Source organism: Myotis myotis, unplaced genomic scaffold (genome assembly GCF_014108235.1).
Source record: "Myotis myotis isolate mMyoMyo1 unplaced genomic scaffold, mMyoMyo1.p scaffold_m19_p_49, whole genome shotgun sequence".
NCBI classification, from domain to species: domain Eukaryota; kingdom Metazoa; phylum Chordata; class Mammalia; order Chiroptera; family Vespertilionidae; genus Myotis; species Myotis myotis.
This window is the reverse complement of record NW_023416356.1, coordinates 500,978-641,994: the sequence shown is the minus strand read 5'-3', so window position 1 is coordinate 641,994 and position 141,017 is coordinate 500,978. Positions and strand designations below refer to the sequence as shown.

The following is a 141,017-nucleotide window of genomic DNA, read 5'->3' as shown; positions in this document are numbered from 1 at the left end:
GCCGCACGCCCTCTGCCCTCTGCCCTCTGCCCTCTGCCCGCCTGCGGCAACTTCTCCCGGCCACGGGCGCATCCAGTCTCCCAGGCCCACGTCTGTCAGTGGCCCGGAGCGCGTGCCCTTCCAGCGTCACCGAGGAAACACCCCAGGCGGCAGCACGCAGCTCGGAGCAGACGGGCCTTGGATGCGTGTGTCTCCCCTCTCTCTCCGCCGCTGTCATCCGACGAGCTTCTCCCTTTTCCCGACCTCAGTTATTTTCTTGGGAGCGAAGAGCATGTCCTTTACTCCTTTTCGTGTCCAGCAGGAAGCCCAGGGCGCAGCAGGACATGACGTCTGAGGAAGGAATGAAAGAATGATGACGAGCTAATGAATTTATTTCGTGAATATTTACTGAGAACCTGCTCTGTACTAGGAATCGGGGCGACGCGCGAACGAGACGCGACGGCGTGAGCTCCCAGGGAAGCTGAAGTCAGAGGTTGGGGCGGGGGGGGGGGCGGGGCAGCAGGCAGGCCAGCGCACAGGCATGGCCCTGGGTGGCACTGCTTCCTACAGCGGTCAGAGGTGGGTGGGTGGGCGGAAGGACGGGTGAAGGAAAGGAGAGCAAATGAGAATTTCTGAAGGAAGTTCTAAAAGGACCCACAAGTCACCCCATTTGGGCCCAAGCCAATAAACCATAAACCTGGATGTCACAGGCTCGCGTCCGGCGATTGCTGACACTGTCACACCGATCGCTGCTTCTCAAGACTCGCAGTTCATACCAAAGCCTTTCAGAAGCCACGGACTGGGCCCGCTCTCTCTCTATATACATGTTCTTATTGATTTCAGAGAAGAAGGGGAGAGAGAAACATCACTGAGGAGAGAGAATCACGGATCAGCTGCCTCCTGCACGCCCCACACTGGGGATGGAGCCCGCAACCCGGGCCGGTGCCCTGACCGGGAGTCGAACCCTGACCTCCTGGTTCACAGGTTGATGCTCAGCCCCTGAGCCCCGCCGGCCGGGCAGGGCCTGGTCTTGTTGCTGCCTGCTTTGCTGCTCTTCCTGCTGCCACGCTGGTGCCAGCCGCCACCCGCCCGCTGCTGTGGCCTTCGGCCAGCCTTCCGAGTGCCCTCCTACGCCCCAGACCCTCTCTAAGGCCCCTAGGCCGTTCCCCCACACCGGCCAGTCTGAGCAACGTGGGTAACCCTCCCCCGCCCCCCAAAAAAATGCTTTGGAGATGACACTTCCTGGGTGTCAACCCGCTCCCCCACTTGGCGCTGAATCCTCAGATGACGGAGGGGAAGCCACTGCCAGGGGAGAGTTTACGTCTTGCAGCTCCCCACGGATCGCAGCCCCAATGACAGGAGAAGAGCTTTGTTTTATTTTTAAATAAAAGAAGTGCCTTTTAAGTCCAGGGTTTCCAAGTGCTCTCAGCACGTGGCCCATTTCAGCCTCCTTGTAAGGGCTTCGTCGGGGAGGACACGTGAGGACCTGGGAGAGGCTGGCCCAGGAGCGGCTGGTGTCCTTGGCAGACCCATGGCAGGACGACCGGCAGGCCCATCCCTCCGACCCGTCCGAGGCCAAGGAGCCCACCTGCTTCCTTTCTGCCCGTGACCCGGCGTGGTCCATGCTCAGGGCCTGGCTCGTACCCCACGCCCTCTCTCAGGAACCCCAGGGCAGCTAATGCGAGCAGCCGCACCCACACAGGCCACACGTCTCTGCCCCCTCACCCGAGGCCGCACACTTTGCTGTTTGCCCCCCAAAATGCCCTCATTCATCTTTGCCTCGTGAAAGGCCGCCTCCCTGTCTTTCTCCCTTTTTTTTCATATATTTTTTATCAATTTCATTGAGAAAAGGAGAGGGAGAGAGAGAAACATCCATGATGACAGAGTCATTGATCAGCTGCCTCCTGCATGTCCCACACGGGCGATCGAGCCCACAACCCAGGCCTGTGCCCCGACCGGGAATCGAACTGTGACCTCCTGGTTCCTAGGTCGGTGCTCGACCCCTGAGCCCCGCCGGCCGGGCCACCCCCTCTCAGTGGCTAGCTCCACGGCCATCCTCACTAAGCGTCTCGCCCCCCAGGCATGAGCGCGTTGCCCTTGTGCCGGGTTTGTTGCGGTGACGACGCGGCGGGTTCCTATCTGCTCTGCAGCGACATCCCTCATCCTGTGCCTGCAACTGTCAGTCAGAGCCTGTGCCCGGCAGCCTTGGCATCGAGGGAGCTGCGCTTACGCAGGAGGCAGCCAGCCGGCGCTCACTGATGAGTGAATGAATGAGTGAGTGAATGAATGAGTGAGTGAATGAGGGAATGAGTGAGTGAGTGAGGGAATGAGTGAGTGAATGAATGAATGAGGGAATGAGTGAGTGAGGGAATGAGTGAGTGAGGGAATGAGTGAGTGAATGAGTGAGTGAGTGAGTGAATGAGTGAGTGAGTGAGGGAATGAGTGAGTGAGTGAGGGAATGAGTGAGTGAGTGAATGAGTGAGTGAGTGAGTGAGTGGATGAATGAGTGAGTGAATGAATGAATGAGTGAGTGAATGAGGGAATAAGTGAGTGAGTGAGGGAATGAGTGAGTGAGTGAGGGAATGAGTGAGGGAATGAGGGAATGAGTGAGTGAATGAGTGAGTGAGGGAATGAGTGAGGGAGGGAATGAGTGAGTGAATGAATGAGTGAGTGAATGAATGAGTGAGTGAGTGGATGAATGAGTGAGTGAATGAATGAGTGAGTAAGTGAATGAGGGAATGAGTGAGTGAGTGAGGGAATGAGTGAGTGAGTGAGGGAATGAGTGAGTGAGTGAGGGAATGAGTGAGTGAATGAGTGAGTGAGTGAGTGAATGAATGAGTGAGTGAGTGAATGAGTGAGTGAGTGAGTGAGTGAATGAGTAAATGAATGAGTGAGTGAATGAATGAGTGAGTGAGGGAATGAGTGAGTGAGGGAATGAGTGAGTGAATGAATGAGTGAATGAATGAATGAGTGAATGAATGAATGAGTGAGTGAATGAGGGAATGAGTGAGTGAGGGAATGAGTGAGTGAGTGAGGGAATGAGTGAGTGAGGGAATGAGTGAGTGAATGAGTGAGTGAGTGAGTGAATGAATGAGTGAGTGAATGAATGAGTGAGTGAATGAGTGAGTGAGTGAATGAGTGAGTGAGTGAGTGAGTGAGTGAGTGAGTAAATGAATGAGTGAGTGAGTGAATGAATGAGTGAGTGAATGAGTGAGTGAGTCAGTTTGGGGAGGACTCATCTTTGACATGGGTTTCCTCTATGTGTAAATCTATGCAGATGAGGAAGTTAATTTTTTCCGTCTTTGGAGTTTAATTGTACGTCTCCGGAGCGAGGGTTCTATTAAAGCACCTTTCAGAAGTCCCCCAGGCTCAGTTAATAAGACTAATGGAGCTCTTGCCTCCACCATCGCTCTCCTGTAATGGAATGTTCTGAAAGTGCCTTTCTTCCTCCGTCACTTTTCTTCACACAAAATGGCTGTTTTTACTTTAAAAGTTCTTTATATATATATATTAATTGATTTTAGAGAAAGAGAGAGAGAGATAGAAACATCAATGATGACAGAGAATCATGGACCAGCTGCCTCCTGCAGGCCCCCCACTGGGCATCGAGCCTGCAACCCGGGCCTGTGCCAGGACCTGCTGGTTCCTCGGTCGATGCTCAGCCCCTGAGCCACGCCGGCCAGGGAACTGCTTTTATTTTCTATCAGTAACTTTAAACACCCGGAACCACTGGCTCCGAGACAAAACCAAACTGTCCTAGAGATCTCCCGTCTCAGAGGCAGGGACACGCTCTCACGCGGTCGCCTGTAATTAGGAGGTTTCCAGTGAGCTGGCTACTTGGCAGCTGGTAGCGAGAGATGCGAATATATTTTGCTTCTGAAAATTGAGGCCAGGTGAGCTAATTATTCATTTACATTCGGGATTCAAGTCCCAGAGGCTCTCCCGGGCCAACGTTAGAGGCAGTGACTCATTCCTCACAGAAGGAGTAATTAAGGACCAGGGAGCGGTTTCAGAAAGATGAACGCCCACACGCTAGTCCACAGGGCGGGCAGCGATGCATGACACCGCGCCTGCCGCCGTATTGAAACAGGGGCACTCCGGCTGCCCCTACATTGGTTCTGAGGACACAAAATCTTCTCCTACTAAAAAGTCTCTTTGAAAAAAGAAATTAGCCCGGCTGGTGTGGCTCAGTGGTTGAGCATTGAACCAGGAGGTCACAGTTCAATTCCCGATCAGGGCACATGCCCAGGTTGCAGGCTCCATCCCATGTGCGGCGTGCAGGAGGCAGCCGATCCATGATTCTCTCTCATCATGGATGTTTCTCCCTCTCTCCTCTCTGAAACCAATCTATATATAAAAGCCTAAGCAGCCGTCCAACCATTGGACCGTCCGACGGGTAGCTATGACGTGCACTGACCACCAGGGGGCAGACACTCAACGCAGGAGCTGCCGAGCCGCGGTGACTGGGCAGCTGGGGTTCTCGGGTGACACACCCGGAACCAGAGAGGAGGGAGCCCGGTTCCAGGGTGTCACCCGAGAACCGCCCTCTCTCAATCCGGGACCCCTGGGGGGATGTCAGAGAGCCGGTTTCGGCCCGATCCCCACAGGCCAGGCCGAGGGACCCCACTGGTGCATGAATCCATGCACTGGGCCTCTAGTAAGAATATATTTTAAGAGAATTTTAAGAAAAAGAAGACACACTTGGCCCACCGTCCCTGGGTGTCGGGAACTCCTGCGTGTTGACTGGGAAACGCTGAGACGTGCAGAAGGGCTCGGTGATAATTAACACGCTTTCTAAGTTTCCAAGAGAAACTGTGAGCACACAGCTAGGGTGTCACACACATGTGGACGTTGGCGCAGAAGTGCCCTCCCTGGTGCCTGTTTACTTCCTGGACTTTATGGCGCGCTGGAAGCTCAGTGTGGAGCTGGCCGCGCCCCTGGCACCCAGGAGGCAGCGCGTGAGGCCGCCCGTGGGGAGGGAGGCCGTCAATGCCCCGATTGTAACTACGGACCCAAGATGGAGGCGGAGCTGCTATTTTTTATTATTATTTCAGAGAAGGGAGAGGGACAGGAAAATAGAAACAACAAGGATGGGAGAGAATCATGGACCGGCTGCCTCCTGCACGCCCCACCCTGGGGATCGAGCCCGCCACCCGGGCCTGTGCCCGACGGGGAATCGAACTGTGACCTCCTGGTTCCTAGGTCAACACTCAGCCCCTGAGCCTCCCTGCTGGGCTGGGCCAGGCCAGGCTGAGCTGAGAAGGCCGGAGGCTGGTTTTAAAGGTTGTGTTTTTCACGGACGACTGTGTTTCTAGCCCACTGTGACCACTGGCTCCCTGGTCGATAATCCCGTCACCTCTGCTGCTGGCAGGTCAACATCCCCCCGATATTGCCCCGGTGCCAGCCGATCGAACCCGAGGCTTTGCTCTCCGTTCGGTGATTGTCGCCAGTCGCCACAATGGATGCCCACCAACACGTCGGACCCTCTGCGTGGGGAGAGCTTCCACTGTGCTCAGACTCGCAGGCCCTGCCTGAGTAATGCCAGGTTCCCGACAAAAACATCACCCCCCCGCCCCAGCGGCCTCCTCCTCTCTGAGGGGCACCTCGCCCCCCGAGAAAAAAGAGGACAGAAGAGATCGCTCCGCGCCAGAGACTTTCCAGAGCCGTTCAAAGGCCCGAGAGGGTGGCACCGAGAGGCAGGCCTCGGGTTTCGGGGACAGGCGTGCGCCTCACAGACACGGGTCTCTGCGTCTCGGGCTTCTCCCGGGGAAACCACAATTGCAGGGAAATGGCCCCGCGTTCGCCGAGTTCAATGTGGTAGCAATTACGTGGCTGGCGGCGGAGGAGGGTCTCGAGGCCGAGGCCCGTGGGTCGGGATTAAGTAAGCGTGTCTGTTGGAGTTACCCTGAGGGCTTGGACCGCTCCGTCGGGGCCGCCTGCCCGGTGCTGCCGCGGCTGCGGGACCAGCGTTTCCCGTTGACAAGCCCGTTCCACCCCGGCCACAGGCACACGGGACACCTTCAGAATAAAGGTCTGTTTACAGCCCGGCCGGCGTGGCTCAGGGATTGAGTGTCAACCTGTGAACCAGGAGGTCAGGGTTCGATTCCCGGTGAGGGCACACGCCCGGGTTGCGGGCTCGATCCCCAGTGTGGGGCGTGCAGGAGGCATCCGGTCCATGATCCTCTCTCATCATGGATGTTTCTTTCTCTCTCTCCCTCTCCCTTCCTCTCTGAGATCAATAAAAATGGATTTAATACTTTCAACAATAAAGAGTTAAAATCAGTTTACAGAGAGCATTTCCACATACCTGTGTGCGCACACGCGCACACACACACACACACACACACGCACACACACACACGCACACACACATTGCGAAAGCCACTCCGAAGTCATCTCGGACGGGATGATTATGAAATGCTCTCAGGTCTCAGGAAATAACTGGGAAATTGCTTTCCTGTATCACGTTTACGAAGACGGTGCCGTCGCACACAGGGGAGGGACAGGTACGGCGGTGACCTGAGCGAGGACGAACGGCCCCGACCGGCCGAGGCTGCCGCTCCCTTTGGGTCTCATCGGGGCCAGAGATGGGACAAGACGCCTGGAGCAGGACGAGGCCAGACGGCCGTTTTCTTTTCTTTTTTAAAAATTGATCTCAGAGAGGAAGGGAGAGGGAGCGAGAGACAAACATCCATGATGAGCGAGAATCATGGATCGGCTGCCTCCTGCACGCCCCACACTGGGGATGAGCCTGCCACCTGGGCCTGTGCCCTGACTGGGAATCGAACCCGGGACCCATTAGTCCCCGGGCCGGCGCTCTACCCACTGAGCCACGCCGGCGAGGGCCAGAGGGCCATTTTCAAGAACAATACGTCTATGTTTAAGGTCCCAATTCTCGTGGGAACAGCAGGGATTCTCTCTCTCTAGAGCCCCCACCTGCCCATAATCTAGACCAGGAGCCTCCCAGGCCCACAACATATGAGCAGAAGCATAGATCCCACCGTCTCCTGCCGCTCCCACGCGGCGGCTCCCGACCTGGGAGGGAGAGGCTGCGTGTGATGGACCCGGTGGGGGAGCCACGCTGGGAAGGGGCATTTCCCAGCCTGAGAAACGGCGGGGAAGTCAGCCGTTTTCTTCTCATTGGAACCAGCCGCGATACTGAGTTCGGAAATCCACCGATCCCATACGTTCACCCGTGTGTCCCAGGGCCTCAGCCCGCCGGTCTGATGTCACAGTAACCTGTGAGCAGAAGGCCCCCAGGGAAATAGATGCCGTGGCTACGAAGGGGAGCAGTGCGTACAGAGCAGAAAAACGCCTGAGAGGAAGATAATGTCCCCAAAGGGGAAGGTACTGTGTTAGGCAGAGAGAGAGGCAGGTGTGCAGGTGGGTAGATGGTGGCTGGGTGGCTGGGTGAACGATAGAAAGAAAATTACATAGATGACCTACTATCACCTGTTAGATAGAGAGAGAGAGAGAGAGAGAGAGAGAGAGAGATAGAGAGAGAGAGATAGCTGCCCGGCCGGCGGGGCTCAGGGGTTGAGCGTTGACCTAGGAACCAGGAGGTCAGGGTTCGATTCCCGGTCAGGGCACAGGCCCGGGTTGCAGGCTCAATGCCCAGTGGAGGGCGTGCAGGAGGCAGCCGATGCAGGATTCTCTCTCTTTATTCCTCTCTGAAATCAATAAAAATATATATTTTTTTAAAAAAAAAAACAGAGATTTCAGCCTAAAGACAACACATCAGCTTCCTCTTTTCCCCAAATTCCCTGCTATCCAGCCCTGCAACCCTCCCCCCTGAATCTCCCTGAAGCACAGCCTGGAGCGTCCTGGGGTCACCCCACCCCACCCCCACCCCGATGGCACCACGCTGTCCACATTAACACCTCGCTCTGTGTGCAGCTCGGTGCTGTAGCAACACCAAAACACTCGAATTCATGCATTAAGTCATTTGAAGACATTTCTTTCCACGGGAGCCTTTAAAAACAGTCGCTGAAAAGCTCTTTTCTCTCTTAAAAGGATCGTCTTCCCCCGCCCGCCCCGGCAGGCGGCTGACTGTCACAGTGTCAGCGGCCCCTCGTAGGAGCGTGGCTGAGGCAAGGACTGATTCTCTCCTGAGTCTCGATTTCACTGCGTGCGTAAAACCTGCTATGATTTTTAATAAAATCTCGGGCCACTGTGGCCGCAACTGAGTCGTGTCCTATTTCTAAAGGGAGCCCCGTGTGAGGGTCAGTTCCGGGGAATCATAACAGTGTGACCTCCCGGCCAGCGCGGCTCAGAGGTTGAGAACTGACCTGGGACCCAGGCGGTCAGGGTTCCATTCCCGGTCAGGGCCCAGGCCCGGGTTATGGGCTGGATCCCCAGTGGGGGCGTGCGGGAGGCAGCCGATCCATGATTCTCTCATCACCGATGCTTCTATCTCTCTCCCTCTCCCTTCCTCTCTGAAAGGCTGACTCCTTTTAAACTTTATCAGAAAAGCTTTTCAACGTCCTATCCGCCAGGAGTAGAACCTAATTCAGATCCCACTTGGTCGCCGCTCCATCACATAACTGAGTGAATGTCCACCAGCGAGAGCACGTCTTCCGATCCCAGAAAGCACTTCACGCTGTGCCGCCAGCCAGACCCAGGCCCGCCACAGGACAAAACAGGTGCACTTAGATCCCCGACCCAGGCCTCTTGCAAGTAAGTGGATCAGGAGAGTTGAACAGAGGCGTTTTACGTATCAGGGGACGCCGTTGCGCCAGGACTGATGCTAGAACGTTCCTCCATAGAAAGGAAATGGAGTTCGTTCCTGCCAGCAGATTCATGACAAAGAACTAGCAGCTCCCTGGGCCACGGTCCACTCAGCTCCAAGGGCAGGGCCTGTCCCCCTCACTCTGGCCCCTCCCTCGGTCACTGAGTGCTGAGAGGAGAGAGCCTAGCACACGAACAGAAGTGGATCCACAGACACAGAAGCGCCAAACAGACTGCCCAGCCTCAGAGGGAAGGCGGGGGTTTGTGGGGGGATCAACCAGTGAACTTGTATTCATACAGGCTTCACCCACGGACCAGACAACAGGGTGGTGAAGGCCGAGGGCGGGGGGTAGAGGGGGGTGGGGAGAGGTCAATGGGGGGAAGGGGACATATGTGATACTTCCAACAATAAAGATTTTAAAAGATAAAAGATAAACGTAAAATACGAGGCCGTCGCTCCCTAAGACCAGCGCTGCAGCCGCGGTCCCCATCGGTCCGCGTGACAACACGCACTGCACGTCCTCGGAGGCCCGGGAAACGGGATTGTACCTGGTGCTGAGAGAGAGAGAGAGAGAGAGAGAGAGAGAGAGAGAGAGAGAGAGAGGAGAGAGGCGGTGGGGGGGGGAGAACAGCTCAAGTAGCCATCGTGTGGAAGTGCAGGCTCCACTCGTGTGCACCGGGGAGGGTTGCATGTTGCATAACCCCCAGGACAAGAGCGCCGGCCGGGACTCCTGGCCTGAGATGTGAAAGGAACCCAAACAAGAAATGCTGAGGTTCAGAACGGGGCCCCCCCACTCTCCTCCTGTCACCCTTGAGCCGCTGCTTCCCGTTCTGGCCCAGCCCTGCAGAGCACACCGGGCGCCATTCCCACAGCCCTGCCCGCCCGCCCGCCCGCCCTCCGCCGGAAGCCGGAGAGCCCCTTGTGCAATCCCAGCTCCGTGTGCAAACCCAGAGATCTAGATAAAGGTCATGTGATGCCTCGGAGCCCGGTGTGACCTGCGGGAGACCTTTTGGGCACCCCCAGCCCTGCGCCTGGGCCTCTGCCCGCTCCCCGCGCAGCGAGGACCTGGACAGGTCTGAGCTGACACCACCCCTTGGACTCCCGTGGGCCCAGCTCACAGGAATTCTCCATTCGCAGGACGTCTGCTCCTACACGGCTCCCGTTCTAGGGGGTGGAGGGGTGTGGGGGTGACAAACAGCATCGGGCTGATAGAGACTCGCGTGTTAGAGCGCTGAGCTCAGGCCCTCACAGCGGGGTCGTCCCCACACGGGGTCGGATTTAACCGCCCACCGCCCGGGAGGCTGGGAGGGTCATTATCACCCTTTTACAAAGGAGCAAAGTGAGGCTTAAAGCTGTTAAAAATAATTCACCAACGCCCGGCCGGCGTGGCTCAGTGGTTGAGCCATGACCCATGAACCAGGAGGTCAGGGTTCGATTCCCGGTCGGGGCACAGGCCCAGGTTGTGGGCTCCATCCCCAGTCAGGGGCGTGCAGGAGGCAGCTGATCAATGACTCTCTCTCCTCTCCCTCTCCTTTCCTCTCTCAGAAATCAATAAAAAATATACATTTTTTTAAAAAAGAAAGCACAGGCGATAGTAGATGTAAGAAGATGTGAGATAAACTGTGGAGCAGGACACCTTTCCCGCCCCTGCTCTGTCCTTGCACCTGGAGCCGCCTCCCCCTCCCCCTCGTTCACACACTCACGTCGAGGACTTAGGTCAAAGGCGGGAGCAGTTTGGGGGCATCTGGCCTGGGTTCCAATCTTAGCTCTGCCTTTAGCCGTTACGTGATCCGCAGCAAGTCCCCTTCCTGAGACTCAGTGTGCTCACCTATACAATGGGCACAATCATTGTTTCTAAGAATTCAACTAGCAGATCCAAAACCCACTGAGCACACACTGTGTCCTCCTTCACGGGGCTCTTTTCCTGCTGAGTTAACAGCCGATGCCCACATCACGCCGCGTGCTGACGGCTGCCTTTATCTTCCTCAGCCGTGGGTTTGCAATTTTGGTCCGGACTCTGCCTTCAGACCGCTCCCCCTCGCCCCTCTCCCTCCCCCCCCCTCCCCCTCCCTCCCCCACCCGGGGCACGTGGCCCTCTCTGCATCAGCAGAGTAAGACTAACGGGCGGCGGCAGGAGGGACATGAAAGGAAAGAAGGCGTGAGCGAGGAAAGGAGTTAATGAAAGCTTCCGCGCTGACCCCAGTGCCCGCACACAGCAGGAACTTAATAAACACTTTCTGTGCCAACGGATTGGCACTGAGATCCCACGGGCGGTGCCCGGGGAGAGGGGCAGAGCCGTGGGTTCTGAAGGCTGGTGAGCCAACCCCAGCAGAATGGGCCGGGGGGAGGCAGGAAGGGCAGGGGGCAGAATGGGTTCTGGAAACTTCTTCACACAGGGTAAGGGTGGGTGACGAAAGTGCCTCCAGGGGCCCCACACACGCGTGGTCTGTGCCGTCACGCGGGGCCGCAGCGGCAGGCCCACACCTGGTTCAAGGCCGCGCTGTGGGCACCTGGGAATCCTCGACACTTCCCCACCCTCACCCGGGACCGCAGACCCCGCCGGCGGCGCTGACGCTGCAGCAGAGCCGCCCCACGTACCCCAGAGCGGCGTCCGCGAAGGCAAAGGGCCTTTACCCAGCCCTCGCCCCGGAGGGAGCACGTGCAGCGACGTCATCCTCCGAAATGAAACCACGGCTCTGGGGGCGGGGGAGGGGCCACCGACCAGGGAAGGAAAGCGATCTGGGTCTGATTTTCCCGGGGAGCCCCCTCATGCAGGAAGGCGGGGTGCACCGGGCGACAGCCGAGCTCGTCCTGCAAGCCGGGCACATCCTGCCGGGAACAAGCCGCAGGGCTCCTCAGCTGGTGATGTTCCAAGAGCATTAACAAGAAGCCACCCTCTGGCCAGTTGGCTCAGTGGGTAGGGAGTCGCCCTGAGAACGGAGGGGTCCCGGGCTTGGTTCCAGTCAAAGGCACAGGCCCGGGTTGCAGCTCCATCCCCAGTGGGGTGGGGGGCCTGCAGGAGGCAGCCGATGGATTCTTTCTCATCATTGATGTTTCTGTCTCCCTCTCCCTTCCTCTTGGGAAGCAATAAGAATAAAAAAAAATATTTTTAAAAATATTTGAAGGGTCCCGTTTCAATTCTGGTCAAGGGCACGTACCTCAGGTTTTGGCTCGATCCCTGGTCGGGGCGCATGTGGGAGGCCACCCATCGAAGTGTCTCTCTCACATCGACGTCTCTCTCTCGCTCTGTCTCTCCCCCTCCCTTCCACTCGCTCTAAAAATCGATGGGAAAACCCTCAGGGGAGACTGACAGCAACAACAAAAGCCACTGAGGGCCACGCAGAGACCGGGCCCGGAGGAGTTAACGTCGCCCCGCCATCCGAGAGGGTTCACGGGAACCAAACACACAGACGACAGCGAGGGGCCGCTCTGCTCGCTGTGTAAACACGGCTGACGTGGCGCCTGGAACTCCCGAAAACCTTACATTTTATGCTCAGAGGGCACCCCCCCCCCCCCCCCGCCACGACGGCACACGCTTCCCTTCTCTAAAGCAGCAGCGAGGGGGCGGCGCGATGAACAGATTCCACCCTCTGTTCAGCTTTTCCACCCGCGGCCTCGCGGGCCAGATGGCACCGAGCAATTGCGAGTAAGTCAATACATCTGGCGACATTCCTGACATGACACGTCGGCCGGCGACGGCCAGGCCCACACAAAGCCCCTTTTCAGAGCGTGTTCCCTGGGACTTGTCTGCCGTAAGCAGAACCTAATGTGTGAAAACAAAATAAAATAGAGCCTTTCGCCGCCCGGCGCTGGGTTCTCGTTTTCGCTGCCTATGCTCACTCGAGGCTCCCCCGTCCTGCTCGCTCCTGCGCGGACCGAGGCCCGAGGCCGTTCCCGCCCCGCGGGCTCCCCCCGGCACTGGAACCTGGAACCGGGAGGAGCTCAAAGCCCACGACCACGGCCCCATTGGTTTTGGGGCCACAAGCTCCAAGCTCATCCAGCAAATTATCTGGAGAAAAGGGCCAGTGGGAGGGGAGAGCCGCAGAAGGACTGGGAGCCGCCCGACGCCGATCTCTCACCAGCAGAGTCTATGAGGTCGGCCCCGTGAGTGACCTCTGACCTGCAATTGGACAAGGACCTGTTAGGGAGCTGCCGGCAAGACCACAGAGACCGAGGGGAGATGGTTAGGGAAACAGGGGTCTGCCTGGACCGAGGGGTTTGAAAAAATCACCGCCCACAACCGTTCAGGCAGGTCGGCCCGGCTCAGCCCATTCACAGCCCCATCCTCCGTGAGTCCCAGCCTGGCGTGAGCGCGGCCATCTGGTCGACTTCCTTAGCCAACTCTTCGTCATAATTCCACTGAACTGAAATGTGCAGAGTGCCAACCTGGAGACAGAAATAAGATAACGTCGCTTCTCGTCTCAGCAGCTCACAGTCCAGGAGGAGACAGATGAGAAACAGGAAAACAAAGGAAGAGCCGGCTGGTGTGGCTCAGGGGTTGAGCGTCGACCTATGAACCAGGAGGTCAGGGTTCGATTCCCAGTCAGGGCACAGGCCTGGGTTGCAGGCTCCATCCCCCGTGGGGGGCGTGCAGGAGGCAGCTGATCAGTGATTCCCTCTCATCATTGATATTTCTCTCTTTCCTCTCCCTCTCTCTAAAAATACACACACACACACATATAAATATAAATAAATAAATATGTATATATATATATATATATATAGAGAGAGAGAGAGAGAGAGAGAGAGAGAGAGAGAGAGAGAACTGGCACCTCGTAGGTAGAGTCCCGAAATGCCCTAAACATCCCCCCATGTACAGACAGGCCCCACATGCCAGCAGAGGCGACCCTCGGGAACCCTGCTGTGAGCGGGGAGACGGGGGCATGGAAGATTTCATCAGAGGAGAGAGAAACTGCAAAAATTCTCTATCGTAACCTAGGATGTGAGACTCCTCACGGGTCACCCCGAAAGCTAGCTCGCCGGGGAGAACATTTGTTCTCCGTCTGGAAGAGACTCGACAGATCTTGGTGCCACATTCCCACCCCGCCCGTCCCCAAGCACAGCTCCCCCCGCCCCCCACCAAGGCCCCACGCCCCGGAGCGGCAGCCAGCGTGGCATCGCCTCCGCTCCCCGCCCCACTGGCGTGTTCCTCTGGCAGACGTGGCTCAGCTTCTTGATTCTAAGTGACATTTGAGCTCCATTCGGTTGTCAGACTGTTGGAGCTGTGACTGGCAGGGGACGCCTGGTTCTGGGGATGGACCGGGAGGCCCTGGTGGTGAGTCACAGGCAGGAAGCCTGTCCCCAGGGTTGAAGGAGTAAAAAATTCTGGCCACCGCCAGGCCCGTCCACTCCGCTCAGAAAAAGAAGGTTAAAGCCGCCTTGGCCAGTGTGGCTCAGCAGATAGAGCGTCGGCCTGAGGACCAAGGGGTCCTGGGTTCGATTCCAGTCAAGGGCACATTCCTCGGTTGCAGGCTCCTCCCCGGCCCAGGCCCTGATCGGGGCGCGTGCAGGAGGCAGCCCCTCGATGTGTTTCTCTCACACACATGCTTCTCTCTGTCTTCCCCTCTCTCTTCCCCTCTCCTTAAAAAAAAAAAATAAAAAATAAAAAATCAATGGAAGAATATCCTCAGGTGAGGATTGAAAACCAAGAGGCCGGAGCCACTCTGAACAGCGTCAGGACCAGCGATGCGCTCTTCCTTCCTTCGGGAACACGCAGGCTTAGGCGCGTCCGGCGCCCGAGACCCGTTCGTCACAGAGGCCACGGTGAGCAGCGCCTTTCGCATCCTGCTCGCGAGCTTCCTTCTGCGGCTCTCCACTTCCTCCCGACCGTCCACGCTCCGCTCTCCGCGGGACCCTCTCCTGCTGACTTCCTGCCGTCACACACAGGGAACGCGTCCTCCTCCTCCTCGCGAAGGCCTTGCTCTGCAGCTGTTGCTTCGTCACTTTACGTCGATGCGCCTACCAACCACAGCCCCGTCATAAAGGCCTTAAAAGAGGCAGGCATCCCCGGCTGTCTCTCCATCTGGTCACGGCCCCCATTCCATGCCCTCCCTCCCCCCACACACACACCCCTGTCTGGCTGTGAAAGGGTTAAGCTCTCTGCAGAGCCCAGATTTGTTGTATTAATATGAAGCGCTTCTCTCTTTGAAGTCAAACACTGGAAGAATTTACGAAGGCCTAGTTAGCATCCGAGCACTAAATGGAAACCATATTCAGGAGTCCTCTCCGTCAGGAGTCCTCGCAGTCGGAGACGTGGTCCCGGGTCCCGGGTCCCGCACCAGCGATGCTGTGGTGTAAACACAGGGGTGCGTCTCCTCACGTTTAACAAGGAGCCGGGACGCTATTTGAAAGTCAAACGGGCAAGATGTGAAGTGTTTCCGTTTTGATTTTGCTAAACGCACGTTCCCGCCATTCATTCCATCCGTCGTAAGGTCCTGGAGGTTGGTTTCGAAGCCGCCGCACACACTCCCGGTCCACAGGGCCAACGGTGGCAGAACTCGCGTGGGGAGCAGCGTGTCCACACCTCCAGCGTGGAGATGTGCGTCCGTACACTCCACGCGCCCAGAGGCCTCCGCCATGGACGGCCTCTCACACGCCCCAGGGGCTCGTCACAGCCGCACGGAACACCCAGACTGTCCCTCGGGGAGCGTTCGGTAAACGAGCTAAATCTCAGTCATATAATTGAATTCCATTCAGCAACTAAAATGAACTCTCTGGATTTACATGCATCGGCGCCTTTCAGATCAAATGTAAAAGCATATGCATGTTCTAACCACTGCTCACGGGTACACCAGGGGTTAGAAACACACAAACAGACATAAGAACAACAATCATCAAGTCCCAGAGGTAGACTGGTGGTCTGGAGGCACTGAGCAATAGTACTGACAATATTAATATCAAAAATAAGTGACATGGCCCAGGCTGGTGTGGCCCAGGGGTTATAGTGTTGGCCCACACACCAAGGGGTCTCAGGTTTAGTTCCTGGTCAAGGGCACGTACCTGGGTTGTAGGTTCCATCCCCAGCCCTAGGGCACGTATGGGAGGCAACCAATCAATGTGTTTCTCACATCAATGTTTCTCCCTCTCTCTCTCTCTTTAAAAAAGAAAAAGAAAAAAGAGCAATGGGGAAGGATTCACACACAAAAAGTGACATTTACATCAAGTGTCGACTAAGAGCGGGTGACGGAGGACTGGCCTCCCCCATGTCTGATAGGTTCTTTCTTTGAAACGGGTCTGAAGCGAGTTTGGTGGTGTTCACTTTTGATGTTGGTGTGTTCCTAACTGTTTTGTTGTTTTCTGTGCTCTGATATCTTTTAAAGGGAATAATAAAGTTTTCAAGTGTTTGAAAGCTCAAACCACAGCCAAGTTTTGGAAATTAAATGTGGCTCTTATACCAGCTTAGAGCAACAAGAATGTCTCTACTGATGACAACTTCTACTCCCCCAGCCCCCTTGGCCCTAGTCCCCTCCTGCACATCCCCGCCCCCCCCCCCACGCTCACACACACACACACACACACACACACACACACACACGGGGGATCGAGCCTGCAGCCTGGGTGTGGGCCCTGACTGGGAATCAAACTGTGACCTCCTGGTTCATAGGTCAACGCTCAACCACTGAGCCACCCCAGCTGGGTCCTCCTTTGACTTTTTAAAACCTGAGTGAGCAAAACCCCCTCCGTGGGTGCAGGACTGTGGTCCTGACCTGTGGGCACAGTCCTCGGTGAGCTCGGAAAGAGAATCGTGGATCGGCTGCCTCCTGCACGCCCCACACTAGGGATGGAGTCTACAACCCGGGCCTGTGCCCTGAGCGGGAATCGAACCGGGACCTCCTGGTTCATAGGTCGATGCTCAACCACGGAGCCACGCCGGCCGGGCAAGACCTGTGCTGTCAGAACCACAGGGCCCCAAACCCAAGCCCCCTCCAGCCGGAGCGTAAAGGGAAGAGCGGTCACCTGGGGTTGGGGGGGGGAGCTGGAGGAAAGGGCTGAGCTGCGTTGGTTGAGATGACCCTGAGCCCCAGTGTCTGACTCGATGCAGGTTTTGCCTGTGGACTAACTTTAGAACCTCACCCCCTTCTGAGACACGGCCCCCCTCTTACCTGTGTGCCCCTCCCCTGGACCTCGGGCCCCTAGAGGACAGGGATGAGTCCTTCGTCTCTAAGTCCCCACGGATCTCAGCCCTTGAAAGTGCCTAACAGCCTCGGTGCCTCCTGCCGTGCAGGGGTCAGACATAAGCCTCTCAGCGAGAGCTGTACCCCACGTAACTCATCAATAGAGACGGCCTACGGGCACTGGATGACAGACACTCTGATCAGAACAGGATCAATTTCCTAACATTCCCAAGTCCGACATTGCACTTGTTGCCTGTGTCATCCTATCTAGAACTACAACTTCTTTTTTTATTATTATTGACTTTATTTTTAGAGGGGGGGGGGAGGAGGAGAGAGCGGGAGAGAGAGAGAGTCAGGGAGAGAGAGAGAGAGAGAGAGAGAGAGATTGACTTGCTGTTCTGCTTATCGATGCACTCACTGGTTGACTCGTGTGTGCCTTGACTGGGGATCGAACCCACAACCTTGGCCTGTCAGGACGATGCTCTCCCCAGCTGAGCCACCGGGCCAGGCGGGAAGTACAACTTTTGACCAACACCCCGAGGAAGCCTGGTGCTGGGGCCTCCTTGGAAGGTTTCAAACCAGGTTCTCATCTCCCTGCCACCGGCCCCTACAGCCGCGTCCTCACAGCTCCACGTTAATTGCAAAAGGAAATGAGCTGCCGGCTGTTTCAAAGGACAAAACGGAAAACTGGGAAAGATCGATATCAAGGCGGCAGCGCTGCCACGGCCGTAAATAAAGACGCCTGTCAAGGCCCATTAACCATGCGGGTCCCTCGGAACCAGCCGAGCAGCGGCCGTTGTTTGAAGGGGCCTCGTCCTGAGCAGCCAAAGGGCCGCCCTGGACTTTTCACTGTCTGGGCTGCCGGGGGGTTGGGCGGGGGGCCCGGCGAGGCCTGAGCAGGTGCCTAGTTGGACGGAGAGCTCCCGTCTCGCCTGCACGTGCAGGTGCGTCGTGGTTAGACTCCCCGACTCCCCGACTCCCTGAGAGAACCGGCTCCACCTGACAGGCCCCGCAGGGGGGGCGCCACAGCCCCAGGCTCCCCCCCACCCCCCACCCCCGCCTGGAATAGCCTGGCTCCTGGGAAGTCCCGCAGCCTCATCCCCACCATCCGCCCCGCAGCCGAGCCTCAGACCCGCTTCCTGGGCGGGTCCGGCCTCGCTGCTCCCGGGGGTCCGTGTCCGGCCGCATGGGCCTCGCCGGGAGCTGGTGGAAATGCAGGCCCTGCCCAGACCCAGACCCGCTAAGCACAGCCTGCGGGTTGACAAGACTCCGCGTGATCTGCAGACACGTTAGATTGAGAAGCGTGAGCCCGGCCCGTGTTTCAAATGGACACCCAGGCTCCAGCCCAGAGGCGCCTCCAGGACTTGGGGGAGGTGCAGGCACCGGTTTAAAAACAAACACGCACATAAAGCTGCCTGGAAGCTGGTCAGTCCGGGCAAGTGTGTGCCGAATGCCTGCACAGATGATGTCCCCGACCACGCCCTCGGTTCCTGACCACGCCCTCAGCCCCTGACTCCGCCCTCAGCCCCTGACTCCGCCCTCGGTTCCTGACTCCGCCCTCAGCCCCTGACTCCACCCTCAGCCCATAACTCCGCCCTCAGTCCCTGACTCCGCCCTCAGTCCCTCACTACGCCCTCAGCCCCTAACCACGCCCTCAGTCCCTGACTCCACCCTCAGCCCATGACTCCGCCCTCAGTCCCTGACTCCGCCCTCAGTCCCTGACTCCACCCTCAGCCCCTGACTCCGCCCTCAGCCCATAACTCCGCCCTCAGTCCCTGACTCCGCCCTCAGTCCCTAACTCCGCCCTCAGCCCCTAACCACGCCCTCAGTCCCTGACTCCGCCCTCAGCCCATGACTCCGCCCTCAGCCCCTGACTCCGCCCTCAGTCCCTGACTCCGCCCTCAGCCCCTGACTCCGCCCTCAGTCCCTGACTCCGCCCTCAGCCCCTGACTCAGCCCTCAGCCCCTGACTCCGCCCTCAGTCCCTGACTCCGCCCTCAGCCCCTGACTCCGCCCTCAGCCCCTGACTCCGCCCTCAGTCCCTGACTCTGCCCTCAGCCCATGACTCCGCCCTCAGCCCCTGACTCCGCCCTCAGCCCCTAACCACGCCCTCAGTCCCTGACTCAGCCCTCAGTCCCTGACTCCGCCCTCAGTCCCTGACTCCGCCCTCAGCCCCTGACTCAGCCCTCAGCCCATGACTCCGCCCTCAGCCCCTGACTCCGCCCTCAGCCCCTAACCACGCCCTCAGGCCCCGACTCCGCCTCTGCCTGGTGCCTGGTGTGACGGAGGAGGAAGCAGAGGACGATTAGGAGGCTGAGAAGGGACTTAACGAGCAGTGGCTTTCAAGGGCGGAGATCAGGTTTCCTTTGCCTTTTGTCCTGTTTAATTCAATGTGTTGGGGTGACATTGGTTAATGTGATCAACAGGTTGCAGGTGTGGGTTTCTGTTACAAGACCCGTGTGTTGCTGTGGAACATGTGTTCTTAGATCGATTCATAGCCCCGACCTGGGCTGACCAAAACCAAACCAAACCTCAAGTCCTCCCTGTCTCCCGGGGACTGGGCTTCCCTCTGCCTCAGTTTCTCACCTTGTTGTTCACGCCAAGGCCCTTCCCGCCAAACCGGGGTTTATGCTAATGAGACCTCCTGGTGGGCCCCCCTCCCCCATAGCTTCCCAAGGGGCTGGGGGCCGGAAGAGCCGCCCTGCCCTGAGAGGGGCGAGGACCCCAACCCCCTTGATAATGGTGCTTGAAAAAACAATGTACAATAAAGAGGTACCGTTAACTCGGAAACTGAAGCGACTTGCACTTCTAATGCTAAAATCCTCCCTGTACCTGGTGACTAGCAGCCTTGCTAGGCGATCGCTTTGCTGCACAGGAATTCAAAGCGGTGTTGGCGGGCGCTTTGCTGGGCTGGACCACCAGGAGGCGCCGACGCCAACCCTGAGACGCAGCGATGAGCTGCTGCTGCCCCGGGCGTGGCCTGCTCCCTCTTCCCTCGAGGTCCCCCCTTTTATCGACTGTGCATGGTGGCCCATGAGCCTAACCTGATCCTTTTTCCCCTCTTCCTTTATTGATTTTGAGAGAGAGAGAAACATCCATGATGAGAGAGAATCACGGATCAGCTGCCTCCTGCACGCCCCACACTGGGGATGGAGCCCGCAACCCAGGCCTGTGCCCTGACCGGGAATAGAACCCTGACCTCCTGGTTCATAGGTTGACGCTCAACCACTGCGCCACACAGGCCGAGCTTGATTTTTGTTTTTTAAACTCAGAAACTTGAGTGCTCACTGCTCACCTCAGACCTACTAGTGAGTCCGAATCCCCAGGTCTGGGATCGGATGATGAACATTTTTTAAAAAAACTCTACAGATTTACCAATCACGATGGGATAACAGTGCTGGACTCAGCATCTCACCTGCAGCAACCACAAACCCAGACCAAGTGTACGAAACACAGAGATGGCGATGCCTGGCAGCAGGCCCTGAAGGAAAGCCGCCCCGAGAAGCAGGAAATGCACAGGCTCGCCTTGTGATTGCCTGGAGAGAGTTTGCAGGAGGGGACGCCAGGAGGGGAAACTGAGGCAGGGCTTTGTGGACTCTCTGACTGCAGATACGGAGCTGGCAGTGTGGGAAGAACAGACAGACACGGTCTGTAGGACAGAGGGGAGTGAACTGTGCAGAGAAAACGCCCCCTCCACAGATCCCGCAGGGCGCCAACCAGTTCACGTGGGGGAGAAACCCCCCCAGGTCAGGGAAAGAAACATTCACAGGATCAGCAAAAGCCCGGCCTTCAGCCCGGCTGGTGTGGCTCTGGGGTTGGGCGTCAACCTATGAACCAGGAGGTCAGGGTTGGATTCCCGGTCAGGGCACAGGCCCGGTTGTGGGCTCCATCCCCAGTGGGGGGCATGCAGGAGGCAGCTGATCCATGATTCTCTCTCATCGTTGATGTTTCTAATTCTCTCTCCCTCTCCCTTCCTCTCTGAAATCAAGAAAAACATATTTAAAACACACACACACACACACACACACACACACACCTGGCCCTCACGCATCTTGCCGCGTCCTTGGGCCGTTCCCCTCAGCCAGGGCGGTGCGGAGCCCAGAACAAGCCCCGCTCCGGGCAGCCTCACAGATCGTAACTGCAGCCTCCGGCTCCCTGAACTGCAGCCCAGAACAGAGCTGGGCGTGTTCCTGGAACACAGACGCAGCACCTAACAAGGTAAAGCCTCAGCGTCGGCGCCCCATCAAAGGCTACCAGGCGCACACAGCGGCCGGCGCACCCGGCCCGGGAGGAGGAGGAGAGTCGGGCCGTTGAAACTGACCCAGAACTGACGGAACTCACAGAGAAGGACCTTAAATCAGCTGTTACCGCCTCGCAGACACGGGAGGGAGAGCTCACTAGACACAGCGAGATCTGTTTTAAAGTCCCCAGTTACATGTCGACACCGGGCGAGACGGACGGCAGGTTAGACACGGCAGGAGAAAAAAATTAGTAAACTTAAAACATAGCAACAGAAATATCCCAAATAAAACGCACTAAAAAAAAAAAGGAATCAAAGTCACCAGCGCATCACATGCTTAATGAAAACTGGAAGTCCGCAACCCAAGGAGGCCACAGAACCCCGCGCAGAAACAAGCTACCCCGCGTCCCCTCCGAGCCAATGGCTTAAAACCAGCGGCAGAGAGAAAACCTTAACGCCCGTCCCAGAGGACCTGGCCGCGTGGCAGTGGCTGGGCATCACGCTGGGCACCAAAGTGCTGCCGGCTGATTCCCGGTCGGGGCACAGGCCCGGGGTGTGGGCTCGGTCCCCGGGGGGGGGGGGGGGGGCGGCGGCGTCAGGAGGCAGCCGACCCCTGATTCTCTCTCATCATCGGTGCTTCTATCTCTCGCTCCCTCCTCCTTCCTCTCTGAAATCAATAAAAATATATTTTTTAATGGGGTGTTTTTATTTTCAAAAAGCGTCCCTGACTGCACATCGCCTGGAGCCCAGAGACACCCCAATACCCTCCCCTGTCCCTCTTGGGGAGCAGCTGGCCTCCTTGGGTGTCCCTCCCTGTCAAACACAGCCCACCCCCAACAGGTAACGCCACAGGGTTCTGGGACTCAGCACCCCCCCCAACCCCCCCCACCCCCACCCCGGCCCAAGAAAAGCAGGAGGAGTGGGCGTGTTGCCCAAGATTGGAAAGCGCCGCAGATAAGCTCGAGCGAAACAAAGAGGCTCCTGTCCCGGGCTGCTGCGTCCCACAGGCTGAAGGTGGGGAGATGCTAGGAGAGGCGGGGATCATCTTACAGGGTCTTGCCCTTTCACTTAAGTGGCTCCTGGGACCCAGGCCCGGACGGCACAGGACCGGCTCTGGGAGGAGAAAGACAAAGAGTGACAACCGCTGCCCGCGGCGGCGAGGGCTGGAACCTTGTCCCATCGCCTCTCCCGGCTGTGCTGCCAGGCACCTGCCTCGCAACCCGCAGGACCGCCTGACAGGGACAGAGCGACCCCACCGCATGCTCCCGGCTCAAAACCAGGCACACGGAGCCCTGCCAGTGTGGCTCAGTGGATAGAGCATTGGCCTGTGGACTACAGGGTCCCGGGTTCGATTCCGGTCAAGGGCACAGGCCTGGGTTGCGGGCTCCATCTCCAGTAGGGGGTGTGCAGGAGGCAGCTGATCCATGATTCCCTCTCATCGTTGATGTTTCTCTCTCTCCCTCTCCTTTCCTCTCTGAAATCAATAAAAATATATTTTAAAAAAAACAAAACACAACAGGCCCATAGATCAGTGGAAGAGCGAGGCCAGAACAAGCGCATGCACAGACGGCCCATCAGCTGCGACACAGGAGGCAAGAGCATGCGGGGACACAGCCTCTTCCACGTGTGGGGCCGGGAAACGGAGCAGCTGCCCGCGAGGGAACGAACCGGAACCACCTCTTACTCCAAAAGTAAACCCAGCGTGGACGGAAGGCTGGCGGGTGGGACCTGAGACCGTGAAACCATTAGAGGAAAACACCGACGTACGTTCTCTGGTGTTAGTCTGAGCAATCGCGTCGTGAACAGTCTCCGCAGACACGGCTACAAAAGCAAAAATAAACAAACGGGACCTCATCAACCTGCAAAGCTTGTGCACAGCGATGGACGCCGCCGACAGCACAGACAGGCAAGCTCCTGGCTGGGAGGAGATCAGGGCCACTTATACTTTCATTGGGGATTAAGAGCCAAAATATACCAAGGACTCACACAACTCGATGGAGAAACCAGCCCAATTAAAAGACAGGGCAGAGGACTTACTTGAATAGACATTTTCTCCAAACAAGACGGACAGATGGCCAGCAGGCCCCTGAAAGACGCTCCACATCACGAAGTATCAGGAGAACGCAGATCAAAACCCCAGTGAGACATCACCTCACGCCTGTCAGAACGGACGGCCACAAAGGCCATAAACAGCGAGTGTTGGCAACACCGGGGAAAAGGGAGCCCCGTGCGCTGCCGGTGAGAGTGCGGACGGTGCCACCGCGACGGAAAGCAGTGTGGAGGCTCCTCAAGAATTAAAAATAGGACTGCCATCCCCCCCGGCAATCCCAAAGCCAGGCATTTAGCTCCAGAAAATGGAAACACAAATTCAGACAGACACACGCCCACCGTGCTCATCTCAGCTCTGTTTACTGCAGCCAGGATCTGGAAGCAGCTAAGTGTCCACCGACAGATGAATAAAGAAGTTGTGGTCAGCCCAGCTGGTGTGGCTCAGTGGTTGAGCATCGACCTATGAACCAGGAGGTCAGGGGTCGATTCCCGGTCAGGGCACAGGCCCGGGTTGTGGGCTCCATCCCCAGTGCGGGGCATGCAGGAGGCAGCCGATCCATGATTCTCTCTCATCATTGATGTGTCTATCTCTCTCTCCCTCTCCCTTCCGCTCTGAAATCAAGAAAAACATATGTATATATATATTTTTTAAAGGCGCTTGTGGTCATATTCAATGAAATGTTACCCAGCCATAAAAAAGAGTGGAATCTTGCCATCTGAGACAGAATGGATGCACCGGAGGATATGGTGCTAAGTGAAGTACGTCAGACCGGGACAGGCCAGCACCGTGTGACTTCACTTAGATCGTCACCGAAAAATCAAAGCAAACAAACAGCACGGACTCAGAGACACAGGAAACAGCCTGGCGGTTACCGGAGGGGGAAGAGTTGGGGGCAAGGGAATAGGATTCCGAGGCACAGATTCCATTTTAAAACAAAATAGAGAAGCCATGGGGATGTCAGGCACAGCACCGGGAGTATAATCAATAAAAACATTGGAATAACTTTGTATGGTGACAGACGGTACCTAGGTGTACCCTGGGGATCGCGCTGTAATGTACATAAATACTGAGTCCCAACGGTAATGCCTGAAACAAACAGGGTATTGTATGTCAGTTACGTGCCAACTTAAAAAAAACAAAACACCAACTAATTCTGGCTCCTGGTTCCCTGGAGTTCTAAGTGTGTACCCTCTGCAGCCCAGAGCACCCCACCAGCCCACCCCCACCTCCCGATACCCCGTCAGCTCCCCACACCGGCCACAGGCCTACTGGGGCCGCGTCTGAGCTATGTCTCTGAGGTGTGCTGAGGGGTGTCCTCCCTGGGCAGGGGAGGGGGGCACAGCATAGCCTCCGCCAAGGGAAGGAGCAGATGCAGGGAATGTGGATCCATAAGGGCTCCCTGTCCCGTCCCCGGGAGGACGGCCAAAGTAAGAGTGAAAGCAGGGCCCCTTCCAAGAGTATGTGACACCAGCCACAAGCACCAGGGAGGCCTCCAGACAGACTCCCGGCCAAGGGGCCCAGGAAAACGTGAGGTCCACGAGGGGACGAGAGAAGGGGGGGAAGGAGGTGGAGAAAGAGGCCACAAAGGAGATGAGAGTCATGTGACCTCAGGGAAAGGCTCTTCCTTCAGGGCTGTGGTCCGCAAGCCAGGTCTGTGATACCTGCAACAAGCAACACCAAGAAACTCCTTGGAAATCTGACACAGACACCTAACAGAACTGCTGCCATGGAGGCCAGGATGCGCACAGACAGTAACTCTAACCCTCACTCAAACCTGAATCATAAACGTAAACCTACTTGTAAATCTAACTCGCACCCTAACTCTAACCCTAACCCTAACCCTAACCCTAACACTAACCCTAACCCTAACAGAACTGCTGCCATGGAGGCCAGGATGCGACCAGACAGTAACTCTAACCTTCACTCAAACCTGAATCATAAACGTAAACCTACTTGTAAATCTAACCCTAACCCTAACAATAACCCTATCCCTAGCCCTAACCCTAACCCTAACCCTAGCCCTAACCCTAACCCTAACCCTAACCCTAACCCTAACCCTAATCCTAACCCTAACCCTAATCCTAACTCTAGCCCTAGCCCTAACCCTAACCCTAACCCTAGCCCTAACCCTAACCCTAACCCTAACCCTAAACCTAATCCTAACTCTAGCCCTAGCCTTAAGCCTAACCCTAACCCTAACCCTAACCCTATACCTAACCCTAACTCTAGCCCAAACCCTAACACTAAGCCTAACCCTAACCCTAACCATACCCCGAGCCCTAGCCCCAACCCTAACCATAACCCTAACCCTAAACCTAACCCTAGCCCTAACCCTAACCCTAACCCTAACCCTAACAATAAACCTAGCACTAGCCCTAACCCTAACCCTAATCGTAACTATAGCCCTAACCCTAACCCTAACCCTAGCCCTAGCCCTAGCCCTAACCCTAACCCTAACACTAACCCTAATCCTAACTCTAGCCCTAGCCCTAACCCTAACCCTAACCCTAACCCTAGCCCTACCCCTAGCGCTAACCCTAACCCTAACCCTAGGCCTAACCCAAACCCTAACCATAGGCCTAACCCTAGCCCTAACCCTAACCCCTAACCCTAAAACTAACCCTAACCCTAGCCCTAGCCTAGCCCTAACCCTAACCCTAACCCTAACCCTAACCCTAACACTAGCCCTACCCCTAGCGCTAACCCTAACCCTAACCCTAGCCCTAACCCTAACCCTAAACCTAACCCTAACCCTAGCCCTAACCCTAACCCCTAACCCTAACCCTAACCCTAACCCTAACCCTAGCCCTAGCCCTAGCCCTAACCCTAACCCTACCCATAGCCCTAGCCCTAGCCCTAGCCCTAACCTTAGCCCTAACCCTAACCCTAACCCTAGCCCTAACCCTAACCCTAACCCTAGCCCTAACCCTAACCCTAGCCCTAACCCTAACCCTAACCTAACCCTAACCCTAGCCCTAACCCTAACCCTAACCCTAGCCCTAACCTTAACCCTAACCCTAACCCTAACCCTAACCCTAGCCCTAGCCCTAACCCTAATCCTAGCCCTAACCCTAACCCTAACCCTAACCCTAGCCCTAACCCTAACCCTAACCCTAACCCTAACCCTAGCCCTAACCCTAGTGCCCTCTGTGCAAGTCTGAGCAGGGCCCTGGTTCTCGACTGGCCCACACATTGGAATCACCTGGGGCTTGAAAGCCCAGTCCAGGGATGCCTGGCTCTCACACCTGGGACTCCGACTGGATGGGTCAGGGGTGGCCCTGAGCATCCTGCCTGGCTCTGCGGCCGGTACAGGAGCTTCTGAGACACGCCCTCGCCGCCTCCCCTGGACGGAAGGAACCAGAACCCCAGGACTGAGTCAGCCGGTTCTGATGAGCACCTTCCGTCCACGTGACCCTAACTTCCTGCCTCGCAGAACCATTACTTTGGAAATTTGCCCAAGAGATCGTTTCTCCGGAGCTTTGCCAAACAGACCTCGCCTCCCCACATGGCTCCCAGCCTTCAGACAGCATGGCCGTCCTCCATCAGCTCGAAGGCCCTCCCGTGCCCCAGGCGGGTCCCTGGAAACCACAGGAACCGCGAGGGAAGGCAGCGAGACGTCGGCCCATTTTCAACGGGGAGCAGGGGGAGGAGGAGGAGAGCTGAGCTGCGTGTGGTTGGGTTTTTACTGCAACGAGGGAGGGAAACCAGGTGAGTGGGAGGAATCTCTGGAAACACGCAGGGAGCCGGCCGGGGAACAGCGAGCCGGCGGCCTTCCCACGCCACCCCTGGCCCACTTCTTCCCGGGAGGCTGAGCAAACAGTTTGTTTTGTCTTTGAAAAGGGGTGTAGACATCCATCACCAGGGGAAAGAATGAAGGCGCCCTGAGCCAGCTGAGCCACTTCCAACAACGACCGAGGCCAAAACCCGCGGGCAGGGCAGGCGCCATCCGAGAGCCACGGGGAGGTTAACCTGTGAGTAGCCGCCAGCCCAGCCGGGAGGCAGGGGGACCCCCAGGGGCAGGCGGAGGCGCCTGGAGCGCCGGCTCCCTGACCAGGTGGAAGCCGCCAGCGATGGGAGCCCTGTTCTGGGCGCAGTGCTGGGCCCACCACCTGATAAACAGGAGGCCTTTTTAAAAATACGTTTTCATTCATTTCAGAGAGGAAGGGAGAGGGAGAGAGAGAAACATCAGTGATGAGAATCACGGATCGGCTGCCTCCTGCACGCCCCCCACTGGGGATGGAGCCTGTAACCCAGGCACCTGCCCTGACCTGTAATCGAACCCTGACCTCCTGGTTCATAGGTCGACCTCAACCCCTGAGCCACACTGGCCGGGTGGTAACCAGGAGTGCTGTCATGACTTGTTTATACGTCGCTCTGTGAGACCACGGGCTCCAGAGGGGCTGGGACTGGGCCCACCTGGCTCCCGGCTCCCAGCATCCGGCCTGGGACCCCCTGGCCAGTGACCCTACAAGGCCGTGTCTGAGGCCTTGTGTGAACAGCCTGCCCTTTCCAGGGGACCCAGGCGGTACCTAACCTTCTGCATGGGCCTCGGAAACCCAGCTCCGCCCACAGCCACCGGTGGAGTCACGGCGCCTACGAACACCCGTCGGCCAGGAACCTGGAGCTGGGCCTGGTCTGGAAATCAGGACTTGACGGAGGAACAAAGGGATGGAGATGAGGTCGTGACTACGCGTCAGCCCTCGCCCCATCAGGGTGTCCTGGTGGGGGACAGAAAAGGCCCCCCAGGGACACAGAGGAGGCCCAGGAAGACAGAAGCAGAGGCTGGGGTGATGCGGCCACAAGCCAACGTGTGCTGGCGGTCCCGGGAGCTGGAGGTGGCGAGGAAGATCCTCCGGAGCCTCCAGAGGGAGCCCGTCCGCCCTGGCCCCTGACGGCCAGCTTCCTGCCTCCAGGACTGTGCGCGAATGCATTTCTGTGTGTCAGCTGTCCCGTGGGTGGGATTTGTCACGGCTTCTGGGGTTTAATGCTCCCAACAACCCCAGTTCACAGGGCAGGGCGGGAGGGGGGCGCGAGGAGCAAGGGGTGTCCCTCAAGGTGACACCGGGGCCGGATCCAAGCGTCACTGCTCTCCTACCCCCTTGGACTCAATTCCAGACCATGCAGCCCGGCCGCGTGGCTCAGTGGTGAGCGTCAGCCTAGGAACTGGGAGGCCACGGTTCGATTCCCAGTCGGGGCCAGGCCCGGGTTGTGAGCTCCATCCCCAGTGGGGGGCCTGCAGGAGGCAGCCGATCGATGATTCTCTCTCATCATCGATGTTTCTGTCTCTCTCCCTCTCCCTTCCTCTCTGAAATCAATAAAAAAAAAAATTTTTAAAAGAACCCGTGCCATGCAGCAAGACGGCCGATGGCACCCGCCGAGACGGGAGCCCCCCAGACGCCCGGCCGAGCGGCCGGCAGGCGAGGATGACGCTAACCCGCGGTGACAGGCCCGCTCCGGCAGCCTGGCCGAGACGCTGCCGCGGACGCGGGTGTTTATCAGGAAAACCTCACCTTTGCAACTACAAAGGCCGGAGAGACAGGGCGCGTAATGGGAAGGGGCACATGAAAGGGAGAGACACATGTGCAAACCATAACGTGCTACTTCTACTTAGAGGAGAGGAGAAAATCGCCGCATTTTCTGGAGTCGGCGTCTCACGGTTCTGTTCCAAGATGAGAGGAGAAGGCTACTTGCACCGACGCAGGCGTGTTCAGATCTTAAGAAGGCGGAACGCAAAGGGGAGACATAAACCCCACCCCGCCCCCGCCCGCCCTCATTCCGCGGGCACGCTCTCCGCTCCCCGAGGAGCGTTTAAAGCGGCATCGCGGGAGCCGGGCCCCGTCTTGGGGATTCCTCTTTCCCGTCCACGGAACAGAAAACACTTTACCCACAAACCACAACCCTCCTTGGCCCTGAGGTTGTCTCTCAGGATTTTAGAACTCCTGACATTTGATGGAGGAAAAAAGACAAACTAATAGTGGTGGGAAGAGCCCGCCTCTCAGTCCCCTTGTCCGATCACGGACTCTGGGAGCCCCCAGTCAGCATTCGGGATAACGGGGCGGCCGGCCCCCCGCTGCCTCCGCTCAGTCCCAGCTCCCGCCACAGGCAACTGGGGAAACGTGTACTTTCAAACGTCTATTTAAATGGCAGCTCCGGCCCCGCCGGCGTAGCTCAGGGGTTGAACCAGGAGGTCACGGTTGGAGTCCCGGTCAGGGCACAGCCCGGGTTACGGGCTCCACCCCAGTGGGGGGCGAGCAGGAGGCAGCCGGTCCATGGTTCTCTCTCATCGTTGATGTTTCTCTCTCTCTCTCTCCCTTCCTCTCCCTTCCTCTCTGAAATCTATAAAAATGTATTTTTTAAAAAACAAGGCCGCGGACCCCAGCGCTCGCTGTCCTGCTGCCCAGCCGTCCCCACATGTGGGTGAGTCTCCCCTCGCGGTCACAGAACGGCTGCCGAAGCTCCGAACATCGCACCCTCGAGTGAGCGCCCCATCCGCGCAGGAAGGAAAGGGCGGGAGCGGCTGGCTTCCTCCTCTCTGCCTCTTATCAGGAAGGAGCATCCCAAGTCACACACCAGCTCCCCCCCCCCAGCGCCCTCCCAGCACAGGGCGGGTCCCACGCGGGCGTGGCCTAAGCTTGTCCGGGACGGGGAGACAGGCTCTGGGGAGGCCTCTGCCATCGGGGGCTTGTGCGTCCACCTTCGGGAAACAGGACTAACACACCAGGCGGTGGCTCCCGGCTTCCCCCACGCCCAGCTCAGCGAGCGTCTTAGTCCTTAAATTAAAATAAGATCCGACTAAGCCAGAGGCAAAGGCACGGACGGCAGGAACTATATTGGGATTCCCTGGAGCCGGAGGAGGTGAGCAAAAGCCGGGGGCTGGGCCCGGCCGGCGCACAATCTCATCCGTGCCCGTGGCAAGGAATTCTAAAAATATAGCCTTTTGACAGCCCTGTTTAAATAGCAAACTCCGCACGTGGAACCCGCTCCCTCCTGCCACGGAGCCTCCCGGGACGAGAAAGGAGTGGCAGCTGCATTGCGTTGGCGGGACCAGGGGGGGAGACCGGTCGGTGCTGGGGTCAGCGTTGCCCAGCCTGGCCTCTGTCCTCAGTTTCCTGTCGGTAACAGGAGGGTATGAGGACGTCGCCCTCAGGGGGAGTGGCCAGCGACGCACGTCAGCTTGGCCGTTCCCGACGATCAGGCTCTTGGGTCACGATCGGGAGCCGCCAGCCATGAGGTGCAGGTGGGCAGGCGGGCGCCTCCCTACGACATCCCCCCAGCCACAGTGAAGACCAGTCCCAGGCTCAGCGCGGCCCCAGACGTCGGTCACAAACGCTGGTCAGCGAACGGCACGCGGCGGCCACACGCCTGCTCTGTAAACACGAGGACGTCTCAGGGGTCCCCCCTTCTCAAAGGGGCTGCAGTCCACGTGCATGGACCGTCATGTCACTCAAGGTCAAGGTCACTCCAGGTCAAGGTCACTCCAGGTCGATGTCACGGTGTTCGTGCATGGGCACAGGCAGCCAGAACCCTCCACAGCACGGCTGGACATGGCGGGTTCGGACCCCGGCCCGGGCACCACTGCCAAGGGCACGGTGTTTGCCCCGTGAGGTGAGGGCAGTCCCCTCGTCGGCTCCAGCCCTGGTTTGCTGGGAGGTAAAGGCGGTGAAGCCTGCAGTACCCCCTGGGAGAGCGCCCTTCGCAGCAACATCGCAAATACCAGCCCACCCCCTCTGGGTGTCTCAAGCAGAGCATGGCGGTCCCTAGAGCGTGGTTGTGACTGCCCAGCCCACACATTCACAGACTAGCCCAGTGACGGCGAACCTTCTGAGCTCGGCGTGCCAGCGTTTTGAAAAACCCTAACTTCACTCTGGTGCCGTGTCACATAGAGAAATGTTTTGATATTTGCAACCATAGTAAAACAAAGATTTATATTTTTGATATTTATTTTATATATTTAAATGCCATTTAACAAAGAAAAATCAACCAAAAAAATGAGTTCGCGTGTCACCTCCGACACGCGTGTCATAAGTTCACCATCACTGGTCTAAACTGTGGCGTTTTATTTATTTATTTTTATTGATTTCAGAGAGGAAGGGAGAGGGAGAGAGAGATAGAGAAAGATCAATGATGAGAGAGAATCATGGGTCGGCTGAGGCAGGGAGCAGGTGGGCAGGCTGATCCCACGGGAGCTGAGCTGACGGACAGGTGGAGAGACACAGAAGGCCGCCCCTCTCCCCCCCCCGGGAACCGTCAGAAGCTCCAACTGCGTCAGCACTGAGGGCTGGAAACCGCTGACCCAGCGGCGGCCGCAGCCCTCGATCCGCCTCGTTGGGAACCGGCTTTTCAGCAAAACCTCCCGGACTCACTGGTCTCTGAACAGCGTCCAGCCCCTTTCTCCCTCTTTCCATTCAAAGAATTTCCAACCCCATTTCCTTCTGCAAACACCTCTGAACGGGGGCATGTGTGGGTAGCATGCTGGTGGCCATGCTTCTGGGTGGTGTGCGTGTGCATGTATGTGCGTGCGTGTGTGTGTGCGCGCGCACGCGTTTAATATGATGCCTGTCCTGTTTCTGTGCTTGAAGCAACCTTTTACGGGCATGAGCACACAGCCAAGTCCCAGCTGGCAGTCCTGCGAGCAGCCCGGCCCCGCGCTGTGCCCGCCGCCAATTCTGCTCCAGCAGAAACACCGCTTTGTACTGGGGCCTGAGCTTTGGGGCGAAAGCAGGAATTTTCTGATCCACATGCAGCCTCAGAGCCACGGCGCCGAGTGCACAGGCGGGAGCAGTTCAGAAACTGGTTGGTTGTCTTTCTGGAGGAGGGAGAGAGAGAGGGAGAGAGAGACAGAGAGAGAGAGAGAGAGAGAGAGAGAGAGAGAGAGAGAGAGCGAGACAGAGACAGAGAGAGAGAGAGAGTTCCGATGGCCAAAAAACAGCCTGGGCCCCAAATACTCGTTGTTAAAAGGACTTGGATAACCAGAGTTCCCGTTGTAACAGCTCTGCCCAGGGCTGTGGAGCCTCTGGCCGGTGGTCGTGCCGAGAATCACTCCAGTTCGAGCTGAGACGGACTGCATTCTCTTAGGACCACAGTGTGGCCCCTGGGGAGAGAGGGGGGCAGAGAGCAGGAGGGGTCGGAGGGCGCTGGGTGCTGGCGTTCCCCGACTTCTCGACCGGGTGAGCTGACACCACAGCCCAGGGTTCCCCTTGTGGACGGCTGTGTGCTCTGTGCACATTCCTCTGTTATCTGTTTTACTTAAATTTTTTTGAAGTTTCTTTAGACCAGCCAGTGTGGCTCCGGAGTTGAACGTCGAGCTATGATTCAGGAGGTCACAGCTCGATTCCTGGTGGCAGAGGGACCTCAACATCAGTGATGAGAGAGAATCATGGATCGGCTGCCTCCCGCACGCCCCCCACTGGGGATCGAGCTCACAACCTGGGCCTGGGCCCCGACCGGGAATCCAACCTGACCTCCTGGCTCACAGGTGGACGCTCAACCACAGCCACGGCGGCCGGCCCACGTTGGCCTTTATTTGCAGATTAATTCAGCTTTGTTACGGGGCTCCAGTCCCCCAAAACGTCAGGCCAACAGACCCCAGGAGCTCACTCCTGATGCCCACTGAGCCAGGCACCAGGCCCCGTTTTGGCCTGGGCTCCCACACTCACACGCTGGCCGCCAATTCCACGCTCTGCCTTCCTATCAATGAGATCCACAGCCCTGTCCCGCCGGCCTCGGCCCAGGGGGAAGCTGAGCCGTCCCACCGACCTTTCTCTCGTGGGGCCCTCAGGGTTAAATCCAAACAGAGCCGCCCGTCCACCTGCCAAGACGTATTATCCATTTAAGTCCACGTCGGCCCGACACCAGGTAGCGAGCGGCCGGTCTCACCAGACGCCGTGCAGACCCAGACTCGGCGGCTTTGGCAACGCTGACGGGGAGAAACGCCGCTTTTGCCAGTGCTGCCCCGGACGAAGCGACCACAGGGCGCCTGCTTCCTACAACTCGAGCGGCTGGGGAGTGCGCTGAGAAGCTGGGCCGGCCCCTCGTTGACAACTAGGAAGCTCGCTCCCCGTCTCGCCTTTTCGGGGCAAAGGTAACCTCTGACCAGAGCGCCCGGCACCACGCCCCACGGTCCTCGCCACCGAGCGCGTGACATGCAAGGGACGGTGCTTGCAGAGGGGGTGTCGCCCAGCAGGCGTGGCTACCGGTCCTACCCAGAAGCCCCCGGCAGTGTCCCACACACAGCCCAGCGACGGGGCCACCTGGATCCCAGCACCCTCTACCCTCCTCCACTGCCTGCTGGAGCCGCAGAGGCTGGAACCTAAAACCACATCCCCAGACTCCCCTGCCACGAGGATTCCAGGGGTGATTTAGTCTCAGCCAATCAGATGCAAACAAGTATGATTGGAAGGTGGAAGTGGGCGAAAGTCATACGTGTGTGGACTGTCCCTACCCATCAGTGTGGCCTTGCAGCTGGTCAGCTCCCGGCAACGGGACCGGGGTCAGAAGGCAGAGTGTGGGGCACCGTTTCGCTGCCGTGGAGCTGGTGGAAGCCAGGGCGGCCTCCTGCTCAGGGGGCCTCTGGACGGCCCGTGCCTGTGGCTCCTTTGCATGGAAGAACCCGTGTGGCCGGGCCGACGTGGTTCAGTGGTTGGCATGGCTCAGTGGTTGAGCATCAACCTAGGAACCAGGAGGTCACGGTTCAATTCCCCATCAGGGCACATGCCTGGGGTTGCAGCTCAATCCCCAGTGGGGGCGTGCAGGAGGCAGGCGATCCATGCATCTCTCTCATCATGGATGTGTCTCTCTCCCTCTCCCTTCCTCTCTGACGTCAGTAAAATAATATCTATTTAATTTTTTAAAAAGAAGAGCCCTGTTTCCTTGGTGTCGGCTGGCACTCTGGGATCTGGGCCTCGTCCTGAATGGTCAGCCTGGATCCTGTTTCCTCCGCCTTCCCAGCGAGTCTGTGAGCCGCCTCCCACGGAGAAAAACAAAACAAGGCCCCTGGGTTAAGCGCACGAGTGGATTCTGTTCTCGGCCACGGAAATGGGAGGGTCGCGCTGGGAGGAGGCCTCGCCCGAGTCGCTCAGCTCCACTGCGCCCTCCACGCAGCCGGAGCCCAAGCAGCCTGCCCAGAGCCCGGTGCCCTCCCTGCTCAGCGAAGAGGCGACCGCGGGGACGCAGGGCACGAGGAAGGAGGCGCCAGCGGTCCCTACCCACCGGGTCCTCCCTGAAACCCGTCCCCAGGAGACCTGCCCACTGCTCCCCACAGCCCCCTCCAGGTGAGCCTGGTCATCGTCCGCACCTGATGCAGCTTTCTCAGCTTTCGGGCTCCCCGGACCCCCCCGCCGTCCTCGGGTAAGCAGGCTTCTTCCACCTTTGACCCCGGCCTGTTCCCATCATGGACAGCCGGCATGGCCCTCCCACCGCCCTCCCTCCCCCCGAGGCCGGTCCCCAGGTGCCCGCCTCCTCGCACCCCTGGCTTCTTCTCTCGTCCACCTTGTGCTCCACTCCCGTCAGCCACGGCGGCCTTCACCCCAGATTCAGGCTTTTCTCCCTCAGACGGCCGCTGCCCTTCCTTCTCGCTCGCCCGTCCATGGCCCCAGGTCTCCATCCACTCGCCCTCTGACCCAGTCACTCCCCCACTCGTCCACACACACACACACACACACACACACACACACACACAGACTCTTTCTCCATCTTCTTCTTTCCCTCCATTTCAACTTGGGTTGGTGAGTTCTTCAAACTCCCTCTATCAGCATGCTACCTTCCTCTCCCACCTCCTACCTCCCACCTCCCACCCTTCCAACCTCCCAACCTCCCACCCTCCCAATGTCCCACCCCCCCACCTCCCACCTCCCACCTCCCACCTCCCACCTCCCAACCTCCCACCTCCCACCTCCCATCCTCCCAATGGCCCACCCTCCCAATGTCCCACCCCCCCACCTCCCACCTCCCACCTCCCACCTCCCACCTCCCAATGTCCCACCCCCCCACCTCCCACCTCCCACCTCCCACCTCCCACCTCCCAATGTCCCACCCCCCCCACCTCCCACCTCCCACCTCCCACCCTCCCAACGTCCCAACCTCCCAACCTCCCACCCTCCCAACGTCCCAACCTTCCAACCTCCCATCCTCCCAATGTCCCACCCTCCCAATGTCCCACCCTCCCACCTCCCACCTCCCACCTCCCACCTCCCAATGTCCCACCCCCCACCTCCCACCTCCACCTCCCACCTCCCACCTCCCACCTCCCACCTCCCACGGGCGAGACTTAAATGTTGGATCCACTCTCCGCCCCAAAGCACCCAGGCAACCGCGCGTCTTGGCGTCAATGGCACGCGGAGCAGGTTGGTGCCACCGTGAAGACACACCCACCAGCACTGCCCAGAGGGTGGGCACAGGGCAGGGAGGCGGGAAGGAGACGGAGGGTCCGGCCTCCCTGGTGAGTGAAAGCCGCCGGAACCTGTATGTTCCTGAGATGGATCAGAGAAACGGCATGGGGCCTCTCCCGGCCACAGGAGAGTCCATGCTCAGCATGGGGGGGGGGGGGGGAGGTTCCTACCAAGTCAGCGCTTCACGCTTCACGCTGGGCCTCAGAGCTGTGCCTGCCTGGCCCTGGCCCGGGAGAGGGGCGCTGTCTGGGGGAGATAAGGCGGAGCCTGAGAGAGTGGAGATAGAGCGGGAGCCAGAAGAGGGAGAGGCTGGAGGGAGAGGCTGGAGGGAGAGGCTGGAAGGAGAGGCTGGAGGGGGAGGCTGGAGGGAGAGGCTGGAGGGAGAGGCTGGAAGGAGAGGCTGGAGGGGGAGGCTGGAGGGAGAGGCTGGAGGGAGAGGCTGGAGGGAGAGGCTGGAAGGAGAGGCTGGAGGGAGAGGCTGGAGGGGGAGGCTGGAGGGAGAGGCTGGAGGGAGAGGCTGGAAGGAGAGGCTGGAGGGAGAGGCTGGAGGGAGAGGCTGGAGGGAGAGGCTGGAAGGAGTGCGGTGTGAAGGCCAGCCCTGGCCTGGGCCACAGAGGCCAGTCTTACCCCAAACCCAGGGCCCCCGCCCAGGCCGAGGACAGAGTGGACCAGGGGGAGGAGCAGATGCTGGACCCCCCGTTGCCAACCTCAGCAGGGTGAGCCTGGCGGGCATCCCTGAGCGGCAGGAGAAATCCGGGCGGGAATGGGGCCCCCACTCATCGTCACGTGGGCAGGTGACGTGTCCCAGCCTCAGTGTCCTCCCGGTAACTCGTGGGGGACAGGCGGTGAGGAGAGCGCGACAGGGACAGACGCAGCTTACGGGCACGGCTCCTCGGGGTTGAAGATGTGACTCCGTTTCAGACGCGTGGACCAGGCCCCCGCTGCCCCCTCCCCCCACGCCCCCGTCTGGAGAGGCGTTTGTCCGTCCTCCCTCCCAGAGGTGCGGGGGGCTGAGTGCCACCCAGGCCTGCGCAGCTGCTGCCTTTCCTCCCGGCCCTTTGCTGTCAAACGTCCCCCGCAGGGCGGACACTCAGACACCACCCGTCCCCTGAGCTCCATCGATTACGTGTATTTATTCCGAACTCGAAAATTGCCCATTTAACCAACAAAACAACACAAAACCGACCTGTAGCGTCCCCGCCGAACAAACCATTCCCGCAAATCACCCCTTCTCCTCGGGACACAGATACACGCCCGGCTCTCGGCGCCCGGCTCTCGGCGATTCCCACGCGCTGCCAGCGGGGCTGGAGCTCTGGGCCGGCCTCCCCGAGACGCGGAAAATCCACAAAGAAGCAGGAGCCTGGCCGCCAGCTCCCAGGGAGCAGAGAGGACTGGGCGCTCACCGCAAACCCCAGTGTCAGCAGACAGCTTCGCGGCGCCCCCCTCTGCCTTTCCGGGTTCTTTTCTTCCAATTTTGTTTTGTGTTGGTTTTTAGCAAATTTTTTAGAAACTATATTTTTCTTGATGTCAGAGAGGAAGGGGGAGGGAGAGAGAGAGAAACATCAATGATGAGCGAGAATCATGGGTCCGCTGCCTCCTGCACGGCCCACTGGGGATCGAGCCTGTGCCCCAATCGGGAACCGAACCGTGACCTCCTGGTTCATAGGTCAACGCAGCGCTCAACCACTGAGCCACGTGGGCCGGGCGGTTTGCTAGCAATTTTTAAAATTTTATTTTATTTTATTTTATTTTAACAAACCTGTACTATTCCACTAGGACTTTTTTTTTCCAGCTGAGGTTTGGCCATTTTTCCTAACGTTCAGAAGCAACTGGAGCAAGAATGCCGACCGCACACGCTGCTGGCAGCCCGGGGTGGATTCCACGGCCTCGCTCGGCTGCCCACGGAGGCTCTGACGCGCCTGGCACCCTCTGTTCGCACCAGGGCCTGCTCCCGGGCTCCCGTTCGGGTCAGGCGGGCTGCTGGCCTCCGTGTGTCAGGCTGGATTCACAGAACGTCCTCGAAACGGCCCGCCTTGTCTAAAAAGCCTCCAGCGTCGCCATCGACGCCAAAACTGCCGTGAGTGGAAGGGCCGGTTCCTTGGTTTTTTCTGAGAAACAAAACGGGGCTTCCGCGGAGACGGAATGAGAACTGGCGCAGGGAAGCTAAAGCGCGAGCTCAGGCCGAGGAAGCCGGAGGCCGAGCTGCCCGCCAGGCCCGAGCGTGAGCATCCTGGTCCTGCCCCGCCCTGCCGGGACCCAGCCCGGAACCGGCCTCCGGACCACCCTGTGCCGATTGGGTGGCACGGGTTGCTTAGCAACCCACAGGCCCGTTACATTTGGCTTTCAAATGCCAACATCTGCACCGCGTTGCAGATATAATTTTTAATTCAAACTCTTATGGCTTCAGACAGAGGAGAAAATGTCTCTTTTTTTTAATAACACACTAGAGGCCCAGTGCACGAATTCTTGCACCAGTGGGGTCCCTTGGCCTGGCCTGTGGGATCGGCCAAAGCCAGCTCTCTGAGATCCCCCGAGTGGTCCCAGATTGCCAGAGGGCACAGGCCAGGCCGAGGGACCCCCCTGGGGCACGATCAGGGCCAGGGTGGGTCACGGGAGGGCTCCAGGGCATGTCCGGCCCATCTCGCTCAGTCCCGATTGGCTGGGCCCCAGCAGTCAGCTCACCTACCATTTGGAGCATCTGCCCCTGGTGGTGAGCGGCCTTAGCATATCATTAGCATATTAGGCTTTTATTATATTAGATTTTTTATTGTGAGAAATGTTTTTTTAAAGAAATAAAACAATATTTATTGCCTTATATACAATCCCCCTCCCCCAGCCCAAACAATTCATGATTCAGGACGCTGCCCTTCACAGCTCCGTGTCTAAAACCCAACGGAGACGCAGTCTCGCCTCTCTCCAGTTTCTTTTTTGAGGAGAGATGCGTAGAAAAGGGGAAGAAAGGGGACAGTCCTTCAGGGGTCCAGAGGAAAGGTAGGAACCGTGCATTCCATTTTCAATGTAAGTAGGAAGGCATTAGAACAGAGCGGAAAAGTAGTTCAGTCTCCCTTCTGTTGAAAAGATGGGTATTGCGCTTGGATCCAAGTTTCAGCCCAAGTCAGATAAGAACCTGGATATGTGTCTTTAAAAAGAAAAGGCTCCTATTGAATTTTTAGGGAGGGAGGGAGGGAGAGTTAGATGGAAGCATCAATGAGAGAGAAACAGTGATCGGCCGCCTCCTGCACACCCCCCGCAGGGGATCAAGCCTGCAAACCGGCGTGTGCCCTGACCGGGAGTCAGACGCTGACCTCCTGGCTCATGGGTCGATGTGCAACCACTGAGCCACACCAGCCAGGCAGGAGAGTGTCCTGACAGCTGCCCCAGGATGGGGCCTTGGTCTTCATGAGGCCCTGTCTGCTACATCTGATGAGCCCACCACTGCTACCTTCCCCCCAAAATAACTCACCTGCACCCCCAAACGAAATCAGAGAAGCCAACCAGCAGAGGAACTCAGACCCGACACGGACTCAGGAGTTACCGGCGTGACCTCCGCGCGGCCAGCACGCTCTCCGATCTCGGCCTCCAATAGCAGCCCTCACGCAGGTGCCGGGCCTGCCTGGGCCTGACAGGCCTTGGCAATTGCAGCTTCCAGCTCTGCCATGTCCGAGCTGATACCCGGCGTGTTGTTTGGTGACAGTGTAACAGGACCCCAGGGAAGTCAGATTTGCAAAGAATGAGGGCAAGTCCAGAACAAGTTTCTTTTAAAAACTCCAAATGCACCGCAGCGATGCTATCCTCCCCAGCCGGCCGGGGCGAACGCGTGCGCCTGCGCTCCCCGCAGCACTGCGGTCAGGTTACCTGTGGGCAGCAAGGAAGCCCTGATCGCTGCAGCAGGACACAGGGGCCAGGAGGCTGAGCGAGGAGAGGAACGGGGTCTCGGCCAGGGCGGGGGGCCCCTTAACGGGCGACGTCTGCAGCTGTGCTGAACCAGCCTCTGGCAGGAAAAGGGTGCCAGGTGCTCCGACAGGACAAACACACCAGCACACATTCCCGCCCGCCCGCTCCTGGCTCCGCCGCTGGGGTTCCTGGCCCCTGGTTTTGCCTGGGATCTGATTACTGTTATCTCTGCTTGCATAACTACAAATGTTAGCGTTCCTGCTCAACTGATACGGCTCTGTTTTACCAACACAAAGGGAGGCTGTATGCACACTTGCCCTCTCCCCAGAAGGGCTGCTTAAATGAAGGGAAAAAAGAGAGAGAAGAAAAAAGAGAAGGGGGGGGGGGCTGGGAACCCGAGGGCAGGCCTGCTGAATGGGCCTTTCAGAAAGAATGATGGGCGAGGTTGTGTGTGCACGCGCGTGCTTGTGCGTGTGTGTGCATGTGTGTGCACACGTGTGCTTTGTGTGTGCACATGTACTTGTGTGTGCACACGTGTGCTTGTGCGCATGTGTGCATGTGTGTGCACACTTGTACTTGTGTGTGCGTGGGGGCACACGCTTGCTTAACAGGCTGCAAAGCTCAGGATTGAAAACCGTTCACTGGGCATCACCTCAGAACCACGATGATTTATTTTGCTGGTTCTTTTCCAAACACGGGCTTTCTCCTGACTCCCTGCAATTGTCCGGGGCCCCAGCCTTCCACACGGAGGCACAGAGTTCTGCCGAGAGCAGGTCTGGTTCAAGACAAACAAGGGCTCGGTCATAAATAAGACAGCGGCATATCCTTGGCCTCCGACGCGCCTCGTCTGCCCAGACGGCAGACATTCTCTCCGTCCAAAACGGAGGGAACAATCCTCCAGCCGCCCCCACCCCAAGCTCATAAGGTGTGGGCACAAGCCCTCCCGGCTCTATCTGCCCCCCTGCCCCGCCTGGGGGACTGGGTCCCCTGGGGGAGGCGGAGCACAAGGGGGGAGGCAGGTGGAGGCTCGGCTCATGGTCAGGACAAGCAGTGCTGCTGCTTTATTCTCCGTGCCACCCCACGCGGAAGCCCCACCTTCCTCCCAATCTGCTTTATTCTCCGTGCCACCCCATGCGGAAGCCCCACCTTCCTCCCGATGGCATCAAAGTCCCCGAGGCCCCGAGGCCGGGGTGGGAGGCAGCGGGGGAGGGGTGGGCCCCCTTGTCTCCCCCGAGGGCCCTGTGCCTAATGTTTGGTAAACGGTGTTTTTAGGATGGAGACAAAATTCACATCCCACAAAATCGAGGGCTTTAAAGGGTGCGTTTCAGGGGTTTTAGTCTATTTGTCAAGTTGTCCTGTCACCACCACCAAGTCCGGCCGGTTTCACCGCCTCCCAGGAAACCGCCTGCACCTCATTTTGAATCCATCCCTTCGGATTCTGTTTTCTGAGGAAGGTGCCCATCTGTCAGCCTCCAGCTCCACACAAATTACGTTTGCCCCGGTTCAGAGGCCTCCTGCCCAGCGGGTCCCCAGCCCTTCTACCCCAGCCCAGCCCCCAGAGGCCAGCCCCCAGAGGCCAGCCGGGTAGGGGGTGGGGGGTGGGGAGGCGGCGCCCCACCTGCCGGGAGGCCCCTGACCCTAATCCCACCTCCTCCCCGGCCTCTCCAGGTCCCAGGGCCCTATCGCTTCATCTGTTTCTCCTTTCAAACTCAAAAGGCAAGAATTCGCTTCCTTTGTTGCCTGAATGGCCTCCCTTCCCTGAGGCCGGGAAGAGAAAGCATCAAAGGTGACAAAACAGAAAATAATCCTCCAGGCTTCCCTCACCCAGTCACACGTCCATAGGCAGCCGCACAGCTGGGGGCTCAGGCGCTTGGGGTCACCGGCCGGGTACCCCTCGGACCGAGGGGGTGCCAGGGCAATGTCAGGTGACCTTGTGCAGGGACCCCCCCAGGAGAGAAAAGGCCTGCCCCCCCCCCACCCCCCCCACTGCTGAGGGGCTGAGCCGGGAGCCCAGTTTGCATCGCCCACGGGTCAGGGCCTGCGTTCTGTTTCCCAGGAAGTCCTGGACTTGGGGTCACCTGTTTACGTTCTCACTCACCCCGTGAACCCCCCAGGTCACCAAGCTTCATGCCAACCCTCCCTGGGCTCTAATCGCCCTCCGGGGCTGCCACTCAATGTGTGTTTTTATTTGATTTCATCTGATTAAAAAGGTTAATCCATGGATGGGGCACAAAATTGCCCAGAAGCCCGCCAGGTGGCCGAGGCCGGGCACGGGCACCACGCCTTGCTCCCCGGGAAGGAGCCGGTCCCGGTGGAGGGGCAAAGGTCAGAAAGGGCAGATGTGCCCTGGCTGGTGTGGCTCAGAGGGTAGCGTGTCAGCCTGTGGACTGAAGGGCCCCGGGTTGTGGGTTTGATCCCATGTGGGGCGTGCAGGAGGCAGCCGATCCATGATTCTCTCTCATCATTGACTCGTCTCTCTCTCTCCCTTCCTCTCTGGAATCAACAAAAATATATTTAAAGAAAGAAAGAAAGAGCGAGCAGACCTGGGGTTGGAGCCATCACAGGTGCCCGGTGACGGCGATGGTGATGGCGGGGACGATGGAGGTGTTTGCCACTTGCTGGCAGTGCGCTGTGGAGCGTCCAGACCGGGCTGTGTTTACTTCTTTTTTATTTTTTTCAATGCCCTGTGGTTCATTTTTATTTATTTGTTTGTTTGTTTGTTTATGTTTGATCATCTTTCACCTAAGGATTTTTTCCATTGATTTTTAGCGAGTGGAAGGGAGGGGAAGAGACAGAGAGACACACATCGACTGGTTGCCTCCCACACGCGCCTGACCAGGGCCAGGGATCCAGCCTGCATCCGCGGTACCTGCCCTTGACGGGAATGAAACCCTGGACCCCTCAGTCCAAGGTCGGACGCTCTATCCACTGAGCCACCCCGGCCAAGGCTGCGTTACTCCTCGTCCCCGTTCTATCGGGGAGGCCCTGTTACGATCCCCAGGATGCAGACAAGAAGAATGACCCGTCGGGAGGTTAGACGTTTGAGCAGGTGCAGCCCCTGCAGCCAGGCACGGAGGGAGCAGTGCGTGTGCCTGCCTCTGGCCGAGCGCCTCGCTCTTCACTGCTGCTCTGCATCTCCTCACTCACCCGGAGCCAAGACTGGGCCGCCCTCCGGGTCCCAGGCAGGGAGGCCCTTCCGACTGGGCCTCTCAGCTCAGGACAGAGGTTGGCTGCCTGGTTTTCTTGGGGAGACTGAGGGTTTATGGCCTCAAAAGCCACCACCTGCATATCTAGAGGGAAAAGGAATCCCTACCTCACACCATATCACCAAACGAATGCCCGCTGGCCAAAGATGAAGGGATACAGTGGAATAATAAAAGTACAAGGAAAAGAATACGACAGTATTGGAATGGGAACGGCTGTTACAAGCAGCCACCTCACCCCTGAAGCCTTAAGAGGAGAGAGCGAAGCTCTCTCTCTGGGGAAGGGAAGCACATCCTGAGTCACGCTGAGCACGGACAGACGCCATCCTCGCTTGATTTATAAAAACATCTCCAACAGAACAAAACAAGACCAATGATCCAACGGAAATTACAGGCAACGGCTATGAAGTCCACAGCAAAGACATTACAAGAGGCTCTGAACACGTTAAAGGGTGCACCACTGCGCTCACAATAAGAACATGCCAAGTGAAAGCTCTCCATGCGGTTGGCAAAGGTCTACGGGACCAGCACGGATGTGGGGACACAGCCCCAGGCAGGGCCGGCGGACGTGCGGCCATCGGCCTCCAGGGAGAGCAGCGGGCCAGTCCATCTTCGTCCCGAGATTCCACCTCTAGGAATCTTCCTACAGATAGTGCCCAGACAGGAGGTGTTACATCAAGAACATTCACTGTATTATTGGTTTTGCAGTAAAAGATGGGAAGGGACCCGGACATCGGACTGAAAAACTGGCCAAATCAACTCTAGACCAGAATGCTATGCAGACATTTATGAGGATCCGAAAGAATGAAGTTGGCTTATTACTCACACAATCTGCAAAAATTAAACCAGTGGATCAAAGAACTAAATGCAAGAGCTACAACACTTCATCTCTTTTTTTTAAAATACGTTTTTATTGATTTCAGAGCGGAGGGGAAAGGGAGAGAGAAACATCAATGATGAGAATCATTGATGGGCTGCCTCCTGCACGCCCCCCACTGGGGATGGAGCCCGCAACCCGGGCCTGTGCCCTGACGGGGAACCGAACCGTGACCTCCTGGTTCCTAGGTCGATGCTCAGCCCCTGAGCCACGTCGGCCGGGCAATAATTAACCTCTTAAAAGAAAACACAGGAGTCCATTTTTATTACCTTCGGTTTGGCAATAGGTTCTTAGATATAACACCAAACGCACACGCAACAAAAGAAAAAAAAATGGACTTCAACAATATTAAAAGCTTTTGCATCTCAAAGAATATTATCAAGGAAGCGAAAAGACAGCTCCTGGGAGACGGAGAAGAGACTGCAAGCCCTGTGGTGACGAGGCGCAGTGTGCAGACCGTGAAGAACTCGCAAACCGATTACACACGGCGAGAGGCGGGACAGCCGTGTCCAGAGACACAGACGGCCGGCCAGCTCGGCGGGAGCCTCCGCATCATTAGTGGTTAGAGAGGCAAACCAGCGCCGGGGACCCGCCGCCCCAGGGCCGCTCCAGCCGGCACAACGCCGGTGCCGAAAGCTGGTGGGAATGGGGATGCCGGGTGTTGGGGAGCAGTGTGATGGGTCCTGAAAGTGTAAAACAGAGTCGCCGTGTGGCCCAGCGTGCGACTCCTGGTGTTCATCGTGTTCAGAATAAACCCTGTAGTCCTGGCCGGTGTGGCTCAGTGGCTAGAGTGTCGGCCTGTGGACTGAAGGGTTCTGGGTTCGATTCCCGGTCAGGGCACAGGCCTGGGTTGGGGGCTGGATCCCCAGTGTGGGGCGAGCAGGAGGCAGTCGGTCCATGATTCTCTCTCATCATGGATGTTTCTGTCTCTCCCTCTCCCTTCCTCTCTGAAATCAATTTTTAAAAAATAGATTAAATTTTTTTTTAAGACACGCATGCGCCAGGTAGAAGATGAGAGAGCTACTCTGACACCCCGTGAAGTCACACCGTCAGCCCAGACAGGACGGGATCAGCGGGAGATCCCCCCCCCCCCCCCAGCCGGGAGAGCGAGGCTTAAAGCCAGAGGCGCCAAGCAGCCGGGTGGAGGGGGGGGGGGGGCACAGAGCAGCACCGGCAGGTCTGGTCGGAGAGGCTTCTCTCCTCAATGGTTAACCGGCGCGGGCCCGCAGGAATCCTGGGCGCCTGTTGTGCACCTGGGGACTCGCGGCCCTAATGGCTCCTAATCTGGGTTTCAGGGCGCAGCCTCCCAGCTCCACATGCCCCGGCTTATCGGCAGCAGGAGCCTCTGGTTTATGATCTGGAAGCGAAGCCCAGACCGTCTCCAGCTTATCGGAGCCCAAGGGGCGTTGCTCGCCAGCCCGATGCTCCCCTCTGAGCCCTCCCGGCCCCCCTCCCCCCCCTCCCTCCACCTCCCCCTCCCTCCCGGCCACAGCGGGCCTCCCGCCCAGCCAGGCTCCTGCGGAGATAGCACCAGGACTCATTTAGGTCAATGATTAAGTGGAAAGTTATACTGTTACCAATTAGGTTTGAGCAAAGAGAGAACAACAAAAAACCCGTGCATTCCTCGGGAGGCCAGGGCCGGCCCTGTCCCCACACTCAGCCCCGCACCCCCCCCCCAAGCCCAGGCGGAGTCCCAGGGAAGCCCCGAGAACCCCACCCCCTCCTTCGGGGCTCCGCTTTCAGCCAGAACAAGGGCGCACTGTCTCCCGCAGCTTATCTGGGAGCCGCGTGCCCACTGGGCTGTGCAGAGCCCTCCAGGGTCAGCGCATTTCCCAGGACGGGACGCCAGCCCCGGGGGCTGGGGAGGAGGACGAGGCCGGGGTGGGGGGGGCGGGGGGGAGGAGGACGAGAATCGCTGCTAGTGCGCAGCACTCAGGTGCGCAGGCCGGTGACAGCTCTGAAGGTTCCAGCAGCGATGGCGGGAAGGCTTGTCGGGCACCTGGTGCAAAGGCCTCGCCGGCGCCTCCCCAGGCGGCTCTCTTCTCACCTGAGCCCACCCTGTGCTCCCAGGTCCCCAAGGCCCAAGGAGGCAACCACAGTTCTGTCCTCCCGACCTGGCTTGTTTAAGAGACGATGGGGGCCCGGCTGGCGTGGCTCAGTGGATAGAGCGTCGGCCTGCGGACCGAAGGGTCCCGGGTTCGATTCCGGTCAAGGGCACGTACCTGGGATGCAGGCTCCTCCCTGCCCAGCCACGGTCGGGGCACGGTCAGGAGGCAACCCATCCATGTGTTTCTCTTACATCATGTTTCTGTCTGTCTTTTCCTCTCTCTTCCACTCTCTCTAAAAATTCAATGGGAAAATATCCTCAGGTGAGGATAAAGGAAGGGAGGGAGGGAGGGAGGGAGGGAGGGAAGGAAAGGCCCGGCCGTGTGGCTCAGGGGTTGAGCACCGACCCAGGAACCCGGAGGTCAGGTTGGATTCCCCGTCAGGGCACGTGCCCAGGCTGCGGGCTTGACCCCCGTGTGGGGCGTGCAGGAGGCAGCCGACATGATTCTCTTTCACCGCTGATGTTTCTATCTCCCCCCATCTCCCTTCCACTCTGAAGTCAATAATTAAAAAAAGATATTTAAGAATAAATAAATAAAAGAAGATTGGGGGGGCGGTCATTGCAAACCGAAGCTTGGCTGCCTGAGTCCGTGAGGGACTAAGAGTGCGCACCCGGGGCCAGCCCCGCCCGCCGGCACCGACGCCCCCTCCCCGTTGGGTCCAGGAAGCCCCAGCGCCTGGAGAGATGGGCCCAGACAGAACCCTCGCTTCCTGAGCGAGGAGCTAATAGGGCCCATTATCCCCGATGCTGGGCGGTGGTTCTCAAGCAATTAAACAGCCGGGAGTCTCTCCAACCGCCTCTAATTACCAGTCTCACTCGGAATTACACCCTCAAATCCCCCTGATGCTACTGTAGACTCGGAGCCGGGGAGACAACCGGGAAGGATCCCTAGAGAACGCCTCCGTCGGGCCTGGGGCTGGGGGCGGGGCCTAGAGCTGAGGGTGGGGCTGGGGGCGGGGCCTGGGGCTGGGGGCGGGGCCTGGGGCTGGGGGCGGGGCCTGGGGCTGAGGGTGGGGTGTGAGGCTGAGAGCAGGGCCTGGGGCTGGGGCTGGGGCTGGGGGCGGGGCCTGGGGCTGGGGGCGGGGCCTGGGGCAGGGGGCGGGGCCTGGGGCTGAGGGTGGGGCCTGGGGCTGGGGGCGGGGCCTAGAGCTGAGGGTGGGGCTGGGGCGGGGCCTGGGGCTGGGGGCAGGGCCTGGGGCTGAGGGTGGAGCCTGGGGCTGGGGCTGGGGCTGGGGGCGGGGCCTGGGGCGGGGGGTGGGGCCTGGGGCTGGGAGCGGGGCCTGAGGATGAGGGGGGGGCTGGGGGCGGGGCCTATAGCTGAGGGTGGGGCTGGGGGCGGGGCGGGGGCGGGGCCTGAGGCTGAGGGTGGAGCCTGGGGCTGGGGGCGGGGCCTGGGGCGGGGGCGGGGCGGGTACAGTTTCCCCCGCATGATCATGGCAGTTCTTCAGGCGTTTCCAGGGGACATCCCAGCCCCAAACCCCGAAGAGCCCTGGCGGAGGCCCAGACCCGCAGGGATGTTTTGTTTCGCTGGAGAGCAGCGTCAGGGCTACAGAAAAATGAGGGGACCGTACAGAGTTCCGTGTAACCTTGTCCGTCCCTCTATTATTTCCCCTCCTATCAACACCCGCATCGGTGCGTTCATTTGTTACAACGGATGCACTGATCTGGATACATTGCTGTTATTATTTTAATCCTCACCCCAGGATATTTTTCCCCTGATCTTTTTAGAGCGAGGGGGAGGGTGGGAGCGAAGGGGGAGGGGGAGGGGGAGGGAGAGAGAGAGACATCGATTGGTTGCCTTTTACACTCGCCCCAACAGGGCCAGGATGAACCTGCACCGAGGTATGTGCCCTTGGCTGGGACTCGAACCCACAACCCTTCAGACTGCGGGCTGGCAGTCAAACTGCTGAGCCAGACTGCCCAGGGCCGGATGCATTATGATTCACTGAAGTCCGCTCTCATTATAATCCACCCCTGGGAGGTACATTCTGTGAGTCTTAGCAAGTGGATGGCGACATGTGTCCACCATCACAGACTCGTATAAACTGGTCTCACTGCCCGGAGCGTCCCCTGGCCCCACCTACTCACCCCACCTCCCCCGCCAACAGGCAGCATTTGGATTCCCAAGTCACTGGAGAAATGTGCCTATTTCTTCTTTTTTTCCCCCTTGAAAATAAATGGTGGTGATTCCTTCAGGCCATCGGATCGCCAGGACGCTGAGTGTGGGCCAGAGCACAGTCACGCCCGGTGCCGTGGCGTGGACAGCACGAATGCCCACTGGACCGCAGCAGCCTCCGCCAGGAGCCCGCGGCAGAGCCCGCCTCCACGCTGCCCGTGGTCCAGCCCGCACGCTCCCCGCCGGCGGATGGGTGGCGGCCGCCTGGGCCCCGGCAGCCCGGGCTTCATCGGAAGGTCGAATGATCACGTTATGCTTTTAGTATACAGACTGGAGGCCCAGCGCGCACGAAATCGTGTGCAGTTCGGGTCCTAGGCCTCGCCTGGCCTCCGTCGCATGGCCTCTGCCGCCCTGAGACGCTACATGAAGCTCCCCGCCCAGGACGCCCGGCGATGCTCACGGCCCCTCGACGGCTCCACAAGGCTCCCCCTGCCCCTCGACGGCTCCACGAAGCTGCTGCCACCCCGCGAAGCTCGCCACTGGACGCTCCACGAAACTCCCCCCGCCCCGCCACTGCTCCGTGAGGCTCCCCCCGCCCCGCCACTGCTCCGTGAGGCTCCCCCGCCCCGCCACTGCTCCGTGAGGCTCCCCCCGCCCTGCCACTGCTCCGTGAGGCTCCCCCCGCCCCGCCACTGCTCCGCGAAACTCACTGCCGACACCGGGATGACTGCTCCCTGAGCTCAGGGCCACCCCGCGAAGGAGCCCGCCACCGCCACTCAGCAATCCCCAGTCCTGCCCCGCTGCCAGCCCCCCTCATGGTGAGCGGCTCGGGGGCCGGGGAGGGGGTACCGAGAGGTGCTCCATGCACTTCATGGTGACCGGTCGCCGGTTCGGTCGTGATGGCACCTAGCTCTTTATATATATTAGGATAGCAGTGGTTCTCAAAGTATGGCCCAGGCACCCCTGAGGTCCCTGAGACCTTTTCAGGGTCTGGTGGGTTCGAAATGATTTTTGTAACAGGACTAAAAAGTGATTTGCCTTTTCCACTGATTGTCTTAAACGTACACAGCGGAGGTTTCCAGGGCCTCCGTGATCCGTGGTCTCAGACGTGGACGGACCACACAAGCGGACACAGGAATCCAGCGGACCGTTAGGCACACAACGGAGAGTTTTGCAGAATGTGAAGCCACGCCACTTCTCTCTATTTTTTTGTTTTGGAAAATATAGTTAGGTTTTATTTAGAAAGGCAGATGTTTTATGTGCGACGGCTTTTTTATTTTCTGTGAAATAAGTCCTTTCATGTTTTTCCCAGTTTTAATTTCTAACATGATGGATATCGATAGACACAACCCACATTAACAAAAGCTTTTTGGAGCCCTCCATCATTCTGAAGAACGTAAAGGAGTCCCGAGACCAAAGAGTTGGAGGATTGCTGATTTATAGCCAAAGATTGGAGTCAGGCCTGGTTGGAAACCCAAGTCAGCCATTGAGATGAGTTATTTACTGCCCCTCCGCCCCCCCGAACCACCCCCGCCCCCCAACACACACACAGAGCCTCGCTTCTTTATCTATGCAACGGTGATGATAATGTTTGCTTTATGAGGTGGTTGCAAAGATTAACGAGCTGGCGTACGAAAAAGCACCCGCGTGTCCCTGGCATGGGCCGAGGGCAGCGGGAGGGGGAGAGATTTAACGCTTGGCGCCCACTGGCTCACAGGGTCCTGCTGGGGGGGGGAGCAGCAGTGATCACGCGGGCCTCCCTGGGCGGCGGGATATTTTTCCACTGAGTTTATTTTACTTTAATTATTATTATTTCTTGTTAATCCTCACCCGAGGATATTTTTCCATTGATTTTTAGGGAGAGTGGGGGAGAGAGGGAGAGACAGAGAGAAACATCGATGTGCGAGAAATACATCGATTTCCTCCTGCACACGCCCCGACCAGCACCTGGGCCAGGGAGGAGCCTGGACCAAGGTATGTGCCCTTGACCGGGATTGAACCTGGGACCCTTCGAAATGCAGGCTGACACTCTATCCACTGGGCCAAACTGGTTAGGGCTTTCTATTGATTTTTAGAGAGAGTGGAAGGGAGGGGGAGAGAGAGAGTGAGAGAGACACACTGATTGGTTGCCTCCCGCATGTGCCCTAACCAAGGCCAGGGACCGAGCCTGCAACCCAGGCATGAGTCCTTAACTGGAATCGAACCCAGACCCTTTGGTGTGCGGGCCAACTCTCTAACCACTGAGCCAAACCGGCCAGGGCAGGACTATTTTTCAAATGGACCATATCAAGGGGCCATGGGATCATAAGAGCTAGTACCTGCTCAGTATTCTGAGGCTCACCCAGGACTTTTGTACAGAGACTCTTTTATTCAATTCTCAGATCCTTGGAGGGAGACAGGCGTCAGAATTCTACCCATTTCACAGATCAGCAAACTGAGGCTTAGGAAAGTTCGGTAGCTGGCCCAGTGGGAGAGCTGGGCTGGGACTTCAAGCTCAAACCTAAGTCCTGCCATGGCCGCCCCACTTGCCACATTCTACCTCCACAAAGCGTAACGCCCACTTCTGATGGTTTTGTGACCCCAGAGTGGATAAAGCATTTCTGGCAGGTGCTACGTGAGAGTTCGCCTGGAAACGCCGGGGTCCACTGGAGAGAGGACACATTTGTCATTTATCCCTACTGTGTGCAGGGTGCCTGTGCCGAGCGCTCCCCCCCCCCCGCCCCCTCCCGCCCCCCCAGCCCTGGGCAGAGCCTTGGGGAGACCGAGCTCTGGTCCTGATGCCCCTCAGCTGTCGCCGTGGCTGACCCCGCCCCTCTGGACCTCTTTCCTCGTCCCTAAAACAGGAGCATTTGGGGGCCTGGGGCCCGGGTGGGGGTGGGAAATGCACCGAGAGCCCCCAGCACGGGGCCTGGGAGCCGGCAGGAGCCTGGGGGCTGGAGGGGGAGGGCCGGTGGCTGTTTCCATGCCTCCAACGAGGACCTCCCCTCCCCTCCCTCTCCTCAAGCGAGTCCGCTTCCATCTGATTCTCGCGCCTGAAATCACCGAGGGTTCGGTCGCACGAAACACCACGTTGCTGAGAAAAGCTGTCTGGGCCCCTTTGGAAAAAGCGCTTCTTTTTCTGACTTGAAACAAGGAGCCGTTTGCCAAACCGAAATAGCACGTAAGCCTGAGAACCCACAGGTCCCAGTGCATCTAATCCCAGGACACGGGCAGGAGAGCGTGTGTGTGTGTGTGGGGGGGGGGGGCGGTGAGTCAGAGATTCCACCCTGCGGAGGGGCCCTAATATGGCCGGGGGGAGCCGCGGAGGACGGAGCATGCCCGCCGCCAGACTGGAGCCACCGCTCTGGCCGGCAACCAGCGCCCCCACCTGCCCCCGCGTACACGGAGCAGGGACTTGGGGTGCAGCCAACACGGGGAGCCCAGGTCCGAGGGCAGGAGCAGTCGGGAGACCAACAGCTGGACCCCAGACAGGAGGGCGAGCGCCTTTCTCCCGCTGCCCCGGCCTCGGCCGCGGTGGACCTGCCTTCTCGGAGCCTGGTCCTGGCGACCCCACGGCCCTGCGTGCGAGCACGGCCGACACCGAGTCTGTGACTCGGACGTGGACACGTGAGGACGAGGCAGGCTCCACCCCCACAGACTCAGACAGAGCCCCGGGCGCCCCGTCTCCCTCCCCCGCGCCCCCTCTCCCTCCTGGGCGCCCCGTGTGGGCCGGCACAGGCACAGGTGCCGAGACTCAGGGGTCATCAGTCCTCGCTTCTGCCGCTGGCACCTGAGGCAGCCCCCCCCCGCCCCCCCGCGGGTCCCTGGCCTGCGTCTGAACAGGAGGAAATGGAGGCTGGGAGAGTGAAGCGTCCCCCTGAGGTCACACAGCGAGGAGGAGGCAAGAGGAGCCTGGAAACTGAGGCCGCCCCCCCCCCCGAAAGGCCCCCACTTGCAGGCCATGAGACCCAGCGGCCACTCTCAGGTCCTTCCACCCCCCCCTCCCCCCCAGGGCTCGCTCCGCCTCAGGCCCGGCGTCCGTCTCCCCACCCGACCCCACCGCTGTGCTTCTGCAGGGCTCCTCAGCCACGCGGCCCCTCCACCCTCCACCCTCCACCCTCCACAGCCACTCCCAGAGCCAGGCACCTGGAGATGCGTCTTCTCTTCCCCTCCGAGGGCTGTTGGCTCAGAGCCGGGCGGCGGGAGGCACAGGCTGGCGATGCTGTGACCCTGCAGGGCTCCCGCCCGCGGGCGTGCACTGGCCGGGCCAGGACGTGGCCCCGGTGCCCGTGGCTCGGCCGTGGCCCTGGGTCTACGCAGAGGCGGCTGCTTCGTGGCCCAGGCCCGTCCGTTCTGCTCCCGTGCGCTCAGGACACCGCACACCTGTGCCCGCTTCCCGCCTCCTGGCTGACCTCGGGGCAGCAGGTGCAGGCAAGAGCCCGAGGGTCAAGGGCCCCGGGGGGAGGCCCAGCTGGTGGAGGTCCGGCTCCTGGACTCCGCGGGGGCTGTGTCCCCACAGGGAGGCAGCGGGAGGCGCCGGCCTGGCCCTGAGCTGTGGCCCTCAGAGGCCCGAGGGCCTGGGAGACGGGGTAGCACCCAGCCCCGGGCGGTGGTCACTGGGAAAGTCCAGTCCTGGGACCCAGTTGGACAATGTGGTGGACACACGACCCGGACAAAGGCCAGAGGGGAGGGAAGGGCCGCGAGGACTCACCGTGTTCCCCCAAACTCGGACGGGACCAAGTTTACTTAATTTCTGACATGACGGGTATCGATAGACACAACCCACATTAACAAAAGCGTTTGGGGGCCTCCATCATCATGAAGAACGAAAAGGAGCCCTGAGACCAAAGAGTGGGAGGATTGCTGATTTACAGCCGAAGGTTGGAGTCAGACCAGCACGAGGAGAGAAGAGAGAGCCGGCCCCATGGCTCTGATTGAACCAGGAACCAGGAACCAGGAGGCCAGGGCTCGATGCTGGCCGGACACATGCCGGGTGGCGGGCTCCTTCCCCAGTGGGGGGCGTGTGAGAGGGGTGAGGATGCTGGTGACCAGGGGTCCGCAATGGAACTGCCCAGGCTCAGGGGGCCCCCAGGCAGTGGTGGGCCAGGGAGGGCAGCGTGGGGGGGCGGACGCTCCGGGTCCAATCTCAGCCCCTCGAATGCAGCCACACGACAGCAGGACCAATGGTTTACACGACAGCAGGGCGCTCGATACGCAAAAGCAGCTGGGCGTCCGTTCCCCAAGTCCCACGCCCCCCCCCACCCCGGCCCACGCCAGAGCCTCGACACCCCCTCCCCCAGTGGCAGGCGTGCACCTTGCAGGCCCAGAGCAGCTCGGACTCTTTCTGAGAGGCACCTGGTCGCGGGAGAGCTTAAGTAACCAGGAGGCCCTACGGGTGAGGCCGCCAGGAGACTTCTAAATGTTCTTATTGTTCTGAGAGGCGGCGACAGCCGGTCAACAAGGGGCTGTGTGCACACACGCAGCCACAGGCCCTGCCCGCTGCCCGCCGGCTCCGGTTCCCGTGGGCCCACAGGTGCCGTGTAAAGCAGGTCGGCCAACACGCGTCCCTTCCGGGGTCACCACGGCATCCGCCTGCTCCTCACCCTCCCCACTCTGGAAAGGGTCTAGGCGCCCCCCCCCCCCCCGCAACCCCCTCCCCCTCACCTGCCAGAGGCTGGGCCGGCCCAGAGCAGCCAGAACGGGTTCCCAGGGTCTGCTTCCTCTCATGTCTCCTGCACTTGACTGAACTCACCTGCTTTCAGGTCAGAAAAATAAGGGCTTCGTGCTTGATGGGCCTGAAACCCCGTCTGGAAGACAAGGGAGACCCTGAAACCAGATCCCAGCGTGTTCCTGGGGCCCCGTTCCCTGCATGCTCACTGCCTGTGCAGTTTTCTCCGGGTCCGTGTGCGGGTGGGGGCGGGACCTGCGTGCTGACTGATGGAGCAGGTGGCCCAGGCCCTGCAAGCCTCCAGCAGCCCGACCCGTGGCGACGATCCCACTGCAGCTATTTTGTTGTTGCTTCTCCTCCGAGGATGTCTCCGTTGGTTCTTAGAGCGTGGGAGGGAGGGAGAGGCAGAGAGAAGCGTCCAAGTGGAGAGACACATCGATGGGTTGCCTCCTGCACGCGCCCCAGCCAGGGCTCAGGCCGGTGAGGAGCCTGCAACCGAGGTACGTGCCCTTGACCGGATGGAACCCGGGACCCTTCAGTCTGCAGGCCTGGATGCTATCCACTGAGCCGCCTGGCCAGGACTGGCTGCTGTTACGATGACGTTAACTCAGTCGCGCGGAGTCCTGTGTCCAGGGGAGACGGCGGCCCCCACGTGCCCTGTCCCGGGACTGCCCACCCCCTTTTCCACGGCACCTCCATGTGTGCAAGACACGGGAGCGACAGGAAATAAAACCGGGCCCGCGTGACCGCGCCACGAGCCCTCTGCCCTGAGCCCGGGCGCCTGCCCACCTGCCCCCAGGCTCGAGGTGCCCGCCCACCTGCCCTGACCCCAGTGTGCCCACCCTGCCAGGCTCAGGGGGGTGACAGTGCGAGGTGCCTCCCCACCCCCTCCACCCCGTCGCTGGGGGAGGTCAGCTTTACTTCCTGCCAAACAAGCACCCCTCAGCTCCGCCTCAGCCGCGCGCCCCCCCCCTTGGGGGAGCCGCGTGTTTGTTCAGCCTCAGCGGGCGGGTCTCTGCGGCAACCTGGTCTGGCAGCGCCGGACGTGTCGCTACACGGCGTCCCGTCGGGGGAGACGCGGCGCCAGGAGGGCCCGTTCAGACACGTCACTGAGAGCATCCTCATAGGATCAACACCCCACGGGCCAGCGGCACCACCTTCTGTGCCCGTCACGCCCGCCGCCTCCCCTGCAGGCACCCACTCCTGACAGCGTCCCCACCTTCAGGGCTTGGGTCTGCGCCTGTCCCCACCCCACGCCACCTGCCGGGGCCTGACCCGCTCCCTCAGCCGGGGTCGCCGGCTGCTGGCAAAGGGCAATCGAGTGTGACATTCCCAGCCGTCGTGGGCCGGGCGGTCCCTGTCGCAATCACGTAACACAATCCCTGGTGCACAGTGCACAGCGGACGCCGGCCGAGCGCCCGGACACCTTCCCTCACGGCCCCTGAGACCTTCACGGGCCACCAAGTGGACCTTTCGTCTTTTCTTTCAACCTTTAAACATGTACAAGCTGCCCGGCCGGCGTGGCTCAGGGGTGGAGCATCGACCTATGAGCCAGGAGGTCACAGTTCGATTCCCGGTCAGGGCACAGGCCCGGGTTTCCGGCTCGATCCCCGGTGTGGGGCCTGCAGGAGGCAGCTGATGCATGATCCTTTCTCATTGACGATTCTCTCTCTCCCCCACTTCCTCTCTCTGAAATAATTAGAAATATATTAAATAAATAAATGAAAGTGTTGAATCGTCCCGTAAAGCTTTCACAGGCACGGCCTGGCAGTGTTTACAGGGCAAACCTTGTTTAAAAAGGGGACGTAACAGGTCGAATGCCGTAAACATAACTTTACGGTTTTAAAACACTTTGAGGCTCATTTTCACGGACTTAAAATATAGAAATGCCTTTGGTGTGAGGTGGGGGCGGACGTGACCCCAGTGGGTCTCACGGGGTCTGGCCCCTTCCAGAGCGGAGGACACTGACCTCTATCCGGGTCCCCAGAGCCCGCTGGGCTCCTGACTGGTCGACGCTGACTGTCCCGTGTCCGCTGTCCCCGGCAGCACTGTGTGACCCCCCCAGGACTGGGGGGCAACTTCAAGGACCCCCCCACCCCCCCACCCCCGCAACCCCAAGGAAAAGAGGACGCAGAAGGGCCCTTCTAGGTGTCACTCGGGCCGGCAGCTCTGCCTCCCTGCCAGCCGCGTCGCTTCCAGGCTTCCTGGGGACGAGACGCGAGAGAAGAGAAACATTGCGTTCAGCTCTGAAAACATCACAAGGCAAATACATCCCACGCGGACGAGGAGGCTCCAAGTGTGAGCACAAATAACGGCGTTCAGCCCCGCAGCCCGCTCACGCTCACACACTCACACACACACACATGCACGCTCACACACACACACATGCACGCTCTCACGCTCACACACTCACACACACACACATGCACGCTCACACGCACGCACACACACGCTCACACACTCACACACATGCATGTGCTCACACGCACACACACTCACACACACTCGCACGCACGCGCGCGCACGCTCACACACTCACACACATGCATGTGCTCACACGCACACACTCACACACACTCACGCTCACACTCACACACACTCACACACACTCACATGCACACTCACACGCACACACGCTCACACACACGCTCACACATGCACATACTCACACACTCACATGCACGCTCACACGCTCACACACACTCACACACACTCACACGCACGCACACACTCACACACACTCGCATGCATGCTCACACGCTCACACACACTCACGCTCACACTCACACACACTCACACACGCTCACACATGCACATACTCACACACACTCACATGCACGCTCTCACGCTCACACACACTCACACGCACGCACACACACGCTCACACACTCACACACATGCATGTGCTCACACGCACACACTCACACACACTCGCATGCATGCTCACACGCTCACACACACTCACGCTCACACTCACACACACTCACACACACTCACATGCACACTCACACGCACACACGCTCACACACACGCTCACACATGCACATACTCACACACTCACATGCACGCTCACACGCTCACACACACTCACACACACTCACACGCACGCACACACTCACACACACTCGCATGCATGCTCACACGCTCACACACACTCACGCTCACACTCACACACACTCACACACGCTCACACATGCACATACTCACACACACTCACATGCACGCTCTCACGCTCACACACACTCACACGCACGCACACACACGCTCACACACTCACACACATGCATGTGCTCACACGCACACACTCACACACACTCGCATGCATGCTCACACGCTCACACACACTCACGCTCACACTCACACACACTCACACACACTCACATGCACACTCACACGCACACACGCTCACACACACGCTCACACATGCACATACTCACACACTCACATGCACGCTCACACGCTCACACACACTCACACACACTCACACGCACGCACACACTCACACACACTCGCATGCATGCTCACACGCTCACACACACTCACGCTCACACTCACACACACTCACACACGCTCACACATGCACATACTCACACACACTCACATGCACGCTCTCACGCTCACACACACTCACACGCACGCACACACACGCTCACACACTCACATGCATGTGCTCACACGCACACACTCACACACACTCGCATGCATGCTCACACGCTCACACACACTCACGCTCACACTCACACACACTCACACACTCACATGCACACTCACACGCACACACGCTCACACACGCGCTCACACATGCACATACTCACACACTCACATGCACGCTCACACGCTCACACACTCACACACATGCATGTGCTCACACGCACACACGCACACACTCGCATGCATGCTCACACGCTCACACACACTCACGCTCACACTCACACACACTCACACACGCTCACACATGCACATACTCACACACACTCACATGCACGCTCTCACGCTCACACACACTCACACGCACGCACACACACGCTCACACACTCACATGCATGTGCTCACACGCACACACTCACACACACTCGCATGCATGCTCACACGCTCACACACACTCACACACACTCACATGCACACTCACACGCACACACGCTCACACACACGCTCACACATGCACATACTCACACGCTCACATGCACTCACACGCGCACACACTCACACACATGCATGTGCTCACACGCTCACGCTCACACTCACACACACGCTCGGGCTCACACTCGCGCACGCTCACACTCGCGCTCACACTCACACACACGCTCGGGCTCACACTCGCGCTCACACTCATGCTCCCCAGGCTTTCTCGGAAGGAAGCTGGGGTGTGGGGTCGGGTCGTGCTCACGCTGCCAGCCAGGAATCGCTCGCCTTCACGTGCCCGGGCTCCGCTCCCTTTTCTCAGCCACGAGGACTGAGACGCGGGACCGAGCCCCCCACACGTCGGCTCCATGCGGCTCCGCTGAGCCCCTGGGCTGGCGAGGCCACACGCTAAGAGCCAGCGCCAGGCCTATAACCGCGTGGCATCTTGTTCTGGGAAATCCCAGTCGGTGGGAGGATGCAGCTTTGATCCAGGATCCGAATGGCACCTCAGCTACCAAGTCTTAGGCAGACGTTTCACCCCAGAGGACGAGGCTGCGATAAACGCGGACACACGGCGACACGGACGGGGACATCGGGACCCCGGCATCGCTGGTGCGTGTCAAGGGTGCCACCGCCGAGGAAAGCAGACCCTCACGAGGTGAAACAGGAACCCGCCAGCCAAGCAGGCCCGCGGGGCGGGGGACAGACCCCCGGGAGGAGGCAAGCTGTGTCCACACACAAACCTGTGCCTGGCCCGGCCGGCGTGGCTCCGTGGGTGAGCGTCGACCTATGACCAGGAGGTCAGAGTTCAATTCCGTTGGGGCACAGGCCCGGATTGCAGGCTTGATCCCCATGGGGGGCGTGCAGGAGGCAGCCGATCCATGTTTCTCTCTCCCTCTCCCCAAAATCAATAAAAATACATTTTTTTAAAAAACTTGTACATGAATGTTCACAACAACTCTATCCCTAACGGCCCCAACGACACCTCGCACTGTCACCCCCCTGAGCCCAGCAGCAACAAACGTACAATCCACACAACGGAACGCGAATCGGCAACAGGAGGAAGGAGGTCCTGGGAGAAGCGGCCACGAGGGCAGATCTCAGACACGAGGCCAAGTGACAGAAGCCAGACCCAACCCGCGCACGCGACTCCGTCTGCGTGAAACGGCAGCGCAGGCAGCGCCCCAGGCCGGGCGGCCGGGTGGTGGCCAGGGCGGGGGGGGGGGGTGCTTGCTAACTGGTACAGGGCTCTTTTGGGGTGAAAGGCCCCCGAATCAGGTGGCGGGGATGGTTGCACAGCCTCGTGGGAACACTGAGAACATCACCACAGACGCACATTCGTAAAAGGAAACAGAGAGAACGCCTGCAGCGGAAGCGGCCCCCGGGTCCGCCCGAGGTGGTGGAACCGGCTTCAGGGTCGAGAGGAAGGTCCAGACAGATCCACGAGGTGCCACGGCCCCAGCGGCAGGAGGTCAACAGTCGGATTCGGCCGCGATCTCGATGGTCGTTTCTCCGGGCGCCGCGCACAGCCGCCGCCTGGCTGACTCGACCGTTTCCCAGGCAGGGGGCCCGGGGAACCTCAAGCTCCCGCCTGTGAGCGCAGAGCCCTCGCACCACCTGCCAGGCCCCGCACACGGAGCCGCGAGCAGACCGACCTCTTGTTCCCAGCACTGGAGGCCGGGCCCCGTGTAGCCCCGACCGGCTGCCGAGGGTCTCCCTGCACCCCCAGGTGTCCACTTCCTGTGGGCCCCGACCTTCCCGCAGGAGGGATGCTCCGCTCCGCACACCCACCCCGCCCCCCGCCCTCCCCCCTGCCGCTTGAAAAGCCCTGCTCCTCACCACCCCCACCTGGTCCTCAGGGAGCCAGGAGCCCAGGAAGGAGATGGTGTCCTGCAGCCTGTGAGGAACCCACCTCCCTGGGGCCCCCGTGTCCTGGGCACCGGCCCCGGCCACCCTGCCCCCCGCAGGTCCCTGTTTGTAACAAACCCGACCCCCCATGCCGCCTCCTGCCCCAGCGAACAGCACCGGCCCCCCCTCCGAGCCCAGGAAACCACCGGGCGAGACACGAGTGTAAAAAAATAAGCTGCGTGACATTTATTTTGTCTTGTTAACGTTAATATCTGTAGAGACATTTTTATTGTCAGTATAAAAATTAACAGGTTTTATTAAATACTTTCCCCAAGGCCCTGGCACATACATGTACAGTCAGTGTATTCTGCATGTGCGGCGACCGCAGCGTGAGGGGCGTTTCGGAAGCAAAACACAGTCCTTTCGCACGGGACCCTCGGCTGGCGGGAAGTACGCTTCCTCTGCCGCCGGAACCAGCCGGTCCCGCCAGCGAGGCCCGCCAGGAGCCGCCGGGAACCACCCCTTAACAAGATGGAGGGGACCCCAAACTCTCAGCGGAAGAACCGGCGTCTCCGTTCCCCACGGTGAGTCATGGAGACCCTGAGAGCTGCTCTGCCGCCCACGAACCTGGAGCCGCTACCCAAATCCCCGACGAGAATACAGGCCGATCCGACGACTGCGCCGCGGGCAGGGCTGCCGGGAGGCGAGGCCGGGAGGCGAGGGCAGCTGTTTAAGGAGCTGGTCCCACCGGCCTGGCAGGTGCAGGGAGCGGCCACGGGGGCCCATGACCAAGCCGCCCATCAACACCCTCGCCCGAGCCCCGGCTCCAGCAGGCGGTTCGACAGCCCGGACAGCAGAGCTCGCACCCCAAACCTCGCCTCCCCCACCAGTCAGATCTGCCATCAGTTCTCTTTTCAAGGGACCCGGCCACCAGCTACGTCGGAGCAGCCAGTCAACTCGCCCGCATAGAAATGCCACTTAAATTAAAAACAAAAAAAACTATAAATGATTAATTGTTTTGTATATTACCAATCCATTAATAAATTAATGTTTTATACCATTTTCCCTGAAAGCAAAAGTACCTCCCACCGCTGCTCGGTGAAAATTAGGAAACTCTGGGTAAGAACAGCATTTAGCAAATAGCTATTTAAAAAAAAAAAAAAAAAAAAAAAAAAAGACCGATTTTCCAGGTGCACTGCGACATCCATTTAAAATCAATACAAAAAATAATTCCTTGTAAATATATAATATATATTTATACATAATTTGCGTCTATGTACATACACCCAGCACCTCTGTGCCCCCTGTGCCCTGTGCGTGCGCCGCCTCCCCTGCTCCCCTTCTTACAACATCCACAACGAGGCCAGACGCGCGTCTGTCTCCTGAGTCCGGCTGGCCCACAGCCGGCCCGGCGGGCGGCGGGCGGCGGGCGTGCGGTCCCACCGCGGCCGTCCGTGGCCCCGGAAACGTCCCTCTTCCCCTGGCGAAGACGACAGGTTTCCGACGGTGTCACCTTTACACGCCTGCCACCGGCTCTCCCAACGACGCGCCCTCCGGTCCATATGTACAGTCGGAGACACAGCTCCGGAGGAGGCCCTGCTCTGTGCGGCCAGGCTCCCGCGCTGCCCGCCCGCCGGGAGGGGCGGACACATGCCCGCTCAGGTGTCCACGCTGCCGCTGACAGGCGGGTACTGCGGGAGGCAGGGGTCGTAGGGCATGGGGTCCGGGGAGAAGACGGAGTCGTCCCCCGACGAGCAGGAGCTCCTGGTGTCGGGGTAGCTGGGCGAGTACTGCTCGAGGGGCTGGCTGAGGTCCAGGTACTCCTGAGGGGAGGACAGAGACCTGTTATTTCTGTTGTTGTTTTTAAAGATATTTGTACTGATGTCAGAGAGGAAGGGAGAGGGAGAGAGAGACACATCCATGATGAGAGAGAATCATGGATCAGCTGCCTCCTGCACACCCCCCACTGGGGATCGAGTCCGCAACCCAGGCCTGTGCCCTGACCGGGAATCGAGCCCGGGATCTTCCAGTCTGCCGGCCGGCGCTCTATCCACTGAGCCACACCAGCCGGGACAAGAGAGACATTTATCTCCTCTCGGGTTGGGTAACCAGTGAGGACGCGTGCAGGAGGCAGCGGATCCATGATTCTCGCTCATCATTGATGTTTCTCTCTCTCTCTCTCTCTCTCTCTCTCTCTCTCTCTCTCTCTCTCTCTCTCCTTCTCTGAAATAAAAAATTTGAGCCCAGCACAATGACAGGGTATAGATGTGGGTCCCCTCTAAGTAGTCCAGGCCATGCACATTCACTTAACGAATTTCGTTTTATGCCTGTAGTTTCTAGGATAATGTAGGGGGAGCGTGTCTTCACTCGGGGGCGATCTCACAGACGTCACTCATGCGCTCAGACACTCTCTGCCTTCGAAACGCACACAGGGTCCCCCAGACCTCGGACGGACGCGTGGACATTACATCCACAATGGACCGTCAAGGACAGCTTAGGAAAACAGGTCCTGAAGGTTTACAACTCAAAAGGCTGGTCGCCCCCTGTGGCCAAGGGCGGGCGGGACCCACCGCAGCCGCGATGGCCGGGGACCTGAGAGCAGTTTTACCATTTTTTAAACGGCTAGAGAAAAAGTAAAATCAACAAAAAGACGAAGAATAGCTCATGGCGTCCTGGCCCGTTTGGCTCAGTGGACAGAGCGTGAGCTACGGGCTGAAGGGTCCCGGGTTCGATTCTGGTCAAGGGCACGCACCTTGGTTGCAGGCTCCTCCCTGGCCCGGGCCCTGTGTGTGCAGGAGGCAACCAACCGATGAGTCTCTCTCACATCGATGTTTCTCTCTCTCTGTCTCTCCCCATCCCTTCCACTCTCTCTAAAAATCAATGAAAAAATATCCTCAGGTGAGGATTAACCAAAAAAATGTTTTTAAAAAATGTCTCACGGCTTTAAAATGATATAAAATGACATGTGAGGGTCCATCCAGCTTCCCCAGAACACGGACACGCATATCGGTTGACGCAGCGTCTGTGGCTGCTTCTGGGTCCCAGGCAGAGCGGAGCTGTGGCGACAGAGACCACGTGGCCCCACGTGGACTCCTACTGCCCCCTCCCCGCCCTGAAACTAGGGAGAGACCCCTGAACGGGAGCCCCGGGCCCCACTGCCTCCTGGGGCAGCGCATCGGGCGTCGCTCCCACACCCGGAGCCAGCTCCCCTCCCCCCGTCCTATGCTGGGAGGCGGCGAGAAGTGCAGACACAGCACAGCAGCCTGTCGGGTTGTCAGAAGGGAGCCCACAGAATGCTGGCGGCTGAACATTGAAAAGACAACACCCTCTCCTTCCCCCCCATTCCGCCTCCAGGGCTGGCGAGAGCGAGTCCCGTCCGACGGGGCTGCGGCCGCCCCCACAGCCTCCGGGTAACCACCCGCGGGGAAGAAGCCGCCACATCAAGCCCGCGCTTTGCTGACGACGATAAAAGTGAAACTTCGTCCTAAATGGAACCGTTTTCCCGGAGCATCTGGCAGTGATTTTCAGACGGGAAGAGACTCGGGTTCTGTAACCGCGGCTTCACCAGGCGCTGCTGTGGCCTCGGCCCGCACGGCCCACGTGAAATGCAAACATGACTGGCAGCCCTGAGCCTGGCCATCAGCTCGCTGAGCTGGAGGCTCCGTGACTTCCCAGCCGTCCACTCTCGGCTCTGAGGGGGGAGCCGCACGTCCCGATCCCACGTCCGGGGCTGAGGCACTGACACTGGAAACACCACTTGGCGGGAGAAGAGCCGTTCCCGGCGAGGCCGCCCCTCGGCCCCTGCAGGGCACCCGCACTCCCTGAAGCGCAGCCTCTCCCCTCCCGGCCAGTCAGACGCCCCGACAAGGTGCTGGCTTGTTTCTTAATCACTCTGAAGCCATGACCTGTATTATTCAAACATTTAAATCTATTATTTTCTTTCTCAATTCAGACAATGAGGGACCATGGGCACTGATTCTACATATTTTCTAGAAAATAAGTATTTTAGCAAAAGGTGCCAGTTTTCCCTTAAACATCCTAGTGGTCACTCGTTATGACACGGTGTGTCCACACTGTGCACACGGATGAGGCCGCGAGCCACACGCCCCGCCAGGCGGGGTCTGGGAGGGACTGACGGCTCCTGTGTTGTCTGAAGCGGGAGGGGCGGGGCCTCCATGCATCACGCCCATCGGGACCTGAGCATCAGCAGCTCGCACCCTGGTTACCAGAATCCACATGCATGCATGCACACACACATGCATACGCACACGCGCACACACATTCATACATACACACGCACACACGCCCAGGCCCAGCGCCGGAGCACCATGGTGACGGGCGGCTCGCGCAGGGCCCGCAGGCTCTGCTTGTGTGAGTCAGACGCTCACCACGCAGCTGAGAAAAACCAGGACCTGGGCGAGCACAGGTGAACCTGCTGACCCCTGCCTGACCCCTGCCTGACCCCTGGCCTGATGATGGACGGCCGCGCACTCGGACAGGGCAGGTGTGCTTACAGCGCGGAGCGCCAGGCCAGGAGCCGGGCACGAGGGCGCCTTACCTCGTTGGTGGTGAGCGTGAGCACCCGGTCCAGGTCCTCCACCAGCTGCTTGAAGGTCGGCCGCTGCGAGGGCACGGCGTGCCAGCAGTCCCTCATCATCATGTACCTGCGGAGAGGCGCCGCCGCGTGAGCCCCCGAAACGGCGCCCACAGCCCACAGCCCACAGCCCTCAGGGCCGGTCCACCCGCTCTCAGCTAATCCCAGGGGAGGGCGGGCCAGACACGTCACAAACGTCACACCATCCTGCCCCCGCCGCGTGGACAGGTCTCTCCTGGTTTTACAGCCACATCGAAACGCTAAGGAAGGCTCTGGCCAACGTTCAATTCTCTGCACTCCAGTGCGGGTCGAGCCGCAGGCAACTGGAGACGAACTAGTTCACTGACTGAGGAAATGCGGCCGATGTCAAACAACAGCAGCAGTTTGCACGGTCCCAGAGGGGCTGCGGAAGCACCGGCCTCCACATGCTGTGCAGGGGCCTTCACGCGCTGCGCCGGGGCCGGGGACAAGCACTGAGGGGAGGCCGGGCTGGTCCCCTGACCCTGTGCTCAGCCGGGCAGCCCCGTGGCTTCCTAGTGTGTGCGTGTGTGTGTGTGTGTGCGTGTGCGGGTGCGTGTGCATGAGGGGGCAGGTCTATCTTCCCGCCACTCTGAGGAGGGTCAGCGGCAAAGCCCAGCACACGGCCCATGTCACTCAGGAAGCGGAGCCCTGGCCGGGCAGCCCGACGCCCCCTGATTGAAAGCTGGCTGCCTGCACCCCAGACGCTGCTCTTTCCCAGACAGGCCTGCAGCCGGGTGGAATCTGTCTCCCTCTGGGGGGGAGCCTGGGGCTGGAGGGGGGCCGGGATGGGGCGGGGAGCCCGGGATGGAGGGGGGCCGGGACGGGGTGGGGAGCCCGGGCAGACGCCCCCTTACAGCTCGTTGGTGCAGTTGGCCGGCTTGTCCATCCTGTGCCCCTCCTTTAGCAGCTTGAACAGCTCCTCCACGGGGATCCCCGGGTAGGGCGAGCCCCCGAGGGTGAAGATCTCCCACATCAGCACCCCGAAGGACCAGCTGCGCAAGGAGAGAGCGAGGTGACTCACCGCCGGCCCAGGCCGCCCGCATGCCCGTCCGGATAAACGCCCAGCGGCCGGTGCCTCCTGCAGCCCCCACGTGCCCTCCTGCCCCCCAGCATCTCAAGGAACAGGACGTGGGGTTCCCAGGGAACCCCGCCGATGGCGGACGGTGATGGCCAAGCGTCACCTTCTCTCCTTGGGGGAGGTTTGGGATGGCTGGGTGTTTTCCTTCGGGCGCTCCCAACCTTATTCGTCTTCAGTGCGGTGTTTGCAACACGAAGATCTCCACTCCTGGGACCGCCCACCCGCTCTGCCGGCCACGTGACCGACCCAGGGCTGCGACCTGCCCGGATGGGCAGCGGGCAACACGCGGCCAGCGAGCTGCCCCCCGAGGCTCAGAGGCCGGGTGGCCGCGGAGCCCACAGGGCACGGAGGCTCCCGCCTCAGCCACCAAGGGGGCCGCTGCGGGGGAGGCGGTTCAGGCAGCAGGACCCGGACGTCTCCCGGGCCCATTCACACCTTCGGCGAGGGAGCCGAGACCACGCCGGCAGCTGGGCCATGAGACCGCGGCTCCGAGCTGCACATCGTGAGTGAAGTCGGGGGCGGGGGCACTCGGAAGCCAGGCCGATGAGCAACAGCCACAGTTACCGGCCTCCTAAGGCCGTCCTGTGTGCAGCCGCCTCCAGCAGCTTCCCTCAACATGTGACACGCAGCAGGCGCCGAGGAAGGCACGGCACGTACACCGGGTTTGCAACTGACGCGGGGGAAGCGGGGAAGGGATCACTTACACGTCACTCTGATGGGTGTACACGCGATCGAAGAGGGCCTCCGGAGCCATCCACTTGACGGGAAGCCGCCCCTGCGCGTGCGGGAGGAAGGAAACACCCACACGCTGGAACCCGTTTACACGCAACAAGGACTACACGCTACGGGGACTACACACTACGGGGACTACACGCAACGGGGACTACATGCAACGAGGACTACACGCAACAGGGACTACACGCAACGGGGACTACACGCAACAGGGACTACACGCAATGACAGGGTGCGGATTCGGAAACACTGAAATGTCATCTGCGTGGACCCTCGGGGCTGTGGGCCTCCCTGACCATCGTCTGGAGGGAAAGGTGACCAGAAGCTCCGGGCCCTGCCGGTGGCTCGGAAGTCTGGACCCAGAGCCCAGGAGGGCGAGAGGCCGCCGACTCTCCGTGCCCAGGAGGCTCACCCCACGACCCGTTGACACGTCGCCGCGGGGAAGCGTGTGAGGAGCCAGACAAAGACGAGGCCCAGGGGCTGGAGGAAGGCGCCCCGTCCGGGTCTCCAGCGCGGAGCACCCATCGTTCCTTCTGGAACGTTCCGGGCCACGCCCCCTCCCCCAGCGGCCACCTGCACTCACGTTCGTGGTCTTCTTGTAATAGTCGATGTTGTTGATGTCTCTGGCCAGCCCGAAGTCGGCTATTTTCATCACGTTGTTCTCCGTCACCAGGACGTTTCTGGCCGCTAGGTCTCGGTGGATACACTGAAACGAGAGGAAAACACCCATTTAGGAGGCTTCAGGCCTAAAAAAGAAACAGACTCACTTCTTGTAACATCTGAAGCCGAACACTCGCTTCCTTTCCAGTTAAAAGTGAGCGTATGAGACCCTTTCGAGAGCGCCGGCCGGCCGCGCCCGCGTTCTCTCCTGCGGCTGACGGCACCGCGCCCCTCACCCGGGCTCCGCGCTGACCACCCATCTCTCCTCCGCGCACCGGCTCTGCGGCCGCCACCGCCAGACCCAGAGGCGCTGGCCGAGCGCCCGCATCACGGGCCTCCGCCCCCTGGTCACTCCTCCAACATCCGGCCCGTCCCGCCCGCCCTCCCACGGCCGAGACCAAGCGGCCGATTAGAAGGCAGCCAGCGAAGCTCTGGGAGGAATGAGTCAGCAATTCCCTTCTGTCCCCCCGCCCCGACCCCATTCTCTTGCTTCCATGGACCCTGGATGGGGCTGAGCTCAGACCAGGGAGGGCAGGGAGCCCCGAGAGCCTGTGCCGGCCCAGGGTTAGGAGGCCTCTTCACAGTGAACCCCAAGGCCTGGGCCCAGCTCCCCAGGCGGAGAGCTCCCGCCAACACCAGCTCGGAGCGTCTGGCCGGCGTGTGGTCAGTGGGACCCGCGCCCCACGCGCTGGGCTCCGGCCACACATCAGGGATCAGAGCAGAAACACCAGGACACGACCTCCAGCCTCTGACCTCCACCCTCTTCTCTGCGAGAGCCAATCCAGCCCCCCGCCCCCCCGGCCCCCGGGTGGTGACCCGACCAGGGCTGCCTCGCTTGGTGGGACTGGCAGGGCCATGACCCAGCCTGCCCCGGTGCCGGCAGGGCCACGCCCACCAAAAGCCTCTCTTCCTTGGGGGCCAGGCGAGTCCCGAGGTGACACCAGGCTCCAGGCAGGTAGGTCAGACTCACCTGAGCCCCAGGAGGTCACCATGCAGCCCCCCCTCACCCCCACCCCAGGTGCGGGCTCAATGGCCCCAGGCCACCTGGGCACCTGGCTAGCTGCTCCCGGAATAACTCGGATGCTTTGAGTTCCACTGCAGGCGGCATTCCTGGAATGCAGGGCTCCCGGGGGGACGGGGGGGGGGGGTTAACTGCCTGCTCCCCCCATGGGGGCCCCTTGCTAGTCAGTCCGACAATAAACCCCCGAGGAAACCCAGGACTCTGACTCAGCCCCTCCCCATGATCTCCATTTCCAGCCTCTACACCGTAAACATGACACCGAAAGCCACGTCCAAACCCCCACCGACCCTGAAACAAGCAAGGCCCACCCACCATCAGAGCTAAAGGCAGTGTGTCCGCTCCCGGCCCTGGCCACCGCCTCTGGGACGGCCATGCCCCCGGGCTCAGGGCAGGCGGCTCTGCTCATCTCACGTGTCCCCAAAGGTCATGTTAGGGGCTGCGCGGGCTGTTGACCCCAACGTGACGGACTCCTTGGTCGCACGAGACAGGCCAGGGCCCGGCAGCAAAGGCGGGCCCGACGCCTGCTTCCCGCCCAGCGGAACCCGCCCCCTCTCGCCCAGGAGCACGCGGCCGCACTCACCTTCTGGGAGGCCAGGTACTCCATGCCCCGGGCCAGCTGGTAGGTGCAGGACACCAGGTCCTTGAAGGTCATCTGCTCCTCGGGCACGTGGTTGATGTCGTAGGAGTACTCCATCCCGGGCGGCCGCCGCGCCCGCAGGTACTCCCGGAGGTTGCCCTTGGCGGCATACTCCACGATGACATAGAGGGGCCCTGGGGGGACAGACAAGCTCCCTCAGACGGAAGGGTTCCGGGTTCGATGCCGGTCAAGGGCACGTACTCGATCCCTGCAACCGAGGTCACAGGTCGGGGCGCATGCAGGAGGCAACCAATCCATGTGTCTCTCTCACATCGATGTTTCTCTCCGGCTCTCCTCCCCCTTCCACTCTCTCTAAAAAGCTATGGGAAAATAGCCTTGGGCCAGAAACAGAAAGTATTTTTTAAACAAAAAACCTGGCGTCCTCAACCCCCACCTTCACAGGACACGTCAGCCAAAGCCGAGGGCCTGACTCTGAGAACCTTCTCCCGGCGCGCACGTCACAGAAGCCCCAGGGGTCAGCCGTTCCCCAGCTCCGTGGGGGGGTGCCCCTCATCCCAGGCCCTGCAGGCCCCTCATCCGCAGTCACCCAGCGCCCACCTCCCCCCAGGCCCCGACCCCCAGCCCCAGCGCCCACCTCCCCCCAGGCCCCGACCCCTGGCCCAGGGACACCTCCCTCAGGGGACTGTAAACAGAGCCTCCTACATGCACGTGAGGTGCCCGGGAGCACGTCCCCCATCCCTGCCCCCCAGCGAGGCTGCCATGGCCGCCAACGGGGTGCGAGCGCCCCACGCACCGTCCTGCGTGCAGGCGCCCAGCAGGTTGATGATGTTCTTGTGCTTCCCGATCATCTTCATCATCTCCATCTCGGACACCAGGTCGGAGAGGTCCTTCTCCGTGGCGTCATCTGCGAACGTCAGGGCGTTAAACCCGTCCCACGCCTCCCATGGCGGGGGGGGGGGAGTCTGGGCTCTGCCACGGGCACGCGGGTATTTACAACATCGTCCCGTTGACATAACTCACTGAATAGAAGCTAATGTGCTATGGCCCAGCCGGCTCAGTGGTTGAGCATCGACCTATGAACCACGAGGCCGATCAGGGCACAGGCCCAGGTTGTGGGCTAGATCCCTGCTGTGGGGCGTGCAGGAGGCGGCCGATCAGTGATTCTCTCTCATCATTGATGCCTCTCTCTCTCTCCCCCTTCCTCCCTCCCTCTCCTGTCTTCTCTGAAATCAATTTAAAAAATACTTCTTAGAAAATTTATGTTGCTATGAAAAAGCCCCTAGATGTATTGCATTTGGAGCCCCGCCTGTGACCACCTTGGCAGGGCCAGACCCAATGATGGCCAGCCCTCGGGCCGGACGCTCCCCACCCTGCACCCTCGGCCGCGCGGGGAGCTGCCCAGCGCTGGGCTCAAGGTTCAAACAGCATGAAATTGAGTGTCAGAGCCAGAGGGGACTCCCCCACCTTCCCTGCCCTTGTGGGTCGGGGGCAAAGGCCCAGGCGGGAACGAACTGCCCGCCCGCGTCCAACGGCCAATGTGGGGTCAGAAGTCAGGACGGGCGTGGATTTAGGCAGCTTGGGCCGAGGCCGACTCGCTTCCAGCCGAGCTCGCAAACGTGCGGCTGCACTTTGACAAAACTGGCTTTTCGTTTTTATTATTTTTTTGAATCCTCACCAGAGGATACTTTTTCTGTTGATTTCTAGAAAGTGGGGGGGGGGCAGAGAGAGAGAGAAACATCGATGCGAGAGACACATCAACTGGCTGCCTCCCGCACGTGGAACTTGCAACAGAGGTACCCGCCCTTGACTGGGAATCGAACCCGGGACCCTTGGGTCTACAGGCCGACGCTCTAACCACTGAGCCACCAGCCGGGCAAACTGAGCCAAACTGGCTTTTTTTAAAAAGCGCACACAGCTCAGGATAAACCGTCTCCGAGATGCTGATTCATACTGCAAACCCCTCACCCCCGAGGTCAGCTATGTGCCCTCTGACCCCCTTCACGTGCGACCAAAGGAACTTTCTCAATAAGGCGTCCCCCCGCCCCCGGCCCCCGGCCCCCACTCACCTTTCAGCATCTTCACGGCCACGGTGACCGCCTCCTTGGGCTTGTCCTTGTCGACTCCCACGGCCTCGGCCATGACCACTTGCCCGAAGCAGCCTTCCCCCAGGGGCTTGCCCAGCGTCAGCCTGCGTGGGGACGGGGATTAGCACTGGCACCGGGCGGCGGGGGCGGCCGGGAAAGGCCAGGACCCAGTAGAGCCGGCTTCTGGCCCGAGCGCGGGCGCTGATCGTATGGAACTAACGCGACGGCCACGCGCCCGGGTGTCCTCGTGACGCCGTGGAGACTGTCACTCGGGGACAGCTAGTAAGTTCCACATTTGGGCTCCGGTCTGTTTTCCTGACGGAAGGGACCCTGGCCGCGGGCGGGGCGGCCGGCGGCCCTAAGAGCCGGCAAAGGGGGGCTCGTTACTACACGCCCGTCGTTCAGAATATCCCCGAGAAAGCCTGCAAGCCCGCTGCTTCCTTTTTCGTCTCCGTGAAGCAATGTCTTTAAAGTCGCTGTTATTCAAATACCAATGGGTTTACACTCACATTCTGGGGCCAAGACACAGGCTCTGAATCTTAAATGCATTTCAAGGAATCTCTCTAGTTTTTCAATAAAAGGAAAAAAAATCTAAAAATTGGGGGGGAGGGAGGAATTTTTTTTTTTTTTTTTTTTTACATAGCAGCCTGGAAAGCCGTATGACAACTCAAAATTATCATGAAGACAGTCCAGAGTGAGCACAGCAAACTAAATTCTCAGCTTGGAAGCGCTGGGCACGTCCTACTAACGCCCACATCTTGTCCCTGGGCCTCAGAGAAGCCACAGGACGAAGCCGTGTCTGAAACATGTGTGACCGTGGCTTCTCACGCACACGCAGCGCGGGCCTCAGGGTAGAGAGCGTGTTTGTGGCGGCACAGCCTGGCGTGCAGAAGCCAGGCCAGGGCCCAGGGCGACGGACGCTGCGCTGAGGTCACTCTGCTTCTACGCTGAACTGAAATTAAATTTAACGTCTTGGCAGAAAATAAACATTTGCGTTGGAAAAAGGGCTAATTTATGTCCCAGCGCCGGCCACCCCGGGCGTAACAATCCTCCCTTTGTGCAGCCCCTGCCTCCGTCTCACAGCGGCTCTCAATGCCTTCATTCACGGGCCGCGCTCCGCCCTCGCCGGGCTCCGTCCTGTTTTGAAAGGTTTAGCGCTCAGACTTTCCACACACGGGCCCGGGCGGGAGCGGGCCGCTCGCACCGACAGGCCCGCCCTGGCGACGGCGGCGTCACGGGTGGCAAAGCCACGGCTGGGCCCGAGCTGCGACTTCTCACCATCTGGTCCCAGCTGCCCACCAGCCCTTTAATCCTACCAGACCTGAGGCCCTGACCCTAACTGTCCCCTATACCTGGGCTCCTGAGCATTAAAGAGAAAAAACCAACATGATACAGAAAAACGTTAGTTACATGCAAACAGGTGGTTAGAATAAGACGGAACTTGGAGACATTGTAGAAAATAGGTCTACCTTTCATCTGGCGCCAATATTCCACCTTCGTGTGGAAATTACCGAAACATCGGGACAGCGGTCTGGAAGGGTTAAGGTCTGTGGTCCAGGGCCCCCAGGTCACCCACACGAAGGGAATCGAAGGGCGACGCGCTCATGGGAGCCAAGAGCCAGGCTCCGTCCCTGAGGGCTGCCCCTGACCTGCTCGTATGGGAACCATGTCCAGAGCATCAGGCATCAGGCATCAGGCACCGCCGGCAAGGTGGCCGGCCTCTGGCGGGCAGGGCAAGGACGCAGGTCCCGCCCCACAAAGCCCAGGACCAGAGCAGGAGCGACCCGCGCCCAGCAATGCTGTCAGCAGAGCCCGGGTGGCCACCCTTGGACGGAGCCCGCCTGGGGCATCCCTATATCATCCAACCAGGAGAACATTGGGAATCACGGGAAACGATGCCGTATCGGAAGCTTTTCAGCCCGAAGGGGCACTAACCCCCAGAAGCAGTAACACTGGATAACGTCTCCTTTTCTGTTTAATCCTCCCCCGAGAGTATGTTTCCATTGATATAGCGAGAATGGAAGAGGGAGGGAAAGACAGAGAGAAATATCGATGTCCTGCATCTCCCCAACCAGGGCCCGGGCCGGGGAGGAGCCTGCAACCGTGGTAGGTGCCCTGACTGCAATCGAACCCAGGACCCTGCGGTCTGCAGGCCGACGCTCTATCCACTGAGCCACACCAGCCAGGGCTGGATAAAGATTCTTAAGACGACACAGTCTACACCCAATTTCTCCAAAGACGTGGACCACAGAGCAGCCTGTTCCATAACCGGAGGGCAGAACAGAGGACTTCTTCCTGGACGGGGCACTCCCGCTCCTGCTGCACTGGACGGGGACTGAACTGTCCGGCGAGTTATTAAGAAAAAGAAAAGCCGAAACCGGTGTGGCTCAGTGGATAGAGCGTCGGCCTGCGGACTGAGGGGTCCCGGGTTCGATTCCGGTCAAGGGCATGTGCCTGGGTTGCGGGCACATCCCCAGTGGGGGATGTGCAGGAGGCAGCTGATCGATGTTTCTCTCTCATCGATGTTTCTAACTCTCTATCTCTCTCCCTTCCTCTCTGTAAAAAATCACTAAAATATATTTAAAGAAAAAAAAAAAAGAAAAAGAAAAAGCTGACGACGAGGCACCAGCTCGGGTGGGGACCAGCCTGGCTGAGTGGCTCCTCAGAACCACAACCTCACTCACTCCTGCCGGCGTCGCGACTGCAAGACCGTGCAAGTGAGGGTCACGCAAAGGCCGTGTCCACCCAGCACCCCTCCTTCCCGAGCCTCCGTCCAGCCTCCGTCCAGTGGGCGTGCCCCCCGAGGTACTCACTTGTCTCTGGGGAACTCCCACTTGGGGTCCTCGGGCAGCTCGTACTCCGAGACGCCCGCCAGCATGGGGGTGTCCGCCGCGGACGACAGGCGGGTGGTGATCCGCACCAGGGGGGTGTTGGAGTTCATGGAGGAGCTGGACTCGGCTGACACCTGGATACAAAACCCAGAGACACAGGTGTAACCCTGGCCCCCCCTGAGGGGGCTGGGGGCCGGCCAGAGCCCAGCCGGACCGTCAGCCCTCAGGAAGGGAGACACGAGGGGCTGGACACGGTCACTCCTTCAAGACCCAAACCACCGACTCAACGCCCCTGCCCTCCCGCCTACGGGGGCCTAAATCGCATCCGAATCCTGTGTCCCTAGGGCAGGTGTCCACACGTGGGTGCGCATGCTGCTTCAAACACGCCTAGTCCTGCCCTCACCCCAGGACAGTCACCAAGGACAGAAGAAAGCCCCACGGACGTCACTGCTCCGGTATCGCCTGCCCCAGGCCCCAGGACTGCTCTCCCCGCAGCCCAGCCCAGACCAGGGGTCAACGTGGTGGTTCAGACAATCAGCTCTTGGATGGGTTTTGTGTCGTTGACGTGTCATGCCGTGACCTGGCCGGTGTGGCTCAGTGGATAGAGCATCGGCCTGCAGACCGCAGGGTCCCGGGTTCGATTCCGGTCAGGGGATGTACCTGTTGCAGGCTCCTCCCTGGCCTGAGCCCTGGTCGGGTGTGGGCAGGAGGCAACTCATCCATGTGTTTCTCTCACATCCATGTTCCTCTCTGCCTTCCCCTCTCTTCCTCTCTCTCTAAAGATCACTGGGAAAGCACCCTCGGGTGGGGATTAACAGGAAAATGTCAAGAGCATCGCCCGGAACTGGCTCGAGGGAGGATCTGAACCTGAAAGGCTTCCCAGCCGCGCCAGGGCCTTTACTCAGGGTCACCTTGGGCCCAGGCGGGAAGGGGGGGGGGGGGCGCTGCTCCTCCCCAGTCCTGGGAACGCCCAGGCCTTCCATCCAGGGAAATCGAGGGCCTCTTGTCAACTTCGGTTTCAGAGCCTTGAAGACGTGGGACGAAGAGTCAAGAGAAAGGGAAACACACCTTTTACCCACAATCACCTGGGAAGGCCCCTCGCCTTCCTGGGAGCGCACGGCTTCGCGGAGGCGTCTCCCCGACCCTCACCCGCGTCGGCCGCGGCTGAAAACCGCTCGTTTCTTAAACACAGCCCTTCCCCGAGCTGGGCTCCATGAGGGTCCGTGCACGGCCCCCTGAAGGCCCCCTCTGGGGACCACACACCCTCCGGTCCAATCAGGGGCTGCCTGGTCCAATCGTGCCCGCCCACCCCCCACCGTCAGCCACGACCAAGGCTTTGGCCAAGACAGTGGGACCATGGGCTTCAAGGTGACCCGGCAGAGCGGCTCCCCGCCCACCTCGTCCTGCCCCCGGCACACCTGCCCAGGTCAGCCGTCCTCCCGCTGTGCCCACCAGCCCCGTCCAGGGCAAGGAGCAAAGGCGGGGCCAGGAGAGCGAACTGATGGCCAAGTGTCACAGTGGACAGAGCGCCGGGCTGTGGACGGAAGAGCCCAGGTTCCATTCCCCCAGGGGCACACTTGGCTGCAGGCTCGATCCCTGACCCAGGTCGGGGTGCGTGCAGGGGCAACCAATCCGTGTCTCCTCACATCGATTCTCTCTCCCCCTCCCCCCTCTCCCCTCCCCCCTCTCCTCTCTAAAAATCAATGGAAGAATATCCTCTGATGAGGCTTAAACTTTTTAAAGCTTCGCCGTCTTGGAGGAGGACTAGGAGTTGAGGGCGGGGCAGAGCATGTCTCCTCCAGGCCGTTTACATGTCATCGCCAGGCCCGCTTCTCCCCGAACCCGGAGACGGATCTGGCCGCGTCGGGGGATCGCTTCTTTCCTTCTTGGCCTCAAAGCACCTCCTCCTGTCAGACGCCCGGGCCAACTCCAGGGCTTCCTGTGTGTCTCACTGAGAAGATGCCCTTGATGGTGGCAACTACGTTATTCATAAACAGCAACGCTGACACGCTAACACGCTAACACACGCCTTCCCACACGGACCTCGTGGCGTGTGAGCTGCGCTTCCACGGCCCCCCTTCCCGGGATCTCTCCGCCATAAATCAGGCTTTTAACGAAATGCGCTTTCTGTGTATTTCCAGAGCCCATATGGGGGATTAAGCAAAGAAGTGGGGTTTTTTTCTTCTCTCTTTAAAGGGCCACCAAGACACTGTGTTATCTCCTTCTACCGGGTTAGAAGGAGCAGCCGGCGGGCACCTCACAGGGCACAGGGCGGAGATGCCAGGGCTGGGGGAGTGAGGGGGGATGTCTGTGTGTTTATTCCTGAGGACGCAACACCCCCGGCCACACAGGCCCCCGAAACCCTGGTTCGGGCCGAGAATCTCCGTTCGCCACCCAGAGCGTGCGGCCTCCCAGAGGCGGAGAGGACACGGCCAAACGGGCGGAGGGCGCGGCGCCCACACGGGAGGGCAGGTTTCCCGGGAAGCCGCCCGGCCACTCGCTGCCCAAGTGCCTCTGCACCCAGAGCTTCCGTGGCCGGGGAGGGGGGGCCGGGGCGTCCAGGGTGAGGCTTCGGGGCGAGTGAGTGAGTGAAGGTCTGACCACGTGCACCCGCCAATGGGAAGTGAACGCTCTGTCCGGCCGTGAACGACGTTGTCAAGACGCGCCCGGCCCGGCGGGAAGAGGCCCCACCCTGCATGCGCCGTCCCACCGACCGGACGGACACGCCCCGGCCACGGTCCCAGCTGCGAGGCGGGCAGTGAGCCTGGAGCCCTGGCGGCTCGGCTCCGTGGACAGAGCGTCGGCTGCGGCCGGAAGGGCCCATCGGGCGTCTCAAAGCCTCCTGGGAAGTAAACGCAGCCGGGCGTTCCCTCCTGGCACCGGAGGAAAGGCTTTTGGGGGGAAAAGGCTGACATGTCTGACGAGTGTCAGTGCGTCCAGGACAAGCTGGTGACCGTCAAGCAGGAAACTCGACAGGACCAAGGAGGAGCGTCTCCGGTTCTAACAGCCATCGCTGAGCTCAGGGTGCATGGGGGGAGGGGCGGGGGCGGGCCAAGCAGGTAAGTTCAGGCTCCACCAGGATGCACCCTGTGGGGAGGGGGAAGGGGAGGAGGGGGGGGGAGAGGAGGGGGAGGGGCAAAGGCAGCCTGAAAGGTGGCCTCGGAACTGCCCAGCGACAGGCTGTCCACAGGCATCCGGTTACAGGCTCACCTGCCCAGGTGAAGGCACGCCTGGCATCCCGGTGGAATTTTCTCTTTCATCAACGCATCTGCCGGCCTCTCTGGGGCCTTCATTCCGGCTCCAGGCCAACAACCTCGGTCCCAGACGCCTGACAGGCACCCCCCACCCCGCGGGCCGAGCTCAGGGACCAGCGTGCCTCCCCAGGAACCGCGCAGCCCAGCGGACGGCCGCGAGGGGCTGAGCGGGCAACGTGCCCCCAAACCAATCAGTCTCCCCGACATTTATCCTCCGGGGACTGGCACTTGCCCGCCTTCCTCTGCTTTCTTATCCCGACTCCCCGACCTACGCAACGGGCGACCCCATTTCAAATGGACCCTCCACCGCCCGTCGCCTCAGGGCCAGTGGGGAAGGTGACAGGCCGAGTCCTACCGGGGGTGAGACCAGGCACTCGGAGACCAGAAGAAAAGAGGAAGGAGGGAGGGAGAGGGCGGGGGAGGGGCCCTCGAGCGGGGGGGGGGGGGGGGGTGGCCGTAGGTGGAGACAGACCGAAGGCAGGCCAGCGGCCAGCTGGCGAGAAATGAAGCCGACAACTAGGGTCAGTCGGGGTTGAAGGGCGTCTGCCCCTTCACAGGAAGTAAAACAGTTGCAGAAAAAAGATGATGAAATAATTACGGGCGATGGCTGGGCGGCACCGAGCGACAGGAGTCCTCCAGGGGTGGCGCCCGTTAGAAAAGGGGGGCCGCAGCGCGGCTCAGGGCGGAGCATCGACCTGTGAACCAGGAGCTCAGGGTGCGATTCCGGTTCGATTCCGTCAGGGCACAGGCCCGGGCTGTGGCTCGATCCCCCGTGTGGGGCGTGCAGGAGGCAGCCGGTCCATGACTCTCTCATCATGGATGTCTCTCTCTCTTCCTCTCCCTTCCTCTCTGAGATCAATAAAAACATATTTTAAAAAAATAAAGAAAAGGAGAAGAGAGGTGGGACACCACCCTGTCACCTGCCTAAGCCCAGCCTCTCCTGCTGATGGCGCAGGGGGAGGGGGGAGGGGGGAGGGGAAGGGGGAGGGGGAGGGGCAGTGGGAGGGGAGGGGAGCGGGAGGGCCCCTGAAGGGCACTGGCCAGCAGTCCTGAGGGCTGAGCTCTCCCTGTGGGTCGGTGCTGCCGTGGCCGTGGCCGTGGCCAGAGACAGCAGAGGTGTCACTGAGAACAACGCCTTCCTTCTCGGGGGCCCAGCAGACGCCCTCCCTCGCTCTCCGTCCAGCCTGAGCGCTCCCCGCGCCTCACACGCCAAACCCTCCCTCGACCCCACGGGGAAAGGCCTGCTGGCGACGCCTTCAGAGCTCGGAGCGCGGAGCGGCCCTGGGAGGAGAGCGGCCAGGCCCCGCCAGGCCCCGCGGCCTCGGCCAGAACATGACACGGCACCTTCGGTCCCGGGAGGCGCCCGGCTGGACCGACCCCTGCAGAACCGGAGGCCTCGCTTCCATGGCAGACGCCTGGCTCCACTCCCGGCCTCGACAAGCCCCCCGTGACCTCTGTGACCTCTGCCAACACACCCTGACCCAGGGCCAGGGCACGGGCCATGTGACTCGTTTCAAAAACAATTACCTTTATTGGAACCAAGTTCCAAGTGATTCAGGAAACACTGTGCACGGACATCTGTCCGCCCGCCCGCCTCTCGGACACGGAGGAAGAGATGAGGGCTGCCTGTCCCCAGGGCACAGGTCCCGCTCGGCCCCACCTCCTGCCCTCTCCCCAGAGCAGCACTAGGCCCACCAGGGCTCGGCCAGCACGCGGGACCCACTGACGCCCCCGCACAAGGTGACCGACAGCCTGGTGCCTGTTCAGCAGAGAAACCAGCCAGCCCCAAACCCACGGCCACACCCTGACCGACTCCAGTCACCACACACGCACGCACACGCACGCACACACACGCATACACACACGCGCGCATGCACACACACGCACACATATACACACGCATGCACGCACGCACACGCACGCACACACACGCATACACACGTGCGCGCACACACACGCGCGTGCACACACATACACACGCATGCACACACACACACGCACGCATACACACGATTCTATTTTAAGGATCGGAGCAGGGGAGCCAAAGCTCCGTCTGAAAAGACATCACGGCCGGTTTAAATCAAGCAGTAGCTCAACTGCACCTCGGGGACCCAGGTTTCTGACCTCAATTCAGAGAAATAAGTCCAGTCCCGGCCGGTGTGGCTCAGTGGATAGAGCATCGGCCTGTGGACCCAAGGGTCCCGGGTTCGATTCCTGTCCAGGGCACGCACTTCGGTTGCAGGCTCCTCCCTGGCCGGGCCCTGGTCGGGCTGCGTGCAGGAGGCAGCCCATCAACGTGTCCCTCACATCGAGGTTTCTCTGTCTCTCCCTCTTCCTCCCTCTCTCTCTAAAATCAATGGAAAAATATCCTCGGGGGAGGATTCAAAAATAAAATAAGTTGACGGGAACGACAGTCCCTCCCTTTCCAACCAGGGGCATTGTTAGCCTGTCCCCTCCCCCCCCACCCCAAAAAGCAAGACCATTCGATCACAGGGACAAAGTGGCCTGAGCCTCAGAGAGACGCCACAGAGTGTCATCAAACTCGCAGCCCTGCCCCCCGCACCCCCCTGCCCGGTGCCCCTCGTCCTGCTGATGAGCTCCGCGAGCCTCGCCCTCTCACAATCACTTGCCCTGGGAGCTCGACGCCGTGGACCCATCGGACGCGTCGGGTTTACCTCTCCGCGCTCCCCACACTGACTGGACAGCCGCAGGCCGACCGCTCGCACTGGGAGCCCCTGGGAGCTGGGGCGTCGGGCGGAGGGGAAGGGAGGCCGAGGAGCGGCTGGGCGCGCAGTAGGTTCTGCAAACTCTCCATCTACTTTCTGTTACCTGTCTGCGCAGGGGGATGCGCTTGGAGAGCTTGTGCACGGCGGGCGGGCTGCTGAAGTCCGGCTTCTTGGCCGAGGCCTTCATGCGGCACACGACGACCGTCACCACCATGCAGGCGATGAGGAACACGCCGATGCAGTAGATGGCGATCTCCAGGTAGTCGGGGGCCGCGGGCAGCTCCTTCTCCCGCACGGGCGCTGGGCGGGCGCGGGAGGGGGGTAAGCAGGCGCAGTTAGGAGCTGGACGGAGGCGTCCGGGCACAGCTGGAGGCAGCGGGCATTCACAGGACGGGCCTCCCGATGGAGCCCCCAATGCAGCCGGGCTGCCCGGGCCCTGCGCCTGCCACGCCCCTCGCTCTGCCACCAGGGCCCGGGCGCCACTCCTCCCTGCCACCCAGCGGTCGAGGGCCGGCTGCCACCTTGCACGGAGGGCAGACTGGACTCTGAGACCTGGCACATTGGGGCAGAGCAGGCCGGGCCCGCACCCACAGGAAGGGCTATGCTCCGTGGGCTCCCCATGCAGACCGAGTCCTCGGATACAGACGAGGCCCACTGTGTGTCTGAAGGGACCGTGCCCGTCTGAGGGGGGCGAGCTCACCCACAGGGAGGCGGGGAGGGGGCTCAGATGCGCCCAGGTCCGTGTGAAACGGAGTAGAGACGCACCGGGCAGGCTGGCCGGCCCCAAAAGGGGTCCAATTCCTTAGCGCAGCGCCGCTCGTTAAGCTACTCGAGAAGCAAATGCATGTAACACGCAGGGGGGCTGGCTGACGGAGAAGCATCGTCTGCGTGCCACAAACGGTCTCGGTGATGGTCCTTAATCAATCACCAACACAATCTCTTTGCCCTAGGGAGCTGGCTCAGTGAATAGAGCGTCAGCCTGTGGACCAAAGGGCCCCGGGTTCGATTCCGGTCAAGGGCATGTACCTCGGGTGCAGGCTCCTCCCAGCCCGGGCCCTGGTCAGGGTGCGTGCGGGAGGCAACCCACCAACATGACATCGATGCTTCTCCCTGTCTTTCTCTCTCTCTTCCACTCTCTCTGAAAACCAATGGGAAAATACCCTCAGGTGAGGATTCACACATCAAAATAATAGCAAGGGTAACAATACCCATGGCCGTGTTTTGTGTATCTGGTTATACCGATACAGCACTACAGCTTTTAAAGGAAAAACAGAAGTGGTACTGCGTGTGCGTCCCCGTGTAGTTACTCAGGTGAGCACGTTCTTGTGTCCGTTCCAACAGCGTGTGCTGCCTCCTGGGGCCTCGATGGCTGACCTGCGAGCAGGGATCTGCACAGCGCTGTCCTGGGACGCGTTCTCGGTTAGTGCTCCGCACTGCGGGGCAGGCTGGTTAGGGCGGGCCCACCGGGCGCCCGTGGCGCGCAGGGCGGCGAGGACAGCAAGCTCGACGCCCGAGGCCTCGCTGCTCGCAGCAAATGCTCAGAGCAGGTTCCCGGTGCCAGGGGACACGAGTGCAATGGTATGACTTGAAGCTCACACGTTTTCATCAGAAAAATGCTCGCAAGACAGTCAACACGCTCAGCCGCACAGCGTCACGTGGAGCGATCCCCTCCCTCTACCGGGTGTGGCACGGGCATGCAGGCGGCACCGCAGGCCGACGAGGAGGCACTGGCAACGTCGTGGAACGCAGGCCAGCAGCACAGTCACCACGGAAAGGACAGGAGCAGGCGGGGACTCTAGCTCGTCTGACCCGACAGACACTGTGCTCAGAGTCAGACGGCAGCGAGGAGGCAGCTGCCAGGGCAGAAGCAGCATAGAGCGAGAGGCAAGCGCATGCTCCGCGGGGAATCAGACGGAAAGCCCCTCCCAGGGTCACATGCAGGGAGCCACCGAGCCCCGAGGCGGGCACCACACCGCTTCTGTGCACCCACACGCGGGCGCCTCACCCGGGCGCCGCGACACCCGCTGTCTGTCCACGTCTCGTTGAAAAGGGAACGTGGAGCCAACGTACAGAGCAAAACGGAGTTTAAAATGAGAACAGCAAACTACTCTGCGTGCCACCAAGTAACTTCCACGCCTTAAGGGACGCGGGGATGGGGGGCGACTTTCCACGTCGACTCCGTGACCCACGGAGAACGTGAGGTCCCCTGGGGGGCGGGAGACGCGTCACGTGACCGTGCACGTGCGCGTGGGGCCTCACTGGACGTGACTTTCCCAGGCCATGGCTTCTATCCTGGGGGGTGGGGGTCGTGGACATGCTCCAAGTCTTTCTGCAAAGACGCAAGGGGCCGTTTCTGAGGACAGAAGCGTGTTGACTCCATAGCACCCAACCAGGAAGGGGGACCACGCCCAGGACACCCAGTCGAGGCGGGAGCAGGCGGTATGTACCTGGCAGGACTGTCAACCATGCAGAGTGAAAGGAGATGCCGATAGAGTTACCCGCCAAGCACGTGTACTCCCCCGCATCCTCAAAAGTTACATTCCGAATATAGAGCACCTCAATCTCCTTGTCCGTGGTGTTTACCCCGGCAGCCTAGAAGACAGGGAGCGAGAGAGAAGGTAGACGACACAGGACCGGGCGGAGGGGCCTGGGCCCGGAGGCGGCGCGGGGCCCGGCGGGGCGGCCGTGCGGGATCCGGCTGCAGCCCGTCCACAGAGCCCACGACCAGAGACAGCGACAGGAGCGGCCACCGCGCAGGCCCGTCACCACACCAGCGTCACCCCGGAGGTGCCTGCAGACACATGGACACAGCAGCCCACGGGCGGGTCCTGGCTCGGCTCCACTTGGCGGGGAGGGGTCCCCACACGTGTGCACCCCGCGTCCACCTGGGGCTTCCTTCTGTGGGCTGCGGACTTCCGCCTCGAGGAGAGGGTGGGCCTGTCTCGATGGCTGGGGTGCAGAGCGGAACTCCACAGGCACGTCCAAGGGGACACCTCGCACGTCCTTCCGGCCCCTGGGGGCCAGCCAGGAGGTCACCTGGCGGCCAGGCTCGGTCACTGGGACGCGAGTCAACCACCTTGACTTCCACAGCGTAGAAACGAAATGGAAGGAAAAGCTCCATCTTGGCAGCAAAACAACTGGGCTTTTTTGCTCCCTTTTTTAACTACGCATTTGAATGTGAGTCATGGCGGACGACAGAAGCCACCTGCTGCCTTCAGGAGCTCCCCAGGACATTCACTAAGGGGGCTGCCTCTGGTCGGGGACAGCAAGGTCCAGGGCACCGAGGTCAGGACAATAAGGTCCAGGGCACCGAGGTCAGGACACCAAGGTCCAGGGCACCAAGGTCAGGACAATAAGGTCCAGGGCACCGAGGTAGGACACCAAGGTCCAGGGCACTGAGGTCAGGACACCAAGGTCCAGGGCACCGAGGTCAGGACAATAAGGTCCAGGGCACCGAGGTCAGGACACCAAGGTCCAGGGCACTGAGGTCAGGACACCAAGGTCCAGGGCACCGAGGTCAGGACAATAAGGTCCAGGGCACTGAGGTCAGGACACCAAGGTCCAGGGCACCGAGGTCAGGACAATAAGGTCCAGGACACTGAGGTCAGGACAAGGTCAGGACAAGGTCAGGACACTAAGGTCCAGGACACCAAGGTCAGGCTACCGAGGTCAAGGGCAGCATCTCACAAGATCAGTTATGCAACCAAAGAAACGATGCCCATCGGACAGACGACACCAAGCCCACATTTCTCTAAAAATCGGGGGCCGGAGGAGGTGTGACTTTAGTGGATCCGCGATGCCACACCATCAACGGGCACCCAGGTATGCGTTTCAAATGGCGTTTATGTGCCGCGATGAGGGGGTCTGTGCAGCCTAAACACGATGCCCCAGAAGGAACGAACGATTTAAAAACCGGGGTGGGGGGGCCTTCGGAAGGAGCCAGAGCGGGCGCTGCGAGCACCGTGGGCGCGTTCCATGGCTGCCGGCACCCGCCAGCCGCGTCACCCAAGAAAGATGGTTACGAACATCCCGAGGCCACAGAGGATCCTAGAAGCTGCCTGCCGGCTCCCAAAGCACCAAGTCCTTTCAGCGTCTACATCTGCCTTCTTAAAACACAAAAAAAGAAGGAAAAACCAGAAGCGTCGTTACCTTGCTGCTTGGGCAGGACCGTGAGCCAGGCGGACTGGTTGGCCTGCCCTATGTAATTGGAGACCTTACACATATACTCCCCCGCGTCCGCCTCCGTCACATTGAACAGAGCCAGCACCTCTGCATTGGAACTATTTATCCCCGAGTGCTGGAACAGACAGAGAACAGCGTCGGCTGGGCCCCGGGTCCGCCACCCACCCCGGCCACAGCCTCCGGCGTCGCCTCCACCGCGGGGCCGGGCCCCGAGAGAACAGCACCGTCCACGGCGGGCGACGGGAGAGGGACCCGCTGCAGAGGGCGACACCCGGGGGGCCCCTGTTTCCCAGCTCTCTGACCCTGAGTGGTCTCCGCTGGAGAGAGCACCCGGGGGTGCAGTTCTCGGGGGACCCCGCTGTGGCCTTGTCTGCGAGCAGCTCCGTGCGGGAGAGAACGGGGGGCCAGGCTTAGGGCGCCGCCCGCCCCGACAGCAGGAGGATCGACAGCATCGAGAGGCCGATGCTGCCGCGGGGACTGCGGGGAGCAGGCCGAAGCGCAGGGAGAAAGGGCCCCACATTTCGTGGGCGCAGAACCGGCTTCTACGGTTCGCTGTCTGCCCAGCTGGTGTGGCTCGGTGGATGGCGCATTGGCCTGCGGACTGAAGGGTCCCGGGTTCGGTTCCAGTCCAGGGCACAGGCCCGGGGTTGGGGGCTTGATCCCCAGTGTGGGGCGTGCAGGAGGCGCCGATCCATGATTCTCTCTCATCATGGATGTTTCTCTATCTCCCCCTCTCCCTTCCTCTCTGAAATCAATAAAAATATATTTAAAAAATAAAATAAAATAAAATATAAAGTTTACTGTCTAAACCACATGTGAATGAATTTCCACAGCAAAGGGGTCTCTCTAAGAAGGAGAATCTAAATGGTCTCTAAAAGGTGGCTGCGAACACGGGACCCCAATGTCACATGAAAAGAAAATATCAGCATAACAGTAACATCGGTCCCACCCCCAGGGGTTGAAAAGCTCTTTCTGGCGACCGCTCCCCTCCCCCACCCCCCCACTCGGTGCAGCCGCCCTGCACGGGGAAGATCTCGGGGTCCCCACCCTTACAGACGGCAGCTGAGCTGAAACGTCTCCCCAAAGACCTCAGGCCAATAAATGACTGAACTTCTCTGACTCCCACTTCAGGGGTTCCCCCCGCCCCCAAATCCCTTCTGGTTTTGACTAGGGAGCTAACTCCCCAACACTCTCTGTACTGGCCCGACAGGAGAATCATGCCTCAAATTCAACAGGAAACCCAAGCACCGTGGCCGGGCCCTCCAGGCCCGTGGGGCGGCCCCGGCCGCAGGAGCCCTCACCTTCAGCACCTTGAGGTAGGGCAGCCCATCCGGCCCGTACTTGCTGCCGTTCTTCTCCACGTGCTTGATCCACTGGATGTGGGGCTGGGCGTCGCTGTACACTTTGCAGACGAACTCCACGTCGCCCCCGACCACCGTGGAGGCGTTGGCGGGCAGCCCGGCCTGGAGGATGGGCCGGTGCGGGGACCGCTCTGGGGGGGGATGGGAGGGGAGAGACGGGTAAGTAAGTTGTGCTGCCCAGACGGCTGCCTGTGAACTGGAGCCAGAAAGGTCTCAAGTCTGCTGGCCGAGTCCCTGGAAATCACAGGGCCCCCCAACCCTGAACAAAAGGGGCTTCACGGGCGCGGCGAGAGGGCGGCCCTCGTGCAAAGGAGACGCGCTCAGAGCACGGAGAAAAGAGCTTGTTAGGCTGAAGGCTGTTGGCTGTCCGCGGCCACCCAAGGAACAAGGGGCTGCGTTTACCGTGACGACGAGAGGCGCCCGGCCAGGGCACAGGTACCCATCCCCCATCCCACGGGGCAATGTCGGACGCGCACCTCGAGCGTGAGCCCAACATCATGGGCAGGTGACCACTGTCCCGCCACCCCGATTCTGAAATGGCCCACACACGGGTCACCCCACACATCCCCAAGACGCTCTGAGAAGACCTTCCTCGCTTGTTTTTAAAGAAAACAAACAAAAAGCTGAAGCCCAGGGTCACGGCCACACTGAAGGCACGAATGGTGTTCTCTCCTGGCGCTGGAACGTCCTCCATTCGCGCCCTTTATTCCTCCAGCCGCTTCCTTGGTGAACATGAGGTGCTGCTGTGTCCAAGGGCAGATGCACAGCAAGTACGAGATGGCGAACCTCTGACACGCGAACTCACTGTTTTGGTTGATTTTTCTGTGTTCAATGGTATTTAAATATATAAAATAAATATCAAAAATACAAGTCTTTGTTTTACTGTGGTTGCAAATATCAAAAAATTTCTATGTGTGACACGGCACCAGAGTTGAGTTAGGGTTTTTCAAAATGCTGGCACGCCGAGCTCAGAAGGTTCGCCGTCACTGCCCCGCGCCCTGGCTCACTCAGAGGTGGCACCGGAAAGCAGCACACCGTGAAGAGACACCAGCGCCACGGCTGGGCAGGGCTTACACTGTCTTATTTATTTTCTTGTAAAAATATCTTTTTATCGATTTCAGAGAGAGGGAGGGAGAGGGAGAAAGAGAGAGGATCATCAGTGATGAGAGAGAATCACGGGTCGGCTGCCTCCTGCACGCCCCGCACTGGGGATCGAGCCCACAACCCGGGCCTGTGCCCTGACCGGAATGGAACCCTGACCTCCTGGTTCCTAGGTCGATGCTCAGCCCCTGAGCCACACCGGCCGGGCTCGACTGTCTTAAAAGAGGCCCCATCCAGGGGGGGCTGGCAGCCGCTCCCATCTCCCTTGCCTCACGTCTCTAGGGAAAAGGTTATCAACAAGGACACCCCTCCTGTCTCGGGCCTGGAGAGCCCCCTCTCCCACTCAGAGGTGGGTGAGCATCTGAACACAAGGGTCCCCAAGAAGCGGTGACAGGCCCGCCTGCTGGGAGTCTTGGCCACAGGCACTGGGATGACAAACTCACTGGACCTCCCTCCGTGGCACCCGAGTCGAGAGCCACCACACACCCAGCCCCACTGTCCGTAGGTACTGCCCCCTCCACCCCACCCCACCCCACCCCACCCCCCGCCACCTGCAGGGAGCAGCCTCCCCTGCCTCCCTCCCCCAGGGGGGCACCCTGTCTCTCACCGCCACTCACACAGCTGCCGCGGGACAGGCGGTCCCGCCCGGGGCCTCCCCAGGCGTCAGGGCCCTGGGCCCGGCTGGGAGCAGACATTGAACGAGGGGCTCTCAGCCTCTCCCTCTGAGCCGTTCTGACTAAAACGTCATTGAGTGCAGGCTGTTGGACAAGAGCAAGCTGCTAGTGTGTGAAAACTTTTAAACACCTGGCCAGTGTGGCTCAGCGGTTGAGCGTCGACCCAGAAACCGGAGGTCGCCGGCTCGATTCCCGGCCGGGGCACAGGCCCGGGTTGCGGGATTGGTGCCCAGTGTGGGGCGTGCAGGAGGCAGCCGGCCCGTGATGTTTCTCTCTCATAGATGTTTCTACCTCTCTCTCCCTCTCCCTTCCTCTCTCTCTAAAAAAATCCATAAAAACATATTTACAAACAAATAAATAAAAACCTTAAAAAAAAAGAAAGTGCACGAGAGGTTCCTCTCAGCACACGCGTGCCAGGACCTGCCAGCACGTCTCAGGCACCTGCCCGCGTTTCCCCATGGAAACAGGCTGCTGAGCCCCCCCAAGAAGTCACTCGTTTGCCCCAATATCATCCCCCAGACAGGCTGCGCCGAGGACCCAGAACACGAGGCTCCTAAACTGGGGGGGCAGCAGGTTGCAAAGCTGGGAGCCCCTCCAGCACCCGCAGACACCCCCCCGCTCTGGCCAACAGCGTCGCGGTGGAGGTGACCGGTGGTGGTGGTGGTGGTGAGCCTCCCGGGCAGGCCTGGCAGCGGCTGGCGCCACGGGGACCCGCTCACGGCTGGCGGGGGTGGAGGTCGGGGAACCCCGACCCGGCCCGGCCCCAGAGCTACGTCCACGCACACCCACCTCCGGGCTGGAGACGGCCAGCCGAGCGTAAACCCACCTCCTCGCACCTGTCCCCTGTGGGGCGGTGGCCTCCCTCCCTCCCACCGAGACGTGCGGGGGGCTCGGTTTTCCACCTCTGCGCCCTGTTTGGGTGTTTGAGGGCCAATGTTTACCGCGGCCCTAAACACTGACGCTGAGACACAAAGGGACGCTAAAGTCTTACACGTCCGTCAGCCAGGTCAGCGGAACCTCAGCCCCTCGTCTCCCTTACACACGCTTTTTCTCATAAATCTTTTCACAAGCAAACATTGTGCGCGGCGCCCGGCCCGGCCGGGAACAATGGGCGCTTTCATGGGCCCGGCACCCCCGGCCGCGCCAGGCCGCGGCGGGCGCTGACTCACCGGGCAGCCGGCAGGCCCGCGCCAGGGCCCGGTGCTGTTGGCTGTGGTCTGCGGGCCGCGGGCTCCGCGATGAAGTGACGGCTCTCCCGGCTGTTTCTTTAAAAAACACCGCGTCGGGTCGTGCTGCTCTCGCTCAGGACAGCGTGCCGGCGGCTCACTCGCGCCGCAGCCTCTCCACTCCCCTCGCTTCTGCAAACACCCCCCCAGCCTCTCCACTCCCCTCACTTCTGCAAACACCCCCCCAGCCTCTCCACTCCCCTCGCTTCTGCAAACACCCCCCCAGCCTCTCCACTCCCCTCGCTTCTGCAAACACCCCCCCAGCCTCTCCACTCCCCTCGCTTCTGCAAACACCCCCCCAGCCTCTCCACTCCCCTCGCTTCTGCAAACACCCCCCCCCCCCCCGGCCTTTCTCACGTGGGGCCCAGAGAGGTGAGCGGACCCTCTGTGGCGGGAACCTGCCCGCGCCCAGCCCGACAGCGCCTTGGGAGAGGGCGAGCCCGGAGGGAATGTTTCCAAACAGCCAGGAGGCCTTGGGTTTCGTTTCTCCACATCAGGCTTTGATTTCCGTTGCAACCTCGCTCTCTGCCCCGAACGTCTTGGACAAGGTCCCGGGTGCCAGCATCTGCACGGGCGCCTCCCCCCCTCCCCCACGCCCCCGGCACCTCCCGCCGGGCGCCATCAGACCCTCCACCGGCGATCACTCCCCGGGGAGGACTGCAACCGGCTCCCGTTCTAACTTCCGAAAAACCGGGGTGAACGCCGGGAGCAGCCAGCAGCTGGGGGAGCGGCCGGGCAGCAGGTCCCGCAGACACGAGCAGGGCAGGCGGCCCCCACAGCTGGGCACAGGGCAGGGACGGGGCACGGAGGTCCTCCAGCAGCTCAGGTGCCCCCAGGACCCCACAAGGCCCTGAGCAGGACGGACCCCTCCGTCTGCAATGCTGTGGGGCAGCCGATAGAAAGGCTGGTCAGGGGCTCTGGCCGGTGTGGCTCAGTGGATAGAGCAGAGGCCCGCGGACTGAAGGGTCCCGGGTTCGATTCTGGTCAAGGGCATGTGCCTCGGTTGCAGGTTCCCCGGCCCTGGTCAGGGTGCTTGCAGGAGGCAACCGATCGAGTGTCTCTCTCACATCGATGTTTCTCTCTCTGTCCCTCTCCCTTCTCCTCTCTCTAAAAATCAATGGAAAAATATCCTGGGATAAGGATTAACAACAACAAAGAGGAAGGAAGGAAAGGAAAGGAAGGGGAGGGGAGGGGAGGGGAGGGGAGGGGAGGGGAGGGGAGGGGAGGGGAGGGGAGGGGAGGGAAGGGGAAGGGAGGGGAGGGAAGGGAAGGGGAAGGGAAGGGGAAGGAAAGGGGAAGGAAAGGGGAAGGGGAGGGGGAGGGGAGGGGAGGGAAGGGGAAGGGAGGGGAGGGGAGGGGAGGGGAGGGAAGGGAAGGGGAAGGGAAGGAAAGGGAGGGGAGGGAAGGGAAGGGGAAGGGAAGGGGAGGGAAGGGAAGGGAAGGGAAGGGAAGGGAAGGGAAGGGAAGGGAAGGGAAGGGAAGGGAAGGGAAGGGGAGGGGAGGGAGGGAGGGAGGGAGGGAGGGAAGGGAAGGGAAGGGGAAGGGAAGGGAAGGGGAAGGGAAGGGGAGGGGAGGGGAAGGGGAAGGGAAGGGAAGGGGAAGGGAAGGGAAGGGAAGGGGAGGGGAGGGAAGGGAAGGGAAGGGGAAGGGAAGGGAAGGGGAGGGGAGGGAAGGGAAGGGAAGGTGAAGGGAACGGGAAGGGAAGGGGAAGGGAAGGGAAGGGAAGGGGAGAGGAGGGAAGGGAAGGGAAGGGGAAGGGAACGGGAAGGGAACGGGAAGGGAAGGGGAAGGGAAGGGAAGGGGAGGGGAGGGGAGGGGAGGGGAGGGGAGGGGAGGGAAGGAAAGGGGAAGGAAAGGGGAAGGGAAGGGAAGGGAGGGGAGGGGAGGGGAGGGGAGGGGAGGGGAGGGGAGGGGAGGGGAGGGGAGGGGAGGGAGGAGGAAGGAAGATTGCTCGGGAGTCCTCTCCGGCCGAGGAGAAGCCGCAGCTCGCTCGCCCCTCGTCCCTCTCCCAGAAACAAGCATCCCACCGTCTCCACCAGGATCCACGGGGTCAGGGGAGGCCCTGCTCCGCGTGCTCGCCGCCCAGATGTTACGGAAAGCGGCTTCCTCCCGACAGGGCGCGGGGTGAGTACGTGGCCGACGGATGGGCCGACGGGCGCCTCCCCCGCGTCTCTCCTGTGGTTATTGAAACAGGAAGGTTCTGGGCTCCGCGGGGTCAGATGCGGGGCCGTGGCCCGAGGGGGTGGGAGCAGAGGCTCCGAGGCCCCGTGTGAATTCCAGACGGAGGCGGCGGGGAAGCAGCCGAGGGCGCGGCCGCGATGGGACAGTTGGCTGCTCGGCTGGAATGAGGTTCCACCGACTACACACAGAGGGAGCAGGCCGAGGGCTGGGAACAGCGCTCTCCCCGCGGCCCCCCTCCCCGCGCCCCCTCCCTGCACCCCATCTCTCCTCGCGCCCCCTCCCTCCTCGCAACCCCCCTCCCCGCGCCCCCTCCCTCCTCGTGACCCCCCCTCCCCGCGCCCCCTCCCTCCTCGTGACCCTCTCTCCCCGCGCCCCCTCAATCCTGGCACCCCCTCCCTCCCCGTGGCCCCCCTCACCACGCCCCCTCTCTCCCCGTCCCCCCTCAATCCCTGTCAAGGGCTCCAGTGAAGCCACTTTGCTAAAGCAGGAGGCCCAGCTGCTAGGAGTCTAAATATCGGGACTGATTCACTCTCAAGTCCTGGAGAGAGAGAGAGAGAGAGAGAGAGAGAGAGAGAGAGAGAGAGAGAGAGAGAGAGGCAGAGAGAGAGAAATGCCCAGTGACAGGGAATAAGCCTGGTGAACTGGCCGCTGAGACGCTGTAACGTGCCGTCGGAGGCAGGAACAGGTTTGCTTGCGAAGATCTGAGCGTCGGCTCGGACATGACAGGCCCCACGCCGCCCCACGCGGAGAGCCTGGTGTGCGGGCGGGGCGACCACGCACCCGGGGCCGGGAGGGGACCAGGCTCTGAAGTGACACCGTGAACTGCCAGGCCCCGGCCCCGGTGGCTGGTTTCCGCCGACAGCGGTCTCCTAACGACTTCTCCCCGAAACACACGGCCGCGAAGCGCCGACTCCCGGCGGCTCTCCCCACCGGGCAGTCCGATCGCCGCGCGCCCCGCGTGGATCCGGCACCAGCCCGCCTCCCTCCCAGGCGCCCGTCCACCCACGGAGCGAGGAGAGGCCTGCCGACCTGTCCTTGCGTCAAACCAACGTTGGATCCCGCCCCCTAACCCGGCCGTGGCTTCGCAGCTCGAGGGGCTGCAGAGAGGAGCCCCGCGTGGCTGGAGGGCGAGGGAGAACCACCAGATTCCTTCTCCGGCCCAGCCCGGCCTTTCCTGCCCCAGGACAGGCGGTGGCTGCCTCTGTCGCGTGAACTGAACGGGGCCCCGTGAGGCGCGGGTAGAGGGAGGCACCACGGCCCTCGGGGCCCAAGGAGCCCAGCCGCCCGCTGAAGGCCTCGCCGTAAGGACGGAGGCGTTCCCGGCCTCGCGGGATCTGCGGCTGCGCCCACGGGCAGGCTGAAGCCGGGTTCTCAGGCCTGGCTCCCGGGCCGTCTCCCTCCCCAGAGGCCAGGCTGGGGTGACCAGGCGCGCCCGGCCGGCGGGCTCAGGGGCTGAGCGTCAGCCGTGAACCAGGAGGTCACGATCCGGTTCCCAGGCGGCGCGCAGGCCAGGGGGCGTGCAGGAGGCAGCCGAGCCTTGATTCTCTCTCCTCATGGATGTTTCTCTCTCTCCCTCTCCCTTCCTCTGAGATCAGTAAAAACATATTTAAAAAAAAACAAAAACAGGTCACCACTTCCTCGTTTACTTAACTGCTACTTTGTTCCAAGAGAGGCTCCAACGTTCAGCTCGGGGATCACACTGGGGCCTTTGTCTCCCGGGGCAGAGGCAGCCGGGACGCAATTTACGCAACTTCTCCTTCTCCCTGCGGACGGGCTGCCCGCTCCGTGCCAGTGCCACCCCCTCCCCCCGCAGGCCCCTCCTCCCGCACGCACACCTGAGGGCCGGGGGCTCCTGCACGCCCCCCACTGGGGATCAAGCCCGCAACCTGGGCCTGGGCCCTGACTGGGAATCGAACCCTGACCTCCTGGTTCCTAGGTCGACGCTCAACCACTGAGCCACCGGCCAGGCAGGGGGCCTTTTTCTAACACTACTGAGTCCCAGCGCCTTTGCTTTCGAGACATAAGGATCCTGAACCCAAACGTTAAAGGACGGATCCGAGGGCACAGCCCTGAGCGGCAGCCCTCCCAACCCCCCCCCCCCACGGACACGCGAGGGCCAGGCTCACAGCCCGGAGCCCCTCTCCGCGGGGAGCCGTGTGCTGTCACCCCAATCCCCGAGATGGGAACCTCCCGCCCACTTCCCCTTGCAAGCGAGCGGCTGGAAGGAACGGCGCCGATTAGCGAGGATCCCGCGAGCTCCTAATGGAGCAGCTCCTCACACACAACACGGCCATTTCATGCCAGGACACGGACGTCGCCCGCAGGACACAGATGTCACCTGCAGGACGGGGACGGGGATGCCTTTGCTGAGGAAGAACTTCCATCACAAGGTCCCCCGCCTGAGGCTTCGTCACGTCTGCACCACGACCTCCAAGGCACAGCAGCAAACCAAACACCACCCAGCGGTGCGGCTCCGTGTAAGCGTCACCCATGAACCAGGAGGTCAGGGTTCGATTCCTGGTCACGGCACAGGCCCAGGTGGCAGGACCCATCCCCAGTGGGGGACGTACAGGAGGCAGCCGATCCACGATTCTCCCATCCCTGATGTTTCTCTCTCCCTCTCCCATCCTCTCTGACATCAATAAGAATATATTTTAAAACAATAAAAATAAATAAAAACCTCGGAGAATGTGCGCTCTCCCTGGTTCAGCCTCATTTCCTGTGTGAGGGGCCGTGATCACACAGCCACGCACTCAGCGCGGACCCGCGGGCACCAGCCTGTCCCCGTGCGGGCCTCAATCCGTGTGCCCAGGAGCCGAGGTGCCCGGAGGACCGGCTGCCGCCCAGTGCGTCGACACGAGGCCCCTTGGCGGCTCCGTGCTCACGTCATTGGTGCTTTTCTTGGCCTACGACGCGCCAGGCGAGCTCCTGGCCGGTGCGGTGACATCATCGGGCCTTTCCCGCGTGACCCCGCAGGCTCGGCGCCCCGCACTCCGCACCCTTGGACCCCTGGCCGGGAGCCGCGGGAGCCACACAGCTCAGACTCAGCAGCCGCTCAACCCGGGCCTCCGCTCAAGGCCTCGGAGACGCGCGGCCCCAGAGCCTCCCCTGAGGGCGGCGGGGGAGGGCTTCTCGATGTTCCACTTAACTCAGCCCACGGCTGCGCTGGCTGGGGTGGCCAGGCCGGGGCTCCCCACGCCTGGAACGGCCCCCCCCCACCCACCCGTGGGCACCCCAGCCGGTCCCCGCAGAGCCGCGATCCCCCCAAACCGCCCAGCACCTCGTTCTCGCCCCACAGTGACCGGCTCATGCTCGGGGGGAGGCATTTAGAACGTGTTGCCCCCGAGTGGAATCCAAGCCCCAGGCCCTCTGAGCTCTCCGTGGACGGGACACGAACACCAAAATGAACGTCCGCCCCTCTCCTCTCACACGTGAGGGTTCAGCGAATATCTGAACACGGAGATGCTGTCCAGACTCGCCCCATAAATGTCTCTGTGAGGAAACAGAGCTCCAGGCTCAGCCTCCTGTGAACATCACCGGACCCGGGTACCGCAGGCCGACAGAACAGTGAAATGTTCAACGGCTCCTCCTTCCTCCCTGAAGACTGACACGGAAATAACGGCCGCACGATGCTTTCGAAGGCAGTGTCTTATGGACTTAACTGACGTTCACTCGATAGAAAATCAGAACGGTTTTCTGTTCACTTCTCAGTTAACCCAAAACGTCAATTACCCAAATCTATGTCACGTGGTTCATCAGCTTCGGGGAGTTCTTCATGGCTCTCGGGGCAAGTCCAAGACCGGGGGTCTCCCTCTTGGGGGGGTGTCTGTTCTACACATGAGGGGGTGGGCGCAGGTTCGAGGCGTCACAACGGGAAAAGCCCTTTGACGACATGAGTCCAGGGGGGCTCTGGGTGAGGCCTCAGCAGCTGTCAGCACCCTGCCCATCGCTTGGAGGGACAGCCTGATGAGCCCAACGCAGGACCCCGGGCAGGTGGCGACAGTGAGAGTCAGGAGGGACGACGAGACGGAAAACACGGCTTCTACCAAGAAAGGGACACCCAGCCCGCGTCCCCACGGCAGGAGGCCGGTCCCATCGCCCCGTGCTCCACGCTGTGGGTGCTCACGCAGAGGAACACCCGTTCTCCGTCACTGACGGCAAAGCCCCGCACAGGCACAGCGGGAGAAATGGGAGCTCCCCGGACAACAGGCCACGCGGTCTGAAGACATTTCATTAAAATAGCACTTTGATCAGAAGGGACTGAGCCTGGCCAGCGTTGCTCAGTGGTGAGCGTCGACCTAGGAACCAGGAGGTCAGGGTTCATTCCCGGTCAGGGCACAGGCCCGGGTTGTGGGCTCGGTCCCCAGTGGGGACCTGCAGGAGGCAGCAGATCCATGGTTCTCTCTCATCATTGTTCCTCTTTCTCCCTCCCCCTCCCGTCCTCTCTGAAATCAATAAAAATATGTATAAAAATAAAAGAAAACACGTTTCTCCTGCAGCGTCCCTGTCCCCTCCCCTCACAGCCGGCGTTTTTCAGAGCGAGCTCAGCCCGGGCGCGTGGGCCGTTTTCACACCAGGTCCGTCTCGTACGGGGCGACGCTCGGCCGAGAGCCGCACGCAAAACGCACGAAACCGGACTCAGAAGGAAACAGGCCCCGTCCCCCGACAGGAGAGCCCGCCCCGGGTGACGGCTCGGGTTCAGGAAGAGCGAGAGCCCCGCCCGCAGCCGGGGAGCGACTCACCCACGACGTCGAGGTGGTAGGTGTGGTTGATGGAGCCGCCCGCGTTCTCCACCACGCAGGTGTAGTTGCCTTTGTCGGAAGGGACCACGCTCTCCATGATCAGGCTCCAGTGCTGGCTGCGCACCTGCAGGGGCAGAGCGGAGGCGGTCAGCGAGTCCGTGGCCTCAGCACAGAGCGCCCGGCACTGGGTTCTAGATTCAAGTAGTCGGGGGGGGTGGCGGGGGGGGTTGAGGAAGGTCAGGATCTCCTGAAGCTGCCCGGCCGGCGAGGAACCAGGAGGTCAGGGTGCGATTCCCGGTCGGGGCACAGGCCTGGTTGTGGGCTCCAACCTCAGTGTGGGGCGTGCAGGAGGCAGCCAGTCCATGATCCTCTCATCATGGATGTTTCTCTCTCTCCCTCTCCCTCCCTCTCTGGAATCAGTAAAAATATATTAGACAAAAGAAAAAGCATCTCCTGAATTCTAACTGCCCTCATGCGAGCACGCAGACGGTGACAAACGGGAGCAACGGTCGCGGTGGTGAATGGTGAGCAGCGGACACGTGTGTTCGGACGCCCAGGCGTGTGGGCATGAGTCACTGTCACAGGTCCGAGGGCCCCCTGAGTCGGGGCCCCGAGCGCCACCTGCAGTGCCTGTGCCCAGGGACAGTGCACCCCCAGCTGGCCCACCCGCTCGGCCCCAGGGCACCCAGGAAGCGTCCAGGGCCCCCGAGCCACCTGCACACCAGGCACGGCCCTGAGCCCCCTCCCTCCGCTGATGCGGCTCCCCCAGGCCTCCCATTTCCCCCACGTCCCCGAACGGGGTCTGGAAGCCTCCAGAACATTCCGCTCTCCTCGCTGGCGAGAGCGGAAGAGATGCTCCTGCTCCTGAGAAACAGACACAGAATCCAAACCCGGAGCCGAAGCCGTAGCGCCTGAGGCACTCGCAGTCCACTCCCCGTGGCCCACTCCCTGTGGCTCACACCCCGTGGCCCACTCCCCGTGGCTCACACCCCGTGGCCCACACCCCGTGGCCCACTTCCCGCGGCCCACTCCCCGCGGCCCACTCCCCGCGGCCCACACCCCGCGGCCCACACCCCGCGGCCCACACCCCGTGGCCCACACCCCGCGGCCCACTCCCCGCGGCCCACTCCCCGTGGCCCACTTCCCGTGGCCCACTCCCCGTGGCCCACTCCCCGTGGCCCACACCCCGTGGCCCACTTCCCGCGGCCCACTCCCCGCGGCCCACTCCCCGTGGCTCACACCCCGTGGCCCACACCCCGCGGCCCACTTCCCGCGGCCCACTCCCCGTGGCTCACACCCCGTGGCCCACTCCCCACACCCCGCAGCTCACTCCCCACTGCTCACTCCCCACGGCTCACTCCCCGCGGCCCACACCCCGCAGCCCACACCCCGAGAGCCTCAGAGACGACACACGTGGGAAGCACGTCGCCACGCTCCTGCCCACGGGCGTCCACATGCAAACAGACTGCTCCCTGCTGCTCCCCCCGCTTTCACACACATGAACAGACTCACAAGGACCCAGGGCACCCCCAGATCAGGCTCCAGCACGTCTCTCCCTCCCACATCGTCTCTCCCTCCCACATCGTCTCTCCCTCCATCGTCTCTCCCTCCCACAGCGTCTCTCCCTCCCACAGCGTCTCTCCCTCCCACAGCGTCTCTCCCTCCCACATCGGCGCTGAGCCTGGGACCAGGGACGGTGGAGGAACGGCAGGAAGATAACTGCAGGCGGCTCCTCTCACCCCTTCTTTCAGGAATGGGGACTGGCCTGCGTGGCCCCCGAACATGGACACATGTCCTGCCTCCGTCACTGACGCGGGGCCACACCCGCAGACCCACAGGAGCCACGGGCAGGTTAGGGCTGGGCCGGAGGGCACAGTCAGCTCATCCGCCTCCCGTGTCAGGGCTGTCGGCTTAGAGAGGCAGCGGCAGCCGGGGTGCGGCTCTGAGGGCACTGCCACCCGAGGACGCTTCTCACGCAGGGTCAGCGCTGCACACACCACGCTGCACGCGCCACGCTGCACGCGCCACGCTGTACACACCACTGCTGCACGCGCCACGCTGCACGCGCCACGCTGTACACGCCATGCTCCACACGCCACTGCTGCACACGCCACGCTGCACACGCCACTGCTGCACGCGCCACGCTGCACACGCCACTGCTGCACACGCCACGCTGCACACGCCACTGCTGCACGCGCCACGCTGCACACGCCACTGCTGCATGCACTGACGCCGAGGTCAAAAGGAAGATCCGCTCACCACCAAGTCTTAGGAAGGACCAGGGGCTGAAGGCTGGACTCTGCCTTTTTTTTTTTTTTTTTAAATAGACTCTCATTGATTTCAGAGAGGAAGGGAGAGGGAGAGGGAGATAGAAGCATCTACCATGAGAGAGAATCACCCATTGACCGGCTGCCTCCTGCACACCCCCTACTGGGGATGGAGCTCGCAACCCGGGCCTGTGCCCTTGACCAAAATCGAACCCAGGACCTTGCAGTCTGCAGGCCAACACGCTATCCACTGAGCCAAACCGGCGAGGGTTTTGTTTGTTTTTCTCTTTTAATAACAGCTTTATTGAAATATAAATTAACATACCATATGAATCAGCCATTGAAGTTGTACAATTCAATGAGTTTTGGTATGTTATTATTTTTTAAAACTATGGTAACTATATATAACAAAATTTACTACTTTAACCATCCTTTAGAAATTTTAAAATTATCTTTTAATCTTTATTGTTGAAAGGGTTACAGGTGTCCCCTTCCCCCACTGACCCCTTATAGCCGCCCCCATAGCCCTACTGCCTGGCCCCATGGGTTGTGCACACAAGGTCTGTGGTTGATCTCTCTCCACCCACCCTCCCCCGCCCTCTCGCTGCAGTTCCGCAGTCCGTTCGCTGCTTCCATGTCTCTGGATCTACTTTTGTTCATCAGTTTATGTTGTTCATTAGATTCCACATACGAGTGAGATCCTGGGACACTTGTCTTTCTCTCACTGGCTTATTTCACTCAGCGTCATGCTCCCCAGGTCCCTGCAGGCTGCCCCCAAGGGTAAGGGATCCTCCTCTTTGCAGCTGCACAGCATTCCACGGTGTGACTCTCCACAGCTCTTACCCACGCGTCTGCTGACGGGCACTCGGCTGTTTCCAGATCTCAGCTCTTGTACATGGTGCTGCGATGAGCATGGGGCGCACATGTTCGTTCTGATGGGGTTTCAGATTCCAGGATGCCGTCCCGGAAGGGGGGTCGCTGGGTCAGAGGGCAGTGCCACGTTCCATTTTCTGAGGAGACGCCGTGCTGCTTCCCAGGGGCTGGCAGCCTGCGTCCCCCCCAGCAGCGCACGGCACGAGGGTCCCCTTCTCCCCACTTCCTCGCCGAAGGCTGGACTCTTCTCCACAAAACCACCAGCAACGCACACAGACGGGGTCCGAGCCGCCGGTCACGGAGCCCCGCCCCTGCCTGGCCGAGGACACTGCCCGGGGCACCACCTCACGGGGCTGATGACGGACAGGCACGCTCACCCGCAGGTGACGCGAACGCAGTGAAACGGATCCGGAGGCCTCGGACCAACAGCCGAGCAGGTCTGTGCTCTGGGCTGGGGGACACCCCCCTCGGGTCCCGGCTGGGCCACAGCCTTGCAGCCGGACCACAGCGAGAGGCGAGGTCCCTCCCAGGCTGCCGGCACCTCCTGCAGGAAGCACTGCGGCTGCTCTGACGGAGAAGAGGCGGCGCCGACTTTCCCAGGACAATTGAAACGACCCAGCTCGGCCGGTGGGGCTCAGGGGCCGAGCGTCGACCTAGGAACCAGGAGGTCAGGGTTCCATTCCTAGTTGGGGCACAGGCCCGGGTTGCGGGCTCGATCCCCCGTGTGGGGCATGCAGGAGGCAGCCGACCCATGATTCTCTCTGGTCATTGATGTTTTTCTCTCTTTCCCTGCCTCTCTGAAATCAATAAAAATATTTTTTAAAAAATAAATAAATAAAAATAAAACTCTGCCTAAATCCCAGCCCCTGGCTGCTGACCTGGAGCTGTCGGCCCAGAGCATGAGGCAGCAGGGCCAGCGCCCTGGCTCAGCTCCCGGCGAACGGCCCCAACGAGACCTGCCCTCCCCCAAAGCTCTCGGGGTGCCAGGGAGGGGACTCCCCCGGCTCTGAGCAGCCAGCCCTGGGGAGGGCGACTCGGGGTGAAGCCACAGGCCCGGCGTCACCGAGCCCGTAATCCCGCACAGGGCCCTGCTGTAAACACAGGTCTCTGAGCCCCTGCTCAGATGTCGCTCCCGTGAGCCCTTAATCGTGGCCAAGGCCCATTTCTGGACCCCGTCCAACCCGCTGATGTCTTTCCAGAGCCGGGGTCCAGGCTGGGCACACGGCGTGTTCCCAACGGAGCTGAACCCCAACAGGCGGGAGGCACACCTGCGGCCGGCAGGCCACGGCCACGGCTAACCCGGCCCCAGGGCAGCCCGTCTCCCGGGCCGTGGCGATCCCTGCTCACGGCGCCGGCCCTGACACCAACTTCCTGGAGACGCCACAGGTATTATAAAATCATACGTTCACACGGATCAGCGCTTTCAGCACGAGACGCACACTGACCCCGGGCTCTGCCCCACAGAAACCCCGGTGCTGGGTCAACGCTGCCCCACGGGGCGATGTCTGGCCTCCACCTGCAGCTCCCGCCACGCCTCACACACCAACCCAGACCCACGCGCCGTGGCACTGCCCACGTGGTGCCCTCGGCCACCAGCAGGGGGGCTGCGTGGTCATGCGGGAGGGGTCCCCCCAACAGTCGTGGCTTCACGAGAAGCTACGAACAGTAACTCCCTGAAGGCGGGGAGCGGAGGCACGCGGACTTGGGGGGTGTTTTGTGGGCTTTCGGGAGTTTTGTTTTTGGTTGTTGTTAATTCACTCAAGGACATTTTTCCATTGATTTTTAGAGAGAGGCCAGGGGAGGCAGGAGACAGAGAGAAACATCGATGCGAGACACACATGGGTTGGCTGCCTCCTGTACGCACCCCGACCGGGGCCAGGGATCGAGCCTGCAACCAAGGACGGGCCCTTGACCGGAATCGAACCCGGGACCCTTCAGTCTGCAGGCCGACTCTCTCCACTGAGCCGCCCCGGCCAGGGCTGTGCTGTTTTCTCAATATTCTGTTTCCACACCCCAAGTCAGTGTAGCCGTTCCCACAAAAACGTACACTCCTCACCAACGTTCTGTCTGAAGCCCCCGGCTCTCTGGTTTTCCTGCCAGTTTGGGCCCAGGCGGGCACAGCAGCTTTGCGCACGGAGGAGGAGATGCAAACTGTCATCAAAGACGAGGCCTTTGTGCCCAGCCAGCATGGCTCAGTGGTGAGTGCCGACCTATGAACCAGGGGGTCCCAGTTCAATTCCTGGTCAGGGCACAGGCCCGGGTTGTGGGCTCCATCCCCAGTATGGGGCGTGCAGGAGGCAGCCGATCCGTGATTCCCTCTCATCATTGACGTTTCTGTCTCTCTCCCTTCCTCTCTGCTCTTCCCTGAAATCAATACAAAATATATTTTTTAAAATGAGGCATTCGTATGTTCCCACCTGGTGAGATATCACGTTATTGATAAATGGAAAACCAGTGGCTGAATACAAACATGAACACTCCTGACCCCCTGTGTCAAGTTACACGCGTGCACAGCCCCACGGGTGTGCAGAAGCCTGGATCCATGTGCACGGCCATATACACACGGCTAAAACCAGGAAGAAAAGGTACTAAATGGTTAGCAACAGTTTACATAACGAAATGGTAGGGTTACAAATATTACTTTCTTCTCCTCTTCACTTTTCAAATTTAAACAGGAATCTTGCGCACACACGTGCACACACACACCCCAAAAATAAATGACGTGAACCAGCTTCTTGGGCCTCCCGTGCCCCCTCCCCGCCTCCCCGGCCTCCCGGCCCCCCGGCTCCCCCCTCCTCGCCCCCCCCCCCCGCCTCCCTCGCCTGCATTACTGTCCTGCAGACCTGTCGCCTGGCAGAAACTTGAGCCACAGGGACGAGGGACCCTGCAGCAGCCAACACGTGCGCCTCTCCCCGCCCCTGCCCGTGGCCCAATCTCCGTGGAATCGTTCCCTGCGGTTCATCTGCAGGAGCAGACGGAGCGGACGGGGCTGCAGACCTGGCTAGCTCCAGGCTCTCAGGACTGACACTTCGAGGCTGAACAAAGCCACTGGAGCCCGAACCCTCGCCCTGTGAGACAGAAACCGGATTCCGCAAGCACCCCACACCCGTCGCCACGGAGACAAGAGGCGGCTCAGACAGGTTTTCGGAATCCTCATCTCCTGGATCCTCCCAGGCGCCCGTCACCCCCTCCCCCAGCTACCTCCAGGGGACAACTGGGAATGCGGGTTTCGTTTAGGATAATGACACCAAAACACAAAGGTGAAAGGTCAAAGTTTGGCTTCCCCGTGGCACACAAAGCCCAGACATTTCCCAAGAGCCAGGTGTGCGATAAGCAGAGGCAAACTCGCAGGAGCCGGGAGACACGCAGGCTGCGCGCCAGGCGGCTGTGCCAACAAACACGCCGGCTCCCCTCCACCACCGGCCGGTGCACAGGGACAGCCCCCCTCAACCTCGGCCATCACCACAGCGCCCCACGAACCGCAGCGCAACACAGACCAAGTGCTGCCAGGACGAACAAACGCCCGCGGCCCGGCCACGCCCCCGGGGGCCCCAGGCCACCCCTCCGGGACGCGTGTGCGTGAACGGGGTGACACGTGTCGAGGGCTGGGCTCTTATGGCTGCAGATGGGAGCCAACACCCCTTTAACCTTAAACACCAAGACGTTTGCTTTGCAGGAGGTGCCCGCGGAGCAGGGCTGGGCGAGCCGGGTCCTCAGGGCGCGAGAGCTCCCCTCCCCTCCGCTCCCAGCCCCGATCTCCCGGGACGCGGGCGTGAGCACGGACGGCCGTGCCCTGCAGATGCTCGGAGAGGAACCGGGGGCAGAGTGCCAGCCGGGCACCACCTGCCTTTTGAATTTAACTCTGAGAATCTCAAGACCTGCCCAGTGGGTGTGGCTCAGCAGCCGATGCCATCAGGGCGCAGGCCCAGGTGCGGCTCGGGCCCTGGAGGAGGGTGTGTGGGGGCAGCGATGGACGTTTCTCACGTAGATGTTTCTCTCTGCCCCTCTGCCTTCCTCTCTCTCTAGAAAAGCCAATTAGAAAACCTTTAAAAAAAGAAAGTGTTGTTTTATGTTGTCTTTTCCCCAGAGGCGGCGTCCTGTGGCCTCTCTCGTTCTCGTGCGGCCGGCGCGTGGCGTGAGCGATGGCTCTGAGGACGCCCTCGCCCTCGGTGCCTGAGCATCGCCCAGGAGTGAGCTGGGGACGGAGCCGTCTGTTAATGACCTCGGGCGCCGCGGGCTCGGCCGCACTGAAGTGTAATAACTGTTCCGGGTCCACGAACGCTCAGCCTGTGAAGGAGCCTCCATCGCGGTGACGCTCGAGGCCGGTTTCCAGCTGGAGGGACCCATGTTCACGACGACCATCGACCTGCTCACTCTCAGAGAAACAGACATTTGCATGGATCTCGGGCGGCCACGGCCTCCCTCCCGGATGGGCACAGGCCTGGGGCGGGCCTAACTGCGAGGGGGACTCATGCTCTCGGGGACCACGTTCCCCAGGGGATGGAGGTCTCCGTCTCCCCCTGGCCAGTCCCAGCAGCCTCCGGGGCCCCGTGGGGTCTGTTTCCGCTCCCCGACGCGGAACGTCCAACTCCTCTGTGGCAAAGCCCCAACTGCACCCAGGCCGACTGCCTCTGCCTTCGACGGGGTGACCCCCAGGCCGCTCACCCCGCCGGCCACAGCCTCTGCCCCGGGAGAAGGCCCAGCCCAGCACGAAACGCCCCCTGGGCCCTGCCAGCCAGCACGCCCCGTCCCACAGGGCACAACCCCGGCCTGTGCCTGGTCAGGAATCGAACCGTGACCTCCTGGTTCCTAGGTTGATGCTCAGCCCCTGAGCCCCGCCGGCCGGGCACCATACACTTGAAAGTCCTCCCTCTCTATACGGAATAACTTGGAGATTATGCATCGCTCACTCTGAGCTACCCTTCCTCCAGGCTCAGCTGGGATCCTCGTCTCCCTGCCCCGCGTCTCCCCAAGAGCCGACATCACGCCTCCTGCAGGGCCCAGGGCCGCGCACCTCTGACCAGGAGTCCCCGCGAGCTGGGCCTGAGCTTCACCCGGCGCCCGGGACGGTGCCCAGGCACCACTTGCTGAACGGACGGGCGGGGGCCTGGCGGCCTCTACAGGCACCTTCCAGGGACGGCTGTCCACTGCACCCTGGGGCGCGAGGGCAAGACTCACTGCACACAGCCAGGGGTGAGGGGCCGAGTCCTCGAGGACAGAGGACAGCAGGTCGCCGCCCTTCCTGCGGGACAGTCCGCGCGCCAGGCCCCGTCCAGGCTCACGCAGCCCTGCTCGCGCCCAGGAACTGTGCTTACGCCCAGCCCGTCGGCCGCAGTCTGGGTTTAGAGACCATAAAGCGTGTAGGAAACAGACTCTCAACTTTCGGCCCTTCCGCTGCTACACTCGCTTCCCGTGACGCACAGCGCGAACGGGGCTGCCCTTCGGAATTGCAGGCGCGGCCGGGCTCACGGCAGCAAACACGGAAACTACCCGTGACGATGGCGCAGCTTCTTCCCGTTCCCGCCCGTTCCCGTGAGCTCCCGGCGCCCCACAAAACGAATAATTAAAAACAGCGCGAGACCCCTCCCCCCCATGTGGAGAGCGCGCCGTACCTTATACCCTCCGATGCGGTGCTCCTGCCTGAACTCCTTCCCGTTCTTCAGCCACCGCATGGTGGGCGTGGGGTTCCCGCCGGCCGGGCAGCGGAACTTGACGGTGTTGGCGGCGGGCACGGCGTGCAGCCGCTTCTCCATCTTCTCGGTGCTGGTCCAGTAGGGCGCTCCTGTGGGAACACACGGGACAGTGTGGGCGGCAGCCTCTCCCCTCCGCTCGCCCCCGTGGGCGCGGTCATTGCCGTGCGTGCGCGGGCGGAGGCTGGCGAAGCGGGGGCGAGAGCCACGTTAGGAGAGACCAGCTGAGGTCGCCGGAGAGGGCGCGTGGGTTTCCTGGTTTCTATTTTTCGGTGAACCCTCACCCAGGATGCTTCCCGTTGGCTTTTAGCGAGAGCGGAGGGGAGAGGGCGAGACAGAGAGAAACACGGACGTGAGAGGCACAATTCTCCCTCCACGTCGAGCTGGCCGCTCAGCAGGCAGCGGCGGGGACCGTGATCTGTAAAGCTGTCCCCTCCAAGTCCTCGGGGGCGGTTTTAAACTCGAGGAGGTGGGGGGTTTGTAAATTTGCCGAAAGTGGGACGTATTCTCTGCCCAGAGTCACGGCGTCCCCGCCGCCAACCCTCGCGCCACCGACAACGGCTCAGCCACCGACCGTGAGGAGCACAAAGCGATTACAACCTGACCTGAGGAAGGCAGCCCTCGGGGGCCTCACCCTCGGGGGCCTCACCTTCAGGAGCCACACCCTCAGGGCCGCACCCTCGGGGCCGCTCCGTGTGGCTCTGTGAGTGACCACAAAGCCTGCTCACGCGAACTCCTAGACCTGGACGGAGGGGCCCACAGGCAGCGCGGCCCCAGCCGAGCGGGCCCCTGGGAACGTCCTCTCCTCCCACATAAAGGAACCAGCAGGTAGGGCTGCCCCGTCCCGGGCAGGACTGTGATGCTCCCGAAAACGCCACCCAGGGGACTCTCACAGAGGCGCTGGGAGGGGGCTCCGTGCCTCCCTTGCTGGGCTGAGCGGCCGGGGGCTGCGCCCACACGGGCATCACCCAGGGGCCTGGCGGGCAGCCTGGCGGCAGGACCTTTGTGGTGGCACCTGAGGAGCGACTGAGGGACGAGGGGAAAGAGCCCGGGGGCGTCCTGGCAGGTGGCCACTCCCCGGGGGGCCCTTCCATCGCCACGGCTGCACCTGAGAGCGGGGCCCGTGCAGACCAGACACACGGCCGCCGTGCAGCCAGCTGGGCGCCTGCTGCCCCCTCCCCGCGAAAGGCGCAGACCCACGGTGGCGGCACCTCCTCAACACGTCACCACAGGCTCGAACCCTGGACTCACATTCTCTCTCCCCCGGACCCGGTAAGCCGTGACTCAACAGAAAGGGCAGTCGAGCCGTTTCCGAGGCTCCCTGTGCCCGGGACGCCCGCCCCCTCCGGTGGGTGCGGAGGTCATGAGGCCTCCCTTGAAGACGGCAGCTCAGGGATTTTTTTTAATATTTTTTTATTGATGTCAGAGAGGAAGGGAGAGAGAGATCGAAGCATCAATGACGGGAGAGAATCATGAATCGGATGCCTCCTGCACGCCCCCCACTGGGGATGGAGCCCGCTGACTGGGAACCGAACCCTGACCTCCTGGTTCACGGGTTGACGCACAACCACTGAGCCGCACTGGCTGGGCCTCAAGGAGGCTTTAATGAGCCCGATGCCGAAGGGAGGAATTATTTTCTTATTTGACAACGGCTCTTCCAGGACAAGCTGGCTTTGGGGAAGCCCACAAAACCTGGAGGTGAGAGACACGATTACGTGTAGGAGAAGGCCCGTGTCCTCTGCTAACTCTTCCGGCCTCACCATGTCAGCGGCCTGGGCGCAGGGAGGAGCCAGGGCTCCCCAAACACAGGGCAGCGGGTGAGAAACGGACAGGCTGCCGGCCCGCCCCTCGACCAGGGAGCCTCCTCTCCGAGGCTGGGGACACGCTCATGACTTTCATCTGAGACGGTAACTCATGACCTGCGAACCGGAGATGCCCAGGCAGGCGCTCAGGACAGGTGTTTACTCCTCAGCCTGGGTCTGCGTCGCGCTGCTCGAGGGAAATGCAGGCGTCCGCGCCGCACACCCCCCTGGCGGAGCCTGCGGACGGTGGGGCTGGGTGGGAGCCAAGAGGAGGGGCTGTGAGACGAACCCCGACGGCACAACGAATGGTTCTACTGCATCCAGTTGGCCCGGACGACAGGCACGGCCCCTCGGCTCTGACCTCTCGACCTCTCGATCTCCGATCTCCGATGGAATCTGTGGCTGCAGAACGAGGCCCCCGGGCACGAAACACTAACAAGGAGCTTAAAGGAACCGCGAGACCGCAGAGGTGCATCCACCTGCCCAGCGTGGCTTCTGCACGACAGTCACTCCATGTAGTAACAATGCAGAGCCTGACTCCACGGCAGCCTCTCTCGAGACGGGGCTGGTTACCCAGAGGCTCCTCACCACCCCCACAGGAGCTCCCCTCCGGTCCCCTCCGCGCAGGCTTCTCCACACCTGCACCCCAGCAAAGGGCGCCACCCTCCCCGGGCCCCTCTGTCATCCACACGAGTTCCCATCACCAGCTGTTTCCAAACTAAAAACCACTCCTCCCGATGTCTGCCGGCGGCAAGAGCAGAGCAGGGCAGGTACGACTTGAGTTGACTTTAGCCTGTGGAGTATCAGATGGAGGGGGGGAGGCAGGAGGGAGAGGGAGGGATAGATGGAGAGATGGATGAAGGGATGAATGGAGGGATGGAGGGATGAGGGATGAGGGATGGATGAAAGGATGGATGGATGGAAAGGTGGACGGATGGAAGGAGGATGGATGGATGGATGGAGGGGTGGATGGATGGGTGGGTGGATGGAGGCAGGGATGGATGGATGGACCAACATATGAACCAGAAGGACAAGTGTTGAAAGGAGGGAGTAGAGTGCATGTTGGTTTGGCCCCTCCCGGCGCTACCCTCCCTCCCAGCACCTCTATCCCAGGCAGACACTGATTCTGTCAACAAGTGGGAGGACTGGAGGCCTCACTCTGAGCCTGTAATTTAAATGCAACGAGAAACACAGGCTGCACTGCCCCACCCAATCCCGACGCGTCCCAGACTGACATCGAAGGGCTACGGCCTCTGTCTCCCCGAAACCAAAGAGAGAGACGCCAGCCCAGAGTTTAAAGGAAAACAGGGCATCGTGTTACCACCGTCCACAGGCGGCCTCGGGACCATCTGGCCCACGGCTGACGTGGTCAGTGCCACCAGCGGGTGAGTGATTTGATCAAGGTCACCCGGCGAGAGGCCGGGCCGGGGCCGCCCAGTCTCCGGCTCCCCGAGCAGTGCCCTCCCCACCCCCCGGCCGCCCTCTGAACTCTCCCATGGTAACTGAGTCAGAAGTTCAAGATTTACGTGCGCTGTGGGCACTGGTGACTGCCAACTGCATTTTTATTGATGCAAAAATAAAAGAAACACAGCCCGTTTCAGCCCCTAGATTAAGTCTCCCAAACTCCCTAAAGCTCCACGGAGGCCTGTGCCTAAGTCTATAATCAGGGCCTTTAAACCTATCACTAATCGCGACATCTGAGGGCTTTGCGCCTGCGTGGAGGGCTGTCCCGGAGGCCCCGCCCCACCATCATCTGTTTTCAGTTTTCCATGAACTAAGAGAAATACTCCAACAAAACACGAGATAGGAGTGAGGTGTGATTATGGGGGTGGGGGGGGTGCTTTAGTTGAGGAATCTCATTCAAACAATGAACTTGCTGACAGTGAGACATTCAATAAGAAAAACATTAAAACGAATCAGGCCAGTTACCCCCAGTAAATGCCAGAGGCCACTGGGAGGTCGACCAGCTGCCCCGTGGGAGCTCCCAGGATCCTGTGCCTAACTGGCGTGGCTCAGGGGCTGACCGTCAACCTATGACCCAGGAGGTCAGGGATCGATTCCCGGTCAGGGCACAGGCCCGGGTTTCGGGCTCGATCCCCAGTGGGGGGCGTGCAGGAGGCAGCGGGTCCATGATTCTCTCTCATCATTGACGTTTCTCTCTCCCTCCCTCTCTCTTCCTCTCTGACGTCAATAAAAATATATTTTAAAAAAGAAAAGAAGAAAACCCTGCAATTGCTGGCGAGGCTGTGCCCAGAGGAGCCTGCGGAAGAAGAGACGTCAGCGGAGCCTCAGGCGGCAGCAGGACGGCTGGTGGTGGGAGAAGGGCGGTGAGCGTTTCGTTTCACGAAGAATTTCAGAGTCTAAGGAAGCCTGTGGAATGCGGTTGTGTTTTGTTGTTTTCATTCTTAGAAACGTAAACGTAACTAAGAACCATTTACCGAGGAATCATCGCCACCACGTGAAGGTCCCCATCAGAGCAAAGGTGTCTACGCCGTTGTCAGCAGATCCACCACCAACGGGAGTTCGAGATCTCGGGCCAAGAACCTTCCTTTCCCCGAGTTACATCCAAAACACAAGGCCTTGGTCCCGGGCACAGGCACGGGCATCGGCCACAGGTCCCGACAGGCATGGAACCAAAACAGACACCCCCTTGCCTCTCCTCACGCGGCAGAAGGAGCCGCGTCGCCGCAGGGATCTCGCTGCAGCGGCCTCGCTCCCCACCTGACCCCCGTGTCCATCGTGATCTTCCCGAGAATAGAGCCTCGAGCTCCTCAGAAACAACCACTGACCACACGGTGGAGGCGGGGACACTCGCTCCCCGAAGACGGACACTCGTGTGTCCTCATCTGCTGCCAGGGGACCCGTCCAGACCCAGAACAAGGCCACGTCACGCCTTCCCACGCTGACGTACACGGAACCTTCCGAAGCCCGAAGCCGGGACGCATTCTGAAAACCAGCATTTGAAACGGCCCTTTCTGCCCCGAGAAGGTCGGACGACGGGCGTGTGAGCAGCGGCACTTCCTGGCAGCCCGGCCGGTGATGACATCACAGGGCTGTTCTGCGCGGGAAACGCCAGCGCAGGTGAGATGTGAGGTCCCCGGCGAGTCAGCTGCTATAGTCCGACCCGAGAGTGCCCTTCCCACCTGAGACGGAGGAACCTGGCCAAGAGGGTGGGGGAGTCAGGCCGATCCCCTCGGCCAGGGCAGGGGCCCCGCAGCCTGGGTCTCCACGGCGACAGAGGCCGGGGGTTCACGTGGGTCTATGTCAGTGCCCGGGACGCCCCGAGGAAGGACCGGGTAGCACATGGCTCGCTGCAGCCGAGAAGATGCTGGTGGCTCTGCGTCTCCGAGAAAGGGTCCCACCCAGAGCCCACGTGCGGCAGGAATGCCGTGGCCCTGCTCCTCTCCTCACGGAGACGCCTGTGTCGAATGAGATCCCTGAGAGAAGCAGCTGGAGCCGGGAATCCCACAGAACACTCCCTCCGCGCCCTCCAGAGCGGCCTGCGGGGCGAGGCAGGTCTGAGGCACGCGGTAACAGGCGTGAAGTAAGAACCCAGCCCGATCCGAGAAACCTGGCAGCTCAGGGGGCTTAGGGGAAGCCAGGACACCGGCCCGGGAGCCCGCTTCCAACCCGGTTCCGTTTGAGGAGGGAGCAGTGAGGACCGGCCTGAATGATGCCCGTCAGGCCGGCAGAGGTCAAACCCGGCCTGGACGGGGCACACCCCCGTGTCGGAGCCCCAACGGAACCTGCCTCCCCGTGTTTTTGATGGTTCGTTCTGCCACTGTACCAGGCTTTCTAGGGTCTGAGAAGAACCGACCACGCAGATAAGCCTGCTTCTTTTCATAGTTAACCATCAAAACTAATTAAACAGCAATCAGCCAACGGCAGAGGGAAAAATAACCTGCAGTGCATAGGGTGTCCCCCAAAAATGCAGACATGGACATTTTCTAATAGCTCGGTTGACGTTTCTTTCCTTTCAGTTTAACCTGCCGGAATGGATAATTATTCACCCTGTGGATACACCTTGGGGGACACCCCGGATTTTCAGGCCGTAGACAGACCTGAGAGCCACCCGCCCAGAGAGAAAGAACTCGGGGAAGCCCAGCCCGTCCCCGTCATCACAGGGTCGGGGACCCGTTTGCGAACTTCCCGGGAGAGAGACGCACCCGCCTGGCATTTCCGGACGATCCGGAGGGGCCGAGGAATCAAACTGGACGTGCGGTGGCTCCCGGGGCTGAAAGGCGAAGAACTCGGTGCTTCTACAATTTCCCTATGATCCGGTCAGGCCTTGGGCATCCGAGTGGCTGGCGTTGTTTTAATGGCACATCCCCTCCCCACCTTGCCCGCTGCCCTGGCCGTGGCATTCCTCCGCCCACACAGGCTGCAGCGAAGTCCTCTCCCGCCCGGCTCACCTGGAATCAGCGGCCTAATCACACCCACAGATGGCAGAGGCCGCGGGGCCGGGAGGAGCCGCTATCACTTAAATCACCTCTCGGGTTTCAGGGCACCGTCAGCGGTGGCTCCCGGCAGCGGTATCTCCCGGTGCAGCTGACACCAGCCCCTAATCACCGCAGAGCCCCTGGTTCAGGGCAGAGTTGGTGTCATTCGAGAGCTAATTACAAAGAACCCCGGTGGCAAGGCGAAGGCGAGGCGATTCATTCAACGAGGGCTGGCACTCACGAGAAGGAGCACGCCACTCACAGCCCATCTATTCTACCCGGCACTGGGCACTGAGCACAGCACTGAGTACTGGGCACCGGGCACCGGGCACTGGGCACTGGGCGGGGACTGGACAGTGGAGCTGGCGTTCAGGATCAAAACCCGGAGGTCTGCCCTGACAGGTGTGGCTCAGTGGTTAGAGTGTGGGCTTGCAGACCAAAGGATCTCAGGTTTGATTCCAGTCAAGGGCACGAACCTCGGTTGCAGGCTCCTCCCCAGCCCAGGGCCTGGTCGGGGTGCCAGTGGGAGGCAACCCATTGATGTTTCTCTCCCATCGATGTCTCTCTCTCCCTAAAAACCAATGGAAATATCCTCAGTTGAGGATTAAAAAGAGAGAAGGAGAAAACCCAGAGGTCTGGCCGGCAGCCCTGTGACTCAGAGACAGGGACCCGCTCGCCCAGCCTGCTTGTGACGAAAGCTCCGCCTTGCTGCCACGTTATTACGTCCCAAGTCTCGGGTTAGCACACTGATCGTCCGGGTAGGCCTGGTACGGATCGCCAGGGCAACGCCACCACAACCGGGCTGGCAGAATCAGGTGTCCCCCAACCAGTAGCCGTGACACCCCCATGCGGGCACTGCTTCAGAGCCGCCTGCGCACCCCGCCCCCACCACCCCCGGGCACAGGCTGAGCTGTGATCGGACAGGCAGCAGGCCCACAGCTGAATCCAGCCCCGCCTTTTGCTCCCTGATCGGCACATTTCCACTCAATAAAGCGGGAAAACTCTTCTCTCCGCCCCGTCGGGTCGTGGGGTGGGGGGAGGGCGCCGACGGAGCCGGCAGCCCCGACAGGACAGACCTCATCGCCGAGGCCACCGTGTCTTTCGCTGCCTCCCCTGCCGGAGCCAGAGGGTTCATGGGAAGCGGGGATGTTCTCCGAGCCCAGGCTTTGCTATTAACTACAACGACCTCGTTAGCAGCAGGTGCGGGTCAGAGGAGAGCGCCCACGCACCATCACCGCTGTCCTGTGAGCAGCACCCCTCACCGGGAGCCCATCTGGGAGACCTGTGCCTGGGAACCCCGGGGCCAGTGGTTCTCACTCCTGAGGGCACCCGAGTCCCCCCCCCCCCCCCCCAGTTTCTCTGCAGCAGGTCTGGGCGGGCCTGGGAATGCTCATTCCCACAAGTTCTCGGTGACGCTGATGCGAGAGCCACGCCCAGACCTGCTCGAGCCAGGAAGGAACGTCTGTCAAAACCAAAGCACCCCCTTTCTGCCCACGCGGCCGGGAGACGGGGAGAAACCCAGGGCCCTGCGCCCGACAGAGCGTGTCTCCTCTTCCCCTGAAAAGCCCTGGGCTGCCTGAGTCGCGATTGTCTGTGACTGAGGCCTTGCTCAGGTTTATTCGACGACTAACACCCTTTGGAGGAAACGCGGGATATAAACCCACACGACAAAGGCCGGAGACGGACATACAGTCACCCTGGGACCCTCCCGGCCGTGCTATTGGGAAACGCAGCCAACTCTAGATTTTATCTTCTTTACTGAACACTCCCAGGTGCTTCTCTGACCATCGTACAAATACGAACTCAACAAATCCTCGTGGAAAGTCCGTCGGGTGTCGTTACCGTTCCCATGTGACAGCTGAAGACGCTGAGGCACCGAATCGGAGGACCTGCCGGGCGCCCGACTCCGAAGAGGTGGCCGAGGGCTGAACCCAGGCTGTCCGCTCCGGTGGCCACGCTCTCGCTCACCCGCCCAGGCCTCCGCGGCCGATGCTTGGGAGTCACTGCCTTCCGCAAGCAAGTGGCTCTCACGGCCTTTTCTCCCTGCGACCTAAGGCGCACTGTCCTCGCTCTGCACAGCACAAGGGCGTTTAAAAGCCATTAAGGCCCTGGCTGGTTTGGCTCAGTGGATGGAGCGTCGGCCTGCGGACTGAAGGGTCCCGGGTTCGATTCCGGTCAAGGGCATGTACCTTGGTTGCAGGCACATCCCCAGTAGGGGGTGTGCAGGAGGCAGCTGATCAATGTTTCTCTCTCATCGATGTTTCTAACTCTCTATTCCTCTCCCTTCCTCTCTGTAAAAAATCAATAAAATATATTAAAATAAAATAAAAAAGCCATTAAGATGCCTCAGCACCACCCAGGTCATGCCTTTTCTTTTCCTTTTCTTTTTTATTGATCTCAGAGAGGCAGGGAGAGGGAGAGAGAGAGAAACATCAACGATGAGAGAGAATCATTGATGGGCTGCCTCCTGCACGCCCCCCACTGGGGATGGAGCCCGCCACCCGGGCACGTGCCCGACCGGGAACCGAACTGAGGCCTCCTGGTTCCTGGGTCGATGCTCAGCCCCTGAGCCGCCCCGGCCGGGCCCAGACCATCCTCTGTGATGGGACCACCCTCAACCTGGCAGGATGGCTGAGCAGCCAGCGCCTTTGGCCTCTACCCACACCACCCCCTCCACTGTACGGCCCCCACACCACCCCCTCACCTGTCCGGCCCCCACACGTGGCCACGTGGCCCCCAGGGGAGCGGAGAAGGCGAGTCCCCACCGTGGAGGCCGTGGGGCCAGCCAAGCACCAGCAGAGAAACCCAGGCCACGGGAGAGTGCGCGACGCCAAAGGGACAGAGGAAACCGAGGGAAGTCACCGAGCTCCCGGGAGAGCGGCCCACGGGCCGGAAAGAAAGACAGACAGTGAGGAGGTGGGCAGTGAGACTGGTTTATTCGCAGGTTCGAGAGCCAGGAGAGCAGACACAGCGGAGAGGGCGCGGGGTCGCGAAGCAGCGGCAGCAGAAGGCGGCGGGGCCGGCGCTCCTCGCGGGGCCGCGTTACTTACTCTTGTGGCTGCTCTCGCTGGCCACGTCCTCGGAGCCGTCCGCGTCGTCCTCGTCATCCCCGGAGGAGATGGCATCTGCACGCGAGAGAACAACCCAGGTCGTGTCGGGGCCGAGCCGAGGCGCCGTCCCCGCGACACGGCCCGAGGGGCAGGGACGCCGCCCACCGGGGGCCGCGACGCCGCGACCCGGGACGCGTGAGGGCGAGGCGTCTCCACGGCCCCGCTGCTCTCTCCCGGGGCCGGTCGTGCCCCCCGGACCCCCGGGCCTTCTGCTCTCGCACTAGTGACACGAGTGGAAACTGGGCCTGGGCAGCTGGATCTTGACGCTCCAAATGGTATTCGCGTCCCCAGCAAATTCACCGACTCCCTCAACCCACAGACGCTTCCCAGCAAAGCCCGGCAGCGCTCCGGGCCCCCCAGGAAGGGGTTCGTCCCTAGACACGCAGCCTCCCTGGGGCCTTCGCCCGTTCCCTAACGTTCTGAAAACAGAACTTGGTTTTTTTATTTTTTAAATATATTTTTATTCATTTCAGAGAGGAAGGGAGAGGAAGAGAGAGAGAAACATCCATGATGAGAGAGAATCATTGGTCGGCTGCCTCCTGCACGCCCCACACTGGGGATCGAGCCCGCAACCCAGGCCTGTGCCCTTGGCGGGAATCGAACCCGGGACCCTTCAGTCCACAGGCTGACACGCTACTCACCGAGCCAAACCGGCTGGGGCTGAAAACAGAACTTTAAATCGGCCATGGAGCAGGCCTCACAGCCCACCCCCCTCCCACCCCCCATCCCCCCTCACTGCAGGAGAGAAAAATCCAGGAGAGACACTCAAAGTTTGAGAAAATGAACCCGAAAACATCAGCATCCAAATTTCAATCCTGTGTTCAAAATGCCAAGGATGCCGTTGGGGGCTGGGGGGTGGGGGGCTGGGGGTGGGGGGTTGGGGGGTGGGGGGCAGGGGCTTCCTTCTGTAAAAGTGCGCTGTCTCCCAAGAAAAGCGTCACTTGGCACGAGAATCCAGTCATGTTGCTGCGAATCCTCACCTGAGGATATTTTTCCATTGACTTTTAATGAGTGGAAGGAGGGAGGGAGACACATCCATTGGCTGCCTCCCGCACGCGCCCTGACCAGGGCACAGATCAAACCCGGGACACGTCAGTCCACGGGCCCACGCTCTACCCACTGAGCAGCACCGGACAGGATGAGAATCCGTCGTTTTTAATGACCAGCCTCCCTAGTCCCCAGAAAGAATTTCCAAAGCAGGCGACGAGCCGCACTGAAGCTCTGTGCCTGATCCACGGCAGGTCCCACCGCAGCGCGACTTCCCAATAAAACGTTACCCAGAGCCCGTGGGACGCGTGGCTCAGGGGTGAGCGTCGACCTGGGAACCAGGAGGTCAGGGTGCGATGCCCGGTCAGGGCACAGGCCCGGGTTGCGGCTCAATCCCCAGTGTGGGCCGTGCAGGAGGCAGTCGATCCATGATTCTCTCTCATCATGGATGTTTCTCTCTCTCCCTCTCCCTCTCTCTCTGAAATCGAGAGAAATATATGAACTTTTAAATTTTACACAGAAAACGCTACGGAGAAGAGAGAGCAGGGGCCCGAGGCCCACTCACCTGTGACATTCACCATGAAGTAGCCAGTCTCACTGTCCACTGTCCTAGCAGCCGTACACGCATAGAGGCCAGAGTCTCTGGGTGTGGCGCCCTTTATCTGCAAGTACTCCCCAATAAGCACTGTCCTATTGTTGGGCCCCAAGTGCACCCCATCCTTAGTCCAACTGATTCGAGCGGCATCTCTCAGCCGGCAGCGCAACTCTAGCGACTCCCCGGGCGCAGCCACATACACGTCGGGCTGGGAGATTTGGTATTTGGTTGGCGGCTCTGCAGAGGGTGGGAGAGGAGGCGGGAGAGAGTGGAGAGGAGGCGGGAGAGGAGGCGGAGAGAGTGGAGAGGAGGCGGAGACAATGGAGAGGAGGCGGAGAGAGTGGAGAGGAGGCGGAGACAATGGAGAGGAGGCGGAGACAATGGAGAGGAGGCGGAGACAGTGGAGAGGAGGCGGAGAGAGTGGAGAGGAGGCGGAGACAATGGAGAGGAGGCGGAGACAATGGAGAGGAGGCGGAGACAGTGGAGAGGAGGCGGAGAGAGTGGAGAGGAGGCGGAGAGAGTGGAGAGGAGGCGGAGACAGTGGAGAGGAGGCGGAGAGAGTGGAGAGGAGGCGGGAGAGGAGGCGGAGACAATGGAGAGGAGACGGAGACAGTGGAGAGGAGGCGGAGACAGTGGAGAGGAGGCGGAGAGAGTGGAGAGGAGGCGGAGAGAGTGGAGAGGAGACGGAGACAGTGGAGAGGAGGCGGGAGAGGAGGCGGAGAGAGTGGAGAGGAGGCGGAGACAATGGAGAGGAGGCAGAGAGAGTGGAGAGGAGGCGGAGACAGTGGAGAGGAGGCGGAGACAGTGGAGAGGAGGCGGAGAGAGTGGAGAGGAGGCGGAGACAGTGGAGAGGAGGCGGAGACAGTGGAGAGGAGGCGGAGACAGTGGAGAGGAGGCGGAGAGAGTGGAGAGGAGGCGGAGACAGTGGAGAGGAGGCGGAGACAGTGGAGAGGAGGCGGAGAGAGTGGAGAGGAGGCGGGAGAGGAGGCGGAGACAGTGGAGAGGAGGCGGAGAGAGTGGAGAGGAGGCGGAGACAGTGGAGAGGAGGCGGAAACAGGGGAGAGGAGGCGGAGACAATGGAGAGGAGGCGGAGACAGTGGAGAGGAGGCGGGAGAGGAGGCGGAGACAGTGGAGAGGAGACGGAGACAGTGGAGAGGAGGCGGAGAGAGTGGAGAGGAGGCGGAGACAGTGGAGAGGAGGCGGAGACAGTGGAGAGGAGGCGGAGACAGTGGAGAGGAGGCGGAGAGAGTGGAGAGGAGGCGGAGACAGTGGAGAGGAGGCGGGAGAGGAGGCGGAGAGAGTGGAGAGGAGGCGGAGACAGTGGAGAGGAGGCGGAGAGAGTGGAGAGGAGGCGGAGACAATGGAGAGGAGGCGGAGACAGTGGAGAGGAGGCGGAGAGAGTGGAGAGGAGGCGGAGAGAGTGGAGAGGAGGCGGAGAGAGTGGAGAGGAGGCGGAGACAGTGGAGAGGAGGCGGAGAGAGTGGAGAGGAGGCGGAGACAGTGGAGAGGAGGCGGAGACAGTGGAGAGGAGGCGGAGACAGTGGAGAGGAGGCGGAGACAGTGGAGAGGAGGCGGAGAGAGTGGAGAGGAGGCGGAGACAGTGGAGAGGAGGCGGAGACAATGGAGAGGAGGCGGGAGAGGAGGCGGAGACAGTGGAGAGGAGGCGGAGACAGTGGAGAGGAGGCGGGAGAGGAGGCGGAGACAGTGGAGAGGAGGCGGGAGAGGAGGCGGGAGAGGAGGCGGGAGAGGAGGCGGAGACAGTGGAGAGGAGGCGGAGGGAGGAGGCGGGGGAGGAGGCGGAGAGAGGAAGAGGAGGGAGGGAGGAAGAGGAGAGAACGTCCAACACGGTCAGTGGAGTCCCCATATTCCCGGGAGAGCAGGTCTCATTGGCAAAGGGCCCCAGCAGGCTGGCCTCTCCCTGCCACCCTAGGAGCCAGCACCCCTAGGAGCCAGCACCCCAGGAGCCAGCACCCCCAGAAGCCAGGACCCCCAGGAGCCAGCACCCCAGGAGCCAGCACCCCCAGAAGCCAGGACCCCCAGGAGCCAGCACCCCAGGAGCCAGCACCCCCAGAAGCCAGGACCCCAGGAACCAGTACCCCAGGAGCCAGCACCCCTAGGAGCCAGCACCCCAGGAGCCAGCACCCCAGTAGCCAGCACCCCTAGGATCCAGCACCCCAGGAGCCAGCACCCCCAGAAGCCAGCACCCCCAGGAGCCAGCACCCCAGGAGCTAGCACCCCAGGAGCCAGCACCCCCAGAAGCCAGGACCCCCAGGAGCCAGCACCCCAGGAGCCAGGACCCCCAGGAGCCAGGACCCCAAGAGGTAGCACCCCAGGAGCCTGCACCCCTAGGAGCCAGCACCCCAGGAGCCAGCAACCCCAGGAGCCAGGACCCCCAGGAGCCAGCACCCCCAGAAGCCAGGACCCCCAGGAGCCAGCACCCCTAGGATCCAGGACCCCCAGGAGCCAGCACCCCAGGAGCCAGCACCCCCAGGAGCCAGCAACCCTAGGAGCCAGCACCCCAGGAGCCAGGACCCCCAGGAGCCAGCACCCCTAGGAGCCAGGACCCCCAGGAGCCAGCATCCCCAGGAGCCAGCACCCCTAGGATCCAGGACCCCCAGGACCCAGCAACCCCAGGACCCAGCAACCCAAGGAGCCAGCACCCCAGGAGCCAGGACCCCCAGGAGCCAGCATCCCCAGGAGCCAGCACCCCCAGAAGCCACGACCCCCAGGAGCCAGCACCCCAGGAGCCAGGACCCCCAGGAGCCAGCACCCTAGGAGCCAGCACCCCAGGAGCCAGCACCCCCAGGAGCCAGCACAGGGCCCTCAGGCAGAGCTGAGGGTCTGAAGCAGGAACTCGAGGGAGACCTACAGAAGCTGCCCCACAGTGACCATCACCACAGGCCCGACCAGAACCCAAGACCCAGCGCGGACGGACATTGGACAAGGACGTTGGACAAGGACATGCCACCCACAGCCTGCGTGCACTGTGATCCGGAGATTGCACTCACATTGCACTTCCTATGTGAGAATGTGTGTTTAACCAACACTTCCATTCAACATGACTGATGGCCGTGTCCACACGCACACACACGCATACACACACACACGCATTCACACACACACACACACACACACACGCACACACCCCTATTCACTGTGCTAGACTTTGTTGTCACAGAGCCCAGCTTCTGAACACACCTCAGACCCCAGACCAGCCGTGGGCAAACTACGGCCCGCGGGCCGGATCCGGCCCGTTTGAAATGAATAAAACTAAAAAAAAAAAAGACCGTACCCTTTTATGTAATGATGTTTACTTTGAATTTATATTAGTTCACACAAACACTCCATCCATGCTTTTGTTCCGGCCTCCGGTCCAGTTTAAGAACCCATTGTGGCCCTCGAGTCAAAAAGTTTGCCCACCGCTGCCCCAGACGCTGACGGGTCCGTCCGTGAAGCTGCCGCCTGGGTTCCCACAAGCTCCCAGGCTCCTGGGAACTGGCTGGACCGAAGGAGGGAGTCTGTGCTGGGCGAGCCGGGCGGGCCGTTTCTCTCAACACGATAAAAGCCTAGAGCCCCGAAGGCCAGAAGCACAAAGCAAAACGCCCCGGACGGCGAGAGGCGTTCTCCCTGGAGCCTCACCGGACCCCGACCCGAAGCCGGACCCTGACCCCGGCCGCCGCCAGCCTGCCCGACACGCCACGTGGGAAGCTGGCCCCTCCCCGCCCACCTCCGCATGCTGGCTCCAGCCGCTCGGCCTCTGCCTGTGCTCCCCTGCGGCTCCTCCCCTGGTCCTGCCTCCCTGCTAAGACCCCGCAGCCTGCCCCCCACCCGCCCCCCACGAGGCTGCCCTAACACCAAGTCCCTCCTGTGTCCTCTCATCATTGACGTTTCCATCTCTCGCTCCCTCTCCCACCCTCTCTAAAATCAATAAAAACATATTAAATACATAAATAAGATAAAAATAGCAGGATGAGGCGGGCGCCCCGGCAGCCGGTCAGAAAATGAGGGGGTCACCTGCAATGACCTGGTGCAGCGAGCGCCTGCCCTGAGCTGGGGCCCCGCCCCCTCCCCCCTAAAATCTCCTCAGGCCTTTGTTCCTGGGGGGCTGACGGGGGGCTGAACGGCTCCGACTGGGAGGAGAAGGAGCCTGAGGCGGATCGGGTGGGAGAGGTCATGACCTCGGTCCGGTGTGACATCACGCTGATGTCACCAGCTCTCAGCTGTACGCATCAACCGCTCGGAGACAGACTCTCGCTGCGTGAGGGGCTCTCGTGGGGCCCAGAGAACCTGGGTTTTCGGGGTTCCATCCCACCGTTCCGCCAGGTGCCCCGCGACGTCACCTCGGACGAGGGCTGAGCAGGGAGCGACTCCGGTGACTCTCGGCGGCCACACCAGCGCCAGCAGAGCTCGCGGTCCCTTTACGATGTTTGCCTACGAGCTTCTGCCGTGTGGTGTTTGAATGGCGCCCGAGTGCAAACAGAGGACAGATGGGAAGGCCGCGACCCGCCCGGTCCAATGGCTCCGTGGGGCGCAGACGACAGATTTAAACTGCGAGGGAAGGAGAAGGCAGTCGGGCCGACGGACACCTCCATGCATCGCATTCCACACACGGAGCCGTGGCACAGCTTCCATCCAGTTGGCATCAAAACTTACCCACAGGAGGAGAGAAAGGGCACGGCCGCCGGGCTCCGTGGCTGAGCATCGACCATGAGCCAGGAGGTCAGGGCTCGATTCCCGGGTGGCGAGCTCGATCCCCAGGAGGCAATCGATCCATGATTCTCTCATCATGGATGTTTCTCCCTCCCTCTCCCTTCCTCTCTAAAATCAATAAAAAAAATTTTTTTTTAAAAAAAGGAGATAAAGGCACTGATGCCCCCACAATCCTGTCAGAAGGGACGCCGTGACAAGAACAGACGTGCAGAGGAACAAAACCCTGGCAGCACACGGCGGCTTCGACGGAGAACACGCCTGCTCTTCGTGCGGGAGGGGGACACCGCGCTCCGCACACACAGAACACGGAAGCCTCCACCAAGAGCGTCGCCGGCAGGAGGACGGACAGAAGGGCGCCGGGCAGCCGGCCGGGAGCCAGTGGGTTGGAGAGTTGGCCCCATCTGCCGAGGCTGCAGGTTTGAGCCCAGTCGGGGCGCACACAGGTCGGGGCACACACAGGTCAGGGCGCACACAGGAGTCCCCAATGGCTGCCTGGGTCAGTGTGCACGCCGTGAGGAGCAGGACTGGCTCACGGAGGCCCTTTGCCCTCTGGAGCCTCCTCACCTGTCCCAGGTAGCGCCCCTGTGGATGCTCAGAGCTCCATCGGCCATCGAGTCCTTCCTGGACATTCCGATCCCCCCACCTCTGCAGCTCCCCTCCTCCCTGCCAGCGCCACTCAAGTCCCTGCTTGCAGGCTCCCATTTCTACCTGCCCTTCCCGCCCGCCCGAGGGAACGGCACCTGGACGCCTACAGAGCTGCCCCTCCTCCCGCTGCCTCTGGCTGGAGTTAGCTTAGAATCAACACGCTCCCAGTCCGCCCGGAGCCCCTCTTCCCCGCTGCCTCCCATCCCACCTGCCCCACAGCCCCTCCCCCATTGATTCCACCTCAAAAGACAGCCAGGCAAGGCCCACTCCACACCTCCACCCTCTCTGCAAATGCCCTCTGCCCGCCCCTAACCCATGGGTCCACCATGGGCCACCCGAGTGATCTTCTGAAAAGCAAATCTAACCTCCACTTAAAAAAAAAAGAAAGAAAGAAAAGAAAAGAAGCCAGACCGGTGTGGCTCAGTGGTTGAGCGTCGACCTAGGAGGTCAGGAGTTCGATTCCCGTCAGGGCACAGGCCCAGGTTGTGGGCTGGATCCCCCGTGTGGGGCCTGCAGGAGGCAGCCGATCCATGATTCTCTCTTGTCATTGATGTTTCTATCTCCCTCTCCCTCTCCCTTTCTCTCTGAAATTAATAAAAATATTTTTTAAAAAGGAGAAGAAAGAAAAGGGGACAGACCCCTCCACCCCCTGACAGGTAGAACCAAGGAGCGTCCCCCCACTAAGGCCCGACCCCTGCCCACCCTCCGGCTCACGCCCTGGGCTGCCTGTCCACACGGGCACGTGCCCTCGACTGGCATCTCCTGTGCGGATGCTCGGCCCGGCAAGCTCCTACTCAGCCTTTAAAGCCCAGCTCAAACACCACTTCCCCCGAAAACCCCGGTGCCCACTCGGACCGACGCCTGTGCCTGGCCTGTCTCTCCACCTACAACTCACGCAGCCAGACTGTCTTCTTCCCTCACACGCCCCCCTGCTCCCCGAGAGCTCCCGAGGGGTCAGGGCAGGCATCAGGCTTATTTTGCGTAAAGGCCACCTGGACAGCCTGTGAAAACACGGCTGGCACGGTCTGTGGGTCGGGAGGAGTGGGGTGGGCCCGGGGTCCGGAGTCCCACAGGTTCCCAGGTAACGCCGAGGTGTGGTCCCAGGGCCCCACTGGGAGGCCGGCTCCAGGACCGACCCAGACAGGCGTCTGCGATGGACCGTGTCCGCCTGGCAGGCCCCTGCACATCCCGAACCTCTGAGTCCTGGTTTACAGCACAGGCTACAGGATCGCCTGCTGCCGGCCAAGGTCACTTCAAGGACAAGCTGCAGGCTGCCGGGGAGGGCCTTTGGGAAGCACCCCTCACCTCGGCCGGGGCCCCTGTGTCCTGCGGGGCAGGCAGGCCGGCCCCTCCTTGGTTATAGGTTAATAACTGATCGGCAGGCTGTTTTTTCCCAACCTCACAGGAACCTCAATCTGCATTCCTCCGACTGTAAAGCAGGGTTTTCTTTCAAGTGAGCAAATCTGTCCGTCAGATACGCCAGTCACCGGCGTGGGGACTTCTGGAACGTGCCCAAGAGAACCAGCGTCCAGGGCCTGTGAGAGTCGACGCCTCCCACACCTGCCCTATCCCTGCAGCCAGGACGAGGCCGGCGGCTTGTAGGAGAACCACCTGCTGTTCACCGTCCAGCAGAGGCGGCCACGGTTATAACCCCCAGGATTCCCTTGACAACAGGATCCCAGCAGGACTGGGGTGACTGATCACAGCCCCACAGCATGCTGGGAATACCCCTGAGCCCCAAACCCCAAAGAGGAGGGGGCCTCACACAGGTCACAGGCTCAGGACCTGGGTGACAGCCAGTGGGGTGCACGGCCTGCTTTCTGGAGAGGGAGCCCCAAGCCAGCAGTCGGACCCCAAACCAAAGGCACGTTTCAGGGTCACTCGCCTTCCCTCACTCCGTCACCTGCGGCTCCTGGAAGCGGCTGGGCTGCCGGGACCGGGACCAGCCCTCCGCCCCCCCAGCCCCCCACCCCGCCCCCAACAGGGCCGTCAGCAGCCGTAAAGGATGACGCTCGGCGGATCCATCTGCCCGACGCACCCCTTCAAGGTCCATCCACATCCAAATCCTCTGACTTCTCCCCAGGCCCCTGCGACAGGCCCTCCCTCTTCAGTCAGAACTTTCTGAACAAACGAGGCTTTTTAAAGTTGCTCCAGGGACAAAGACAAGGGAAAAGTCAGAAAAGTCAGAGGGGGTGGGGTCAGGAGTCAGTGCGGGAGGGCCAGGCTGCCTCTCAGCTCGAGCTCAGAGGACTCGGGGCACATTGTTCAGCAAGTTTACTTAAAGGGCTCGGCCTCTGCTCGCCCAGCAGGACCCCGTCCCAGCCCTGCTCCGAGACCCCAGATGTGGCCCCACCCCCGCCCCGCAGCGTCCGGGCCACTGGCAAACACAGGGACAGCAGCTGGGGGCTGAGAAGCAGATGGTGCTGCTCATTTGAATGGGTTTGATCCCCAGCTCGGCCCTGCGAGTTCGGGCCTGGCCGGCTGAGCCCACAGCCGTGGCCGGAGGGTCTGCAGAGGCAGCCCAGTGACCTCTCCAGAGGTGTCCCCTCCTCGGGCGGAGGGAGGGCCGGTCCCAGGCCGGAGGGGGGGGGGAGGGGGGGGCCACGGGGATCGCTTTCCTCCGGTGATTTGCAGAGAAAAGAAAAATTACCCCCAGGGGAATCCTCAGCCCAGGACCAAAACCGCATTAATTCAGGAAATTCCAAATTAAGATAGGCGCCACCAGGGTTAACCTTTCTCCCACGAAGCCGCGCGTTTGCATAGAGGTAACCGCTCCAGAAACAAACTTCAGAAACAGACAAACTGCGGAGTTTGCCTCTAGCTCCCAGCAAGCCCCTCCCAACCCGGCTGGGAGCCTCTGATCCAGACCTAGAAGGGCTGCCGGCTCCCGTGGCTCCCGTGGCTCCGTGGCTCCGTGGCTCCCCTGGACAGGCTCTTCTGAAACCAAGACCGCACCCCTCTCCATGACAGGCCCCCCTCCGAGAGCGGAGCTAAATCACCGCCCAGGTCCACCGGCTCCCTGGCCACCTCCTGCCTCCTCCCCGGCCTGGCTCCGTGCTTGAGCGTGGACCTAGGAACCGGGAGCTCAGGGCCCGTGCCCAGGTTGCGGGCTCCATCCCATGGGGGGCGTGCAGGAGGCAGCCGGTCCATGAATCTCTCTCATCATTGACGTTTCTGCCTCTCTCTCCCCTCCTCTCCCTTCCTCTCTGAAATCGATGCAACAATAATTTTTTAAAGAGAAAGGACCTGCAGCCGCAGAGGAGGGTCAGGGAGCAGACTGAATGCCCGCTCGGCCTGCCCGGGCCACCCTCCCTGCCACACCTCCCAGGGTGGGGGCTGAAGGGTGGGGAGGGGCCCGCCTCCCGGAAGGTTTGCTTTACAAATGGGCTCTTCTCCCCCGGGGACCCCTTCCTGGCGCCAGAGGAAGTGTGGGTGTAGCTGCCTCTGCCCTTTCGTTCTTGGAATTTTTCCCCCTTTCCGTGTTTTCTGGCCTCGGCCCCGACCCTGGGAAGGCCAGGCCAGGCTGGCGTGCGTCATCTCCTCGGTGGCCGGCCGCGGAGCCCCGGGTGCACGTCTGTGCAGGTGGCCACGACCCCCCTCGAGTCGGAAGCGCTGGGGGGAAGCTCCATGTGCCAGGAAAACTAACCCAGCCCGGCCGGTGTGGCTCAGTGGTCAGAGCACCGTCCTTGGACCAAAGGGTCCCGGGTTCGATTCCGGTCAAGGTTGCAGGCTCGATTCCCAAACCCGGTCAGGCTGGTGCGGGACGGAGCCAATCGATGTGTTTCTCTCACATCCATGTTTCTCTTTCTCTCTCAAAAAAAAAAAGAAACAAGTATCCTTGGATAAGGATGAAAAAGAAGAAGACGGAAGAAAGAAAACTGACAGTCACTGGAGCCCAGGGGCATCGGGACGGGACGAGGAAGCCGGGGGCGGAGGGGCGAACGGCGAGTCACTGGACCAGCGCCTTCCGGTCCCAAACGCCTGGGTCGCTGCCTGGGACTCAGCAGCCCCCGCCCCCCGCTCCTGGCACAGGGGACGGGCCTCTGACCCGGCGGCCTCAGGCCACTGGAGGCCGAGCCAGAGGATCGCAGAGCAGCGATGACCGGGCGGGCGTGTCTGCTGCCTGTGACTTCTCTTCAGGTAGCTTTAGGGGTTCCCCACCTTCCTGACGCCGCAGCCCGTGAACACAGCGCCTCATGCTGTGGTGACCCAACCATACAATTATTTCTGTGGCTACTTTATTACTGTGATGCTGCTACTGTGATGAATCGTCATGTAAATATCTGACATGCAGGATGGTCTTAGGCGACCCCCGTGAAAGGGTCGTTCGACCGCCAAAGGGGTCGCGGCCCACAGGTTGAGAACCGCTGCTCTGGGCGAAGTGTATCAACCACACCAGTGAGTACAGCCACCGCTCTCCTTCCTGCGTCTGTGGGTCCCCTGGAAGCTGTCTTCTGACCTCGTCACACACGCTCACCAAGACCTGAGATCCGTATGTCCCTGCCTCCTATTCAGACGGACATTCCCTGGTCGGACAAGGGGTTAGGGAAGCGAGTGTGCCCAGCGTGGCACCGGGACGCTGAGAGCTTTACTGTGCGATTCCCCCGGGGGCAGTGGGCGTGGTCGCGGTGGCCGTCCGCCGTGGGCAGAACGAGCGGCTCACACGCTCTGTGTGAAACCCCATCGTGGTGCCGGCTCCCCAGAACCTGAACGGCTGGAAACCGCCTGTTCCCTGACGGGCACGGGGGGGGGGGGGGGGGGGGGGGGGGGGGGGGCGCGGGTCTGCCCAGGGAGGAAGGCTCCTTCCTGTGAAGGTGCGCAGGTGGAAGCGTGCCGTCACATCTGCGGAGCCGATGGGATCCTGCCAGCACCACCCGCCCGTGCGGCTGAGACTTTGGGTTCCTATCAGGCCCTGAAAAGGGGGAGCAATGGGTCAGAGCGAGGGGCGGGGGGACAAAACACTCACCTGGGACACCTCCAGGTATTTGTATAGAGGTAACCGCCTCTGTGACTCAGGAGGCAGCCCCGGGCCTGCTGGGCTCTGAGACGTGCCAGCAGCTCGCCCAGCTTGGCCTCGGGCTCCCTGCCCGGCCTCCCCCAAGACCCCCCAACCCATCACGGCCAGGGCTGCACCTGGCTGGGGCGCCCCGGCTTCAGCAGGAGCCAGGGGCACTTTGTGGAGACTCCACAGCAGCCAGAAGGAAACATTCCCCGGGTGGGACAGGAGGTGGGCACCGCTATGCAGGCTCGGCTGCAGGCCCCTGCTCAGGGCCGAGCTGAGTCCTGAGGGCCTGTCCCCCTTGGGTGGAAGGACCAGAAACACACGTCTTCAGAAGGCCGGCCCTTACGTAGTGGGCTGGACGTTCAGCCCCGGCCGCCTTCCACGCCGTCCCCATCAAGTAAAAGGAACCCACGAAGGCGGAAACGCGGGGGAAGGAGGTGGGCCGGGTGTGGCCTGGTTAGCAACATCGAGCCTTTCGATGCCAGGAAGGCTGGCATCTGTGCGTCTCACCTGGATACAGCAAAAGGGTTTTAAAAAATGCTAACCCTGAGGCTAAAGCCATCCCCAGGAGAACCCGGTCACAGTACAGACACGGACAGGTACGCACAGCCACACACACACACACACACACACACACACACACACACACACACACCGGCTCAGAGGCATTGGGGAAGGGTGGCCTACAAACCTTTCAAACAGTAATTTCTGGGCCGGCCGGCGTGGCTCAGGGGTTGAGCGTCGACCTATGAACCAGGAGATCACGGTTCAATTCCCAGTCAGGGCACATGCCCGGGTTTCGGGCTCGATCCCCAGTGTGGGGCGTGCAGGAGGCAGCCGATCCATGATTCCCTCTCATCACTAATGTTTCTCTCTCTCTCTCTCTCTCTCTCTCTCTCTCTCTCTCTCTCTCTCTCTCTCTCTCTCTCTCTCTCTCTCTCTCTCTTCTCTCTCTCTCTCTCTCTCTCTCTCTCTCTCTCTCTCTCATCAATATATAATAATAATCATTTCTGAGTTGCCTACCAGGACAAGTGACCCTGCTAAGAATCCACCCAGCACAGTGGGAAGCAGCACCCCAGCTGTGTTTCCCACTTAGACAAGAACACGGGCACCCAAAAACCGGGTTCCCACATTGTTCTTTTAAGGCTGAAGCGGAAGTGTGCCACGAAGCCACGCTCCGAGGAGAGAGGGCGGCAGGCAGCCCTCTGGCGATGGCCCTGGATGCCTGAGCACTCACACGGGCTGCGGACGGGAGGGCTGCTGGAGACGTTTCACGGAGAATGTGAACATTAAACAGAACTGCTCCTGTTTAAACACCACCTCAGCTATTTCACAACCGTGTCATTATCCACGAGGTCCAATGCCGGAAACACCTCCGACGGGCTTGCTCTGGGTATTTGAATTCTCACCCTCAACTGGGTCGGGAGTACTCGGACGCCCTCTGTTGTGGCCTCGTGGGGGGCGGGGGCGGGGCAGGGAGTCGATGCTCGATCTGGTTAAAAATAAATGGGCGAAGCGCACACCCAGCTGAATCTGGGTCAGAGGGAGCCGGGATCGAAAGTATACAAATACCGGTTTCTCCGGGCTTGCCAAGGTTTTGCTCTAGAAGTCACATTAAACACAGCTCTTTGTCTGCGAGTTGTGAAATACTTTATATACTAATGAAGAATGTGTGCCTCATTGTGTGTTTAACTGCACAGCCTGCATTCGGCTCCACTGACCAAGAATAAGTCCTTGTTCCCAAGCTGGCGATCGGGTTACAGTCAGCCCTTAAATATTAACACTCGGACCGGGGAGCAGAGATGCAGATAATGCAGAACAGAAGATTGTGGTAAATCAGTCCTCCTGGTATGCGGATCTATCCTTTTTTTCCTTCTCTTTTAACTTCCAATTAAATGCGTATGGCTGACATGACGGCATTTTTGATAGTCGGACGAAGGACGCCAACCGTACGCGAAGAGTCTGGCCGGGGGGGGGGGGGGGGGGGGGCGGGGGGGACCTGGATCCCTCACTCAACCCCTCTGCTGAGCTGGGGACCAGCTCCCGTGGGTCCAGAACAGCATCAACTCTTAGACGGTTGTCCAAAAAACTGGTTAAAAACAACAACCACACACACACACACACACACACACACACACACACAAATGACTATCTTCCCAGTCGCTGCTCTCCAGAATCACACTTTGCAGAGGGTGGGAAAGTAATTAAAGGTTTGGGGTTGGAAAAGCTCTTTTATTTTAGCTCCTACTGGGCTGGTGTAAACAACGATGGCATTAATGTCAACAGTGACTTAATTAACCCGGAGGAGGTGACAACGTCGGGGAGAACTTGAAAGTAAGAGTGGCCTCCCCTCCCCCTGGGTCATCAAGCTTGACTGTCCTTTAAATAATGAGAATATTAATCCAGGGAACAGCCCTTGGCAGGAGGACCCTCCTCCAGAGCTGAGCGCAGCCCCTCCAGCTGGTCCCCGACAGGGAATGACCGATGGACAATATGCATTTTTAATCCGGAATATTAACCATTACAATCTCCCGGCGACTGCTTCTTAGTCGGCAGAGTAGACCCAGCCCTACTGTGACCACGGAGACGACGGCAGAGGCCGCGATGACACGGATGCGGCGGGGGGAGCTGAGAAAAGCAGACGAGGACCCTCTCGGGTTAGCGCTCAGGCTCCTTCCTGGAACTTCGTCACATTTGTCCCTGGACAGTTTCCTCTGGTCGAGCCCAAGAGCGTTATCTACACTGAGCTTCCAACGATCAAACCACAACGTCTTCGAGATAAGGCCCTTGTGCAATAGAAGGTCAAGGTTGAAGTTACTGTAGCCACAGCCACAGCTGCAGTACCAAGGGGGCCAGACGGGCAGTGATGGACACGCGGACGGGTCCGTGTCCACACACACACTCACACACTCACACACACGCACACACTCACACACACGCACACACATACATGCATACACACAAGCATACACATACACACGCATACACACAAGCATACACACTCACACACGCATACACATACATGCATACACACGCATACACACACATACGCACACATACGCACACGCACACGCATACACACACTCACACACACATGCGCACGCACACGCACACTCACACAGACTCATACGCACACACATGCACACATACACACACGCACTCACGCGCACGCACACACATACACACACGCATACACACACGTGCGCGCGCACACTCACACACTCATACACACGCACACACATGCACCCACACACGCACACTCATACACACACTCACACACGCGCGCGCACACACACAAGCACTCACACACACACATACACACACATACACACACATGCACACACACACTCATGCACTCACACACACATACGCACACACTCATGCACACGCACACACACACACTCATGCACACACACACTCACACATACACACACGAACTCACACACTCATGCACACGCACACGCACACACACACACTCGTGCACACACACACGCACTCACACACACTCATGCACACGCACACACACTCACACACACTCATGTGCACACACACATACACACACACACACGCACTCACACACACACTCATGCACACGCACACACACATACACACACGCACTCACACACACTCACGCACACACTCACGCACACGCGCACACGCGCGCACACTCATGCACACGCACACACTCACGCACTCACACACACGCACACACATACATGCATACACACACATACACATGCACATGCATACACACAAGCATACACACACGCATACACTCACACACACATGCATACACACTCACGCACACGCATACACACACGCATACACACTCACACACGCATGCACACGCACACGCACACTCACACACGCACACACGCACACACACGCACCCACACACGCACACACACGCACACTCACACATACACACACACGCACTCTCACACACACACACTCACACACACGCGCGCGCGCACTCGCACACACATACACACACGCATACATACACTCACACACGCGTCCGCACGCACATGCACACTCACACACACTCATACACACGCAGACACATGCACCCACACACGCACACACACGCACTCACACATACACACACGCACTCACACACACACGCACTCACACACACACACTCACACATACACACGCACTCACACACACACTCACGCACACGCGCGCACACGCACACTCACACATACACACACTCACACACACTCATGCACACTCACACATACACACACACACACTCACACACTCACACACGGACTTGGCGTGACGCGGCCTCCACAGGAGCTGCCTCAGGCAGTCGGGCTCTCCGTTGTCAAAACTCTTTTCTCGTCTATCAGCAGATTTCCTTCCGAATAACCTCTGACACCAAAGCAAAACTCGTTCCAGGGAAGAACCCATCTCGGGGCTCCGATCGGCTGCCATGAGGCGCTAACAGGCCAGCCCAGCGGACGCCACAGAAGCAGACACAGCTGCCTGGAGACGGGGAGGCCTCTAATCCAGGGTCTGCGATACATCGTCCGCGGCCACAGGACCCGCAGGCGCCCCGCCTGGCTCCCGGGGGGATGACGGGGGGGGGGGGGGGGGTAGATGCCAGGCCCTGTGCTAACGGCTCTTTAGGCTCCAACGGCCTTTTTCTTCCCATTGATGTTTTTAGAGGGAAAGGGAGGGAGGGGTGAAGAAAGGGAGGGGGAGAGGGGAGAGGGGAGAGGGGAGAGGGGAGAGGGGAGAGGGGAGAGAGAGAGGGAGAGAGAGGGGGAGAGAGAGAGAGAATGGTTGCCTCCTACAAGCACACCAACCAGGGCTGGGGATTGAACCTGCAACCCAAGTACGCGCCCTTGACCGGGAATCGAACCCACAGCCCCTTGGTGTTCGGGCCGACGCTCTAACCGCTGAGCCACCAACCAGGGCTCCGGCACCTTTCCAAGCAGGTTTCTGAGGCTTCTGAGGAGACTGACCTCATCTGACCTTCATGCCGGCCCTAAAGGTCATCTGACCAAACCCTCGGGCACAGAAAGACAAGCTGAGACCCAGGGTTCCAGAGCCGTTTCCTCCTCCCACGAAACCTTCTCCTTCCTTTAACCTCTCAGAGCCCTGGACACAAACTTCACAGAAACATGAGCCCAGAAAGATGCACAGAGGACACATGCGACACAGGACCCACAGGTTAGGGCGTTCACGGGCCTCCCTGCCCCCCGCCCCCCATTCCAGGTGCGGGAGGCCTGCTCTCAACAACACAGGCTGGATCCGAGCTGTCGCACCAGGAGCCGCAGGGGTCCTCCCCTCCCGCCCCCCCTCCCGCCGCCCCCCTCCAGCGAGTACGCACACACACTCTAAACTTTCTTCAATAATTAAATGCGATACGAGGAGTCCGCCAGGACCGCTTTACATTTTATGTTGGAATAAACTCCCCATAACGCTGCCCTGCGAGTCTAAATGGAAAAGGACAGCTTTTCCCTCACCGGGGCCACGCTGGGCTCCCGCGGTCGGAGTCCCAGCTCAGCGGCCTCCGTGTGCGCCGAGCCCCGCACTCCAGGGAACACCGGCAATTAGGGAAACATCCATTTTAATTATTAGCAAAATTAAAGGAGTCCAGGCCTGGCTTTCAGAAACCAGCAGCCTTCCGAGCCCTTTCGAAACACATCAGCGCGGCCCTGGCTGGACAGCTCAGCCGGTGAGAGCATCGCCCCCACGCAGCAAGGTTCCGGTTCAGTCCGCGGTCTGGGCACAGCCAAGAAGCAACCAATGAATGCATGAGCAAATGGAACAACAAATGGATGTCCCCCCCCCCCCCAAGTCAATCTTTATTTATTTTTCAAATATATTTTTATTGATTTCAGAGAGGAAGGGAAAGGGAGAGAGAAACATCAATGACGAGAGAATCACCAATCGGCTGCCTCCTGCACGCCCCGCACTGGGGATCGAGCCCGTAACCTAGGCCTGTGCCCTGACTGGGAATCGAACCCTGACCTCCTGGTTCATAGGTCAATGCTCCACCACTGAGCCACGCCAGCCGGGCTCTAAAATCGATTTTTTTTAAACGCATCACCCTTGCAAATTGCATTCATGCTGGTGTCACACGGAGGCAGTCCCATGGGTGTCGTAGCTACAACCTGGGACACCAACTCTTACCAGATTCCCTTCCCCAAGGCCTGGAGGCCACAGGGAGGTCACCACACCTGCTCACTACAGCCTCCCTGCCTCCCTGCCTCCGTGTCAGGAAAGGGCGCTTCTCACTGGGGGTTCCCTGATGGCCTCCGGGTCAGAAAGAGGTCTGCCCTAGCTCTTCACAACCCACGCAGGGGGTCCTGGGGTGGGGAGGGCCTCGCTCAGCGCTCCCACCTGGGACAGGACCGCGGGCCTCCTCCCGCCCTGTTCTGGACGGGCTGCCCGGTCCTGGTCCAGCCTCGCGCTCAGGGGGCGCTCCCAGAGCCCTGAGCTGACCCCGCGGCCCCGGACGGAGCAGGCGGCAGGCGGGCTCCCGCAAGCAGGCTCATTAGGCGGCGATGAGAGCCGGGACCTGCCGCCTTGTTCTCGGGTTTCCGCCGAGAAATAGCCGGGCGCCGATATTCCCTGCCGACGACAGATCTCCACGCTGCACCGAGCAGAGGCCCCGCTGAGCAACCCGCCTCCACCTGCGCTCTCGCGGGCCTTTCCGGTCCGTGTCCAGCCCACGCGGCCACCGCAGGCCCTGCGGACCCGGAGGCCTCCGGGCGAGGCGCCAGGTAGCCCTGCTCTCCAAGCCGCCTACAGCGGGCGGGCGCTCGGCGCCACGAAACACGGCGGCTCACAGACACCTAACAAAACCCAACGTGGCCAGCCTCTGCGGGCTGGGCTAGGAAGCTCGTTTCTGTTCTAAGACAATGAAAATAAAACGTCAGCATTTCAGATGTTGGCAACGTCCCTGAGCGGCTACGAGCGCAATTCTGTTCATTGTGAGCGAGACTCTCCCTGGGATGGGAATGCCGCTGCCGGGAGCTGGGGGGGGCGGGGGGGGGGGATCGCAGGCCCCTACCTGGCTCTCCCCGGCTGGGCTCTCCCCGGCGCTGGGTGAAAGTGAGCGCCGGCCGCCCCCCCCACCCTGAAGCACAGAGAACCCCACACACACCCCACCCCAGAAACCAGCAAACCGCACCTCTGCGCCTGCAGCCGGGGCCCAGAGCCTGCGCTCCTAACCTCTGACCCCGGGTCAGGAGACCGGCTCCCTGGCCCTGAGACTCCTTTCCAACCTCTTCTTTCACTGTATAACCCGGGACACCGACTTCACAGAAGCTACGAACCCAGAGGACGTTTGCAAAACAGGACCCACAAGCGCAGCAGGTTCGGAACCGGCCACGGCCCGAGCGCCACTTCCCCGGACAAACCCCCCACCGGCCCGGCGCCCGAGATGAAAACACTCACCTTCCGGCTCCAGCGTGGTGTCCTGCACTAAACTGGAGGGCCGGGCCAGCGCCAGGGTTGCCATGGTGACCGCCAGCAGGCAGCCGACGCGGGCCCAGCTGACCAGGGCGGCGGTGCCGAGGCCCCGTCCTCTGCCGCATCCCCGCGTGGACGGCACTCCCATCTGCACACCGGCCCTGCGCGCATGGGCTGCCGGCGCCTCGGCCTGCGGCTCGGGGGACGCCGCGAGGGTCCCGCCGCGCGGGCTGCAGCCACTGGAGGAGAGAGAGGCGGGTCAGTGCGTGTCCCTGCGCCCGTTCCGGGGCCGGGTGGGCTCATGCTCACACCCAGTCGCCTCTCCACTGTGCTCAGTGTTTTTCCAGCGTCTGCACACGCCTTCCCTCCGCGCCTGGGGTCCCAGGCGCCCCCCCCAGGCAGGTGCACAGCCCCTCCTGGGGTCCCAGGCGTCCCCCCCAGGCAGGTCCTCAGCCCCTCCTGGGGTCCCAGGCGTCCCCCCCAGGCAGGTCCTCAGCCTCTGGGGGGCTGGCCTTGGGAAAGGCATACTTTAGGAGACAGCCACCGTGCGCCCAGGACGCAGCCCGTGCACCGCTTCTGTGAGGCCAAGAGTCCCCCCTCCCGTCCAGCATCGCCTCCCCACGGGGAAGGGAAGCAGGAGCCACGTGACCTCCGCCTCAAGGGCAACTGGGAAAGCGGGGGGGGGGGGGGGGGGTGTTCAGGTTGGCATAACCGCCCCTAAGTTCTCCCGGGCCCAGCAGGTCAGAAAACTGAATCCTGCCCGACCGTGTGGCTCAGGGGCCAAGCATCGACCTGGGAACCAGGAGGTCAGGGTCTGATTCCCGGTCAGGGCACAGGCCCGGGTTGTGAGCTCAGTCCCCAGTGGGGGGCGTGCAGGAGGCAGCCGTCCATGGTTCTCTCCCATGATTGATGTTTCTGTCGCTCTCTCCCTTCCTCTCTGACATCAATAAAGATATATTTAAAGGGAAAAACAAAGAAAGCTGACCCATGGAGGTGGAGGCGGCCGTAGGGACTTATTTCTCTGGAGGTGGCGCCGAGCAGGGCGCTCAACACAGGAAGAATCCCAGGAAGCTCCCAAAATTCCCGCCCGTTTACACTCGTCAGGATTCATTTTCCAGTGCAGAAGCGGCCGCAGCCTGTCGCCAAACAGCCACTCACGGAGCGGGAGCCGCAATGCAATGTACTCAGAGCGGCCGATCTGAAAAGCAGCTCGGCCGGAACCCGTCTCCCGAGACTGCGCAGCCGGGCCCAGCCAAGGCCTTCGCTGCCCCCAGCGGGCGAAACCGGGCCTGTGCCAACGGGACGCCCAGCCCAGGGGTGACTGATGATGACGATGTGTGAGTGGTGGTCACGGTCGAGACCGGGCCTGGGGCCTGCAGGAGGCAGACCTACTGGCTGCCATTTCAGAGCAGAATGGGTCCCGGGGGCGCTCAGCGTCCTGTTCGGTCCCCCCTCTGGTCCTAATGCGAAGGGAATTTTCCAAGCTTCACGGACCCGCAGAACTGCACACACTGGCCCAGTCTCCTCCAGTGCAGAGCCCACATGCACAGACTTTGCGAATCTGGTTACAACAATCAGGCTCTGTGAACACTATGAATGAACCACATTTCATAAGACTGGGGGTCGGGGGAGTGCCTACAGGTTTCATATAAAAATCCCTTAAACCCATGCGTTTTGCATGCCCACTTAATGGTTCAAATTATGACGGGATTTCCACGCGGCCGGGGCCTCCCCAAAGCTTCCACAGGGAAGCGGCTCCTTGTAGCCGGGACTGGAGGTTAAAACGGGTGAGAAAAAAGGAGGTGCTCCCATTCCCAGGGGGAAAAAGCCTGCTCTGGACAGCAGACCTGAAATGGTGTGATTCCCAGCAAAAGTGTGTGTGTGTGTGAGTGTGTGTGTGTGTGTGCGCGTGTGTGTGAGTGTGTGCGTGTGTGAGTGTGTGTGTGTGCGTGCGTGTGCATGTGTGTGCGTGTGTGTGCGTGTGTGAGTGTGTGTGCGTGCGTGTGCATGCGTGTGTGTGTGTGAGTGTGTGTGTGAGTGTGTGTGTGAGTGTGTGTGTGAGTGTGTGTGCACACACTCTGTGTTTACAGATAGCTTGCAGGATTTTCCCCCAACCTTTTCTTCCCTCTTAACGTTAAAAGCCTCCAGAGATAATTCCGTATCTATTTCCACACACACGTGGGAGGTAAGGAACACAAACATTCTCACTGATTTGCTCAGCAGAACGCCTGGGAATGTGCTGCCACGGACAACTTTGCCAACAGCCTTCAATCCCCGCAGATCTCAGCCCCAGCGGCTTCCGGCCGCCTCACCTGCCCGTCCCGCCCAGAGGGCCCTCCTGACTCTGAGCAAAGGAAGGTGGACAGTGACCACGGCTCAGTCCAGGCCACTCATTCATCCCGTCCAGACTGAACCCGAAACGCGACTTCTAGCCCCATTTCCAGGTCCACGCCACGGCAGCCTCCCCAACCCCCTGGAGGCGGAGGACGAGGTGGCAGGTCTGCTCAGCTCCTCACCGGAGGGGACGGAGGGGACGCGGGGGACGGAGGGGACGCGGGGGACGGAGGGGACGCAGGGACGGGGGCCTCCTAGGCAGGACCATTAGGGCCCGTCGGTGTTGGGAACACAGGCCCAGCAGGCCGCGCTGCCACAATCCCGGCTTCCTGCCTTCAATACCATAATCCTTCCTGGAGTCTGAGGCCTCAGTGAAAGCGCGTGTTTATTTTCCCCCTTGAAAGGGAACTCTCTTCTCAGGGGCAGGAGTTGTCACCCCCGTGATGGATGGCTCTTGGCGACCACCCGCTCCCTGGTCCGTTCCCACCTCGGCACAAGCCTGCCCGCCCCCCCAAGCAGGCCAAGGGGCCATGGGAGAGCCTGGCTGGGGGGTGGGCCCTACGGGTCTATGCTGGGCCCCCTCCAGGAACCAGAACATCCTCACACGCCCCTGAGCTCCAAGGAGGCAAGCCAACCCGGCCCCCTTCATCGGCTCCCACCCCGCTAGCTGTCTGTCTGTCCGGCGCCCTCGCGGGGAGCCCTTCTGCGCTTTGTTCTTGGGTTTCGTATCAGGAACGTGAACAGTGCCCTGGGGGGAGGGGGTGCCCAGGTCCCCGGGGGCAGCTCTGTCTCCAGGCCCAGGCTTGGCTGGCACTGCCCTTCTCCCAGGGCTGAGCCGAGAGGTCGCTATCAAAGGGTCAGATGGGATGGGGCAGCGGGATGATGCCTCAAAAAACACCGAAATCTCAAAAAATACAAAACGCGGGCTGCCCGGGGCGCACAACCCGCTCCCTGCCGCCTGTGAGCAGATGCGGACCTGGGGCTCCGGAGCCACGGCCAGCACCAGCCCGGTTCCGAGGCAGCATTTCTTCCATTTGTTTGCCTGGAATACCCTGTTCCCCTCCTCCCGCGCTGGAGAACGCGCAGAAATCTGCATTTTAATTGGCATTCCAGGGAAAGCGAGAGCGGCCTGATTGCGGCTCTATTCAAACTAACCGGGCTTTTCAGATGAAAATGAGTCCCGGCCCGAGGCCCATTTGCAGGGATTTGGGGCCCGGGGACAATGGGGCTTCAAACGTGGGTAGCGACTCTCCCCGAGCACAGCAGAGGTGCCCCGAGTGGGACGGCAGGTCCGCCGTGAAGGGCAGGGTTCCTGGGACCCGGGGCGAGAGGAAGGCGGGCGCCGGGGAAGAGCCTGCGAGGAGCGGGCGGAGGGAGCCGTGGCCCCGGGCCGGGCCCGCGCTGGGAGGTCGGGGCCGGCGGATTCCCCAGCCGCCGCCGCGGGAGGAACGAGCGCGCAAGTGGGAACTCGCCTGCGCTTTCGACATCGCCGCGCGCAGCGGCCGGGACGCCAACAGCCGGTGCAGGTCGCCCCCTAGCCCCGGGGGCGCGGCGGCGGAGGGACGCCGGGCACCGATCGCAGACCCGAAGCAGCCCGGTCCCCCAAGGGGCCGCCTCCCCCGCGCAGCGCCAAACCCCCGGCGACGCCGCCCGCCCCGCTCCAGCGGCTCCTTCCCGGGGACGGGCCCCCGCCGGGGTCTGGAGGGCACAGGGCAGACGTCCCCCGGGGCTTGGAACGAGGGACCCCGAAGATGCCCTTCTGAGCGCAGACCTGCGGGCTGTGCCACCAGCCGGGCAGCCCCGCCTCGCCGCCGGCTCTGGGGTCGGAGGGTCGCGCCCGGCCGGGGGACCGCGCCCGCGGGGGTGTGACGGGGACGGGGCGGCAGCGCGGGCACCGATGTCCGCATCTGGCTGGAGGGGTGGCGGCCGCGCTTCCCCAACCCCAGCGGCCAGCACGCACCCCGCTCCCCGTCCCCGAGGAGGGAGGGACCGGAGCAGCCTCGGCGCCGGCGCCGGCGCCCCGCTCCCCCGGCTCCGCCCGGGCTCCCGCGCGCCCCGCTCCCCGCTGGCGAGGCTCCCGAGGCGCCCGGCGCGGCGATTACCTTGAATGGCAACGCTCCGCGGCGATCGGCTCGGTCCCCGCGCCCGGCTGGGTCGGGATGGAGGCGGAGGCGGAGGCGGAGGCGGAGGCGGAGGCGGGTCGCGGGAAACTCCAACGGGGAACGAGAGGTCCCGGGGTCCCGGCCGGCGCCGAGGCTCCGAGCCTCACGCGCGCCGCGGGCTGCGGGGGGGCGCGGGCATGACGCCGCGGGCTGCGCTCGGATGCGGGGCGCGAGGGGAAGAAAGGACGCGGGCGCGGCGGGTCCTCCCCCAAACTTTGCTCGCCGCTCGCGGCGGCTCGGAGCGCGCAGGGGAGCGGCGGCCTCGGCGCGCGCGGGCCCCGCCGGCCCGGAGAGCAGTCGCCGCGCCGGGCCAGCTACGCGCGCAGACCTCGCGGCGCCCCAGCTTCGTGGCTCCGCACCCGCCGCCGTCGCCCGCCCGCCCGCTCGGCTCTGCGCGGCGCTCCCCGCTCCCCGCCGCCGCCGCGCCCGCGCCGCCTCCCCGCGGGTCACGCCCCCTGAAACCCGAGCCGTTTCCTGGACGGGGCGCCCGCTCCGCCAATCAGCGCCGCGCGCCCCGCCGTCCGGACTCCGCGCGGCTCCGGAGCCTCCGAGCGCCCGGAGCGGGGCGCCGGCGGGGAAGGCGAGGGGCCGGGCCGCGGTCGGACCCGGAGACGCCGCGGCCTCCCCTGCGCGGCCGGCCCGGCCCCTTCCATCCCGGGAGGCAGACCGGCCTCCGCTGGCCGGGCGGTGGCGGTGCGTTGTTTCGTTTCAAGTCAGAAAACAAATGACAGGACGCCCCCCCCGGCCCGGCCCCCACGAGAGACCAAAATGCATCGACGCGGGTCGGAGGCAGAGTTCATGCGAGTGCAGCGTGGGGCGGGGAGGGCGCCGCCTGGACGTGTCTGCAGGACGCGGCCTGTTCTGTCCCCAAACAATAGCAACGAAAGCAGCAGCGAGTATTCATAGCGGCCCTGCGTGGGGCGGGCACGCCCCCTGTGGAGTCACGGCCTCCGTTTCCGACGAGGGGACTTAGTCGGGGCCACACCGCCGGCCCCTGGCAGAGCCTGGCTTTGAATCTGACCCCCTAAGGAAAAGCCAAGAAGAGGCTGTGTAGTCCAAAAGGTGTTGTGTGGTCCCATATATGTGAGTTAATAAACGGAAATTAAAAAGATATTAAAGACTCGATTCTGCTACCAACAGCTGTATGACCTTGAGCAAGTCCATTTCCCTCTCTGTATCTTAGGTTCTTCCACGGACTGCCAAGCTGTAACTCATTAAATTCTTCCATTTATCGTTTTCACTTGGCTGTGTCTGTGGGGCAATTTTTTTTTTTTCAAGAGTTTTGCCAGAACCGGTTTGGCTCAGTGGATAGAGCATCGGCCTGCGGACTCAAGGGTCCCGGGTTCGATTCCCGTTAAGGGCATGTACCTTGGTTGCGGGCACATCCCCGGTAAGGAAATCAGCAGGAGGCGGCTGATTGATGTTTCTCTCTCATCGATGTTTCTCTCTATCCCTCTCCCTTCCTCTCTGTAAAAAAATCAATAAAATATATATATAAAAAAATGAGTTTTAATTGATTTTGAGAGAGGGAGGAAAGGAGAGGGAGAGAGAGAAACACGGATGTGCTACTGGCACATGGATGGGCTGCCTCCTGCACACCCCCCACTGGGGATCAAACCATCAGCCTCTCTGTGCCTGGGGCCACCCGCACCGAGACACCCCGCCAGGGCCGTCATTTATTTTTTAATCGACTTTCTTTTCTCTGCCTCTCACTCACCCAGCACCCATGTAGCCAGGCTTACATTCAAGGCTAAAGTGCAGCTAAAACCCTTTCATGATGTTTCCTCCAAAAAGCTCATCAGAAGCTTCAGATGCTTCTGAGGCCTAAAGGTGGGGCAGTGAGACCGAATTGGGCCGGAAAACTGACCTTTCCCGCATTTAGAACCCCAGTCGACGTGGGTGCCCAACATCCGACCGCTCACAACACAACAGCATTTTCTCAAGGTGCCTTGTCGTCAGAAACCTCTCTTCTTCACAAGACATCATAGACAGCGTTTATACAAATGACGTAAAAGCCAGCAGTATCAGATCCACGGAAATGCTTTCAGCAAACAGGTAGGGAATTATACTTCGGAAACTTGACAGCAGGGCTGACAGCCTGATTCTCAAGCAACATGACCGGCCTGCTGCTCGGGGGAGGGGTGTGTTTTGGGCCAAATCTTCTAACCTGAGTCAGGCCCAGACCTGTCATTCAGGACCCTCAGCCATCCACTCCCGCCTGGCTACCAAGACGTCTCAAGTTCTCAGACTCAGGGTGACAGAAAGAGATGTGAGTGTCTGCCTGTGGGAACAGAGGCTGGGCCTTGCGTCTTTATATTCCCAGCCAGTGGGCAACTGGACAGATTCCGCTCCGTCCTGGGGCAGCACACCCATCCGCCGTGGAGAAGGCTGTGAGCACATTCTCACATAAATTACCGGGGCAGGAAGCCCCGTTCCAGCGCCCAGGCTCCCTGAATAGAAGGGCAGCCTTGCCCTGAAAATGACAAATCGTGTCCACTTGAATGTCCGTGCGCCGTCTGCAGACTTTATTCTGCGCAGGGATGGAGCGGAGTCCGTGGTTCAGGGCGCGAAGCCCACGGCAGAAAACTCCTCGGCTCTGAGGAAAGTAAAAGCACGTTTGGAATTTGAAAAGAGAAAAACAACAGCACAAGCTAATTCTGTCCTCATGTTTAGGCGTCAAGGACCTCAGAGGGCCCGGGAGAGCACTCCCACCAGCCCGGCTTCTGAATGAGAACGTAATCTCTTTACATTTCTTCTCTTCCCTCTTCCAGCGGCTGGGACCTTGTGTCAATGGCCGGGGTGAATGGTGTTGCTAATAAGCCTATTAATGAGCCCCCGCCGCCGCCGCGTGAATAGGGAACGAGGCCCGATCGGCGGCGGAGGCTCAGGGCCGAGGGCAGAAAAGCCAGCGAGAACCAAAGGGGACAGTTCGAACTGAGCCGGGCCCAGGTTTCAGCTCGAGGCCGCCAGACAAGGCCGCATTCATGAGCCCTCCACCCCCCACTGGGACCCTTGTCTTCACAATTTTCCCCTCTTTACAAAACGTCCTGCCTCGTCACCTTTTTTTTTCTTTTTTTTTCTCAAAAGCCCCGGGACCCCGTCTCTTTTTCACTCGAGCGAGGGATGATGTGTCCATCAGCGGCTGGGGGAAAAGTGGGGACACCGACGAGGGACGGACTCTGTGAAAAGGTCACAATAAAGCAATTTTTTAAATTTTGTTAAGCAGTGGCACCCCCATAAATTCAATTTAAAAGGTAATCATGAAAAGTAAGTGAGGACGGCAGAATGCCGTGGCCGGTCCCCCAATACGAATTGTGCCGCCAGCCCATGGCTCTGGGGGAAAGGGGAGAGGGTGGGGCCGCTGCCTCTCCCCCCTCAAGGACTGGAACTTCTCCTTTAAGAACGTGTTTTCTAATGGCTGGCCGGTCCTTCGCCCCCATAGAGAAGTTAGAAGAATAAAAGCTAATTAAGTGCTAATGCGCCTTCCAATGTGGTCCTGAGCCCTGCAGCCCCGTGAAGTTCAAGCGTAAAGCGCCATCTCAGTGATGCCCAGAGCGTAAGAGAAGCATCTGGAAGGAGAACGCGGGACAGTCCCAGGATCCTGGGCTCCGGGGGGAGGGGAGGGGAGGGCCTGAGCCCCCCACAGCTCGGTCCCCTCTTCAGGGAGCTGATGGTACTTCACCGAAGCAAAATCATGGGGCCCAGCACAGAGCCGCACCCTGATCCTGAGCCCAGAGGCCTGGCTTCCCGCGGAGGCCTGACCGCCCGGTGCCAGCGGGCAAGGCGGCCTCTCTTCGCTCCAGGCTGTGTGACCGTGGGCGAGTGACTCAACTTCTCTGAGCCCCCCGCGTTCTCAGGGGTGACCTGGGGGACACGATAGTGCCCGTCTGGCTTAGGAGGGTCACCGAGGGGCAACGTGGATGGAGGTTTGCCAAGGCCTTTCCTATCGGAGGCCCCTCTCGTTCTGGAGACTCTGTGCAGGGAGAAGGCCACAAGTTTCCCATCAGTCTGATGGGTCCTTGCTAGTCCCTCCTCCGGGGGCGACCGGGAGGACTGAGGGCTTTCAGGGTCGATCCTAGAACCCACCCACGCCAGCTGGATGTCATTACGGACCCGGTTTTAACAGGTCCGGGCCATTCCCTGCTGAGCCCCATCCTCTCCACCCCTCACCTCTGCCCAGCTGGACGGCCTGGCATGCCCACGGGAGACCCACCTGAGGGGAACCCTGGCCTGGGTGGGTGGCCTGAGTCGTGCAAACAGCCACCAAATGGAGGCCGTGCAACGCTCACTGGTACCCACGGCATGTGCTCTATCCACTGAGCCACCCCGGCGGGGGCTCCCTCTTCTAGTTGAAAAGGTAAGTGTGTCTACGCTCCGGCCCCTCTGAGCACCCCTGGCTCCAGAGACTCTGAGAAGGTGCCACCCATCACCCAGAGCGACCAGGTTACAGGAAGTCAAGTCCACTTATTGGAAACCACAGCCCAGGAACCCCGCTGCTGACCCCCATCTCCCCGAGAAGCCCTTTACCCCGGGTGCCGCTTCGGGCAATGGACGGCCTGCCGCTGCCTGGTGCCACCCCTGCCCCATGCGCGCT

General features: G+C 60.8%; 1 protein-coding gene and 1 long non-coding RNA gene across 14 annotated transcripts; one reads left to right on the top strand and one right to left on the bottom strand.

Moving 5' to 3' along the window:
* Nucleotides 1–26,595: 26,595 nt before the first annotated feature.
* On the top strand, nucleotides 26,596–28,279 carry LOC118655638. Its single transcript, XR_004967319.1, has 3 exons — nucleotides 26,596–26,818; nucleotides 26,951–27,081; nucleotides 27,624–28,279. It is a non-coding gene; the product is annotated as an uncharacterized LOC118655638 (long non-coding RNA).
* Nucleotides 28,280–59,564: 31,285 nt separating this feature from the next.
* On the bottom strand, nucleotides 59,565–136,502 carry FGFR2 (fibroblast growth factor receptor 2). 13 transcript variants are annotated; one of them, XM_036307617.1, is made up of 18 exons: nucleotides 132,456–132,553; nucleotides 131,913–132,166; nucleotides 114,110–114,376; nucleotides 112,498–112,572; nucleotides 103,129–103,298; nucleotides 94,377–94,500; nucleotides 84,393–84,583; nucleotides 83,059–83,206; nucleotides 79,007–79,209; nucleotides 72,912–73,063; nucleotides 70,081–70,202; nucleotides 68,808–68,918; nucleotides 67,997–68,187; nucleotides 66,319–66,441; nucleotides 65,708–65,778; nucleotides 64,780–64,917; nucleotides 63,869–63,974; nucleotides 59,565–61,133 (listed from the first exon to the last, which is right to left on the bottom strand). In XM_036307617.1, the coding sequence occupies exons 1-18, from the start codon at nucleotides 132,536–132,538 to the stop codon at nucleotides 60,969–60,971; spliced, it is 2,694 nt and encodes an 897-aa protein (XP_036163510.1). In that variant the 5' UTR covers nucleotides 132,539–132,553; the 3' UTR covers nucleotides 59,565–60,968. The 13 variants fall into 13 exon arrangements, with proteins under 13 accessions (XP_036163510.1, XP_036163518.1, XP_036163512.1 ...); XM_036307625.1 differs by lacking the exon at nucleotides 132,456–132,553 and adding an exon at nucleotides 136,364–136,502 and having other exon boundaries at nucleotides 60,969–61,133; XM_036307619.1 differs by having other exon boundaries at nucleotides 60,969–61,133; nucleotides 79,013–79,209.
* Nucleotides 136,503–141,017: the final 4,515 nt, after the last annotated feature.

What these genes read in the sequence shown, in the direction of transcription:
- FGFR2 (XM_036307617.1), bottom strand. Translation starts at nt 132,538, where the DNA reads ATGCTGGACGGGAGGGGGGACTCTTGGCCTCACAGAAGCGGTGCACGG. An exon ending in CACGGTGGCTGTCTCCTAAA is followed by an intron (nt 132,167 to 132,455) that starts GTATGCCTTTCC and finishes TCTCTCCTCCAG; the next exon opens with TGGCTGCAGCCCGCGCGGCG. An exon ending in TGGGAGTTCCCCAGAGACAA is followed by an intron (nt 70,203 to 72,911) that starts GTGAGTACCTCG and finishes GTCCCCACGCAG; the next exon opens with GCTGACGCTGGGCAAGCCCC.